The 144,179-nt window shown below is 37.8% G+C and overlaps 3 protein-coding genes and 1 long non-coding RNA gene across 11 annotated transcripts; 2 read left to right on the top strand and 2 right to left on the bottom strand.

Moving 5' to 3' along the window:
- Window positions 1–24,539: 24,539 nt before the first annotated feature.
- Window positions 24,540–118,135, top strand: Nipped-B (Nipped-B cohesin loading factor). Of its 8 annotated transcripts, none has more exons than XR_011031958.1 (24): window positions 24,544–24,805; window positions 25,092–25,221; window positions 34,007–34,178; window positions 34,234–34,352; window positions 35,927–36,083; window positions 42,836–43,803; window positions 43,866–44,030; window positions 53,240–53,418; window positions 53,476–53,916; window positions 55,085–55,771; window positions 55,838–56,066; window positions 76,972–77,290; window positions 77,346–77,574; window positions 77,628–77,822; window positions 77,889–77,981; window positions 78,060–78,553; window positions 78,611–78,759; window positions 78,815–79,102; window positions 79,162–79,397; window positions 95,351–95,508; window positions 95,601–96,255; window positions 96,800–97,015; window positions 115,577–115,787; window positions 117,764–117,867. XR_011031958.1 is itself a non-coding variant. In XM_068286222.1 (24 exons), the coding sequence occupies exons 2-24, from the start codon at window positions 25,155–25,157 to the stop codon at window positions 117,923–117,925; spliced, it is 6,306 nt and encodes a 2,101-aa protein (XP_068142323.1). In that variant the 5' UTR covers window positions 24,545–24,805; window positions 25,092–25,154; the 3' UTR covers window positions 117,926–118,135. The 8 variants fall into 8 exon arrangements, 7 of the variants coding, with proteins under 7 accessions (XP_068142607.1, XP_068142689.1, XP_068142521.1 ...); XM_068286222.1 differs by lacking the exon at window positions 115,577–115,787 and having other exon boundaries at window positions 24,545–24,805; window positions 42,836–43,487; window positions 43,560–43,803; window positions 117,764–118,135; XM_068286302.1 differs by lacking the exon at window positions 115,577–115,787 and having other exon boundaries at window positions 24,545–24,805; window positions 34,088–34,178; window positions 117,764–118,135.
- Window positions 25,616–26,531, top strand: LOC137574366 (uncharacterized). Its single transcript, XR_011031999.1, has 2 exons — window positions 25,616–25,756; window positions 25,817–26,531. It is a non-coding gene; the product is annotated as an uncharacterized lncRNA (long non-coding RNA).
- A 15,057-nt stretch (window positions 118,136–133,192) lies between the features above and the next one.
- Window positions 133,193–134,374, bottom strand: LOC137575203 (uncharacterized). The gene has a single exon (XM_068287678.1). The coding sequence runs from the start codon at window positions 134,372–134,374 to the stop codon at window positions 133,193–133,195; it is 1,182 nt and encodes a 393-aa protein (XP_068143779.1).
- An 800-nt stretch (window positions 134,375–135,174) lies between these two features.
- Window positions 135,175–135,969, bottom strand: LOC137575118 (uncharacterized). The gene has a single exon (XM_068287556.1). It carries the CDS (start codon window positions 135,967–135,969, stop codon window positions 135,175–135,177), a length of 795 nt encoding a protein of 264 aa, XP_068143657.1.
- Between the last annotated feature and the right edge of the window lie 8,210 nt (window positions 135,970–144,179).

Raw genomic sequence — 144,179 nt, 5'->3', positions numbered from 1 at the left:
TGTTAGGTTTCGTAAGAAGCACAGAATAATCAACCTTATCGAAAGCCTTACTAAATATTTCAAAATTTGATGTTATTTACGGTATAAATAACATCAGTTTGGCACTTATTACGGAAGCCATGGTGTACAAGGGTAGTCAATATAAGGTTGGTAAGCGAACAACGACCCTTCATGAAGCCATGCTGACAAGTAGAAATAGTGGATTTAGATAGATGTTGGAGGAAAGAAGTAATAATTTTCTTAAACAGCTTAATTATTGCGGAAAATTTATATGGTAGTTAGAAATTTTTTTCCCTTTTTATGAGGCGGAATAATATAAGACTTCTTCCAATCATTGAGAAAACTACAAGCATCAATCAATAAAAAGAATAATCGACATAAAGGTAATAGTGGAATCCGAGACAAAAACAAGATCAAGGATTCTTTTAGAAGAGTTGAGTAAAGAATTCAACTGATATAGCGGACAATCAATCACTCGATGCAAAAGACGGACGTGTTTTTTTTGCGCTTATCAAATTTTATTTTTTATCTCGCAATTAAATACTTTTCTATAACTTTTAATCTTATTATCGGTTTAATAATAATCTCAGCATCCGAATTTTATTTTCATTTCGCGAATTCTTGTAGTCGCTTTTGTGCTTTTGTTTAAATATACATAAATCCTAACTTACAACAATACTTGCATAAGCAGTGTTGTTGTTTCGCTTAATTCTTTTGCCTTTTTGTCTTTACCGTTGTATTTAACTCTCGCGCTCTTGCGTACAAATTGTTGTTGCATGTGTTCAATTTGACGCGCTCTCCCGCTTTTTCCTATTCTTGTTTGATTTGCGCTCTCTTCTTTTGCCTACCCGCGACTCTGTGATACGCGTTTTTTGTTTTTGTGTATTCTTGCTTACTAATTTTGTTTAGTTGTGAAGGCTTACTCTGCACATTAACCCTTGTGTCAGTACTGGTCTGTATATTCGTATACATAGATTTTTTTACCTTTGCAATTTTTATTTTTTTATTTCTTTCTTTTTGTTTGTTGTGGGACAATGCGGTTCACGTTAAGTGTGCAGGTTACACAGGCAGAATCAAGGAGTCTATTGCTAAAGGTGGTGGCCTACAATATGGATGTGATGCTTGCCGTGAGGTCGAGTATGAGATGCAATCATTCATGAGGCGGACTAGAGATAGCTTTGACACTTTAAGGGCAGGTTTTAACAAACTCCAAGCGGAGCGGTGGATAAGCTTGTCGTTTATGAATGAGTCTCCGAAACGTAAAAGAACCAGTCCTTGGGGTGTTTCTTTATCTGTTGATCAGCCAGCATCTCTTATTGTTCCCGACCGACCTCATGCACCGTCTATTCCTAATTTACAGCAATTGATATCGCTTAAGAGCTCGGTTGTGAATGCGATTAGTAATTAATTACAGGTATCACCTGGGAATGATCTCTTAGAAACGATGCCAATTGTAGTGTCCGATGTGTCCGGGTAATTACTCATTCCAATGGAAATTGCCGATAGTTCTAAAATTATCGAGGTCCCCGTGAACAAGTTGACTGCTGCAGGCCTCTCGTTGGCATACCACCAAAGAAAGATATATTTGTTTTTAAGCTAGACCCTGTTGTCACATCTGATGATGTAATAGCCTATATTCGGAAGAAAGTTAACGTCTCGAATATTGCGGTGGAGAAGTTTAAATTTTCTTATTCTCGGGACATTTCGTCCTTTAAAATTAGTGTTTCTGCCAATATCTTCGACACTATATGTCGAGAAGATTTTTGGCCAAAACATATAATAGTTAAGGAATATACTGTAAAAAGAAAAATCGGAAACCGATTCGCTTGCCAACAACAACTAACACTATTCCTGCCACATCAGCATCTGCTGGTGTGTCAAAAAACTAGCTTCGTCCCTTAACCTGGGTTACCAGAACGTTAGAGGACTGAAAACTAAACTTCCTAATCTCTATGTAGATAGTCTTTCCTTTGAACACAACATTCTAGCTTATAGAGAGACGTGGCTAAAACCTGATATTGCTGATGCATCGGTTTTTTCCACAAACTTTTCTATGTTCAGACGTGACCGGATTTCTCGCATAGATGGTGGCGTTCTGATAGCTGTTGATGCTGCTTTATCATCTGAAATGATTCAATTTTCTAGTACCTAGGAGTTTGAGTTTGTCGGTGTTAAAGTAATTTTTTAAATCTTTTAATGCTTTTGTTACTTGTTCTATATTCCACCATTGTCAGACATGGTGGTATACTTAAATCATTTAGAGGCAATTCAGTTTGTCTCCTCTTTAGTTTCCAGTCAAGACATGCTCATAGTTGTAGGTGATTTTAATTTACCCGCTTTAGCATGGTCACAACAGATGAATCTACCATGTTGCTGCCCTGTGCCCTTCTAGGCTTATCTTTATCCCAAGTCAATCCTGTCTTAAATTCTAATGGAAAATCGTTAGATCTTATTTTTGTATTGGAATCTTCTTATCGTGATGTTTCTAGGATCGAAACATTTTTTCTTCCAGAAGACAGATTTCATACTACATTAAATTTAAAAATTGATCTTCCCTTGCTATCACCATTACTTGGTTCAAATGAGTTACCTCTAACTTTCGTAAGACTGACTTTGCCAGCCTTATTGAAAACATTACTACTACCGATTGGTCTTATCTGTACAATTGTAGAGATATGAACTCAGCTGTTTGTTTTTTTTTTTTACATTTTGAATTCACTCTTTGATATTTGTGTGTCTCATGGTAGGCTGGAGCGTCTTTACAGAGAGAGTTATCCAATTTGAAAAATGTGAAGACTCGATATTATAAGAAGTTTCGAAAACACGTCGTTCATCAGATTACTCTCTGTATACAGTCTCTCGTTCAAAGTTTTTGATGCTTAATACACAATGCTATAAGAATAATCTTTAGCGGTGCAAGCTTCAGTTTTCTTCTGACCCTAAACAATTTTATAATTTTGTTAATTCTAAACGTATGCACCCATCTTTTTTGTCTTTTCAAAATAATAAAGCGATCACTGATCGGGCAATTGCCGATATGTTTGCGAGTTTTTTCAAAACATCTTATTCGTCAACGGAATATCGAGTAAGTCCGTATCCTTATCATTTAGAAAAGGCTAATTGCATTTTCAATCCAGTGATTAAGGAAAGTTTTCTTCTTAGCGAACTTAAACTACTTAAACCTAATTATTTTCCTGGGCCAGATGGTCTACCTGGATGTGTACTCAGGTTCTGTGCAAACGCATTATGTAAACATTTTAAAATTGTTTGAATTACCTGTCGAGTCTTCCTCTTTTCCATCTATTTGGAAAGAGTCGTATATCATTCCGAGAATATTTAACAAATAGAAAACAGAAGGTACTTTTTAAGTCTTCTTTTTCCAATTTCATTCCTGTGACTTCTGGTGTACCTCAAGGTAGTCATCTTGGCCCTCTGCTTTTCACATTATTCATTAACGATCTTCCATCAGTCATTGATCATTCGCGTGTGCTTATGTATGCTGACGATGTCAAGCATTGTCTTACTTATAATGATACAGATTCATTTAGTCGGTTACAAGCTGATCAAGCTTTGTCCTGGTGTCGTAGGGGCCACTTGAACGTACTGCGCATAGTATCGTCAACGTCCTCTAAACAAATCAAGTATGCTATCAAGAAAAACATTTTGAGATGAAGGAATTAAGAAAGATAGATTGTCATCAACCAGCCAAGAAATATTAGGCAAGTTAAAATCACCTAAAACTATAAGAAAATCACGATCTTTAAGACGACTAAAAATAGTTCGCAAAGCATCAGCATGGTGCATGTAGATCATGATATCAGAAGTTGGAGGAATATATGAACAAGAGATATGTAGGCTAAAGTTAGAATATGTAACTTCGACGTAAATAAACTCAACTCAAGTCCACCGCCACGACGACCCACACGATCAAGCCTATAAGAAATAAAGTTATTAGAAAGAATTTCATTATCCAAACCAGAGGAATTAAGAAAAGTTTCAGAGAATAATAATATGTCAGTCGAAAAGATTTGGCTATCACAGAACAGGTTCGAGAGCTTGGTAAGAAGTCCTCTTACATTTTGATAAAGAATGCAAAGACTAAACGTTATTAGTTTTTTGAATCAGATGATAAATTAGGAAGGTGGACAGGCAACGGACGGGAGCGCTTGTTGGGCGAAAACTCGCGCACGACTTGGCCCTCAGGCTAAAAATTAGCGCCTACCATAGCCTTAAAAAGGATAATTCGGGAGGCCTAGAAAATTTTAACTTTGGAATAGACAGACGTCTTAGAAGTATCTGGAGTAAGCCTAGAGATAAATAATTGTTTGCGATGAGGCACTACAGTTAGTGGAGGCAGCGGAGCATTGGAATCCCAAAGTGATTCATCCTGTAATCGATCAGAGTTCCCGTAAGGGATAGATATAGGTACACCAGGGCTTGTACTGTATACTCCAAATATACGCTGGAGTCACACTCATTAGACAGCTGTTTGGCCAGTATTTTTAAAGAAAGAAACTTTAAACGAAGATCCCCGCACATACGGCTCAAAGCTAACTGCTGGCTGACACAAGATGGACAAGTCCAGCGCGTTAAGCCAAGCTCAGGTTTAGACAAACCAAAAAACATGTCGTAGTCGTGGCCATTGAGGCCAGCACATTTTAAGTGAATAAGATTATCGCAGAGCCAACAATATATTGCTCTACTGATCATCAAAACGATCAGAAAGCTTGCAAGTAGGTAGACAACAAGCCATTAAAAAGCAAAAAGAAACACAAGGAAAAAATATATAGAAAGTTTAAATACACAGCACTAAGATAATTATCGATAAGAAATCAATAATTACAAATAAAACAAAGAGACAGCCAGAAGAACAACACAAGAAAGAGTGCAAGAACAGTTTTAAGCCAAAAAGGCTTATGTTTGCGAAAGAATGGCCTACAATCATAGGAAATAACGAAGATATTGATCATAGTCACTGTTTTCCACAGATCGTTCTTATGGGAGCTATATGATATAGTCGCCCGATCTTGATCAAATTTGGCACAGTCATTAACAGATATTTTAAACTAACAAAAGATTAATTTGAAAGCAATCGCGTTAGAAGTAACAAAGTTATTTACAAAAGTCACTGTTTTCGACCGATCGTTCCTATGGGAGCTATATGATATAGTCACCCGATCTTGATCAAATTTGGCACAGTCATTAACAGATATAACAAACTAACAAATTTTTAATTTGAAAGCAATCGCGATAAAAGTAACGAAGTTATTTACAAAAGTCACTGTTTTCGACCGATAGTTCCTATGGGAGCTATATGATATAGTCACTCGATCTTGATTAAATTTGGGAAGTTAAATTAAGTTTCACGATAATAGCTCAGAAAATAACGAAGTTATTGAGAACAGTCACTGATCGTGACTTTGGCGTTTGTATGGGAGCTATATGATATAGTGGTCCGATCCGGCTGAATCCGAGATATACAACCCCTGCAGTATATACAAGCCTACGTGCAATTTCAGCTCTGTAGCTCTTACGGTCTAGGAGTAGTTTGCGTTGATCCAGACGGACGGACGGACGGACGGGCGGACATGGCTATTTGAACTCGTCTCGACGTGCTGATGAAGAATATATATACTTTGTATGGTCGGAGATGGTTCGTTTTATGCGTTGCACACTTCTAACCAAAATTAATATACCCTTTTTGCAAGGGTATAACAATAGAAAAGTGTACTTTGTATGAAGCCAAAAACAAATATTACAAACAAAATGCACAAACACTAACCACTTCCGAAAAAATGTACGCAGAAATAACCGCTACACAAGTAGCACCCAAAGAAGTTGAGACGAACGTCTCATAACTTTTAATAAAGGAAAATAAATTAACACACAAAACAAAAACCAATAACGAATCACTAGATTTTACAGATTTAGAATTCGCTGAAGCAGAGCTTAAAAGCAGCACTAACAAATCGACAACACAACATATGTCAAATACAACAAATTTAACAACCGAAGACATTATAAGAACAAGCGACTCAGAATTAGATACAGAACTCACTAGAAAAATATACAAGCCAAACGGAAAAAAACCTGACTCTCTCTGATACAGACAGTATCAGAATAGACGCTGCGTTGTAAACAAACCCAAATTTATTAAGCTCTTCATACCCCTCCTCTTGTTCCCGGTGGCCCATAATGATTCTAAACATTAAAGTGCTCGCCACCTAGCAGAGTAGGAGTGAGAAACAAATATAAAAATGGAGAGATTTAAATAAACAAAAACAAGATTGTAGTCTTCACATCCAAACAACAAAATAATATGATAAAATATATAGAAAAATAGTATGTATGTATGCATGTGGAATCGGCGTTGCTGTGTGCGTGCATGAACAAAGTAAAAAATTTACGTGATTACAATTAGACCCGTTATTTTTGTTTTTTTTTTTTTCGTTTGTCTTCTTGGTGAGCGGTCTGTTTACTTATAAGCTATCTTGCTTGAATACTTTACTTTTTCTTGTCTCTCTTGTGTGTGGTTGCTGAAAATAGCGAAGACACAGAATCAAAAGATCTGACAAAGGTCAGAGAGAAGATGACGATAAAGTATTAAACAATTGTTTAATGGAAATTGTCTGACAGTGGTCAGAGGCAAAATGCCGGTAAAATATTAAACAAATGTTTAATAGATATACATATATATGTATAAGAGAAAAAAAAAATTATAATAAATTAAGAAACTATCTGACAGAGATCAGAGGCAACACGCCGATAAAAATGTTAAACAAATGTTTAATAGACAACTATAATATTATCTGACAGTAGTCAGAGGCAAACAGCCGATGTAAAAAGAATAAAACAAATGTTTTGGAATAGTTGTCCACATAAATGATAACTGGCTCAATAGAAGCAAGTAATGATTAATTGATTTTTTTTTCTTTAGAACTGAATAACATTTCGCAATGACTGAAAGCGTCATTAAGCCCTTTTTGATTGAATCCTTTTTCTTAATTGAAAAAGGACGGCAGTCACTACTGGGACGAGAAACAGCAATCAAGTTAAATGTTCTACGAGTGGGTCTTCCGGTTAGCAACATTGAGATCGCACCATTATTACACAAGTGGAAAGGTATTAGCGTGAAACTGGCAATAGACCCATACGTCAAAGGAAACGGTGATATTCGACTATGTTTGGATATGAGACGCGCCAACCGGGCGATCTAACTATCCGTTGCCTACATTCGAGTCTTTTATGACTAAGTTAAGAAATGCCAAGATATTTTCCAGACTGGACCTCAAGGATGCGTATCATCAATTGGAGTTAGATGAAGCAAGTAGACAGATAACCACTTTCACCACACCCCGAGGGTTATTTACATATAAGCGGTTAATGTTTGGCATAAATGCAGCGCCGGAAATATTTCAACGACGAATGGAGGAATTCTTAGCATCGTGCGATAACGTTATGAATTATATCGACGATGTTATAATTTTTGGGAGTAGCAAGGAGGAACTCGATAAAGCACTTGAGAATGTTCGCAACGTATTTAAAGATAATAATGTGATTCTAAACAACGAGAAATGTATTTGGGAAACAAATAGAATTAAATTTCTGGGACATATTTTAACAGACAAAGGAATCGAAGTGAGTTAGTGACAGACCATAAGCCACTAGAAACCATTTTCAAACCCACAGTAAAAAATCGGCAACCGATTCGCCTGCCAACAACAACAACTAATACTATTCCTGCCACATCAGCATCTGCTTGTTCCTACATTCCACCATTGTCAGACATTGTGGTATACTTAAATCATTTAGAGGCAATTCAGTTTGTCTCCTCTTTAGTTTCTAGTGAAGACATGCTCATAGTTGTAGGTGATTTTAATTTACTCGCTTTAGCATGGTCACCAACAGATGAAGCTACCATGTTGCTGCCCTCTATGTCACATGACTTTATTGATGGCCTTCTAGGCTTATCTTTATCCCAAGTCAATCCTGCCTTGAATTCTAATGGAAAATCGTAAGATCTTATTTTTGTATTGGATTCTTCTTATTGTAATGTTTCTAGGATCGAAACATTTGTTCCTTCCGAAGACAAATTTATCCTACATTAAATTTAAAAATTGATTTGCCTTTGCTTTCACCATTACTTGGTTCAAATGAGTTACCTCTAACTAGGTGCTTTCATAAGACTGACTTAGCCTTATGAATGAAGGCATTACTACTACCGATTGGTCTTATCTTTACAATTGTAGAGATATGAACTCAGCTGTTCGTTTTTTTTATGATACTCTGAATTCAATCTTTGATATTTGTGTGCCTCTTGATAGGCTGGAGCATCTTAACAAACCTCCCTGGTTCTCTCGAAAGTGATCCAATTTGAAAAATGTGAAGACTCGATATTATAAGAAGTTTCAAAAAACACGTCGTTCATCAGATTACGCTCTGTATACAGTCGCTCGTTCAAAATTCATGATACTTAATACACAATGCTATAAGAATTATCTTCAGCGGTGTAAGCTTCAGTTTTCTTCTGACCCTTAACAATTTTATAATTTTGTTAATTCTAAACGTATGCACCCATCTTTTTTGCCTTTTCCAAATAAAAAATAATCCACTCCCTACCACTCCTCTATACGACTGTCACTCGGCGCATTATAAACATCATAAATGCAAATGATTCTTCGCTGCATGACTCACTAATCAAACCACTAAGACCTAAGGGACCAACAGATGGCATGAAAAAGCCATCTAGTCTGGAAAATATAATCAACAAAGCTGCAGATCTCAATATAATATGTCCACCATGGATAATAGCCAACAGCTCCATTCTGTTCGACCTTGCGCAACACAAAAAAGACACAACACCAAACGAAGTCTACAAAAAAAGATACAACAAAATCAGAGACGAACACAACCCATGGACTTTTTTCCTCACCTACGCATCACTAAAAACAACTTAATACTAAAAGCGGCAGTTACCCCACAATACAAGTCAATCTTCACAATCCTTGTCCTTGTTGACACAAATTGTTGTGTAACGTTTTGAGATACATAGTCGAGTCTAGTCTAGTCGCCAGTTGTAACGATCCTTTTTCGTCCTTCAGGATAATTTCAATTTCAATTTGCTCGTACTTGTAGATTGGTGCTGCTTGTGGAGTCCATAAGGTTACTCGTAAGGCCTTATAACTCGGTGATTTGCTCGTACTTGTAGATTGCTGGGCATCAAATACTCTTAAGGTTACTCGTAAGGCCAAAAGAGAATTGTTGCTTCGCTTCTTGTTGATCAGAACTCGATGACTTGATACTTTGATCTTGACTCGACGACTTTTATAAAATGCGTTTGCACTGCAACCCCGTTATATTGGTTTAGTCGACAAGTTGACTTATATGTATTTACTAAGCAATACTGATGTGTAATATTAATAACTCTGTGCTAAATTTATTCCAAATCATGCAAAGTAGTCGCCTATAACTATAACTAGTCAGTTTCCTTTGTTTTATTTATTTAAATTGGTCGCCTGAGGTGATTAAATGTTCTCACTTGATGACGGTTTCAACGTTCAATGAAAGACGTTATTATTTCTTGATTTGAATTAATGATTATTTATTATATCCTTGCAGAGGGTATTATAAAATTTGTCAGAGATTTTTAAATTGACTGTAACTTGTGTTGTATTTATCCGATCCGATTCAAATTGGGATTTGGGTTTTATATCTAATATTATCACATATGTAAATTCTGTTCTGGAGCTATATGATATAGTAGTCCGATCCTGATAATTCTCATACTTTATTATCTAATAAAAAGCACAGAAAATTTCAGCCCGATATCTCTTAAGGTGGCTGAGTAAAGCGCATAAGCACGGACGGACAGACGCACATGGCTATATCGACTCAGCTTCTCATGCTGATCAATAATATATATACTTTATGGGGTGGGAAACGTCTCCTTCTGTGCGTTACAAACATCTGACCAATTTTATAATACCCTTTGCAAGGGTATAAAAAGAGGGCACTGATCAGGCAATTGCCGATATTTTTGCGAATTTTTTCAAAACATCCTATTCCTCAACGGAATATCGTGAAAGTCCGTATTCTTATCTTTTAAAAAAGGCTAATTCCATTTTCAATCCAGTGAGTTCAACCTGTTTATTCTCCGCGTCCAGATGAGCTATCTGAATGTGTACTCAGGTTCTGTGCAAACGCATTATGTAAACCCATTTCAAAATTGTTTTTATTCTCTGTCGAATAAGGAAGGATGTCTGTCCATCTATTTGGAAGGAGTGGTATCTCATTCCTTTGCATAAAAATGACAAAAAGTCCGAAGCCTATAACTATAGGGGTATTTCAAAATAGTCCACTATTCCGAAAGCTTTTGAGAAAATTATAACTTCTCAATTGCAACATTTTTGCAGCATCATTATTTTGCTATCCCAAAATGGGTTTGTGAAACGTAGATCTATAACCACTAACCTTTCAGAATTTACCTCTAGATTTATCAAGGGGTTCAAAAATGCTAAAGAAACTGATGTCATATACACTGACTTCAGTAAAGCCTTTAATTCTGTTAATTATACTCTATTACTTTTTAAACAGAACGACATTGGGTTTCCACCTATTTTGCTTGGCTGGTTGGCTGGGGTTTCCAAAAGAGTTACATACCGATAATGGCCGGCAATATGTAAGTGCTGAATTCAGAAATTTCTGTACATCGTGCGGGATCGTACAAATTACAACTAATCCTCATTGGCCACAGGCTAATGGTGAGGTCGAAAATATGAATAGGGCTCTGGTCAAACGTTTGAAGATAGCTCACCAAAACAAGAAGAATCTTAAGGATGAAATTCAAGCTTTCACTTTGATGTATAATGAGACTCCTCATGGCACCACAGGCACGGCTCTAACAGAGCTTATGTTCAATCGAGTCATTCGGGATAAAATTCCAGGGATACAAGATCTGGTGGGAGAGTTTAAAGAGTCAGCAGAACGGGTTAATTACCGTATCAATAAACAAAAGGGAAACGAAATTGCTAGTATGAGAAGAGGAGCTAAGGAAGTAGTTATCAATGTAGGACACAGGGTTGTTCTCAAGAATGTAGTTTTTCCTCAAAATTTAACTCCGAACTTTGACACCACCGAATATGAAGTTTTGAAAAGAGATGGGAATATAGTACAAGTAGGTGCGAGTGGCAAAACGCTAAAAAGAAATGCAAACCACCTTAAAAAGGTTCCTGGTGAGAGGAAATTCTCGAATGTCCCCAACAAGGAATCAATCTCAGTTCCTGCCGAAATTCAAATCCCCGATCCTGTAATACAACCCAGGCAGCAAACACCAGAAGAAGATCGCAAAGGCTCCACCGAGGGATTGAACCTCAATCTCGTCAGAAAAGAAGGGATGTGGGAACTAGCACCAAGATGCTAAGCAGCAATCGACGCCTGTAAAGGGGAGTGCCTTTACTCTCTTTTGATTATCTCTCTCTATTCCAATTATATAGTTTTAGTGTACTCTTGACAATTGATGCGGCCGCATTGAAGCGGATACATACAAATAAATAATTGAGTTGAATCAATATTTATTGTTTTTCTCAATTTTTACGCTTTCGCTGGTGTGGTTTGCTTGACACTCTTGTGTTTTATTTTATTTATTTTTTTCGTGATTAGTGTGTGGTGCATTTTTTATTTTTTCTGTTTCTATTTTTGTTCTCTCTTGTCATTGCTCTTGCAGTCTCTCCCCTCATCACCCCGATCAGACCATCAGTGCTGTTGTTATACCCTTGCAAAAAGGGTATATTAATTTTGGTCAGAAGTGTGCAACGCATAGAACGAAGCATCTCCGACCATACAAAGTATATATATTCTTGATCAGCACGACGTGACGAGTTCAAATAGCCATGTCCGTCCGTCTGGATCAACGCAAACATACATTACATTATACATCAAATGAAAGCTTGAATTTCATCCTTAAGATTCTTCTTGTTTTGGTGAGCTATCTTCAAACGTTTGACCAGAGCCCTATTTATATTTTCGACCTCACCATTAGCCTGTGGCCAATGAGGATTAGTTGTAATTTGTACGATCCCGCACGATGTACAGAAATTTCTGAATTCAGCACTTACATATTGCCGGCCATTATCGGTATGTAACTCTTTTGGAAACCCCAGCCAACCAGCCAAGCAAAATAGGTGGAAACCCAATGTCGTTCAGTTTAAAAAGTAATAGAGTATAATTAACAGAATTAAAGGCTTTACTGAAGTCAGTGTATATGACATCAGTTTCTTTAGCATTTTTGAACCCCTTGATAAATCTAGAGGTAAATTCTGAAAGGTTAGTGGTTATAGATCTACGTTTCACAAACCCATATTGCGATAGCAAAATAATGATGCTGCAAAAATGTTGCAATTGAGAAGTTATAATTTTCTCAAAAGCTTTCGGAATAGTGGACTATTTTGAAATACCCCTATAGTTATAGGCTTCGGACTTTTTGTCATTTTTATGCAAAGGAATGAGATACCACTCCTTCCAAATAGATGGACAGACATCCTTCCTTATTCGACAGAGAATAAAAACAATTTTGAAATGGGTTTACATAATGCGTTTGCACAGAACCTGAGTACACATTCAGATAGTTCATCTGGACGCGGAGAATAAACAGGTTGAACTACTTTAAGTTCGCTAAGAAAAGAACTTTCATCAATCACTGGATTGAAAATGGAATTAGCCTTTTTTAAAAGATAAGAATACGGACTTTCACGATATTCCGTTGAGGAATAGGATGTTTTGAAAAAATTCGCAAAAATATCGGCAATTGCCTGATCAGTGCCCTCTTTTTATACCCTTGCAAAGGGTATTATAAAATTGGTCAGATGTTTGTAACGCACAGAAGGAGACGTTTCCCACCCCATAAAGTATATATATTATTGATCAGCATGAGAAGCTGAGTCGATATAGCCATGTGCGTCTGTCCGTCCGTGCTTATGCGCTTTACTCAGCCACCTTAAGAGATATCGGGCTGAAATTTTCTGTGCTTTTTATTAGATAATAAAGTATGAGAATTATCAGGATCGGACTACTATATCATATAGCTCCAGAACAGAATTTACATATGTGATAATATTAGATATAAAACCCCAGATCCCAATTTGAATCGGATCGGATAAATACAACACAAGTTACAGTCAATATAAAAATCTCTGACAAATTTTATAATACCCTCTGCAAGGATATAATAAATAATCATTAATTCAAATCAAGAAATAATAACGTCTTTCATTGAACGTTGAAACCGTCATCAAGTGAGAACATTTAATCACCTCAGGCGACCAATTTAAAAAAAAAAAAAGGAAACTGACAAGTTATAGTTATAGGCGACTACTTTGCATGATTTGGAATAAATTTAGCACAGAGTTATTAATATTACACATCAGTATTGCTTAGTAAATACATATAAGTCAACTTGTCGACTAAACCAATATAACGGGGTTGCAGTGCAAACGCATTTTATAAAAGTCGTCGAGTCAAGATCAAAGTATCAAGTCATCGAGTTCTGATCAACAAGAAGCGAAGCAACAATTCTCTTTTGGCCTTACGAGTAACCTTAAGAGTATTTGATGCCCAGCAATCTACAAGTACGAGCAAATCACCGAGTTATAAGGCTTTACGAGTAACCTTATGGACTCCACAAGCAGCACCAATCTACAAGTACGAGCAAATTGAAATTGAAATTATCCTGAAGGACGAAAAAGGATCGTTTCAACTGGCGACTAGACTAGACTCGACTATGTATCTCAAAACGTTACACAACAATTTGTGTCAACAAGGACAAGGATTGTGAAGATTGACTTGTATTGTGGGGTAACTGCCGCTTTTAGTATTAAGTTGTTTTTAGTGATGCGTCAGTGAGGAAAAAAGTCCATGGGTTGTGTTCGTCTCTGATTTTGTTGTATCTTTTTTTGTAGACTTCGTTTGGTGTTGTGTCTTTTTTGTGTTGCAAGGTCGAACAGAATGGAGCTGTTGGCTATTATCCATGGTGGACATATTATATTGAGATCTGCAGCTTTGTTGATTATATTTTCCAGACTAGATGGCTTTTTCATGCCATCTGTTGGTCCCTTAGGTCTTAGTGGTTTGATTAGTGAGTCATGCAGCGAAGAATCATTTGCATTTATGATGTTTATAATGCGCCGAGTGACAGTCGTATAGAGGAGTGGTAGGGAGTGGATTATTTTTTATTTGGAAAAGACAAAAAAGATGGGTGCATACGTTTAGAATTAACAAAATTATAAAATTGTTAAGGGTCAGAAGAAAACTGAAGCTTACACCGCTGAAGGTAATTCTTATAGCATTGTGTATTAAGTATCATGAATTTTGAACGAGCGACTGTATACAGAGCGTAATCTGATGAACGACGTGTTTTTTGAAACTTCTTATAATATCGAGTCTTCACATTTTTCAAATTGGATCACTTTCGAGAGAACCAGGGTGGTTTGTTAAGATGCTCCAGCCTATCAAGAGGCACACAAATATCAAAGATTGAATTCAGAGTATCATAAAAAAACCGAACAGCTGAGTTCTTATCTCTACAATTGTAAAGATAAGACCAATCGGTAGTAGTAATGCCTTCATTCATAAGGCTAAGTCAGTCTTATGAAAGCACCTAGTTAGAGGTAACTCATTTGAACCAAGTAATGGTGAAAGCAAAGGCAAATCAATTTTTAAATTTAATGTAGGATAAATTTGTCTTCGGGAAGAAACAAATGTTTCGATCCTAGAAACATTACAATAAGAAGAATCCAATACAAAAATAAGATCTTACGATTTTCCATTAGAATTCAAGGCAGGATTGACTTGGGATAAAGATAAGCCTAGAAGGCCATCAATAAAGTCATGTGACATAGAGGGCAGCAACATGGTAGCTTCATCTGTTGGTGACCATGCTAAAGCGAGTAAATTAAAATCACCTACAACTATGAGCATGTCTTCACTAGAAACTAAAGAGGAGACAAACTGAATTGCCTCTAAATGATTTAAGTATACCACAATGTCTGACAATGGTGGAATGTAGGAACAAACAGATGCTGATGTGGCAGGAATAGTATTAGTTGTTGTTGTTGGCAGGCGAATCGGTTGCCGATTTTTTACTGTGGGTTTGAAAATGGTTTCTAGTGGCTTATGGTCTGTCACTAACTCAAAGTCTAGTCCTATTAAGTAGAAATAGTATTCTACAGCCCAAACCAAAGCTAAGCTTTCCTTTTCTGTTTGTGAGTAACGCTTTTCTACATCCATTAAACTCCTCTTGGCAAATGCTTTCATATTTGGATCGTTCCTAGTGTTAAATTGTAGCAGTACCGCACCTAGCACGGACGGACTAGCGTCAGCGATTAGTCTCGTTTTATTTTAGGGGTCGAAGTATGAGAGACTTGGAATCTTGGTTAAAGCTGCCTTCAACTTTTGGAACCCAGTCTCCTCTGCTGGTCCCCAAATAAACTTCCGATCCTTCTTTAACAGCTCACGTAAAGGTTCTGTATGTTCCGCTACGTCTGCAATGAATTTACCCAAATAAGTTACCAAACCAAACATTGTAATAGATTCAATTTCATCAGGGTCTAGTTCGATTCCTTTGTCTGTTAAAATATGTCCCAGAAATTTAATTCTATTTGTTTCCCAAATACATTTCTAGTTGTTTAGAATCACATTATTATCTTTAAATACGTTGCGAACATTCTCAAGTGCTTTATCGAGTTCCTCCTTGCTACTCCCAAAAATTATAACATCGTCGATATAATTCATAACGTTATCGCACGATGCTAAGAATTCCTCCATTCGTCGTTGAAATATTTCCGGCGCTGCATTTATGCCAAACATTAACCGCTTATATGTAAATAACCCTCGGGGTGTGGTGAAAGTGGTTATCTGTCTACTTGCTTCATCTAACTCCAATTGATGATACGCATCCTTGAGGTCCAGTCTGGAAAATATCTTGGCATTTCTTAACTTAGTCATAAAAGACTCGAATGTAGGCAACGGATAGTTAGAACGCCCGGTTGGCGCGTCTCATATCCAAACATAGTCGAATATCACCGTTTCCTTTGAAAGCAATCACTATTGGAGAAATCCAAGAGCTGAGACCGTTAACTCGTTCAAAAATATCCAGGTGGTATGCTTCCTCTAACTTAGCATTGACTGTATCTTCGAGCGCTACAGGAATACGCCTCATTGTCTGTTTCACAGGATCAACGTATGGGTCTATTGCCAGTTTCACGCTAATACCTTTCCACTTGGGTAATAATGGTGCGATCTCAATGTTGCTACTTTAACTTGATTGCTGTTTCTCGTCCCAGTAGTGACTGCCGTCCTTTTTCAATTAAGAAAAAGGATTCAATCAAAAAGGGCTTAATGACGCTTTCAGTCATTGCGAAATGTTATTCAGTTCTAAAGAAAAAAAAATCAATTAATCATTACTTGCTTCTATTGAGCCAGTTATCATTTATGTGGACAACTATTCCAAAACATTTGTTTTATTCTTTTTACATCGGCTGTTTGCCTCTGACTACTGTCAGATAATATTATAGTTGTCTATTAAACATTTGTTTAACATTTTTATCGGCGTTTTGCCTCTGATCTCTGTCAGATAGTTTCTTAATTTATTATAATTTTTTTTTTTCTCTTATACATTTATATGTATATCTATTAAACATTTGTTTACTATTTTACCGGCATTTTGCCTCTGACCACTGTCAGACAATTTCCATTAAACAATTGTTTAATACTTTATCGTCATCTTCTCTCTGACCTTTGTCAGATCTTTTGATTCTGTGTCTCTTCTCTTTTGTTGTGCGCAGACTCAAATTGTCTTCGCTATTTTCAGCAACCGCACACAACAGAGACAAGAAAAAGTAAAGTATTCAAGCAAGATGGCTTATAAGTAAACAGACCGCTCACCAAGAAGACAAACGAAAAAAAAAAAAAAAATAACGGGTCTAATTGTAATCACGTAAATTTTTTACTTTGTTCATGCACGCACACAGCAACGCCGATTCCACATGCATACATACATACTATTTTTCTATATATTTTATCATATTATTTTGTTGTTTGGATGTGAAGACTACAATCTTGTTTTTATACCCTTGCAAAAAGGGTATATTAATTTTGGTCAGAAGTGTGCAACGCATAGAACGAACCATCTCCGACCATACAAAGTATATATATTCTTGATCAGCACGTCGAGACGAGTTTAAATAGCCATGTCCGCCCGTCCGTCCGTACGTCCGTCTGGATCAACGCAAACTACTCCTAGACCGTAAGAGCTACAGTGCTGAAATTGCACGTAGGCTTGTATATACTGCAGGGGTTGTATATCTCGGATTCAGCCGGATCGGACCACTATATCATATAGCTCCCATATAAACCCCAAAGTCACGGACAGTGACTTTTCTCAATAACTTGTTATTTTCTGTGCTATTATGATAATATTATTATTATATTATGAAACTTAATATTAGAGAGTTTATTACGCCTATAAACTACTGTGCCAAATTTAATCAAGATCGGGTGACTATATCATATAGCTCCCATAGGAACGATCGGTCGAAAACAGTGACTTTTGTAAATAACTTCGTTACTTTTAACGCGATTGCTTTCAAATTAAACATTTGTTAGTTTAGTATATCTGTTAATGACTGTGCCGAATTTGATAAAGATCGGGTGACTATATCATATAGCTCCCATAGGAACGATCGGTCGAAAACAGTGACTTTTGTAAATAACTTCGTTACTTTTAACGCGAATGCTTTCAAATTAAACATTTCTTAATTTAATATATCTGTTAATGACTGTGCTGAATTTGATAAAGAACGGGTGACTCTATCATATAGCTCCCATAGGAACGATCGGTGGAAAACAGTGACTGAGTTTGGCGCTAATGTTCGATGTTTTAGCGGGCCCACAAGAAAACACTCCGCTTTTCTCGTGATACTTCATTTATTTCTTCCATGTGTGTTTCTTAAGCTAATGATGGGCTAAGTGGGTGTGTGTATATGGTGTGTGCCGTATGCGAGCCGTCCTTTGCGAGCCGCTATAAAATTAATCGCCCTTACTCCCAGTTGTAACCAAACTGTTTTGTCCGCTGCTTAGTAACAAGCATAGAACCTAACATGTAAGCTTAAAGCGCAAGATGCAATGGTTAATTTCCCAGCACGTAGGCTGGCGCTTAAGTATAAGTATGAAAATGAAAGACAATCAGTGATATGGGTTAACCCATTAGTGACTGCGTCGCGTCTGCTGGGCAGCTGCCCAACAGGTGACTAGCGGATTTTGGCGGCAACAGACTATGATCAATATCTTCGTTATTTCCTATGATTGGCCATTCCTTCGCAAACATAAGCCTTTATAGATAAAACGTTCGTCCACATTTATGGCTAATAGGTAAGGAAAGAGTTACCAATAAAGTTGCAAGGGTATACAAACTTTGACGCGGTCAAAGTTAGCCCCGGCCCTCTGGTTTTTATTTTTATTTTTCTTGAGCTTTCTTTTATTTTGGATAGTCTCTGTTGCTGGAAGCATGCTCTCCGGTACAATTTGGTTGTGTGTCCAATAATTTGTCATTTTTCGCATCGCATGGGAATGGGGACATATTCTTTTACATGTGCAGTGTTCCAAGAAATTTGTATTTTTTGTGGTAGGCTGTACAAGTTAAAGGTGAACTGAACCACACCTGTTGGGGTTGGTTTGCCGTCTATTTGCTTTGAGGTAGGTGGCATACACCGTTCTTTTGCAGTGATTGAGGGTTGTATGGTAATGGGTTTTAATTTTGCAAAGACTGTGGAGCTCTCTGGCAGCAATAAATTGTTGTGTTTTCAACAAAGAACAAAAGATTTCCATCTCAAATTTGATTAATTTTAAGTATTTTTAAGCTAATGATTTTATCCACTGGAAAGGACGACTACGATGATAGCGGTTTTTCTGAATTAGTAGCCGACATGTCTATATGCGGTTACAAGTTGGTAGTCCTGAAAAACTTCGTGCAACGGAGAGGGTTTTTCCCTCTTGGATTTGGGGCTATCGCTTAGCAAGGCAAAGCGATGAAATTACAAAAGTTTTGAACTAAACTGCGAATCACAGCGATAACACAACCGATCGTTTGCGGGTTCAGTCGACAACTCATCAACATTCTACTGAATAAAGTAATGGCGTCAGCAATATCTCACAAAGTGAACTCAATCAGTAGCCCAGGTAATACGCACTAGTACTATAGTTTTGGCATCAGCCAGCAAATTTTGAAAGATAACACAAATGAAAGAAATTAAAAAATTGGTATAAAGAAAAATTTTCATTTATCGTCACTGCCGTGGCATTACTGGAAATAAAATCAACTATTTTTAAACACTAAACAAAAAGGCGAATACTACTTATTTTTTATTATTACTTGTGCTACACTTGTCCAATTTAAGGAACGATTTGGAGCGTTCGCTGCTTTTAACAAAATAAATAAACCTCCATCGGGTGAAGTACTAGGAGAAATATGAAAATATTTATATATGAATATTTAAGAATATGAAGAAGTTTTTTAAACAGTAGACTGAACGAGGAGAGGCAATTCAGGTCTTCATTCGGGATGCCAAAAAGGACTCTATCGCCAGGCAAACGAAGCCATCTTATTTCGAGGAGAAATCTGAGCTCCTGGAATACATATGGGAGAACCTTAAAAAAAATCATTAAGAGACAATGAAGAAACTAAATAACTGACTACTTTATAACTGACTAATTCGGAAAGATGAAGTCGGTTGTTGATAATACAGTGAATTATTGGAAGGACTATTGAGCAAAAATGAGCGGCGAATGAGCCCGGACAAAAGAATGAACATGTAAAATTTATATCAGTATGCCTTGGATATATGAAGCAGGTAATGGTGAAGCAAATTCTCAATAACCACTACTTTATCCCGCATCACTCTGTACTGAAACCAAAAAGTACCACCACCAAGCTAAGGGTGGTATTCGACTGGAAAATCGCTGAACGATATTTTATATCCTGGACCAGTTCTATAGAGTCATCTCTTCTCAATTTCACTAAAGTTCAGAACACACAAATATGTGTTCACCGCGGATATTAAAAAAATGTATCGTCAAGTAGGGATAAACCCTGCCGATCAATTCAATTAGATGATTGTGTGGAGAGAAGATCCAAGACAAGAACTAAAGCTTTATCTTTTGAAAACGGTGGCGTATGAAACTACATTAGCCCCATATTTAGCGACAAAGTGTCTGCGATACTTCGCACTGAAAAACATTGAAAAATTATCCTATGGAGCATTGGCATTAAGAAAATTTTTTTGAGACCCAAACTCTTGGGACAACTTACAAAAATCGTGGTCTAATAGCAGTCGAATTCTAAAAGAATTTTCAATGGAAGATACGATTGTCAATCTTGGTGGTCTCACCGTATTTGGAGAAGCAATGGGAAGCCTACCGAGCGGATGTACAGACATTAATCAACATGAAAATTTTAAGGCATATTTTTGATGGAAAAAGATCCCCACTACAAATAAACTGCATACATTTGTGAATGCATCAGCAAAGGCGATGAAGCGGCAGTTTATATCCGATCAACCTATAAGAATGGAGAAAGAAAAGAAGAATGCTTGAAAAGCAGACACTGCCACGGCTGGAACTATGTGCAGCTGTACTTGGAGCTGAACTCACGGATAGAGTTTGACAGGATCTCCAATTAAAATCAGAAAATGTTGAGTAGTTTCTCTGGTCGGAATCAATAGTAATACTCTCCTAGATCAATTCACGGGCATCGCATTTCCACACAAGGCAGATGACACAGTATCCTATTCCTAAGAAGATGCTGATTCCTAGGACACTACAGAAGCAAAAACAAAAAGACGTTTGTCGGTCGGTGTTCCACGGTTACAATGACGATCTGCCTAATGATGCTGTTATTTCCTATAGCATTAGCTCAAAGGACAAACATAACTTGATTTAACGCAAAACCAGGCATATACTACGAAAGCATTGGCACAGAAAGAATGGCAACGTCTGATTGGACTATCGTGGCATTTCACGATTTCGATACATATTGGGCTGATCTAAAGACATTTTCAGACGGAGTCGTAAAGGTTGGTGGAATATGCATTTTAATGAAGGTTCCGGAGACATGCACAGTAATGCAGAGACACTTCGAGAATGTCAACACGGAGCTACGACAGGACATGATCTTCTTCGCATAAAACGCCTATGACTATCACCGTCAGATATAATTGGGAACATTGCGAACGGCTTATCTGGACTCAAAATATGCAACAGAGATGTCAGGCACCAAACGAAGTGGTCAATCCAATGAAGACTACTTATTGACCTTGCTACAAAACCAAACATATGTAATTAAATCAACGATAAACATCGTTAAGCGAGATGAAGACACAATTGAAAATCAGATGACACTAATGGAACAGCAGGCCTAGGACAATGCGATAAAGGCATTGCAGTGGTATATTACGCTAACTACCCAGATGACAGTTATTGCCGGAAATTTGTAACGAATTTAAACCGAAATTTCTAGAGTATGCCTAAGCCTATCATAGCAGGATACGTGCGTTACTATTACTATCAACAGATTGGTGTTTAGCTTATATAAAATAATATAACAATATGACAATCACAATATACGACGGAAATGTATATTAAGATTAGTAGAACATAGTATCTGACCCAATTAAAGATAATGATGGCTCATCAATCTTAAGTAGACTTGATATGGTCAGTAGTTGACAATACAGACCTAGTTAATAAAGCTGCTACGGTTAGCTATTATCAATAAAGACGTATTTTGCTGACCCAACACTATGTCTACCTATGGACTGGTGAGCTCTCTATTTTTACTATACAAAAAATGCATTATTTTTAGAAAGATCAGATACCAATTGACTACATCCGTTGTGCATCGTTGTGTCTTTTGCCCCCTTCTATAACTTTTTGTTCTCTCTCCGAATTATGTGTTGGTTGCGACAACTACTAGTGACTGTTTTATACATATGCTAGTGCCTATTTATATATAAATATATAAACATTAAATAAATTCAAGAAATACCAAAGTCTTTCATTGAACAGCACCCTTCTTCATAGTTAAAAAGTAGTGGTGAGAGCTTTCATCTCTTTTCTTCTCTCTCTTTTTTAACTTCTTTTGAATTTCTGCGCTTTGCATTGTACGACTAAATTCTGCTATTAGCGCGGCTTTTAACTGGTCGTACGAACTTACAGACGAAGATTCTAAAAACAATTGTGCCGTTTTAGTCATCTTACTTCGTGCCTGCACAGGGACGCATTCACCATCAAATTCGGGCACAATATCGGGAAAGTTATCTATTAAGTGTTAACAACTGCAGACTCTGATTGCTTATTTCGTTCATTCCAAAGGCCCAGCCTGGAACAGAATTTTCGATGAGTTCAATTTTGTTCTGTACCAGTTCAGACTGATTTCGCTTGCTGGTGTCACTTTTTTGTCGCTGGGCCTGTGCTCGAGTTTGAACACCGATATGCTGCTGTCTTGCTTTCGCTGCATCCCAAAATGTGGCTCCCCTTTCGTCGCTCATATTGGCACTTATTACGCAATATTTCTTAAAATTTAACAAGTTTTGCGGTGCTTTGCTTTTAGAACAAGCTGATCCCCAAATGTGGATTAACGTGTAGTTTACATATAGTTTTGAATATTTTTAAGATTAGTGTTATATTTTAATTTTGCGCCAAGTTTCAATAAAGAAAAGAACATAAAAGTCAAAAGCTCAACTATTGACTTTAGTCCACGTGCCTTCTAATAGGCGAAATTAATGGACGAAATTACTTTTTTGACTCGTCAACATGAACAGAAAAAACGGTATACGCATAGGCTACACTCTCTTATAATAAGGTGTTCCTGCCAAAAATCTTTATGACAAATATCTGGGAAAAAACTTACTTCAAAGGATGAGATGTCCCGAGAATATGACAAACGGAACTTTTTCATCGCAATCCTTGGGTTTGAAGTTTGGCCTGGGTATAGGATATGACTTCTTTAGAAGAAGTAAAAAATCAAGCCTACACACTAAAATTTCCTTTTTGGGTGGAACTGTAACAACGAAACTAGATGTTCCAGGCACAACAGTAGCTGCAGTTGGAACTGAGGCAGCCAACACTTTACTAGCTCCTCTTTGTAATTGCTTTATTGGGCTTATGGTTCGGAAACTACAACAGATATCGTATAAGTAAGTGGGATGCTGTCCCCAGGGGAAATGGGCAAAGGCTCCACTTTCTGTCAACGCCGGACTTCTAAACGATATCAGCTGCTGTACATTTGGTGAAATCGGATCATTATCGGAAGCCGCAGCTGGTAAAGCCCGATGTGCCGACGGACTGACAGACCCGCTCTGAAACCTATCCCTCGCTCGCATCGGAGTCTCAAACAAAAGATTAGAAATTCTGAAATAAACCTCTATCGCAAAAGGCTCCTCTTGGAGCTTATGAACTCTAGCTGACAGGATTTTAAATGCACCTCCAGTCCGGTTCCCAGTTCATTCAATTTCGCATCGCGAGTTCCAAGCCATGACACGAATCACAGCCCCCCACAGGCCACCATAGTGTGCAATACTATTCCGTAATACATACTTTGTATTACATTGTCATACATCCAACAGAAAAGAAAGTGTTCACTGATTTTCTTATAATAGTAATTGTTTTGTAATGCAATTGTATTTGCAGCAGACAGATATTCTTTAAAATAAAATTGAGAAATCAATATGTAAATAAGATTGAAACATACATAATTTAAGAGAAGCGTATACAAATAAAAGAAAAATTCAACTGGCGTATGCAAACGAAAAAGAAGAGAGAGTAAATTTAATATATGTAGTTAGTAGTCACTTTATTTGTTGAACTAAATTTAGAACCACAAAAGAGATAAAAGTTACAATTCTGCAAGAGCGCAAAAAAAACACTAAAGAATTTAAGTGTTCTTTATATCTTTTTCTGTACACAAATGTGCAAGGAATATATAAAAAAAAATTTGTTTCACTGGCATCAAAATTAAGAATTCTGTGCCATATTGAATTAGAAACTTACAAACATGTACTCACTTTTCACACTCACACTCACTCACACTCCCCATTGTATATATACATATATATAAATACCCTACTTCATAATAGGAAAACATAATACTTATGTTCCTAATATTTCTTCTTTGCATAATTAAGAAAATTTTTATTTATTATTTTCATCTGGATTTGTTTTCTTTTTCTGCATTTTAGGACATGGACTTGGCTAAAAAGAACTCGATAAATAAATTAGAATCTGACTTAATTAGAATTTGACTATTTTCAAATGTTTTTAATTGAATTGAATTGTGTTTTTGGCATCATATACATATAAGTTTGCACCAAAGTAATGACAGATGCTTGCTAGTGAGAATCGGATATAAAATGTTTTCCATTGCAACCAACGAAATGTTATCACGTTTAATCCCGCTATATGTGAATAGAGTATCAATTATCGGGAAAGCGTCTATGATAAACCAAATACCTATCTTGTCGGCCATGTTGAAAAAAATTAAATGTAAAGGGAGTGAAATGCATGGATTTTAACGAAAATCCCAATATGTTTATTGAAATGCTCTAAAAAAATCTAGTAACGTTTGTGAATAAAAGCAATGGCTGAATTATGTTTACTTATTTAATTATGTGAAAATTGAAACATTTAAATTGTATTACTTATTGAAAGTGGCACGTTGTTAAAAAATTGAGATATACATGTGTATGTTGCCGATTTTATAAATGTAAATATGCCTGGTTTATACATATATTCGCAAATAGCTAATGAAATATACATACATACATAAGTTTATCTGTTAATATGAAGAATATGTACATACATATATATATATGTATGTATGTACACATACACCTCCATATGTACATTTTTCGCAAACACAAAAACTTTTGTATTTATGAATGTACCGCCATATATATGTACATACATACATTCATACATATGTCTATATTTATGTGAACACAACACGAATATATCTTTCTTTGAATTATATTTAGTTTGCTCTTATACAGGTGATGAATTAAAGCGAAGTAAATTCTAATTGCAATAACACCTATTAGAATATTTCTAACAAAATGGGGGATCGTGACATCCCAAGTGTACCTGTGACAACATTAGCTGGCTTAACTAGCTCTTCTGATCGTAAGTATATTTTGCCGGTGCATGTACATACATACATATGTATGTATGTATGTACATACGGCTGACAGCTTATTTCGTGCAGAGGTACTGAATTTTGAACCCGTTGAGCTTTTAAACTATTCAAGATGCATAGCTAAAAACTGTTAATGCTGTCTTTATTGTAGTATTTACTAATAATTAATATATTGTATTATTTTTATCATTCTTAAAAATTTCTCTTCTAAAAATTCTAGTCAAGTACATACAGTATGTCCAATAATTGTTTGCAAAATGAAAAAAGACACACAAGTTTAACTTTAACATCGAAAAATAAAAAAGGAGGGCTTTTAATACAACAAATTTTTATAAACTTTTATTAACATAGGTATTAACTATTGGAATATAAAAAGAAAATGCAAAAACACCAAGGCCACTAAAGAAATTCAAAAATCAGCCAGAGGCAATCTTGACTGTCTGTTAATTGTTTGCAAAATGCAAACCCTGTTTGAAGAATGACTAAATTTAATAGAATGAGTAAATTTCAATTATAGCAAGGGTAAGACTGCGCAAAATTGGCGAAAATGCTTAATAAAAAACTTAGAAAAACTGTTTATAGAGCAATAGGCTGGAATTGCACAGTTCTAAGGGCAGACCAACAAAGCTTTCTTGACGAGATTGTTCCCATATTCTGAAAGTGAAGAAAAATAAACCGGATACAAGCCTCCGAGTTAGCTGAGGACATTAAATTTAATCTCAAGAAGAATGTACACAAGTATTCTTCGTATCTTGCCAAAAAAAAGCCTTTGCTGTTGGATATAAACATAAAAAATAGACTGAACTTTGCAATATTAAACGCTGGAAAGCCACCAGAGTAGCGATGTTATATTCTGCCCTGGTAAAGTTTGGCGCCAGCCAAAAACAGCCCTACAGTCTAAAAATATTGTCCCCACTTTAAAATTTGGAAAGCTTTCTGTTATGGTTTGGGGTTGTATTTCCTCGAAAGGCTATTATAAAATTGTCATAAAGTGATTGACACGCCGCCACAGAGTCCGGATCTCAATCCCATTGAAAATTTGTGGGCATTGCTGAAGAAGAAGGTAGCGAAACATGGCCCTACATCTGAAGCAGACTTAATCAAGTGTATTAATGAGGAATGGCAAAAAATACCGGAACATTACGACTTAAATGCCCTCGTATCCTCGATGTCGCGACGCCTCCAAGGAGTACTGGATGCTAATGGAGGACATACTAAGTATTAGAGAGTTGTACAGATGAATGTTTGTATTTTGCAAATAAATTATAGACAGATTGCCTCTGTGCTGATTTTTGTATTTCTTCGGTGGTCTTCTTGGAGTTTTTGCATTTTTTTTTTATATTCCTATAGTTTATACCGCTGTTAAAAAAGTTTATAAAAATTATGTACAGTGAGCCCAAAAGTATTGACACACTTTAAATTTTCACCTTTCGTCCCATGCAAACATACGAGCACCCTAGCGCCCCCACCAGACAACGGCCAACTCCGGCCTTATGGAAAAACGTTTATATGCATAACTCGACTATTTTTTCTCCGATATTAGTATCAAATTTAAGTGTGCAAAATTTGATTGCATAAGGTAGAAAAATACGGGAGATAATCGAGTTTTATCAAATCACGGGGTCGAAAAGGGGCGTGACAAAATCTTCACACATACATACATAATGTGCGCATTTACTAAGCAAAGATAAACGCTTTTTTTAAATTGCGGGGGCGAAAAGGGACGTGGCAAAAATTTGAAATAAACTCGACCAGTTTAAATACTACTCGAGTCTACATACCAAATTTGAAGGCTCTAGCTTTTACACTCTCCAAGATCTAGGTGTTCATACGGACAGACGGACAAGGCTAGATCGACTCGGCTGTTGATCCTGATCAAGAATATATATACTTTATGGGGTCGGAGAAGCTTCCTTCTGCCTGTTACATACATTTTGGCGACTTTAAAATAACATTTCACCCTATGGTATAAAAATAGGCACACCACGAGAAAAAAGTAATGGCACAATTTCTTAGTAGATTAAGAAAAATACAAAAAAACCACAATAAACTAAACATTAATATTTCGTTGGGCCACCTTTGGCTTCTATGACAGCTTGATGGCGTCTTTTCATGCTCCCTACCAAGTTTATCATCTCCTGGCCTCCAATTTTCCCCCCACTCTTTTAAAATTGCTGTTTCAAGGGTATCTTTGGAAGTTAAATGATAGTTCCTTATTTTTATACCCTTGCAAAAAGGGTATATTAATTTTGGTCAGAAGTGTGCAACGCATAGAACGAAGCATCTCCGACCATACAAAGTATATATATTCTTGATCAGCACGACGAGACGAGTTCAACTAGCCATGTCCGTCCGTCCGTCCGTCCGTCCGTCTGGATCAACGCAAACTCCTCCTAGACCGTGAGAGCTACAGAGCTGAAATTTTGCACGTGGGCTTGTATATACTGCAGGCGTTGTATATCTCGGCTTCAGCCGGATCGGACCACTATATCATATAGCTCCCATACAAACCCCAAAGTCACGAACAGTGACTTTTCTCAATAACTTCGTTATTTTCTATGCTATTATCGTGAAACTTAATATTAGAGAGTTTACTACGCCTATAAACGACTATGCCAAATTTGATCAAGATCGGGTGACTATATCATATAGCTCCCATACAAACGGCCAAGTCACGAACAGTGACTTTCTCAATAACTTCGTTATTTTCTGAGCTATTGTCGTGAAACTTAATATTAGAGAGTTTACTACGCCTATAAGCGACTATGCCAAATTTGATTAAGATCGGGTGACTATATAATATAGCTCCCATACAAACGGCCAAGTCACGAACAGTGACTTTCTCAACACCTTCGTTATTTTCTGAGCTATTGTCGTGAAACTTAATATTAGAAAGTTTACTACGCCTATAAGCGACTATGCCAAATTTGATCAAGATCAGGTGACTATATCATATAGCTCCCATAGGAACGATCGGTGGAAAACAGTGACTTTGATCAATATCTTCGTTATTTCCTATGATTGCAGGCCTTTCTTTCTCAAGCTTAAGCCTTTTTAGATAAAACGTTCTTCCACATTGATGGCTAATAGGTAAGGATAGAGTTACCAAAAAAGTTGCAAGGGTATACAAACTTTGACGCGGTCGAAGTTAGCCCCGGCCCTCTGGTTTTTTTCCAATAATAATACATGCTCTATGGGATTAAGATCGGGTGATTGTGGAGGGGTTTTTAGCTGCTTGCAGTGATAAATGAGACACTCCTGAACCAAAAACGAAGAATGTTTTGGATCATTGTCTTGTTGAAAAGGCCATTGAGATCCACTAAGGCCTAACTTTTCAACACTAGGGGCCAAATTACTTTTTAAAATATCCAACAAAGCATACTTGTCCATATTGTCTTCGGTAAAGGTCAGCTGACCCACTCCCTAGGCTGCACAACAGCCGCATACTATGACATGCACGCCACTATGCTTGACGGTCTTACGAATATTTTTTCCCTCCAGCTCCTTATTGGCTTTACGCCATACATTTCGCTACCATCGAATCCAAATAGATTGAATTCGGCCTCATCACAAAAATTACTGAGATCCAAAACAAAAGGAAAATCAAGCAATTTTTTTTCAAAGGCCAACCTTTGAAGTGTATGGTTTGCGCCTTGGTACTCGACTATGAAAACCACAATAACCCTTTCCTGGCGAGGTGTACATTTTTTTGGACGTCCAGTTCGGCCTGCTGGTTCCAATTTTCCGGTAGTAACGTAATGTTTAATAACATTTCGAACATTTGACGGCGATCTGTCTACTATCTCGCCAATTTTCCTATAAGATTTGTTTTTTACATATAGTTTTATAATTAATTCACGAGTTTCTAAGGAAATTTCTGCTCTTTTGACCATTTTGATCGTTTCTGTCTGAATTTAGATCGAAAACTGGCACTGAACACATTATGTGTGTATGCCAACAGTTCTTATTCTAAGAAAATCAGAAAAAACGGAATTTAGCCGTTACAACAGCAAAAGAGTTAGACGTAATGAAAAATTGTGCCAATACTTTTTTGGCTTGAAGGTGTGCCTATTTTATAGTTTATTAAACATAACTGCGGGAAAATGTTAGGTAAATGAATTTTTATTTGTGAATTAGATAATTTAAACCATATTCTACAGAATTGGGGTGCCGACAAATAAAACAGAAATTGCATGGGACGAAAGGTGAATATGTTAAGCGTGCCAATACTTTTTGGGCTCACTGTATGTATGTAAGTTCATCTGAATCACTAAATTATGTAACGGTTTTTGGCAAATATTTACCAAATCTTAGTTATAGGCATATCTTGACCATTCTTGAAATATATTCACCTATTGTGAGTAGCAACATCCAAAAAATCACTCTCAAGGTCACCCTCTCAAATGGCTTTCAGCCAACTTGTCGTCAAATATATCCCAAATAACCAGGAGTGTTAATTAGCCGTTTAGTTTCAGTTTTTGGTCTAGTACCTACTGGGATTCGAAAGTTTTTTTAAACCGAATTTTGAAGCGCAAAATATATATCCGTTAATAGAGCACGATTTCAAAGGTCTAAAGCATGGATGGCCACGTAATGGCTCCCGTGGCGGTAAAACCGACAGAGGCTGAGCAGAGAAAAAGGTGACTTTTGCAAGTCGACGCACACAAAAATTTGTGTGTCTCGTGTTTTATGGCGGGTCATAATCGACCTTTTTTGGGTCGCTCGATCGATCGTCGTCGAACTTTTAGACAGACCGACGTCCAAATCCCGAATTTCGCGGGGAGGATGAAAACGGAACGCGGTCTCGAGCTCGCAACTTTTAGACAGAGGGACGGCTGAAGTCCGCCTTTTGCTGGGAGGACGAAATTGGCCAATTAGTTTGCATCTGCTAATTTAGTCAGAACGGGGTGACACTTGTCGGTGCAGCCTCCTAGAACAAGAGCTAATATCGCGAAGTCGCAGAAAATTCCCACTCTTTGATACTACTTTTTATGAATCTTTATATTGAAAAGATCGTAATATTCTAGGGCCAGACGTCCGCAAAGTAGTCTTGTTTGATGGTGCCGGGTCTAAACAGTATGTACGTCGCCTAGACTATACGGAATACCACCACACGAAACGCTAAAACGGTTAAGCAATGTGGCATGATTTGAGCTTGTTTCCCATAAAAATGACTTGGTCCAATTCATAAAATTCGTGGGAATGTGAATCGAATTGTCTACGTAAACATCATGAAGAAGGTTAAGTTCTCCTATAACATATGGAATATGGCTATAAATTGGACATATCACCAGTAAAACGACCCGAAACAAAGGAGAAGCTCAAAAAATGTGTTTTTAATTCGAAAGAATCGAACACATTGAAAATGTATGGGGAAACATTTAGAGAAGCGTACCAAAAACCGTTCAATACAGCTTAACATTGGGAAGTTATCCAAGAAACATGGCAACACATCACACTTCAGCATTGCTGGAGTCGGTGCGGCGCAGGTGCCAACTCGCTATTGCCAATAATTGGTTCAGGACTAATTATTAAGTCCTAAAAATCAAAGATGACCTGAATTGGAAATTTCAAATAACTTGGAATAGATTTTCATTCTTAGTTGTAACTGCTATTTTTATGAACAGCTCAAAATGTCTATTTTTACTTTCTTGTTAATTTTTTAAAAATTGTTTCTATTTAACTGGACTAAGGCGCCTCCTAGGGTTAGGACAAGATTTTTATTCATTTATTTTGCCCATTGTATATTAAAAGGTGTTTGACATTTTTTTTTTGTCTGGATGTTGACGTGTACAATGCGAAGAACGTACAAGTACGCCACCAGGACATAGCCTGTTTCACGCGAGCCCTAGCAGAAATCTATCCACCTCCCGCCCGACCGACACTGGGGCGCCGCCGTATAGCGGACGGCACGATCGCATGAACAAATACAAATAAAACGGACAAACAATTAAAAGGTGATTAACTACAGCTACGAACTAAGTGTGCTAAAATAGAGGTTTTCACAAGAGAAAGAGAGCTTTCTGATCTGATTGCGGGATACAAAAGATTGTAATCAGAACATAGGACTCGAAAAGGTTCATGTAGGGAATAGAAAGAAATACAAAGTTTTAAGGATAGAGAAATACAATTTCTAATAGGTCTACGGGGTATACATAGGTTTAGCTGGTCCAATATTTCACCCATTAAAAGTTTCTGAATAAAGATAGCACCAAGCATTACTCAACGATTAATTAAAGATTTATACTCCTACTGGAGTATGATGGCAAATTGACATTGCGATCCCCATTTAGACTGCGAAGAGCAAAAAGCTGAAATTGCTTTTGCACAGATTCAATTTTACTTTGGTGCGTCTCATATTGAGGTGACCAAATGCAAGATCCGTACTCTAAGATAGGACGGATTAATAAAGTATACAGAATTTTGGTTGTGTACGGATCGTCCAACTCTTTTGACCATAGGTTCACAAACCCAAGAACATTCATTGACTTACTAACTGTAGCAGATATATGAGGATTAAAAGTTAATTTATGGTCGATAAGAGCACCTAAGTCATTGATAATATCTAACCGTTCCAACGGATGTGTCGTTAAGATAATAAGGTGCATCTATAAAAAGACATATCACATCAACTCTGAAGATCATTAAGATCGGATTGAAGCAGGCAAGAAGACGATATGTTTTTAAAACTGAGGTAAAACTAAACATCATCCGCGTACATAAGGACACGAAAAAGTGTTACTACCAATGGAAGATCATTTATAAAAAGAGTGAATAGCAATGGACCCAAATGACTACCCCCAGGTACTCCTGAGGCCACTTGGATGGTCTTAGAAAATAAAGACATAAAGAGGATCTTTTGTGTACGCTTAGAAAGATATTGAAAAATCCAATCAAGCAAAAGGGTAGGGATGCCAAGTGTTTTCAACTTATATAAAAGCAGAGTATGATTAACAGAGTCAAAGGCCTTGCTAAAGTCAGTATAATTCTAAATAATCTTCTTTTTTATTGTGTACTCTTTTACAATGTGTTCTGGCCAAAAATCTTTTTGCACCGCAATGTTATGAATGTGTGTATGAATGCATAAGCATGCATACTAATATGCTTGCATAAAAGTATGTATGTATACAATACGTATGCCGCCGCAATGGATGATTGAGGATGTATCATGTTTCATATTGGGGACAGAGTGGTCGCGCGTGTTAGATTCGCCGACTTAGCTATATCCAGCGCCATGCTATGGGGGCATGACACTTAACTGTTGTATACATAAATATTGTAACAAAGTGATACAATATGTTTATAATATTATTAATTTATTTCACTGAGTACAGTGATCACTTAATATTATAGAACATGCTACACACGAAATAAAAATTTGCTTTTGGGGTGGAACTACAACAAGGGAATTAGAAGTGCCGGTACAGCAGTAGCTGCAACAACAGATGCAGTAGCAGCTGAAGCAGCCATCACTTTATTACAACTACTTTATTGGCAATATTCCTGGGAACGGATGTTAATAGGTGGGGTACTGTCTCCAGGGGAAATGGGAAGAGACTCCACACCTACCAAAGCCGGACTCTTAAACGATATCAGCTGCTGTACATTTGGTGACATAGTGTCATTGTCGGAAGCCGAAACTGGTAGAGATCGATGTGCCGCCGGACTGAAGGACGCGCCCTGAAACCTGGCCCTCTTTCGCATCGGAGATTCAATCTAAAATTTACAACTGCTGAATCGAACCTCCATCGCCAAAAGATCCTCTTCGAGTTGGTAAAAGCCATCTGACAGGGTTTTAAATGCATCCCCAGCCCGCAAATGCATCTCGAGCTCCAAGCCACGACACGAATCACAGCCCTATTTAAGGCCGCTACTCTATGCAATACTATCCCGCACCCTGACTGTATAACCAGCACATTTAAAGTGCATTACATTGTGAAACAGCCAACAGTAAAGAATTATATTTGCAACAGACCGACATTATTAAAAAAAATTAAATTTATGAATAACAAATTAAAAATCAATATGTAAATAACAGGGAAAAATGTAAATGTTAAGAGAGGACGCGTTTAAGATAAAATAAAATCGGAAAATTATGTTTTTAAAAAGTATACAAAAAGAAAAAGAGAGGGCCGAGGCTAACTATGGTCCTATGGGAGCTGTATATTATAGTCCCCTGATCTTGATCAAATTTGGCACAGTCGTTTATTCATAGGTGTAGTAAACTCAAATATAAAATTTACGACAATAGCTTACAAAAAAACGAAAAAATTGAGAAAAGTCACTGTTTGTGACTTTGCCGTTTGTATGAGAGCTATATGATATAGCGGTCCTATCCGGCTGAATCCGAGATATAAAACCTGCAGTATATACAAGTATATACAGTATATACAAGCCTCCATGCAAAATTTTAACTCTGTAGCTTTTACGGTCTAGGAGGAGTTTACGCTGATCCAGACGGATGGACATGGCTATTTGAACTCGTCTCGTCGTGCTGATCAAGAATATATTTTTTTGTTTATATGGTCGGAGATTCTTTCTTCTATGCGTTGCACACTTCTGACCAAAATTAAGATACCCTTTTTGCAATGGCATAAGACACTGACAGTTAGTGAAAGACTACTAAAAAGAAAAGACAGCACTTACAGTTTTTTTCATATCTTTAAAAGTTAAATAAGCTTTGAGCCGCTGTACATACATACATACATACTTTATATTTATCCCATATAAATTTTTTTTTATTGAAAAATATTTTATTATAATTCCATTTAGTACTCAGTGAGTTACCAGTATCGGATTCTCTGCAGAGTGCTACTTCTTTAAACAAATCCCTGCTCTTTCATTCTTTGGTAGCCAGTGAATCTAATAACTTGTTATCCGTTCGCGATGAAACCCTTGTGCGGCAGTTGGTTAATGCCATTGAACAAACGAACTCTGATAATATGTAAGTAGTGGCCAAATGGAATAAATTAGGATTTAACCCTGCCTTTTTATTTTAGCGAAGTAAAGTCACAGTACACAATTCAGCAACATGGAGCAAATATTAATACATGTCCTGAGCTTCTTCAAGGGATATATAATTTGCGTCCAACTGTATTTAATACGTTGCATAAAATAAGTAAGTGAAGTAAAATGTGTGAAAAAGGTAAATGGGACAAAGATTTCACACATTATTTGGACCACAAAATTTTTATTTTCCTCGGATATTTTTATTGTACCAGCAATGAGCAAAGAAGTTTGAGGAAGTACAACGGTGTGCTTTTCAGTTTTATTTATTTTTAAACGGCAACGATGAGTTTTGAAACGTTTAGGAAATTATCAAAATTGCAAAAATGGTAAAAATACAAAAAAACCCTATACGAAAGAAACGGGGGATTCTGGTAGCTTTACATTAATTGACAACCGAATAAAAAACTAGCGATCAAAGAAAATATTAGCGCTTCTCAAAAACGGACTTTTCTTTATGTGACAAGCGCAGATAATCCTGCAAAGCTTGGAAAATATTTCATATGAAAAAACTTCTGAAGCTGGAGATTCTCCCTAGGTATAAAGTAGTATTGGGTAAACATTTCTAGTTTTTCTAAACCTGTTCACTTGTTCTTTTCTTTTAAGTTAGTCAACTGGCTAATTTTCTTTAGTTGTTAGTTAAATTGCTCAGTTGCTTAGCATAGCTTTCAGAATTTTATTCTTATAATTTTAACCAGAGGGCGAAGGCTAACTTCCACCGCGTCAAAGTTTGTAAACCCTTGCAAGTTTTTTGTTTAAAGTGGAAAAACGTTTTAAAGGGTTTCTTTAAAGTCTAATGTTTGCGAAACGCCTCACATAGGAAAAAACGAAGTTATTAATCAGAGTCACTGTTTTCCACCGATGGTTCCTATGTGAGCTATAAGATATATTCACCCGATCTTGATCGAATTCATTCGGCGCAGCAATTAACAGATATATAAAACTGATAAATATTTAATTTTAAAGCAATCGCGTTAAAAGTAACGAAGTTATTGATAAAAGTCACTGTTTCGACCGATCGTTCCTATGATATAGTCACCCAATCTTGATCAAATTTGGCAGAGTAGCTTTTACAGTCTAGGAGGAGTTTGCGTTGATCCAGACGGACGGACGGACATGACTATATGTACTCGTCTCGTCGTGCTGATCAAGAATATATTTACTTTATATGGTCGGAAATGCTTTCTTCAATGCGTTGCACATTCTGACCAAAATTAATATAACCTTTTTTCAAGGTTTTTTTTACTTATAATAAGTTTGATGATTTTAACACAGAGAAGGAGACGTTTCCGATCCCATAAAGTATATATTTCCTGGATCAGCATGAAAAGCTGAGTCAATAGAGCAATTAATAACCTAAGCGATAAGAAAAATCAGAATATATGAAAATCATCCGAGTATAGCGCAACTTAAAGGGATAGTGTGAGAGTTTGAAGGCTTGAAACAAAGAAAAAGTTTAAAGCATTTAAAAATTTTATTTCTGAAGACTGCAAGGGTATATTAAATTCGGCATAGCCGATGTTAGCATCTTTGATATTTTCAAGATAAATTAAATATATTAGTTGGTCCAGTTGTTGTATAGCAACTTAGTGTTCCATTTACATATTTCGCTCTCCTTATTAAGCAACTACATAAATTTTTGTTAGATTGTTAACTTATTATTTTTCAACATCATTTTTTCTATAGTGCGGAGTGATCGTCGTGCTGTTACCGTACAAGAAAACTCTAATTATATGATGAATGAAGCTTCAGAGGAAAGAGGAATATGTCAATCAACGTATAACTTAGACGCTGTCCATCATCAACAAAATCGACAGCAGAAAAATGTTGATCGAACGCTCAGGTGGGAATTATGTGAACAATATCGAGTAACTGTAATAATGAGTCGTCGTTTAAACAAATCCAGTAAACTATATGAAAATACCTTTGTTTACGTAATAAAATACCACACTTTTACTCATTACGCTATTGTTATGGTCAATTTGATAACGCAACTAGACCGATTGCTAACACAAGCTAAATAACCAAATTTAAAGATTCTTTTCAAAACTTTTTAAATCATGATAATTATTAGCATTTTTATGATTTCACTCAATGTTTTGATATTATAATGGTTAATCTTTATATTTAACATCTTTATTTTAACATCTGAAATTTTAATACTTTTTATGTTTACTAAAGTACTTAAAGTCTTATAATACTCAAACAAAATTTTTAAAACAGAACTTTGGTATAGATTAAACATTGGATGAATTTTGGACATGTTGTAGAATACCCCGACATTTGAAGCTGTGTGAAGTATTTCGGCGCACTTTATATATTTTCCTAAAAAGTCGCGTTTAAAGTTATAGCTTCGGTGACTTATAGGTAGGTAGAGTTCCTGCCTAAAAGTGAGGAAATCCTGGTTCAACCCCTGCCCGAAACTAGTTAGTTTTGTTTTTTATACTTATTTTTTTGCATTTTTAAGAATTATTTTTTCTAGTAGCAAAATAGGTCTTTAAATGATTTTTGAATGGATTCATTTATTATGTCTTTACAAAAACATACATGTAGAAATAAGACCATTACATACGTACATGAAATACATACATTTATTCAAGACTATGAACATGTTAAAAAAAATGATTTTGTGCAAAAATATACAAACTTTAAATTAATTTTAAAAAAAAAAAAACAAACCGAAAAACAATTTTGAAAAAACACTCTGTTATCGGTCAACTTCGAAGCGAACCATACATACTTGAGCATTTCTTTTAATATTATGGATGACAAATGTAACTGTACAAGGAATTAGACCTTAATGCAGTCTTCTCTTGATGAAATTCCACGATTTTCTTTTTTTACGCCTTCAGAGGTTTTGCATCCGCTTTCTTGTATTTTCAACCTGCCTAAATAATTATTGAAAATGCGAAAAAAAGAATAAAAAACAAAACTAACCAGTTTCGGGCGGTGGTTGAACCAGGATTTCTTCACTTTCAGGAAGGAACTTTACACCTCACACCACGGTGCTGCTTAAAGTCCACTCGGCGTTTTACCTATAAGTCACCAAAGCTATAACTTTAAACGCGGAAAATATTCAGAAAAATATAAAATAGTGCGCCTAAATATTTCACACAGCTTCAAATGACGGGGTATTCTACAACATATCCAAAATTCATCCAAATCGTTGATTCGCCTACCTGAATTTCCCCTTGTTAGAATACCTAGATCTACAACTTCTCCAAAGAATTAACATATCTAAATATAATATTAAAGATATTGGAGAAACTGTAAACTGTAAAAAAACGTCGAAAGCTAACATGACAATAATTACGGGTCATCATCTAAATGCATTAAAAGTCCAAAAAATCCAGTTCGTTCTAAGCAGTAATCATAGTCACTTAATTTGTTTTTTATGAGTACGGAAGCAATACAATACTCATACACACACTCACTACGAGCCTCTCACTCACTCACTTCAATTCAATTCGAGTGTATTCATTTTATTAGTATGTGAATAAAACAATGCAGATTTTGTTAATTCTAAGCGTAAGACCTCTGTGCACTCATTTTTTTTTTTGTCCTCTCAAAATAAAAATGCTAGCACTGATCAGGCAATTGCCGAGATATGTTTGCGAATTTTTTTAAAACAACTTATTCCTCAACGGAATATCGAGCAAGTCCGTATCCTCATCATTTAAAAAAGGCTAATTGTATTTTTATACCATACACCCATAGGGTGAAATGGTATATTAAAGTCGCCAAAATGTATGTAACAGGGAGAAGGAAGCTTCTCCTCCGACCCTATAAAGTATATATATTCTTGATCAGGATCAACAGCCGAGTCGATCTAGCCATGTCCGTCCGTGTGTCCGTCTGTCTGTCCGTCTGTATGAACACGCAGATCTCGGAGGCTATAAGAGCTAGAGCCTCCAAATTTTGTATGTATACTCGTGTAGTATGTAAATGTATAAAGTTAATTGGAATTTTGGCCACGCCCCCAGGAATCACATAAAACTGTTTTTCTTAAAAAGTATAACAGCTAGAGACGTCAAATTTGGTTTATACACTCGTTTAGTTAGCGCGCAGAAACTAATTGTTCAAACATTTTGCCACGCCCCCTTCCGCCGCCGGAATTTACAAAGAACTGATTTTCTTAAAAACTATGACAGCTACCGACATTAAATATGGTAGGTAGACTAGCTTAATAGACGCGCAGATATTGGGGTTTAAAAAACACTTCCTTCCCTGAAAATTAAACAAAAGTGATTTTATCAGAAACTAACAAAGCTAAAGTCACTAAATTAAGTATGTACTTTGGCTTAGTATGCGCGCTGAGTATACATCTTTTCATATTTTGCCACGCTCATTTCCGCCTCCATAATTTAGAAAAAAAAAAACGATTTTCTCCTGTAGTTTTTTGACTATCGCATTCAAATTCGGCAGACTAATTAATCTTATTTATTTCTATCAAACTACCAAATTTGATTGAAATCGGACTAATTTTACGAACGTATTTTACTAAGCGGTCCACAAGGCCAGAATTGTCCTTTGGCTAGTGGCGGCGCTAGAGTGCTCGTGTGTTTGTAGAGTATACCCAAGTCGGCGAGTCGACTTACTTACTTCATTAATCCAGTGATTGGTGAAATTTCTTTTCTTAGCGAACTTAAAGTAGTTCAACCTGTTTATTCTCCGCGTCCAGATGAGCTATCTGAATGTGTACTCAGGTTCTGTGCAAACGCATTATGTAAACCCATTTCAAAATTGTTTTTATTCTCTGTCGAATAAGGAAGGATGTCTGTCCATCTATTTGGAAGGAGTGGTATCTCATTCCTTTGCATAAAAATGACAAAAAGTCCGAAGCCTATAACTATAGGGGTATTTCAAAATAGTCCACTATTCCGAAAGCTTTTGAGAAAATTATAACTTCTCAATTGCAACATTTTTGCAGCATCATTATTTTGCTATCCCAACATGGGTTAGAGAAACGTAGATCTACAACCACTAACCTTTTAGAATTTACCTCTATAATTATCAAGGGGTTCAAAAATGCTAAACAAACTGATGTCAAATACACTGACTTCAGTAAAGCCTTTGATTCTGTTAATTATACTCTATTTCTTTTTAAACTGAACGACATTGGTCTTTTCACCTCTTTTCCTTTCTTGGGTTCGAAAATATTTAACAAACAGAAAGTACTTTTTAAGTCTTTGCTTTCAAATTCCATTCCTGTGACATCTGGTGTACCTCAAGGTAGTCATCCTGGTCCTCTGCCTTTCACATTATTCATTAAGGATCTTCCATCAGTCATTGTTCATTCGCGCGTGCTTATGTATGCTGACGATGTCAAGCTTTGTTTACAGATTCATTTGGTCGGCTACAAGCTGATCTTAAAAACTTTCAATCCTGGTGCCAGTTTAATCTTTTACATCTTAACATAATTAAATGTTAGATAATGACTTTTCAGCGTAACTCTCCTCAACTGGTTACTTATTTTCTAAACAATAGTCCTTTGGAACGCCTAAATAATATGAATGATTTAGGCTTACCTACCCATGATTGCACCACGGTCTCAAAAGCCATGAGTGTTCTGGGTTTCATTAAAAGATTTGATGACCCCTATAGAACTAAATTTATTTTTACTTCGCTTGTCCGTCCTATTTTAGAGTATGGATCTTGCATTTGGTCACCTCAATATAAGTCGCGCCAGACTAGACTTGAATCCGTTCAAATGCAGTTCTTCTTCTATTTGCTCTTCGTCGCTTAAGATGGGAATGCTACTTGCCTTTGTACACTAGTAGACTTCATTTGATTAACCTTCCTTCCTTAATCAACCGTAGAATTATGCTTGGTGCCATTTTTATGCACAAGCTACTAATTGGTGATATCGACTCGCCCGAGTTATTAGCTCAGGAAAATCTGTCGGTACCATGTAGACGGAGTAGACATCCTTTGATACCTTTATCCCTTAGTCGTTGTTCTTCTAACTATGCCATGCATGAACCTTTTAGGGTCCTCTGCTCTGATTACAACCTTCTATTCCCTGTAATCGGCTCAGAGTTTTCTATTAATATGCTTAGCTATAGTATTATTTGTTTGTCTGTTTTTTCTATTGTGTATTTGTCCACGCCATTCGTTATACGAGCGTTATACGGCTGCACCGCTGGGTCGGTCGGGTGGGAGGTGGGCAGCAGCTAACTGCCTGGGCTCGCACGTAACACGCTTTGTCTTGGTGTTGTAGGGGCCACTTGAACGTACTGCGCATAGTATCGTCAACGTCCGCTATAGATGTCTAGTATATCAACTTCACGCCGCCATCTTAAGAGCTTTCAGGATTAGACTTGATTTTAAAGCTACTTGTTGCCCGGAGCAGATAAAGTATGAAAATTGTCAGGATCAAAATACTATATCATATGGTTCTGAAAGAAACATAGATGAAGAAATTTGAGTATTTCTCTGAAATTTACTAATATGATGGTTTTGGGTATAAATCATTAGATCCAGAAATTTCAAACAGATGCGATAAATAGAACACAAGTTACGGTCAATATAAATCGACAGCGCTGCAGCCAGCCTACTACGTCATTGCTTGTAATCCACAGAGCAGCTGAGCACACTCATATACACAGACGCAACGCTACAATAGTAGTATGCAGCATCGGGAAAAAGAAGAAGAAATGGGAATTATATTTAGAAGGGTTTGTCTGTGCATTGATACAGAAAAAGAATTTGAAACAAGTAAAAATATTATGGCCAAGGACTGCAAGGGTAGTTTATACTTCGGCACAGCCGAAGTTAGATTTTTTGATATTTATTAATTGGTAATTGGCTGGTATTGTTAAATTGTAACGAGGTTGTGTAATGAACGTACAATGCGATGGGAAAGGGCAGGTATTGCGAGTTAAAAATGATTTAAAATAAACAAGTTATAATTGTAGATCAAAGTCCTTTACATTTAAGGAACAATTATTAAAAATGTGAACTTCCTTGTATGTATATATAAATAGGCAAAACTACCAATAGCTTGTAAAGTAGCCTGGCTCAGCTGCTGCTAAATTCGATGTTGTTGCTTCTGTTGGGGTTGTCATTTCTAGTTTAGACCACAAAAAAGTCTTATATTTAAGTTCAGTATTGCTTCATCGGATGGAAAAGAGAAATGTCGTATTTGTGCTCAAAATTTAAAGCTTGATTGAACATATTTACAAGCATCTTATTTAAATATTAAATATTGGACCTTTTGTTCGGAATCTTGTGGCCATTTAGAAGGCAACTTCATTTTCATTTCACGAAATTGATCAAACCGACGCTGTGCAAATAAACTTAAAATGTTTTTTGGACGCCTTGTTGCGTTTCTACTTTGCAAGTATTCAAAATGTAAAAATCTACATATTTCTTGCTTGGTACACTCCATGGTTGACTTAGGCTTCAGCCGCGCATTAAGCGATGAGCGACGCTCTCTCGAGCAACGTAAATTATTAAAGCTTATGAGAAAGCGTCGAATTATAAGTGTCATTCCATAGAGTAGAAAAATAGAAATAAAGTTATAATAATAAAACCAATCGTTCTTCAGCAGAAATTATTGATCTCGGTTTATTTATTTTGCTATCAATTTTACTTAAAAGCAAATCAAATGAATCGATTGACATGAGTAAATATTACCAAAATTGATCTGGGTGGTCGCGAAGGTTTCTATATACATATGTGATGAAACTAGACATACTCTTTTCTCAATCGATTTATGGGATGAACACAAAACCTACGCCTTTGAATGCTCTTTAATTTTCTATATTTGTTATAGCGGCTTTCTAGATTTCGTAGAATTTCTCTAGAATAAGTTATTTTTGTAACTAATCAACTCGAGCGGTGTCGCTCAGTGCGTCTTCGGCCATGCATTAAGCGATGAGCGACTAAGCGACTGAGCGATGCTCTTTCGCGAGTCAAAAAATGAATTCTAGATAAATTCGAAGAAATCTCCTTGTAACCCGTTATAGCAAATATAGGCAATTAAAGAGAATCGGATGAGAAAAGAGTATGGCGAGTATATCACCTATGTATACAGAAACCTTCGAGACCACCCGGATCGATTTTGGGAATATTTATATATTTGTTTATATATATATTTTAATTATATTTATATGTCTTATTTTATACTCTTTATATGTACATAAGTGTCGTTCCATAAAACGATAAATTGATTCTGCGCAGATTTTTGCGTGGCTGATGCGTTAGTCTAACATAGTACTGAAACGGATGATCACAACACCGTCAAAAAATATATGTAAAACCGAAATATGTGTATCTGTCGCAATCTGTTCGAGTTTATTTTTTCATAACTCAATATTATATTTGCGCTATTTTAATATGTCTTATAGCAATGTTATAAAGCTTAGTGAGTTCAGCCTACACCGAAATAATTTTCATCTTTGACAACTCGCATCATGTCATACTCGCCAGTATAGTATTCAATTAAATTCCTTTATTTAATAACCGCTGCGCATTCTCCTTAGTTTTCTCCTTTCTTTGTATTCAAATGGGCTTCATTATTATATAATATTTTTGACCTATGACATATATTTCATAGAAAATTAATAAAGGGTCTCATTAATAAAATTTCAGTGTAGCTGCCCTTGAAGAACAAGATGTAAACAAGAGTTCAAAAATAAATTTAGAACAAAAGCCACAAGTAATAAAAAACCACGGACCTCATCAGCACCCAATTGAATTGGAAATCTCCCAGCACGCTGAATGTTCAGAAATACAGAGGCAAGGAGAAATTGATGTATTGAATTGTAATAAACAGCCCTATCAAGAGCAGTACCAATCATGTCCAAAGTATTATGATAGTCTTAAGATTGAAGCCATATGTCCTAACTTGACGAATAAAAGCAAATTATCCATGAACCTGCCTCACCCGCCGCAGCATCAAGTACAATCAACCTGTATTTTTGCTCCAAATCATTTGGAGGAGGAAAAACCAGCTCAGATACAACAAGATACCAGCACAACAGCAACCTTAACAATTCAAGGTAGTTTTCAAAACGTGCTCAATTTGCAACGACAGCAAAAGGCTGCTGCATGTTCAGCACAGCAACAAGATTCGCAAAGACCACAAACGCAATACAAAAAACTTCAATTGCCGGTACAATCAAGCACTGTCACCGTTGCAACATCTTTAGGAATAAACAGGCATACTGATAGTGGGCATGACTTCCATCAAAGCGCAACAACATCTGCTTCTACATCGTCTAGCGGCAAGTCTCAGGTTCGGGTATGTATAAATCGTCTAAACGTCGAAGATGCTCGCCTTATGCAACAAAGTATTAAAAAGTTTGTACAAAAGTCACCAGAATTTGCTAAGAATATGGGGTTGCTACAGGAACAGGAACTGCCAAACGAGACATCAAAATTTCCACATTCATTTAAAAATATTGATGAGACAAGGCCGTCTATATGTACTGATGAGCCCCGTAAAAATGTAAATACGTCAGCGGATATGTTTACGGTAATAAAGGCCGATGAAAAGCGAACATGTTCAAAAAGAAAAATAGCTGTATCGATTGGAGATATTCCCCCGGAGCAAATATGTAAGCATTCACAAATAAACAGTTTAAATTTTATGAATTCTTAAAAATGCAATTTAATTTAGTTTCCAAACCAAAATTACGTCGTGTTGAACGAATAATGCCCTTAACCACCACTAAATGTACAAAGGAAGAAGTAACTCGTTCGCAAACATATCAACAGTTTATGCGGAATATGGAACAAATTATTGAATTGCTCGATGACACTGAATCACCAAACTTTGATTCAGGTAACTTGATTATTATATTTTTTATGTTCTTTATTGGTAAAATTGACAAAATTTTGGTGAAGTGAGGAACGCATATAAAGTATCATAAATATGTTTATAATATAGAGACTAGATAAGTTTATTTAAATTTTTGGATAGATTTTTGAAGAAGTGTTCAAACTTTGAAAATGCCGAAGATAGACGCGGCCACAGTAGCAGATTTGATTAAACTTAATGCGTTATGAACATATATTGTTTATATTCTGGCGGGGTATCTCTAAAACACTTTGAAAGAAATGGAGTCCCAAATAATCACAATAGCACAGTGGGCGCTGCCATAAACATTGGCACACAATAAGTCCAAAAATGAATTTTAAATTAATAGAAGCCCTTTTTGCAATTTAGTACAAGCAGAGGAAAACACTGAGATAATCGGGAATAAGAACTGTACGGTAGCAAATCATCTGGTAAAAACTGGAAAACTATTGAGCCAAGCTTGCAATGAAGTGCAGGGAGTGCGATAGAAGACTGACATATTTTTTAAAATCTAATGTCGAAAGGATAAACAGTTTAATAGGGATAATTGAACCATAAGCAAGCAGTATGTCTAGACGTCCGTTTAGTAAGAACTGATGGTAGCATAGTGAAAAAGGAGTGGTACTTAGCTACTATCAAAAAGTCTTACCAAGCTAAATAATAAAAAGTGCAAGAAAAGTCTCGAGACATTTTAGCCAAATGTACATAAATTTAATTTTTTTTCTTACATGCCTCCTCCTTTATGCATATGCAATCACAGTCTCTCTTAACTTAACTTAACTTAACAATAACTTTAAACTTTATGCAGTACACATACCTAATTTGGTGTCTCTAGCTAGTATAGTCTTCGCGAAAATCGTTGATGCTGATGAAGACTACATATTAGGGCGGTTTAATTTTTTGTCTTTCAAAACGCCCAGCATCAAATTTGGCAGAGTCACTGTTCGTGACTTTACCGTTTGTATGGGAGCTATAGTGGTCCGACCCGGTTGAATCCGAGATATACAACCCCTGCAGTATATAGAAGCCTACATGCAAAATTTCAGCTCTGTAGCTCTAGGAGGAGTTTGCGTTGATCCAGATCCGTTGCTGATCAAGAATATATATACTTTAAATGGTCGAAAATGCTTCCTTCTATGCGTTGCAGTCTTCTGGCCAAAATTAATATACCCTTTTTGCAAGGGTATAAAAACAGAGGGCGGGGTCTAACTTCGACCGCATCAAAGTTTGTATACCCTTGCAAGTATTTTGGCAGAGTCGTACCTAAAAAGTCTAAAATTCGGGAAAGAACAGCCTACAATCTTGGCAAAGCAAAGAACGAAGTTGTCGACCAAACTCACTCTTTCCCAGCGATAGTTCGATGATATAGTCACCATATCGTGATCAAACTTAGCACTTATTAACAAATATATTAAACTGAGAAATATATATAGAAATAACGAAGTTATTGACAAAAGTCAGTGTTTGCCACCGATCGTTCCTATGGAAGCTATATGATATAGGCAGCCGTCTTAATCAAAATGGCACAATTGTTTATAGGTGAAATAAACATGGAGATGGCTAAATGGACTCAGCTGCTAATCAAAAATACATATACTTTATGGGATCGGAAACGTCTGCTTCTGTGTGTTACAAATAGATAGCACATAAGCTACAGTCAATATTAATCAATTCAACCGCTGCCGGCAGCGCTGCTTGCTGCCTATTATGTCATCATCAAAACAAAAGAGTATATGCATACACAGACACAGACGCAACGCTACATGAAGTGTATGTGTATGCGTGCGTTGCTTTGCTTAGGGAATGAGGGAAGAAGAAGAACAAATTGTAGTATGAAGAGTAAAATTGTTTTGTTTGTATATTGATGAATTAAGATGCAGGAAACAAATTTTGAACATGTAAAATTATTGTCATGGACTGCAAAGGTATATAAGTTAGCTGTTTCTTTGATATTTATTAATTCAAACAAAACGTCGCACTTCGGCTGACGACCAACGAGAGAGCGTCTCATCTTAATCCGATTACGCAGCAAACACTTCCTTCAGAGCCAGACACCACCCAGCAAGTAGCCTAGAATGGTGCGTTACTATCTGGTATCTCCATCACTAACAGACTTAAGTACATTTAATACTATAAATTTAAACTATTTGTTTCACTTGGTGCATGGTTTATCGATGTCGGCTAGTCGACTTCATTTTTGTTTGCAGCTGTACACAACAGGCGGATGCAACCGAATCAAGCCATTATATTAAATGGCTCTCACAGAAACAATTAATCGAAAACAGTGACTTTCATCAATAACTTCGTTATTTCTTAGCTTTTGTCAGAGAAAGTAATATTTCTCTCCATAATACACCTGTTAAAGACTTTACAAAATTTTATCGTTAATCGGCATCATATTATGATCTTATAGTTCGACAGTTCTTGCAAATTCTATCATTATTATATATAACGAGAGGAACCGGGCTAACTTCGGGCGTGCCGAAGTTTGTATACCCTTGCAACTTTATCCGATCTTTAAAAATTATTCATTGTTGCTAAAATTGATGTTTTCTTTACACCTACCAAATTTCTTTAATTGTAGTAAAAACCAGTGGGCCGGAGCTAACTTCGACCGTGTCAAAGTTTGTTTACCCTTGCAACTTTTTTGGTAACTCTTTCCTTACCTATTAGCCATCAATATGGAAGAACGTTTTATTTAAAAACGTTTACGTTTGCGAATGAATGGCCTACAATCATAGGAAATAACGAAGATATTGATCACTGTTTTCCACCGATCGTTCCTATGGAAGCTATATGATATAGTACCCGATCTTCATCAAATTCGGTACAGTCGTTAACAGATATATTAAACTAACACATGTTTAATTTGAAAGCAATCGCGTTAAAAGTAACGAAGTTATTTACAAAAGTCACTGTTTTCGACCGATCGTTCCTATGGGAGCTATATGACATAGTCACTCGATCTTGATCAAATTTGACACAATAGTTTGTAGGCGTAACAAACTCTTTAATATTCAGTTTTACAGCAATAGCTCAGAAAATAACGAAGTTATTTGGAAAAGTCACTGTTCGTGACTTTGCCGTTTGTATAGGAGCTATATGATATAGTGGTCCTATCCGTCTGAATCCGAGATATACAGCCCCTGCTGTAAATACAAGCCTACATGCAAAATTTCAGTTCTGTAGCTGCTACGGTCAAGGAGGAGTTTGCGTTGATCCAGACGGACGGACTGACGGACATGGCTATATCGTCTCGTCGTGCTGATCAAGAATATAAATATGTACTTTGTATGGTCGAAGATGCTTCGTTCTATGCGTTGCACACATCTGACCAAAATTAATATACCTTTTTTGCAGGGGTATAAAAAAAGGTCGGGTTTGCTGATTGACGCTATAATTTCAGAACACACGAACCGTTTTCCAAGGTTTTGCATGAGGAATAGAGAGAACAATTTTTAAATATATGAATTTTAAAGATGGTGTTAGCATGGCGGTGGTACTACACATTTTGCGCTTATGTTGCCAATCAATTTAAACACAATGAATACATGCAATTTTTCCGGATCCAGTGCAATGGGAAAATTGTAAAAGCAATGCAATCTCATTGTTTGGGCACATCGACACATAATAAATCACTTGAAGCACTTAACACACACACTAATTGATCGTTGCCGTGCTTATGATATTCATTCATTTATTGTTTGGCTGTTCGACTAAAAGCTTGTACAATAATTGACATGTTATTATAAAGGAAAAAAGAAAGAAAACCTTTAATGTTATCTTAGACTATCTTATTTCTATGATCCAGATACTAAAAGAAGCTAACTTCAATTTAGCGGCTTAGTTCTAGAACTAACAACGATTGCAATGTGGAATGTCGGCGATAATAAGCCCTTGAACAATCAGGGAGATTATTTAAGAGAGGTGATACTCAATCACCTAAATCAGTTATTTATTGATTGTTTAACAGTTTTAAGACCTGTATGGTAGATCTAACAAGAGTTTTAGAAGCTTGTTTTCGCCCACCTGCAATTTACTGATGTGCGTAGCAGCACAGATACCCCAAGTGGAAGTTGTGGGTTGATAGCGTAGACTTTCGGTTTATTAGTGGGTATAGAAGACAAATTAGTTTATTAATTTTGTTAATTGTAAGTCCAATGTGGATTTTGAATGTAAGCTTTTTATCAAACGTAATTCCCAAGTAGCGTACTGAATCTACCCAATGAATCGGGAAGTTGCAAATATTTAAAGTGTCATTGGGGAAAAAACAGAGTTTTCTTTTTTTTGGTGAAGATAAAGCGTTGGTTTTGATTGAATTTACTTTTATTTTCCATTTGTGGTAGTAAGATTCAAGTATGTTGAGTGCTGTTTGAAGAGAAAACTTAATGTCAGCATACTGGGCATTAGCACAATAGATGACTGTATCATCTGCGAACATGGATAGCTCACAGTTTGGAGGTTTAGGGATGTCGTAGGTATAAACATTGAAGAGGATTGGCCCTAAAACAGAGCCCTGAGGGACGCCAGAGCTACATAGAAAACTCGATCAGTCAAGAAGCTACGCAAAATAAGAATAAGGTAGGGAGCGATTCCGATGGATTTGAGTTTATAAATATGTGCCAGATGCCAGACAGTGTCAAATGCAGCTTCGATATTTAATGTGACTAAGCCCACGGACTGCTTTTGTTGGAAGCAATTTTGGATAAAGTTTCTAAGCTTTGTGGTAGGAAGTGAACAGTTGGATCCTTCTCTGAACCCATATTGTTCAGGGGGAGTATGTTGTGGGATTCAAGTGGTCAATAAGTCTAGTCTTAATAAGTTTCTCGAATATTTTTGAGATACCACTGAGAAGGCTGATTGGCCTGTAGCTAGCAGGATTGTCAGATGGCTTCCCTGGCTTAGCTATTGGCATAAGTTAAAGACGAGAGTCAAGTAGGTTATCGCGTTGGGTGGCAGGTTTTTAAGGCAAACGTTGTGTATGCCATCAGTCCCTGGAGATTTTTTAGTTTTGATGCCATTTAGAATGCTTTTCAGTTCGCTAGCTCTAATTTTCATAATTTGGGAATTCGAATTAGTGACCGAGGCGAGGCTATTTAGGTCACTTTATGGACTGTAGGTAGGGTCATTTGGATAGAGAATGTGAAGTTTGCCTAAAGTTTTAAGCTCGCTGAGAATGTTTCCCCAGCTGTTGGCTCGAGCACAGTTCCAGTTTATATGTCGTGAGTTCAGGTCGCCAAAGGCAACATATTTAACATCTATCTGTGAGAATTTGTTAAGTTCGCTTTTATACATATGTTTCATATGACTAGAATCTCCTGTTGAGTTACGGGTTCTGGATATGCATTTAGCTGTGTTGCCAGGAAAGTACACGGCAAACAAGTTAAGATATTTGTTAGTGCTCAAAGTAATTTATTACGTTTTTAATAAGATGCGTGTTCATATTGGAGATCGGTTTGTGCTTCACATTCACATTCTTACTGATTATAACAGCGACTCCGCCGCCTTTACTTCCAGTCCTATCACATCTGTATATGTAATAGTTTTGTAAATCAAAACGATCAGTTTGAGTTAATAAGAGCTACGTGAATATTATTATCTTCTAGGAACTTAATTAGTTCCGTTCGTTTTTGTTTTAGGGCACAAACATTCCATGCCATGATATTTATACTGTTTGTGGAATTATTTACTGGAGACCACATATTTAATTGCAAGTTGTGTTAAGACTTTGAACTGTTCACTTTTATTAGACCTTTCTGCTAGAAGGGTGTTTAACTCTTCCATGGAAAACAAATTAGACCCGTTTGTCTGAATGTTCGGTGGAGAGGCATTGTTGGTCACTGCATTACTGTAGCTCAAATAGATCATCTGCTGTGCATTTGTATTAAGAGTCAAAGCGTGGAAAGAGTTCTTGTTAAAAGCTGTTCGTGAGAGATGCTGGGCTGTGTTGTTGGTGATGCCATTGTTCGTCGTATTGCTTCGTTGTGGAAAGCGTTTCGAAAGCAAGTTCCGATAAGATTGATAGCAGGGGCAAAAGGGGTCGATGGAGCGGTGGGCTTTTGATATTGTTGGCAGGCGATTTCAGCCACATGTTTCACCTTTGTGTATTATATAAATATTATCGCTTACCACTAAAATGAAAGTTCAACTTTAAAATAATAAGTGCTGCACAATTTTCCAAACAATTGTAAGCTGTTTGAAATGGAAAAGTGCCAGTTAATGTGACAACTGGATTAATTACATACTCTTTCCAACGACTTTTGTCGATTTGTAGACTCTCAATTAGCTCTTATGGAAATTGTTTTCCCAAACATTAGTAAGAATTAACAGAATTATGCTTGGTTAAGTCAACAAGCCATTCTCGCCGTAAAGAATAATAATGTACACACACTGAATTTCATCATTCAATTAAAAATCGTTGGCGATTTTGTGAAATACAAACAATTCAGTTACTCTTTTTACTAAAATTTTTTCTTCTTCCATCATTTCCTAAGCAAAACACGGCACGCATACACATACAGTTTATGTACGTAGTAGGCAGCAAGCAGCGCTGCCGGCAGCGATTAAACCGATTTAAATAAATTGCCAAATTTTGAAATCTGAGTTTTTATAGCCAATACTCCAATTTTTATGAAAATGTTTCTTCCAGAGCTACAGCTGTAAAAGCTCTGAAAAAGTTCCGTTAATTTCACTAATTATTTGGTCGTTTTTCACATTTTTGTGCTTATCCCCACAAATTTGGCTGTTCACAAAAATAGCAGTGTTTCGATTAGTTAAAAGGGTACATATCTGCCAGTATTAAGCTTAATTTATTAGATAATTATGTTCTAGTACTGTTTGCGACAACTAACGCTAAAATGTTTATGATGGTAGGAAGAGGAACGCATTGCTATGCTGAGAAGACGTTGTGGATCCAAAACCTTGAAAAAACAAGGTAAAACTTAAAAAAAAATCCAAATTTTAGTTGGATGTTCTGCAAAGATGGTGTCTGCTGCCCTAGGCTTCCAAAAAAAATTCTCGGGCAGACGACCGTAGTGTAGTTTTGTTTGGTGGTGCAGGTTATAAACAGTGTACGTCGCCCAGAATATACAGAGTATACCACCCAAACCACACGCAAACAGCGGTTAGACTATAGGGAATTATGTGGACTTGTTTCTCAAATATTGGACTTAGTCCTATTCTTAAGATTGATGGGAGTACGGATCGAAATGTCTACATGAACATCATGAAGAAGGTTATATATCATATGGAATATGTCCATAATATGGACATATCACCCGTATTATGACCCAAAACATAGGAGCAATCTCAAATAAATTGTTTTTAATTCGAAAGAATAATGTAATACCAGGGCCAGCTCAGGTGCAGGATTGGTAACCCATTGAAAATGTATGGGGTAACATTCAGAGAAGTGTCACAAAACAAAAACCGTCCAATACAACTCAACTCTGTGAAGTTATCCAAGAAACATGGCAGCAGATCCCAGTTCAGCTTTGCAGGATTCGGTGCGGCGCAGGTGCCAAGTGAATATTGCCAATAAGTGGTTCACAACAAAGTATTAAATTCTAAGAACCAAAGGTGACCTGAATTTGAAGTTTCAAATAATTTGGAAACGAGAGATTTTAATTCTTATCTGTCACTGCAATTTTTATGAACAGCTCAAAATGCCCTTTTGTTTAATATTTTGCTCATTTCTAAAAATTGAGGCTTTTTGTTCAGTCCAAAATGGCAGTAATTTTGTTCTATATAAATAAAGATTATGAATTTAAAAAATATTGGTGCAATTATTGTCTTTTTAATATGATTTAACAACTTTGAAGTCAAAGCTTAAGGGCACTGCTATTTTCGTGAACACAGTTGTATATGATATAGTGGTCCAATCCTAACAAATTTTTATACTTACCAGGGTAATAAAAAGCCCCAAAATAAATTTCATCGCGATAGCTCTTAAGATGGCTTAGTAAAACGCATACGCACCGACGGACGGACGGACAGACGGACATGGCTATATCAACTCAGCTTCTCATGCTGATCACGAATATATATATTTTATGTTGTCGGAAACGTCTCATTCTGTGCGTTACAAGCATCTGACCAATTTTATAATACCCCCTGCAAGGGTATAGTGAATGCTGTAAAATGCAATACAAATTTTCCCTTTTAACTAAAAAACAAGAAAAAATTATTTTTATACCCTTGCAAAAAGGGTATATTAATTTTGGTCAGAAGTGTGCAACGCATAGAACGAAGCATCTCCGACCATACAAAGTATATATTTTCTTGATCAGCACGACGAGACGAGTTCAAATAGCCATGTCCGTCCGTCCGTCTGCCCGTCCGTCCGTCCGTCTGGATCAACGCAAACTCCTCCTAGACCGTGAGAGCTACAGAGCTGAAATTTTGCACGTGGGCTTGTATATACTGCAGGGGTTGTATATCTCGGATTCAGGATCGGACCACTATAGCTACCATAGATCATAAAGCTCCCATACAAAGCCCAAAGTCACGAACAGTGACTTTTCTTAATAACTTCGTTATTTTCTGTGCTATTATCGTGAAACTTAATATTAGAGAGTTTATTACGCCTATAAACTGTGCCAAATTTGATCAAGATCGGGTGACTATATCACATAGCTCCCATAGGAACGATCGGTGGAAAACAGTGACTATGATCAATATCTTCGTTATTTCCTATGATTGTAGGCCGCAAACATCTTTCGCAAACATAACCCTTTTTAGATAAACCGTTCTTTCACATTGATGGCTAATAGGTAAGGAAAGAGTTACCAAAAAAGTTGCAAGGGTATACAAACTTTAACGCGGTCGAAGATAGCCCCGGCCCTCTGTTTTTTAATATTTTAATCCCAAAACAAAATGTTACAATGATCGAAAACATTTGATAGCGAAACGGAGTTCTCCGGGCTTTCTAGTTACATAAAAACTACTTCAGATAACTGTCATAAAAAGGTATACAATATAGGCCGCATTGCATAAGATTGAGTTCGTGAACCCCTGTTTTTCACAAGTCGCACTTCTTTGACGCCTATAGTTACACCATGAGTATCAGACAAACTTACAAGGGTAAAGATACTTCAGCACGCACGAAGTTAACCACCAGCACCGGTTTAAATATGTATATTTGGTAATTAAAGAATATATATATAACTTAACAAAAAAATTTATATATTTTGCAGAGGACGTTGACGAAAATATTGAATGTATTTCTCCAAAACTACTTAACATCATGAGCAACGACGTAGCAAAGCTAAAAGCAAAGGAAGCTCTGGACTCAATTCCAAAAAACAAGTTAACACTTCTTATTAATTATGCCATGCGAAACGTGTATCTAGCCAGAAATTACTTTGCTGGACAGGTATATATTTTTAAGCAATTATTTTTAAGCGATGATTAATGGAATTTGTTTATGTAGGATGACGAAGATGAAATTGTAGACGATGAAGTTATTGAAAAGATACTAAACGCAATGGATGCTTGCTTGCTTATATGCAATATATACTCAACTGTCAACGATTTAAAATTTTTACAGGAGGATAATATATCGCACATTATCAAGTTTACCCAATTTCAACTGCGAGAAACCATATTTCCTCTACATGACCCAGTATACACTGTTAAAAGTTTAAAAAAAAATCATCAACGAAAAAAGGTTAAAACTCATCAAAGCCCTAACCGCAATCTGCAACTATTTTACTCTAAAGCTGTCGAGTTGTTAAAAGTCTTTGTACCACTGTTTGATAAATGTATTTTCGTCGATACTATAGTTCTGCCTCTTTCAACACTTGCGATTGAGCCTTTTTTTGTAGATAATATTGAGACTCTTCAATTCGTTTGTTTGGAACTGGTTACAACTGTAAGTAAAGATTTTTATATAATAAATAATTAATTATGAGTTTCAGTGAAGTATAAATATTAAGACAAAAAAAAATTTTGAAGCATTCTGACCTGAGGGGGTATTTTTGCCAGCCTTTTTTTTTTACACACTTTAAAGTAATAATATTTAAAAAACGGAAAGAGTTATTGCAATTTGTATACCCTTTGCAGAGGGTATTATTAAATTGTGTCAGATATTTGTAACGCACAGAAGGAGACGTTTTCGACCCCATAAAGTATATATACTCGATAGTCGATATAGCCATTTCCGTCTGTCCGTCCGTCGGTGCGTATCCGTGTTACTCAGCCATTTTAAAAGCTATCGGTTTTTTGCTTTTTATCACCTGGATCTGATAAAGAATAAAAATCTCTAGGATGGGACCATTTTATCATATAATTATATATGAAAAGTAGGTGAAGCAGTTGGAGCATCGCTATGGAATTTACTTATGTAATAATATTGGATATAAAATCTCAGATCCCTAAATTTTAATCTGTTAGGATAAATAGAAGTTACAGGCAGTATAAATCGGCTCTGCTCCCAGCTCAGCCGGCAGCGCTGCCTGCTGTGTACTACGTCATTCGTCATCAACAGAGTACATGCATACACACACAGACTATAGTGTTTTGTGTGATATAATACAAACTCGAATATTGTGTTTTGTTTTATATTGTTAGCATAACTAAAAAAAAATCCTAAATTAGATAGGTCTTGTCACTCTTCTGCTGCCATTAAGCAAAATAAATTCTCATTATAAACAAGCTTTTAATAGAATATTCAATATTAGCAAAAAGCGAGAACAAAAATTAAAAAAAAATGGGTTAAGGTTTGATTTTTTTGACATTTTGGTCCAAAACTCGAGTACGGACGGATTTATTGGCTAGATGTCTTTCCAACATTTGTAGTCCTTTTAATTATAAAAAACTGTGTTAAAGAAAGTTTGTAAAAAAATGAATATTTTAAAAGTAGAAGTATTAGAAGCAAGCGAAAAAAAGACACCTTTTCGAAAAAATGGCAAATGATGAAAAACTTCCGCAAAGAATGTTGCATGAAACCATCGTGATAACATAAAAAACTACAATTACAATCTGTTTTAATAATAAGGTTTAGCAAATATGCAACTAATGTAGTAAATATTCTTTTTCAGATATTTCGCAAGGAAAGATACGACAAAATAAGAAATAGTATTTTGGGAGATATATTATCATCGATTGACCGATTGCCTTCTTCAAAAAAAAATCTTCGTCCATATAAGCTCACAAATAATGGAGGAAACATTCAAATGGTTACCGCGCTGGTGCTTCAATTAATTCAATGTGCAACCATTTTGCCTGATTCACTATGTGGCAATGGCAAAGGGAACTCCAAAACATTTCATATAGATGATATTAACGATGATCTTCCTAGTGGTGCTACGAAAATGATTGAACCCTATCAGGATATACTTGTGCTGAAAAAATATGATGTTGCAGTTAGCATCGGTGGCAATTTTTTGACGACTTTTTTAAACAAATGTAAATCACGGTCTAACGAAACTGATTTCCGTCCGCTTTTCGAAAATTTCATTCTTGATTTGTTGGCTACAGTTAATAAGCCAGAGTGGCCAGCATCTGAATTGTTATTATCATTGCTAGGAACAATGCTAGTTCGATATGTATCTGACAAGAGCATAGAACAAAGCATTCGCTTAGTGTCATTGGATTATTTAGGAATCGTTGCAGCTCGACTGCGTAAAGATATTGTTGAATCCCGATGTAAGGTAAACATAATTGATTCAATGATTGAATCAATTAAAGTTGAGCAGGAGAAAGAAGGAGATGTGCCTATTACTAATGTATGTATCAAGTTTAATATTTTTTTTTTTTAAGCTATACAATATTCTTTTTCTTGTACAAATCAGATGAAAATCGAAATGCATCCTGAGGAAAAACGAACTGAGTTTCTACAAAAGGTCCTCCTTGATTTTCTCGCTGTAAATGCCCAAGAGGAAAATTTAATTTGGGACTATGCTCGACACTTTTATTTGGCTCAATGGTATCGTGATGTAATATATCAACGACGTCGAATTAAAGATGGTGCGAAAGCCTTTGCATCCAGAAAAACAAAGCCGCAAAATAAAAGAAAATCTGGTAAGTAAACACAACGCATGGTTTGGAAAATATTTTTTTTTTAAACTTAAAAGCTATTGGGATGAAACTTGGCGTTTAAGAAATTTTTAACCTCTGTGAGATGAAGTGTTAAAATTCTTAGGCTTAAAAATTAATGATTGCCAAGAGTGCTGGGTGTCCGTGGTGCTGTAATATTCAAGGTCAAAGTCAGAAAATACTTCCGAGCATGTTTTTTCCGTAAAATTTCAATGACGGTTTTAATTTTTTTTTTCATCACAATTAAATGTGTTTTTGTTTTAAACAACTAAATAACGTTTTTTAATGTTTTAATTCGATTATTTTACTCTTGCAGACGGTATTATTAAATTGGTCAGATGTTTGTAACGCACAGAAGCACACGTTTCCGATCCCATAAAGTATATGTATTCTTGATTAGCAGCTGAGTCCATTTAGTCATGTAAATTTTTATTTCACCTATAAACGACTTTGTCAAATTTGATTAAGATCGGATGACTATATCATACAGCTCGCATAGGAACGATCGGTGGAAAACAGTGACTTTAATCAATAACATCGTTATTTGCTTGTAGATAAATTGTTTTTCCACTTTGACGGCTATAGGTATGGAAAAAGTAAGAAAAAACATGCAAAAGTATACAAACTTCTTCGCTTTTACGAATTGTTATATCCTTGCAAAATGGGTACATTAATTTTGGTCAGAAGTGTGCAATGCATAGAAGGAAGCAACCATATAAAGTACTTATTTGTTTTACTTGAAATCTAAACCCAAATTTCGATTTTTTTTTTTGATGAGAAGATTGGACCGCTTCAAGCATTAAGTTAGGCAAAACACGATTTAATTTTTATCCGATTTTAATTAAGAATATGCCATTCCACGGGAAATTTAATCCATTTTTTTTTTTAGTTTAAGAAAAAAAGTAATTTAGTAAAAACTTGTGTTGTAAAAAAGCCTCGCCCAAAGGACCAAAAATTTCCATACAAAATCCAGATTTTCGATTGGCTTCAAACCGAAAGTTGGGTCTAAATTAATGGTGTGCGGTTTATCTTAGTTTTGTTAGAAAACGTCCACCTCCACAGTTTAAGCCACAGAACTGAAAACAATACATATCCTTCAACAGCATTTCTGCATTCCACATGTCGAGAACAAATTTAAACAAATCATTGCATTTAATATCTATCGATGATTTGCAAGTTGTCGGCTGAATATTCGTCAAAATGATATAAAGTCTTGGCTCAAGCCTAAAAAGAACCATAAACTCGCATGTAAAATGCTCAACAAAAAAAACCCTGTTGCAGTTAATGTTTAAAGTAAAGATGCAGAACAAATGCAACGACAAAAATTTATCTATGTTGAAGCAGGAGATTATTGAAAATTTTGAAAACGACAGGATGCAAAGGCGTGTGGAGCAAAAAATATAAAAAAGTATCAAATAATCTAACTTTGGCATGTTCAAAATTCTTTTTCTGCAACTCAATTCAGCAATACATAAACAAAACATTATTGCTCTTTTCACTACTATTTTTTTCTTCTTTCCTCATTCCCTAAGCAAAGCAACGCACGCATACACATAAAATTTATGTAGCGTTGCGTGCTACCGGCAGAGCTGGGTGCAGATCCGATTTATATTGACTGTAACTTGTGTTCTATTTATCCGAACAGATTCAAATTCTGAGGTATCTGAAATTTTATATGTATATATACATAATATATACATACATATTGTCACTCATCGAAGTCGGTCGTGTTTTTTTTGCGCTCTCGCTTAATTTTTGTCTTTCATTCTTTCGTGAAGCTAATTTATAATATTCAATTTAAATTCATTGCCTTACTAATTCTTAATAAATCGCTATACTCATCGCGAAGTTTGCGTTAAATTTACAAACATTTATATAAATTTATAATCAAAACTTTAACAAACGCAAATATAATTTTGTTGATGCGCTGCTTAGTTTTTGATTTCGTTCTATTTTTTTGCTCCCACCCGCGCTCTCAATTTACAGTTCATAGTTTGCTTTTGTTTGTGTGGTGTTGGTGCTCTCTATTCTTTTGTTTTCTCTATTGATCGCGCTCGCGGCCGTTTACTTCGCGCTTGTGACAAGTTTTTGTTGTTGTGTGTTTTAATACAGATAAGTACAAATATTCTCTCTTTTTGTTTTCTCTTTCTAATTTGCAAATTGCAGTTAGCTTTTGCCTTAGTTTGTATACGTCTCTCTTAACATATGTATATACAAATACATTTTTCTTTTTATTTACATATAGATTTATAATTTGTTTTTGTATAAATCAATTATTTAATAATGTCTGTCTGTTGCAAGTATAATTGCAATAATCCCAGCAAGACCAGTGAAGACTTTCTTTACTGTTGGCTGTGTGACAATGTAATGCACTTTAAATGTGCTGGTTACACAGTCAAGGTGCGGGATAGTATTGCACAGGGTGGCGGCCTTAAATGGGCCTGTGATTCGTGTCGTGGTTTGGAGCTCGATATGCGAAGTTTTATGAAACGGACTGGGGAAGCATTTAAAACCCTGTCAGCTGGCGTTCATAAGCTCCAAGAGGAGCTTTTGGCGATGGAGGTTCAATTCAGAAGTTCTAAACTTTTGATTGAATCTCCGACGCGAAAGAGGGCCAGGTTTCAGGGCACGTCCCTCAGTCCGTCGGCACATTCGTCTCTACCAGTTGACCCTATGTCACCAAATGTACAGCAGCTGATATCGTTTAGGAGTCCGGCTTTGGTAGGTGTGGAGTCTCTTCCCATTTCCCCTGGAGACAGTATCCCACCTACTAACACGATATCGGTTGTAGTTTCCGAACCGTCCGGGCAAACATCCGTGTTGAGGAATATTGCCAATAAAGTAGTTACAAGAGGAGCTAGTAAAGTGCTGGCTGCTTCAGCTGCTGCTGCGTCTTGTAGCCGCTAGTGCTGTGCCTAGTATTCCTAGTTCCCTTGTTGTAGTTCCACCCAAAAACCAAATTTTTATTTCGAGGCTGGATCCCAATACTACTTCTGAAGAAGTCATAGCCTACATCCAGGGCAAAGTTCAAGCACCAAACATTGCTGTGGAAAAGTTCCGTTTTTCATATACTCGGGACATTTCGTCCTTTAAAATAGGTGTCTCCCCAGATCTTTTTGGCCAAATATATTTTTTTTTTTTTTTTTAACTTTTGATATATATTTGTTGAATCTACTCTTAAATTAGAGCCTAACAACAAGTTTGAGATATTTTTCTTAATCTAGTACTTAAGATAAATCCTGGGGATATTGGAGGCGGCCCGAATCACTTGTTATTGGGTTGGTCTGTCATTTCTTTTAAGACGAGTTCTATTATTAGTTCGCGTAAGGGAATTGGCAAGAACATTTGGGTGTGCATCCAGTTTCGCAGAATACTTTAGTTGTTGACTACCTTGATCTTAAGATTTTCGACTGCGCTCTTTGTATAATATCGACATTGCTGGTACTTGCCTTCCCCCATAGTACGGCTCCGTAAGTCCAGATGGGTTTCAGTACGGAGTTGTATAGGAGGACTTTATATTCCAGACGTAGAGGGGACCGAGCATTGATGATCCAATGTAGGCTACTCGCTTTCAGTTTAAGCTGTGACTTTTTTGCTTCGATGTGCTTGCGCCAAGTTAGTCTTCTGTCTAGGTGGATGCCAAGGTACGTGACATCCACGGCTTGAGGAACTGGAACGTTGTTTAGCATTAGAGCTGGACAGTTTCTTCTGTTAAGCGTAAATGTAACATGTTTGCATTTCTGCTCGTTGACCCAGATACGCCAGGTTGCTAGCCATTCCTCTACCACCTTGAGGTGTTCCTCTAAATTTGCAGAGGCTTGTATTGGGCATTTGGATCTGCTGAGGATTGCCGTGTCATCGGCAAAAGTGGACGTTGTAAGTCCTAAACTCGTTGGTAAGTCTGCAGTGTACAGTAGGTAGAGCAATGGGCCGAGTACACTGCCTTGCGGTACACCAGCTTTGATTTCAAAATCAGCCGAGACGGAGCCATTACATTTTACAGCGAATTGCCTATTGTAAAGATAAGATTCCATGAGTTTGTGGGTGTACTGTGGCAGTTTTTGCCGGATTTTGAACATCAGACCCTCCAGCCAAACTCTATCGAAAGCCTGGGCAACGTCGAGAAAGACAGCCGCACAGTATTCTTTTAGTTCGAATGCTGTTCGTATTTCGGATGTTATGCGATTGACTTGTTCAATTGTACCATGTTTTTCGCGGAAGCCGAACTGGTGTGAAGGGATTGTGTTCTCCGATGCCAGAAATGAGTTTAGTCGGATCTGCAGGACCTTTTCAAAAAGCTTCGAAAGACATGGCCGCAAACTAATTGGCCTATAGGATGATGGCTGGGTTTTGTCCTTTCCCACTTTAGGAATCATGATGATTGTGGACCTTTTCCATGTTCTTGGGAAGTAGCCAATTCCTATTATAGCGTTGAACAGTTTGCAGATGTATTGTATGGCAATGATAGGGAGTTCCAGGATCATTTTCGGTGTGATTAGGTCATGGCCAGGGGCTTTTTTTGGCTGTATGTGGTTTTTAATAACTGCAGTGATCTCGTCCGATTGGAGTTCCGAGTACTCACTATCCGTTAGTGTGCTCAAAGGGGGAAGTACAGATGAGTTTGATGATGGATTTGGCTGCGGGCCCATCCACCGGTTGGACTCCTTATCGGTGAAATTGTCTCTGTAAGAGCGCTTAAAGTTGGGTGGGCTTTCCACAGAGGATGTTTAGTGCTGGTTGGGCTGAGCTTTTCTATGTATTTTCTTTGAGCCCAGCTTTCCTCTTGTCTTAACGCCTTGGAGAGGTTGCGATTAGCATGCCTTAGGCGAAGTTTTGCTGCTGGTGAGCGAGTAATCTGCCATTCTCTTCTTAGACGTCGTTTTTCCGTTACTAATTGTTCTATCCGCCGGTTCGTAGGCCTGTCAACAGGTTTAGTGTAAGAAGAGGCAGGTGGAGTAGATACTCTTGCTGCAGCTGCCATCATAGACTCAAGTGCAGAGACGCACATATCAATGTCCTCTGCAGCATCCAGTTTCGGCGAACAGTCAATATGGGCACTCATGTACATTTTAAATTTAAGCCAATTTGTTTTGTTGTTTGTAAGCCTATATGGGCGATCAAGTACTTGAGGTCTTGTTAATAGTGTGAATAGCACTGGAGAGTGATCGGAAGTTAAATCTAGCAGTGTATCCACAGTGATCCGATTACGTGGAATCCTCTTGCGAATCCTACTGCGAAATCAATCAAGTCAGGCATTTTCTGTGGATCTGTGGGACAATAAGTAGGCCTACCCGGTGATACGCAATCCATCTTATTGAGAGGGTTGACTATTGTGTTGTACAACTGCTTGCCTTTAGGATTTACCAGGCGAGATCCCCAGTGCGTATGTTTGACGTTATAGTCCCCTGCTGCAATGAAGCGATCTCCGAGTGTGTTAAAGAAATCGGTAAATTCCTTTTCAGAGATTGAGAAGCGTGGTGGGCAGTACAGGGCAATCAATGTAGTGTTGCCGCAGCTGGTTTGGACGGTTATAGCAGTTGCTTGTAGGTGCTGTGTTTCAAATCTGTTGAGGAACGAGTGTTTTATACGGTTTTTGATTAGGATACCAGTCCCGCCATGAGCTTTTCCGTCTGGATGGTTTGTTGCATAGAAGGTATATTTTGGTATTTGAAAATTATTTTTTGATGTTAAATGTGTTTCCGAAATCAGCAAAACGTCGATTTCACTTGAGTCTAGGAATAGTTGCAGTTCATTTTTGTGCTTGGAGATGCCGTTAGCATTCCAAATACATAGACGTAGGGAAGCCATTATTTATTCTCGATAAGCTTCTGGATAAGCAGGTTTTGATGACAGTTTTGCATGAACGTCATAAAAGTGGTCATGTTTTGATTGAGTGAGATCAATAGGGCCTCTAAGCCACTTGGAGTTTGCTGGCCAAGCTCTGGTGCGCTAGGTTGCGGATTCTGTAGATGGTGGAGTGACGGGGTCTCTTTTGCGGGCTCCGTCTGTCCAGTTCGGAGCACACTAGCGAAGGATACACTAGGACTGTATGTAGTAGGCATGTTAGATGACCTAACAGCCTTGGCGAAGAATACCTCCGGTGTAGTTTTAGAGGGGTTGACGGTGACTTTTGGTCCAGTTGGGGGTTTGCGCCCGTTTAGGTGAGATTTAAGATCCTTGAAGACAGGACATCCTCTGTAGTCGGTGTTGGTTCCCTTCACAGTTACTGCATAGTCTTAGTGCGACATTGTTTCTGTCCTTGGTGCAAATGCCATCTTTATGATGTTCGCCACAGCCAACACACACTGACCTGAGATTGCAGTTGTTAGAGGTGTGGTTGTATTCCTGTCAGTTTTTACATTGCGGTGGTTGGTGTCTCTTATGGGGCTCCTCTACGGTGATTCTTCTGTTCAATAGGAGCTGTAGGTTGTAGATTGGGTGCACTTCATTTGGCTTCGACCGCTTTGCATCGGGTTGGAGCTCGATTTTAAAGAGCGGCTGTGCGACTTTGTTTATGATGTTGACAACGGATTTGACCGCAAACCCTTTTTCGACCAACGCGTCTGCTATTTCTTGAGTAGGGACCGATGGCTCAATCCCCTTCAACACAACCTGGAGCCCTTTACTGCTTTTTAGTTGGTAGGTATAGAAGTTGATGTTAGCATTACGGAGGTACTTTTCGATGATGCGGAAATTGTCCTCAGTTTGGGTTTGACATTTAATTTCTTTTATGTTACCCCTATTGAGAGGGGTTACAACAAAGTTATTTGCCCCTACTGTTTCTACTAGCTTCGATATCAGGGCGCTGCAGTTGGCTCCTCGGATGTATAAAGGTGGTGGTCTAGCCGATTTGACTTTATCTACAGCGCCGGCTTGATCATCTTGCTGATCGGCAAGAATTTTAAAACGATTCCCGCTAAGGGGTGCTACTTGTTCATTTGGTTTGGTTATTTTCGGCGTATTGCCACTTATTTTCTTTTGCGGGCTTAGCTTCCGCTTAGTTATTTTAATATATTCCATTCCAGTTTGGACAGAAGACGTTGGGTTTACTATTGTGGCTGACTCAGGGCGACTTGTCGTTGACGGCTTGAGGCAGATCAATACTTCGGCAGACGTTGCAGTAGTTGCTGTCAACGAGCTGACGGTGCTGGTCGGTGCAATCGGTGACACAGTTATCGTTATTGATGGAGAAGCACACTGCTCTCTCCACGTAAGTTGCTTTTGATTGCTGAGTGGCTGGCACTTTCGGTGTTATTGCTTACGTTAGCATTCAGGCTGGCTTTTGTAAAAATTACGCACTTTGTTGTTGCAACTTAGTATTTATTGCTATTAGAGCAATCTAATAGCAATATGATTGTAAATAGGCGTCTCTGAGGCGACTGAGAGCCTTACACAAATTTTTGCAAACGCGGTCTTTTTTTTTACACTCAATTTTTGCGGAGTGCATTGAAAAACACGTCTGTACACGGCAGTTAAATTATTTTTGGCCAAATATGTCATAAAGATTTTTGGCCGGAACACCTTGTTGTAAAAGAGTATACAATAAAAAGAAGAATCGGCCTCCGATTAGTTTGCTACCTGCCTCTGTGAATAACGTTCCTTCCGGCTCGTCTGCACCTGTTGGGGAGCCAAAAAACTAATTTCGTCCCTAACTCTGGCCTATCAGAACGTACGGGGACTAAAGACTAAACTGTCTAGACTCTTTGTATATAGTATAGCCTTTGACTTTCATATTCTTGCCTTTACTGAGACTTGGCTGAAGCCCGATATTGCCGATGCTTCAATTTTCCCCTTAAAATATTTAATATATAGACATGATCGGACTATCCGTAATGGTGGCGTTTTGATCGCTGTTGACTCGGCGTTCTCGTCTCAAATTGTCCAGTCCTCCAATCAGGAGATTGAATTTGTTTGTGTTAAAATTTCGTTTAATTCTTTTTCTGCCTATATTACTTGTTCGTATATTCCACCACAGTCCGACTTGGCAGTATACACTCACCATTTGGAAGCTATTCAACTTATATCCTCATATCTCTCTGACAAAGACTTGCTCGTTGTTCTGGGATATTTTAATTTATCTGAGATTGCCTGGACCCTCTCATTTGATTCTTTATTACTGTTGCCCTCCCTGTCACATTGTTTCATAGATGGTCTGCTTGAGTTGTCCCTAACTCAATAAATCCTGTCCGGAATAGTCGTAACAGATCACTAGATCTGGTATTTGTGTTGGATTCTTCCAACTGCGATATTTCCAGGACTGATCCCTTAGTTATCCTCGAAGACAACTTTCATCCAACTCTGGATATAACCATTGACCTTCCTTTTTGGTGTTATGTCTCGACATAATAACTCGATGCCTCCAACCCGATGCTTTCGCAAGACAAACTTTACTAAACTTAAAAAACTTTTGTTAACTTATGATTGGACATATCTGTATACTTGGATATGGACGGATATGGACTCTGCCATTTCGGTCTTCTATAAAACTCTTGAGTCGTTCTTTGATGTTTGTGTCCCGCGTGTGACTCTAGGGTGGTCTGATAGACCTCCTTGGTTCTCACGTAAGTTATGTAACTTGAAGAACTTAAAATCGAGAGGTTATAAAAGATTTAAAAAATCCGGTAAAGCATCGGATTTTTCCCTATACGTAGTTGCTCGATCAAATTTTATGGTGCTGAATTCACATTGCTATAAGGATTATCTTCAGCGATGTAAACTCAGGTTTTCTCGCGATCCTAAGCAATTTTATAAATTTGTAAATGTTAAACGTAAGACATCGGTGCACCCGTCTCACTTGTCTTTCGAAAACAATAAAGCTGACAATGATCAGGCTATTGCCGACATGTTTGCTGATTTTTTCAAAACAACTTATTGCTCTTCGATTTATCAAGCAAATCCTCCTTACCCTCATCACTTGCAATTGTCTAATTGCATTTTAGACCCTGTGTTTGATGAAAGTTCGGTTCTTAACGTGCTTAGTTCCGTCAAACCAATATATGCACCTGGCCCTGATGGAATACCAGGCTGCGTATTAAGGTTTTGCGCGAAGGCTCTATGTAAGCCAATACTTAAGTTGTTTACACTGTCCGTCACATCTTCCGCCTTCCCGCCTATCTGGAAGGAATCATATATTATTCCTCTTCATAAAAAGGGAAGTAGACCGAACCCTCCAATTATAGGGGTATTTCTAAATTGTCTGCCATACCCAAAGCATTTGAGAAAATAATAACATCTCAATTGCAGCATTTTTGTAGCTCAATCATTTCGTCATCCCAACATGGATCGACAACTACTAACCTATTAGAATTTACATCTCACTCAATCAAAGGGTTCAAGACTGCCGTACAAACTGACGTCATTTATACTGACTTCAGCAAGGCCTTTGACTCTGTTAATCATACTCTGCTTTTATATAAATTAAACGCACTTGGCATCCCCAGCCTTTTGCTAGATTGGATTCTCCAATATCTTTCTAAGCGTACACAAAAGGTCCTCTTTAAGTCTTAATTTTCTAAGACCATCCAAGTGACCTCTGGAGTACCTCAGGGTAGTCATTTGGGTCCATTGCTATTCACTCTCTTTATAAATGATCTTCCATTGGTAGTGTCACATTCTCGGGTGCTTATGTACGCGGATGATGTCAAGCTTTATTTCAGTTTTAAAGGAATATCGTCTTCTTGCCTACTTCAATCGGATCTTAATGATCTTCAGAGTTGGTGTGAAACAAACCTATTAAACCTTAACGGCTCTAAATGTAAAGTTATGTCTTTTTATAGATGCACTCCATACTTAGCAACTTATTATCTTAACGACACTGCCTTAGAGCGGTTAGATATTATCAATGACTTAGGTGTTCTTATGGACCATAAATTAACTTTTAATCCTCATATTTCTGCTACAGTTAGTAAAGCTATGAATGTTCTTGGGTTTGTGAAACGATGGTCAAAAGAGTTTGACGATCCGTACACAACCAAAATTCTGTATACTTCTTTAATCCGTCCTATCTTAGAGTATGGATCTTGCATATGGTCACCTCAATATGAGATGCACCAAAGTAAAATTGAATCTGTTCAAAAGCAATTTCTGCTTTTTGCTCTTCGCGGTCTAAATTGGGATCGCAATGTCAATTTGCCATCATACTCCAGTAGGCTTCTTTTAATCAATCTTCCTTCTTTAATTAATCGTAGAGTAATGCTTGGTGCTATCTTTATTCATAAACTTTTAATAGGTGAAATAGACTCTCCTGAGCTATTGAACCAGTTAAACCTATCTGTACCCCGTAGACCTACTAGAAATTTTATTCCTCTATCCTTAAAACACTGTAGCTCTAACTATTCTTTTGCATGAACCTTTTCGAGTCCTATGTTCTGATTACAATCTTCTGTATCCCGTAATCAGATCAGAAGCCTCTCTTTCCCTTGTGAAAACTTCTATTTTAGCACATTTAGCTCGTAATTAGCTGTAGTTAATCATATTTTTAATTGTTTGTCCGTTTTATTTGTATTTGTCCACGCGATCGTGCCGTCCGATATGCGGCTGCGCCCCACGGTCGGTCGGGCGGGAGTTGGACAGCGCTCTGCTTGGGCTCGCGCGAAACAGGCTATGTCCTGGTGTCGTATGGGCCACTTGAACGTACTTCGCATTTTACGCGTCAACGTCCAGACAATATATCCAATACTATTATACATGTAAATTTCATAGAGGTATCTCTATGAACTCCAATTTTTTCACCTACGAGCCCCGACCATTATTAATTCGTACGGCAAGCATTTTTAACCACATGCAATGTTTAACTGACAATATTTTCAATACTATAGAAGATAGCACGTGCAAACCACTTTTTTCTGAGAGATCATTTTATTCTCTATTATATAACATAAAATGTTTGTTGTACTTCAATAACAACAATGATAACAATAATTTCATTAAATGCTCTGCTGAACTGATAAAAAACAATTGACCAGTATTAATTCGTACGGTGCTTGAAATATGTACATACAATATGATTTTTTAAGAATTAATATTGGGTAACATCGCCTTTTGCCTTTACAACACATTTACAACGCTTTGGTATAGATTTTAATAAATTCTGGCATTATTCGGTTGAGATAGAGTCCCACATCTCCTGCTATTTTGTTTTTAAATCAGAGAGGGTTCTTTTCGGCTCATTTTTTAGATTTATTTTTATTATCCCCCATATATTTTCGATTGGGCTTAGGTCCGGACTATTTGATGGCGAATCTAAAACTCCAATTTCCTTATTCTGCAACTATGCTTTAGTTTTTTTGGCAGTATGAGATGATGCTCCATCTTATTGAAAGGGGTATTCACCACAGTCACCCAGTTTTGGTATTGATGGCAGCAGACTTTCTTCTAAAATGGTGATGTATTTTTCTGAGTTGACCATCCCATCAATAAAAAGCAATTGGCCTACGCCTTTGGCAGACATACAACCCCAGACCATTACGCTCGCTGGGACACTCACATCAAATTTAGCTTCATCGCTAAATATGATGGAATTCCATCGCCTTTGAGTCCAACTCATCCGTTTCCTACACCATTGTAAACGCTTCTTCTTTTGGCGAAGCGTAAGCAATGGTTTTTCCTTGGCATAAGAGTAATTTAAGATATTAAGTTTAAAGCATAGATAATCCCTATACATACTTATAGAACTTGTATCCAATATTACGCAACTGCAGGCGAGTCCACTCACGCTTAACGCTTTTCCCGATTTTCTCAGACCATTCTGATGCCAAATTTCTTAAATTTTGGAGACGATCAGCTTTTACAATTGTGGCTAGGGCTCTTTTATCACGATCTGATATTGCTGATTTTCGGCCTCTATTTGCGACTTTATTGTCAATATTGCCATTTTTCTTAAAAATTTTTATTATTCCTTGAACGGACGATTTAGCCAGATTTAATTGTTTGGCTATTTCACCAAATGACTTCCCATTTTTATAAAAATCTACAGCTAATTATTCTTATCTATTTCTACCAAACTACCAAATTTTATTGAAATCGGACTAATTTTACGAACGTATTTTACTAAGCGGTCCACAAGGCCAGAATTGGCCGTTGGCTAGTGGCGGCGCTACAGTGCTCGTGTGTTTGTAGAGTGAGCGAGATAGCACATAGTATGAAGCATGTAAAAACAATAGACATACATTTGGTTTTCGAAATTTAAAAAATTTGGTTTCACCTGGTGTATGGTACACCCAAGTCGACGAGTCGACTTACTTACTTTTTTTATTTTCTGAGCTGAGCTGAAATTCAAAATTGGTGAGTTTATTACATCTTTAAACAATTGTGCCATTTTGATCAAGACGGATGCCTATATCATATAGCTTCCATAGGAACCATCGGTGGAAAACACTGACTTTTGTCAATAACTTCGTTACTTTTGACGCAATTCTCATAAAAATGTATATTTCCCAATTTAATATATTTGTTTATAACTGTGCTAAGTTTGATCACGATATGGTGACTTATATTGAGGTGACCAAATACGACGGACGCTCTCATAGGAACGATCGGTCAAAAACAGTAAATTTTGTCAATAACTTCGTTACTTTCTACGCGATTGCTTTCAAGTTTTATGTGTCTGTTAATGACTGTGCCAAATTTGATAAAGATCGGGCGACTATATCTTATAGCTCCCATAGGAAGAATCTGCGAAAAACAGTGACTCTGATTAATAACTTCGTTTTTTCGTATGTAAGCCGTTTCGCAAATATAGACTTTAAAGAAACCCTTTAAAACGTTTTTCCACTTTGAAGACCATAGGTAAGGAAAGGAAAAAATTTTTTTTTGTTCAAGTAAACAACAGTACCCTAGACTAATAAAATTATTTTGTTTTTTTTTTTTTATTTTCATGCATAGAAAGATACTTCACTACAATTATTTAACTCGCTCTAAATTTGGCAATTAAGCTTAAAAATAGAGTAGCAAAAAAGTTAAGTCATCAAGTCAGGTTACAATGTAATGGACAAGTGTTAGATATTGCTGATATCGGTACTAAGTGGTGTTAAACTGTATGTCATACGAAGAGGAATTGGTGCAGACACTCAACAACAAAAGAAACAAAAAATAGCGCGGACAGCGTTGTCTTTAAAGATAAAAGAGCACAAGCCAATTAACAACATAAATGCAATAGATCGTACAATACTAGATACAGTGGGAAGAACGAGAAATTTTCCAAAGAAAAATTACGAAATATTAATTCTAACATCGGACAAAAAAATAAAACGGGTTTAAGAGAAATAACAACCAGACTACAAAATAAAAACCAGAGGGCCGGGGCTAACTTCGACCGCGCCAAAGTTTGTATACCCTTGCAACTTTTTTGGTAACTCTTTCCTTACCTATTAGCCATCAATGTGGAAGAACGTTTTATCTTTTGTTTGCGAAAGAATCGCCTACAGTCATAGGAAATATTGTCACCCGATCTTTATCAAATTCGGTACAGTCATTAACAGACTAAACTATCGCGTTAAAAGTAACGAAGTTATTTACAAAAGTCACTGATTTAGACCGATAGTTCTTATGGGAGCCATAAGATATAGTCGCCCGATCTTGATCAAATTTGGCACAGTCATAAACAGATATATTAAACTAACAAATGTTTAATTTGAAAGCAATCGCAAGTCACTGTTTTCGACCGATAGTTTCTATGGGAGCTATGTATATGATGTAGTCACCCGATTTTGATTAAATTTGGCACAGTAGTTTATAGGCGTAATAAACTCATTAATATTAAGTTTCACGATAATAACGAGGCGAAGCGGAATTCGCTTCTTAGGACTAGCATGCATTCGGCTCGCAAAAAACTAACAATACACATAGCGCTTAACTGCGCTGACACCTGCCCTTTTTGGGGGTTATAAAGTATTCGAAAAATTGGCAAGGGTGCCAACTTGTGAATCGCTCCCTTAAAGTTAGACGCTTCTTATGTCTTTGCGCCGTCTGGCCCGACGCTTGTGGATACCACTCAAGCCGTCATCGCGTTTGAAGCCCTAGCAGATACTCCCGGGACCATAGCAGAACGCCCGATTGAGTGACGAGACAGAACTTCAGCGCCTCAAGCAGCCGCTGAGACTGAGTGCAGTAGTGTTCGGGTCCTGGCTCATTGCCCCGAGTGGCCTGGAGTTTAACGTGGCCTCGACTGCCATAAGCACCGGCTCTTTCGCCTTTGTTGGCTTTGCCTAACGTCTGTAGGAGTAGGGGCTTTGCAGATTTGACACCTGACTCCCATAAACCCCCGAAGTGAGGCGCTCTTGGCGGTATGAACGCAAATTCGCATCCGCTTCTTGATGCAAATTCCTGAACTGCGTCCACTTCGCCTTCGATCTTGCGACGAAGATCCAGCAGCTTCCTGCTCCGACCGATGTCGTCTCCGGCTGATAAACCTTTCTAAAGCCATCAGAAATGTGTTAGTAGTACTAATTTAGTACTTAAATCAGACACTAATTCCAAATGAACCGCTTTAGAAGAAAAGCAAACGAAGAGTGCAATATAAGCTTATAGAATTTCAATGCTATATTTACTGGGTAACCAAAATCTACGCCGCAAATGCTCGGCCGGGGTTGTTTAACTCTGTCTGCCGGCCAATTTCCTATTATTAATGTCAGAAGACTTGGAAACATAAGACACAAGACCTCACTGTCTGACGGCAGACTTCTAGACCGTGAATAACCCACAGCTATTCACGCAGGGTGCTCATTTAAGCTCTTTTAATATCTTCTCGAAATTCTTTATTTTGCAATATTTTAATCTTTTCGCTCTGATGGTGATGGAATCACACCATCAAACGCGTTATTACATCTACGGATGAAACGGAACACATAGCCAACGTTTAAGGATGTGACTGTATCCAATGTAGTTATTTTCGAATCCGACCAAAGGATTGTACGCTTAATTCGTACCTTTAAGATATTACTGATTAGGTGATCTGCGAAAAAGTAAGCGGCACACAGCTCAAGTCAAGGCAATGTTTTTGTCTTGAGGGGCGCTACTTTAGCTTTCGCTGTTTTGATTCCACTGAGATACGACAACCAAATGCTCTCATTGAGGCATCGGCAAATCCATGAATCTCTATCGTTAATTGAGTTTCTGTTTGGACGAATCGTAGAATATTCATTTTCTTGACATTCAATATAGATGCTTTTAATTCATTCCTTGCTGTCTCCAAATTAATTGGAATTGATTAGTCCCACTCAAGTCCCTTGAGCCACAACTCTTGCTTTAAGATTTTTCCTTCAATAACAATGTGATAGTTTTTTTCAAAAAAAAAAAAGACATGGCAAAATTCGATGATTTAACCCTATTTCGGGTGCTGCGAATCGAACTGCATCATTAGTTTTTTAAGTTATCACGATGGTTTCATACAAAATTTGTTGCTGAAGTTTTTCATCAAAGTTGCCATTTTTTCGAAAATGGTTTTTTTCATTAGCTTCTAACTTCTAAAATAATCCTTTTTTCTACAAACTTTCTTCATCAAAGAATTGAAAGTGCTACAAATGTTGGATAGACATCTAGCCTCTAAATCCGTTCGTTCCCGAGCTTTGTGACGAAATGTAAATAAAATAGAATCGTGATCCAATTTTTTTTAGGTTTTCTTTCTCGCATTTTGCTAAAATTGAAATTTTTCCATTCGAAGCTTGATCATAGTATGAGAATTTATTTTGCTCAATGGCAGCAGAAGAGACACCAGAACTACATATCTAATTTACGAATTATAATATAACCATTTAATTAAGCTGAATTTTTTTTTTAGATATGTTAACAAAATTAAACTAACTGTATTTCTTTAGTTTTTGAAAAATATTTATTTACCATGACTTGATAATCAATTTTCTTGACGCCAGCGGAATGAAGTAGTGTGTGGATGATTGGAAATTTTACTGTCGGTTTCTGACATGTATGTATATCCGAATGAAAGATATTCATCCATTAATACTAAGTACATGTTTCTTAATTTGACATTTTTCGACAATCTTTTTCGAGCGACATAATTTAGCAACTTGAAATGAAAGCCCTAATGCATTGGGGCTCGATTAAAACGGCAGCTTCACCTGAAAACGACCAGACGGTAAAATTTTCATATTATCAGCAGAATGTTTTGGCACAGCTTGAGCTCGAGCTCTCGAGCAAAGCTCAAAAATCACGTTCCTCGGAGCCGTCACATGTATAACATGTGAGGTGAAAGGTCGGTCGTCTTGTCAAGGTGGTGGTAACTGTCGACCACTGTTGACTGTGTATATGTGCAGCAACGTATGATGCGAATTGTTGCATACACGACACTTTTGCGTTGCACTTAGCAACAGTGTGCCACTTCCGAAAACATATTATTCGTTGTTTGAAATATTTTTTGCTCTTTTGCCAAGAAAGATTCAAGTTCAAGCAGACTTCCATTTAAAAATAGGTTTAATAGTTGACAAGTCGAAGTGGGGAGATTGTGGAACTTCAAACAATGGAAATTCAGCAAGTGATTTTTTTAGCAATACCAAATTGTTTGCTGAAATAACGGAGTTGGATGAAAAGGTTTCGATCAGGTGTTCAAAACTTCTGCAGAACATGGCTTCTGGGTATAAAACTAATGTATAAAATTTTAAAAATATCCACTTGACACCGCAAAAGACTTTGTATACCTGTTACTACTTCCACCGTCTATCCATAAAGTTTTAATTCATGCTCCGAACATAATTAAATATGCTCTAGTTTAAATAGGAGAATTGTCAGAAGAAGCTTCGGAGTCCAAAAAGAAAGATATTAAGGGGGGGGTTCCTACATTGTTGGTCCGAAAAAACGCTGTTAAGTAATATTATATATATTATGTCCGGAGCATGAATTAAAACTTTATGACTTAAAACGGTAGGACTTCCATGAGGACGAAATGGGAATGCCATTGTTGAATACCTCCGCCCTCCCCGTTTTCAGAAATCGGCAAACTTGGCGAAAATAGTAGTCCGATTTTAATGAAACTTGGGGTGTGTGTTAAATATGTTATTTAACATGTTTTCTGTGAAGTTGGTTGAAATTGTCTAACGAGATTTTTGAATTAAAACTCTTTTTCAACCCACCTTTTTCTCAAAGTATTTATGAAAAAATTATACTATTTAATTGTTATTCTTAGTAGTATTTAACACTAACTGGAAATAATAATTTATTTTAAGGAACCACACGCACTCGCAGTCGGAACTTAACTAACTTCGCAAATGTATACTGACGCTCACACAAGCGACAAAGTTGAAACAGAGCATTTTCGTGAAAGTCCCGTTTTCAGTATCGAATTCAGATTTATACATACACATGTGACTTTTGCGTGTGCATATGTATGTATGAAAGTATTTACATTTTCAACACGTCACCTTAAAAGTTACATTAAAATTCTAAAAAATATTAATATATTCACTGACGAGCTTGTGCAATTCCCGTTTTACACCCTTGCAGAGGGTCAGATGGGGTGGAAAGCTATTGAAATTTTTTTTTTTTTTTTAAATTTTTAGCACTTGAAGAATGTTGTGTACAGGCAAAGATATAGATCTTCACCTTATTGGTCTTCAATAAAGCTGTTCGAGTAAGAAACTTAAGTTGTTTTTCTGACAAAATGCATTTTCCAAGTCGTTTTCAAATTTTTCACGAAAATTTACACGTACATATATAAGCACGTCAGAACAAAGCGTTTTAATTTTTAATATTTTTTTAATTAACAATTAGTCCAAAAACCCAGATAAAAATAAAACATGAAGGTTGCAGCTTCGACCTCGTCAAAGTTTGTATACCCTTGCAAGTTTTTGTTCCTCATTTCTTACCTGTAGCCGTCAAAGCGGATAAACGTTTTATCTAAAAAGCACAATGTTTGAGAAAGAACGGCCTACACTCTTAGCATATCAAATAACGAAGTTATTGATCAAAGTTACTGTTTTCCATCGATCGTTTCTATCGGAGCTATATCATATAGTCACCCGATCTTTATCAAATTTGGCACAGTCGCTTGTCTCGTCGTGCTGATCAAGAATATATATACTTTATATGGTCGGAGATGCTTCCTTCAATACGATGCACACTTCTGACCAAAACTAAAATCCTCTTTGCAAGGGTAAAAAAAATTTTTCCCGAAAAAAAGGATGTTTTTTAGCTTTTAGAATCATGTTCAGCAGATGCGCTGCCACGGAACGAAACATATATGTATGTACAGTATTTAAAATAATAGATTATTCATATCTTCACAAAAAATGGTTTGTTTTCTATAATGTTATATCCCAATTTATTTCGGTCACTCATCGTGTCCGCACTCTGGGACGTGGATCTTCACACTCACAATTTTCAAAATAATTGTTTTTCTTTTATTAGCTGCCTCTTTTGCTTCAGCAACAATCAGTACATCATAAATGTAGATGACAGCATATGAGTATGCCAGCTCTAATAGTGCTCTTACAATTGCTCGCTGGAAAACAAACAACAGCAAAGAATTCATATTGGCCTTCAATGGATTCAACCTCATTAGGGACTTGATCAAATCCAGTGGCTATTAACTAGAAATGTATCTTCCACAACGTAGCTTAGCAATTTGATAGGAAATATAGGTACAATATGTACTTTTTCTTTACTAACATTATTGGACTTGCGAATACTGCTTAGCGAGAACTGCTTAGACAAATTATATGTGATTCTATCATCTGTTGTATTTTAATTCTTACAGTTTGCTTTTTGCCTTTACTTAGTTTATATGGACGCCTTTCTAATATTTTTTTGTTTAATAAACGAATCTTTAATGCACCGTAGTACTAAGCGTATTTCGCATTTCATATATGAAGCTACCTGAGAAGTCATTAAAAATATTTTTATTATTTTTATATCACCGGTAGAGCACAAACATCCACACGCTTATCTTCGTTGCCAATGGACGTAGTTGAACCCTTCGTACGATGTGGCCAAAATTACCACACCTGGAGCAATTAACACTTGGTCGACCAGCTGTAGTTTTTCCAAAAGAAGGATTTGCCCTTGGTTTTTTATTGGCATCTGATTTTCGCTTACGGCACTTCTCTATTTTATTCCCGAGCTTGCCCCAATAATGGCATTTATGGTCTAGGCCATTGTCTGATCTAAAACACTCGGTTCGCTTTCCAAATGCGTATGCCTTTAGCTGCTGCTGCGTTTCAGTGCGCGTCGTTATCGTTGTAGTATAAAGAAGGCGCTGCAGAGTAAGCAAGGCAGACGTGTGTCGATCTCCTCTGTGTGGAGCCATCACTAACGGTACCACTATTTCCTCGGTGAACATAGATTTCCATTTCGTCATCAACGAGGTCCCAAGCCGGTTGCAGTACACAGACAACTATTTTATTTAGTTTTAAAGCGTGCAGCAGTTTTCTTTTCTCTTTAATATCTTAACGATTAATGATTCAATTGAAAATTTAATGAGATATAGGCAATCTCCGGCGGGACCTCGAAAAAAAGTGGTTTGCGATGAACATCATAACTGGTCACAAAATCATCGGAAATGAAAAAATCAAAATGCATTAGTTAAAGGACAAAAATCCCCAGGTAACGCTGTCGAGTTTTTATTTTTTTAAAATTTTTTTCGATTGTTACAGGCACTTAAAAACCCCGAATTTCGCCCAAAGAACCGAGTTATTTGTTGTAGTAAAAATAATAAATATTAAAAAAAAACTTGACAGCGTTGCCTGAAGAATTTAGTGAAGAAGTACTGAGCTAAATTTCAAAACAATTTGTTCAGTAGATTTTGCAGGATCGTGTTCACCAACTTTGAAAATAGCAAATTATAGGAGAACGCTTTAAAGTTTGGGACACCCAAAAATCTAGTACAAAACGGTCGGCCGACCTGCGTTCAACTGCCCATAACTTCAGATGTTTTACTTGGATCGATCTAAAATTTCAACACACTATTCTTAAGATGTTGTGCATTCAAAAAAAAAAAAAAAAAATTTTTTTATACTATACCCTCCCCTTAACATTGAGTACTCTAAAGATAATGTTATTTACATAAATTTCTGACATAAACCTTAGTGAAAGAAGTAAATGATGTGCATTGTAATTATACCCTTGCAAAAAGGGTATATTAATTTTGGTCAGAAGTGTGCAACGCGTAGAAGGAAGCATCTCCGGCCATATACAGTATATATATTCTTGGTCATCACGACGAGACGAGTTCATACAGCCGTGTCCGTCCGTCTGGATCAACGGAAACTCCTCCTAGTCCGTAAGAGCTAAATATGTAGAATTTTACATGTAGGCTTTTATATATTGCACAGTTTGCATATCTCGGATTCCGCTGGATAGGACCACTATATCATATGGCTCCTACACAAACGGCAAAGTCACGAGCAGTGACGTTTCTCAACAACTTTTTATTTTCTTAGTTATTTTCGTAAAATTGAATATTGAATAAAAGACTGTGCCAAATTTGATCAAGATCGGATGACTATATCACATAGCTCCCATAGAAAAGATCGGTCGAAAACAGTGACTTTTGTAAATAACTTTTTTACTTTATACGTAAGTGTCATAAAAATTTATATATCTCAATTTGACATAGCTATTAATGACTGCGCTGTTTGATCAATACCGGATAACTATATCAAAAAGCCCCCATAGAAACAATTAATGAAATTGAATTGTGACTTTGATCAGTAATTTCGTTATTTGTCATGCTAAGATTGTAGGACGTTCTTTCGCAAACATTATACTTTTTAGATAAAACGATTTTCCACTTTAAATATGTTAGGTATGGAAAGAGTAGCAAAAAACTTGCAAGGGTATACAAGCTTTGACACGGCCGAAGTTAGCCCTGGCACTATAGTTTTTTTTTTTTAGAAGTTCTGTAGGCACATAATATTAGTCAGTAACACTAACGTTTTTTTTTTAGGTGAATTTTCGGAAACGTCGGATTCGGAATTTTCTGATGAAAATGTTGCTGAAGACGTTGATAAGATTGGGAATCGATCCTCTGTTATTGACTTCGAACTCAATTTGGAAATTTTTGGTGTTTTAGAAGAGCGAAAGCAATATTTAATAAGTAAAGTTAAACCATATTCAGCTTCAGGAGAAAATAGCCACACATCACACCAAATAAAGACTTACATAGATTATAATAACGCACAGCTAATTGCACAATATTTAGCCACTAAAAGACCATTCAGTCAGTCGTTTGATGGATGCTTAAAAAAGATAATTTTGGTCGTGAAGTAAGTATGAGTTTCTTTTTCAGTTATCTTAATAAATAAATATTTTAAACAACAGCGAGCCATCCATAGCTATACGAACACGTGCAATGAAATGCTTAGCCAATATAGTTGAAGTTGATCCGTTCGTGCTTAAACGAAAGGACATGCAAATGGGCGTTAATCAAAAATTTTTAGATACGGCAATTTCCGTACGAGAGGCTGCTGTGGATTTAGTTGGAAAGTTTGTACTTAGCAATCACGAATTAATTGATCAGTATTATGATATGCTGTCAACTCGAATATTGGTAAGTTTTGAATCCCACATGCCTTTTAAGCAATTATAGATAATTTATTTTAGGACACTGGTGTTTCTGTGAGGAAAAGAGTCATAAAAATATTGCGTGATATTTGTATCGAGTATCCAGATTTCGATAAAATTCCTGAAATATGTGTGAAAATGATACGTCGCGTCAACGACGAGGAAGGCATTCAAAAACTTGTCACTGAGGTCTTTATGAAAATGTGGTTTACACCGTGCATTAAGAATGATAAGGTAGGTGTAAGAAAAATACATATTCAAGTTAAATTGATTTATCTATGGGAATTTATCTCAAATCAGCTTGGAATTCAGCGAAAAATTAATCAAATAATAGACGTAGTAAACACAGCTCACGACACTGGCACAACATGGTTGGAGGGTCTTTTAATGAGTGTTTGTATACTTTTTTAGATTGTCTCTTATCAATTGAAAATAACTTTTTACAAACAATTGTCTTACCTTTTAATGTAGATTTTTAAACCAAAAGAAAGTGTGCTAAAACCAGATGGAAGTGTGCAAGATCCCATTAAAAAAAATACAGAGCCCCCTGCTGAAATTGTGTTAGCGTGCCAACAATTGGCAGATGGCCTTGTAGACCGGCTAATTGAGTTGGAGGACACAGATAACGTACGAATGCTCGGATGTATAACAACTCTTCATTTGTTGGCTAAAGTACGACCACAACTTTTAGTACGACACGCAATAACCATAGAGCCCTATTTAAACATAAAGTGCCATTCAGGAACTGCTGCGAAATTCATATGCGCAGTAGCGGATATTTTGGAAAAAGTTGTACCATTGGTTAACAATGCCAGCGAGTCATTTTTAGCGTCCTTAGAAGAACATTTAATGTTACTGGTGGTATCTCGGAATCAAGCCGAAGTAACTAGTTGTGTTTCCTGTTTGGGCGCCGTTGTTAATAAGATTACAAAAAACTTTAAGTTAATTCGTGATTGTTTTCAAAAGTATGATCCAGCCAGCTAGTGTTGAATTATTTTTAAAACTTACTTGTTTCCCTACAGGTTTTACAAAATTCTGGATGTGTCTCGAAATCAAGTGATCCTAAACAATTACAGTGTTGATAACATATACACTCCAAGTTTTCGAAGAAGTCTTTTCACAATTGGCATTCTGATGCGGTACTTTGACTTCAAAACGCCAATCGCTTTAGGTGAATAAACAAAAATATCGATTTTGAACTTTTATTAAGAATCTCCAACCATCAGGTGAAACTAATGCTGGACTTCCCTTATCGATATGTGATGACGTCTTTGAGTGTTTAATGTTTTTTTGTGGTTGTTCAAATCAGGAAATTCGAAAACAGTCCCTTATTTCTCTTGGGTCTTTCTGTGTTATGAATGACGATTATCTTAAAAGAAGCGAGTTAAAAAAGTTTTACTGTGACTTGTTGAGCTCAACTACAAATAATGCCGCGATAAAGATAATCTGTATGCGTAATATTTGGATTTATTTAACAGAGTCAGAAATGTTTATGCATAATAAGGAGAAAGAATGTTAGTGTGATAATTTGCATCTATCCTTCAGTGTATAAATTTCTGGATTATATTTCTAGGGGAAAAACAATCGAAGCATGAAGACCTAAAAGAAATGAACGATGTTTCGTCTGGCATGGCAAGTTGCATAATTCAACTCTACCTCGAAGAGATACTTGAATGTTTTCTTAATCGTGATGACTCAGTGCGGCTATGGGCTGTTAAGGTAGTTCAAATCGTGTTGCGTCAAGGTTTAGTACATCCTGTTAGAATGGTACCATTCTTAATATGTTTGAGTACCGATTCCAAGATTGAGGTACGTATTGTATACACTTTAATTATAAATATGTAGCTTGATAATCGAAAAATTAAATTTTCGAATCTTTGGCGAATAAGATGTAATCAAAACCGTTCATTTGAAATTGTCTAAATTACGAGAGCCCTCGATATTATAAGTGGTCTCATGACGTGTGACAGAAAGGACCTTTATTAATCTCGTCATCACTTTGGACGCGATTGCCTTAAAAAGTAATATTTGTATGTTAAATTTAGCTATTAACGGCTGTGACAAATTTGATCAAGATAAGAAACTATATTAAAAACCTATCATAAGAATGGTAGGTTGAAAAATAATTAATAACTAGGTTAATAACTTATATTATTCTATCATTGTTGCAATTTGGATCAAAATATGCTCTGCTCTCTCCCCCAGAATTAACGTAAAACTGAGTTTCTTTAATACTATAACAGCCAGCGCCATTTCGAATTAGATAAAACGTTGTTCCGCTTTAACTATTGGAGCGAAGGAAAGAGTAACAGAGAAATTCGCCAAGGTACACAAACTACGGTACCGCCAAAGATAGGTCTCGGCTCTCTGATTTTAAAGTCTTTTATGGGTGTAATGTAATGTTATGTTTAGTCTAGTCCAACTGTCGCGTGGACGAAGAATACACACACTTTCAATGGTCGGAGATGCTTTTTTCTATAAGTTGCGCACTTTTGACTGATTTTTTTGATACAATGGTTAAAAAAAACTATTTTGATATTTCTTTAGAGTGCTAATATCATCTCAAAGATCAGAATCGATCTGTCATTATACCTAGATTCCAATAATATTGAAGTTATTCCGTTATTGGATCACGGCGAGACACTGATAGAATTAACTTCGGACCTTCATGCACTTACCTGGCTTTCATTCAAAATGTGCAGAGCTCACATAGACGATAACCAAAACTGAATGCAAGACATTGACATTTGATTCAATGCAAGCAGCTGCAGCAACAATGTCTACGTGTCTGGAGTGCTAATATCATCTCAAAGATCAGAATCGATCTGTCATTATACCTAGATTCCAATAATATTGAAGTTATTCTTTGGAAATTTAAAATTATTCGTCATGTGTTACTAGTTAGCTATTTGAGTTAAATAATTTGGATATGGATTTACTACAATCGCTTAACATCTGAACTACGAACAGCACTCGATAGGGGTTCAGCCTGATCGGATCACTATTCAAACAATATGACTAATTTAATAGGTCCCTTAGGAACAATTTCATCAAAATCGGATAACTTAAATAATTAAGCTATATAAATAGCTGTTATGTAAACAAACGATACAATAGCATTTACAGTGGCGAGCACATGTGGATACATGTTTTGATACTGTTACTTTGAGTGGCTGTAAAACCCACATAAATGCATTAATCGAACCCAAATTTTCAACAAAAATTCATTAATAATATATAAAACGAAAAACAAGAATTTTTTTTAATTATCCTTTCTATTTTTTTCTTTTTCATCTGGGCAGCTGCCCATATACCTTGCGTGATCACGACATGTAAAACCATCCGCTTTGTTCGTGTTAACGTCAGACTAAAAAACAAAGGATGTGGTTTACCAAAGATCACTTCAATGAAACGTATAACGCTCCGATTCAGTATTCACTTTGGTTTCGCTTTCATTTCTTACTTAGAGAAATTCAACTAAATTACACTTCATATTCGTAATCAAAAATATCAAAGAAGATAACTTTTTATAAGCTAAGTTTTTATACCCTTGCAGTCCTTGGCAATGACATTTTTACTTTTTGATATTTCTTTCCCTGCACCTCAATTCATCAATACACAAACAAAACATTATTACTCTTTTTACTAAAATTTTTTTCTTCTTCCATCATTTCCTAAGCAAAGCACGGCACGCATACACATACAGTTTATGTACGTAGTAGGCAGCAAGCAGCGCTGCCGGCAGCGATTAAACCGATTTAAATAAATTGCCAAATTTTGAAATCTGAGTTTTTATAGCCAATACTCCAATTTTTATGAAAATGTTTCTTCCAGAGCTACAGCTGTAAAAGCTCTGAAAAAGTTCCGTTAATTTCACTAATTATTTGGTCGTTTTTCACATTTTTGTGCTTATCCCCACAAATTTGGCTGTTCACAAAAATAGCAGTGTTTCGATTAGTTAAAAGGGTACATATCTGCCAGTATTAAGCTTAATTTATTAGATAATTATGTTCTAGTACTGTTTGCGACAACTAACGCTAAAATGTTTATGATGGTAGGAAGAGGAACGCATTGCTATGCTGAGAAGACGTTGTGGATCCAAAACCTTGAAAAAACAAGGTAAAACTTTAAAAAAAATCCAAATTTTAGTTGGATGTTCTGCAAAGATGGTGTCTGCTGCCCTAGGCTTCCAAAAAAAATTCTCGGGCAGACGACCGTAGTGTAGTTTTGTTTGGTGGTGCAGGTTATAAACAGTGTACGTCGCCCAGAATATACAGAGTATACCACCCAAACCACACGCAAACAGCGGTTAGACTATAGGGAATGATGTGGACTTGTTTCTCAAATATTGGACTTAGTCCTATTCTTAAGATTGATGGGAGTACGGATCGAAATGTCTACATGAACATCATGAAGAAGGTTATATATCATATGGAATATGTCCATAATATGGACATATCACCGGTATTATGACCCAAAACATAGGAGCAATCTCAAATAAATTGTTTTTAATTCGAAAGAATAATGTAATACCAGGGCCAGCTCAGGTGCAGGATTGGTAACCCATTGAAAATGTATGGGGTAACATTCAGAGAAGTGTCACAAAACAAAAACCGTCCAATACAACTCAACTCTGTGAAGTTATCCAAGAAACATGGCAGCAGATCCCAGTTCAGCTTTGCAGGATTCGGTGCGGCGCAGGTGCCAAGTAAATATTGCCAATAAGTGGTTCACAACAAAGTATTAAATTCTAAGAACCAAAGGTGACCTGAATTTGAAGTTTCAAATAATTTGGAAACGAGAGATTTTAATTCTTATCTGTCACTGCAATTTTTATGAACAGCTCAAAATGCCCTTTTGTTTAATATTTTGCTCATTTCTAAAAATTGAGGCTTTTTGTTCAGTCCAAAATGGCAGTAATTTTGTTCTATATAAATAAAGATTATGAATTTAAAAAATATTGGTGCAATTATTGTCTTTTTAATATGATTTAACAACTTTGAAGTCAAAGCTTAAGGGCACTGCTATTTTCGTGAACACAGTTGTATATGATATAGTGGTCCAATCCTAACAAATTTTTATACTTACCAGGGTAATAAAAAGCCCCAAAATAAATTTCATCGCGATAGCTCTTAAGATGGCTTAGTAAAACGCATACGCACCGACGGACGGACGGACAGACGGACATGGCTATATCAACTCAGCTTCTCATGCTGATCACGAATATATATATTTTATGTTGTCGGAAACGTCTCATTCTGTGCGTTACAAGCATCTGACCAATTTTATAATACCCCCTGCAAGGGTATAGTGAATGCTGTAAAATGCAATACAAATTTTCCCTTTTAACTAAAAAACAAGAAAAAATTATTTTTATACCCTTGCAAAAAGGGTATATTAATTTTGGTCAGAAGTGTGCAACGCATAGAACGAAGCATCTCCGACCATACAAAGTATATATTTTCTTGATCAGCACGACGAGACGAGTTCAAATAGCCATGTCCGTCCGTCCGTCTGGATCAACGCAAACTCCTCCTAGACCGTAAGAGCTACAGAGCTGAAATTTTGCACGTAGGCTTGTATATACTGCAGGCGTTGTATATCTCGGATTCAGCCGGATCGAACCACTATATCATATAGCTCCCATACAAACGCCAAAGTCACGAACAGTGACTTTTCTCAATAACTTCGTTATTTTCTATGTTATTATCGAAACTTAATATTAGAGAGTTTATTACGCCTATAAATAACTGTGCCAAGTTTGATCAAGATCGGGTGACTATATCATATAGCTCCCATAGGAACGATCGGTCGAAAACAGTGACTTTTGTTAATAACTTCGTTACTTTTAACGCGATTGCTCTAAAATTAAACATGCTAGTTTAATATATCTGTTAATGACTGTGCCAAATTTGATCAAGATCGGGCGACTATATCATATAGCTCCCATAGGAACGATCGGGCGAAAACAGTGACTTTGATCAATATCTTCGTTATTTCCTATGATTGTAGGCGATTCTTTCGCAAACATAAGCCTTTTTAGATAAAACGTTCTTCCACATTGATGGCTAATAGGTAAGGAAGTAGTTACCAAAAAATTTGCAAGGATATACAAACTTTGACGCGGTCGAAGTTAGCCCCGGCCCTCTGGTTTTTTAGTAATTTTGCCTTCTCTATGGTAGTCAACGAGAAAAAATGTTTTAAATAAAAACATTTGCCCTCAGAAGATTAACCTGCCCTGCACTAACATTCAACAATAAAACAATTCCGAATGCTAGCCATACCACGTCACGATAGACAGAAGATTAAATTGGAAAAAAGCATGTTCAAAAAACCAATAAGCAAATGTACCAGAAAACTCAGAATGCTGGACTGGATGCTTAGAGTGTCCAACACGTTGTCACTCGCAAATAAAGTAAAAATTTACACGGCGATAGTGGTACCAACATTCACGAATGGCCTTCCTATTTGGGGCTCTGCAGCCACATCTACTGAACAATGCGCTTCGGCGCATTACAGGAGCAGAATGGTACGTGTGAAAGTAAATTCTCCACCACGACCTGGGCCTACCCACGGTGGTCCGATCCGGCTGAATCCGAGATATACAACCCCTGCAGTATATACAAGCCTATGTGCAATTTCAGCTCTGTAGCTCTTACGGTCTAGGAGTAGTTTGCGTTGGTCCAGACGGACGTACGGACGGACGGGCGGACATGGCTATTTGAACTCGTCTCGTCGTGCTGATCAAGAATATAAATACTTTGTATGGTCGGAGATGCTTCGTTCTATGCGTTGCACACTTCTGACCAAAATTAATATATGTACCCATTTGCAAGGGTATAAAAATATTAAAAAGCTAATTACGGCTGCCGAAGTTTATATACCCTTGCAGACCTTGGCCATAATATTTTTACAAGTTCCGAACTCTTTCTGTAACTCAATTCATCACTGCACAAAAAAAATATCATTTAAAATATCATGCTGAGACGGGCACGCATACACATACAGTTTTGCGTCTGTGTGTGTATGCGTGTGCTCGCTTAGCTACTCTGTGGATTTCAGGCAATGATGTAGCAGGCTGGCTGCAGCGCTGTCTATTTATATTGACTGTAATTTGTGTTCTATTTCTCCAATCTGAATGAAATTTCGGGATCTGATGTTTTATCTCCAAGACTATCATATTAGTAAATTTCATAGATATTCCAATTTTTTCACCTATGTTTTATTTAGAACTATATGATATAGTCGTCCGATCCTGTCAATTTTCATACTTTATCTGCTCCGGGCTATAAGTAGCTCAAATACCAAGTTTTATCTTGACACCTCTTAAGATAGCGGCTTCTCACTTTGGTGCTGATTTCCAACTCTAAAAAGCAGATGAGCTACGATTGTTTTATATGTAGATATCAAGCAGTTGCTCATAGGCGAACTCAACCATAGCTACAATATACGTGATTTATACACATCGAAGCAATGTGGAGCAAAAAAGCTTTTTAAAATTAGTTTATATACATTTTGCATTGTAATGACATACATCCAGCGACAAAAAAAAAAAGCCGCACTCTGCCGTTTGCCAAATTGGTGCGTTCTTTGCTCAAAAGTTCATCTAAATATCAATGCATTCATTAATTTAAACTTTTTTTCGATTAATCAATCAATTCCACATAAATTTTTTAAAATTTGATTTTTATACGTTTTTATCCAATTATAAAAAACAATTTTTCTGAAATCACACAAATTAATTGATTTTTCAGTAAGTTGAAAAAGGAAAAACATGTTTAAGTAAAATAACAAACAATTTTCAACAAAGGCAAATTTTTTCATATTAATTAAACTATCTGCTGTTAATATAAATTATAATATAATCCAAAATATTCCATTTTGAACTTTAAATTAATTAATGATGGCTTTTGCTTTCGTATTTTGGCACTCATAAGGGCCCAGAAATTTTTAATAGGATTGAGGTCAGGACTGTTCCCTGGTCAATCTAAGGACTAATACCTAATTCTTTCTTCAAAATTGTTATCTGTGGTTGGCGGATAGTTAAAGTTTATTAAAAAATGATCTGAATGACTAAGTCTTTAAAAACCACTTACACAGCCCGCCCGATGACAAGGTGCAGAATCGTCCTGGAATATGGGCTCTTTTTCTCGTTCAATAATGGACTCAATGCTAGGCACAAGTCCACTTAGAATGATTTCTTTGTACTTTTCTGCATTCACCATCGCTTGTAGCATAATAAGTGATTCTGTTTTGTATTTGGAAATGCATCCCCATATCATAACATAAGGCGAATGTTTAACAGTGGCAACACAGCAGTTATCCGAATATCGCTCTCCGTTTCTGCGCCGAACTTTCAAGTACACATCGGGTCCAATAAGATTATATTTGGACTCATCAGAAAATATAATCCGTGACCATTGAAATTGATCTCTATTTTCCTTATTTTTCGCCCAGTTTCAGCAAGCAGTCTTCATTTTCTGGTTGAGAAGAGGTTTTTTGGCTGGTGTCCTTGCTATTAAAGCCATCTCCTTGGGCCGACGTTGAATAGTCCGAGCCGAAATTTCTTTTCCAAATCGTTGATGCACTTCAGATGCAATTTCTACATTTTTGAAGCGATTCTGGAGGCTCGTTCTCATAATAACGCGTTCATTTGTGCATTTTTTTTCTGCCTGATCCATTCGTCTTCTCCAATTCCTCCGTCTCAAGATATTTTTTCAAAAAGCGTCGCACTGAACTTTCATTAAAATTAGTTTTATCTGCTATTTCACGATTCGACACGTTTTGTTGAGCCAAAGCGATAATTTTGGCCTTTTTAGTGAGGGTCATCTGCTTTCCTTTAACCATAATGTTTAATGTTCACCAAGTTAAATCTCCGCAAAATGAAATTTAAGCAACCGACAAGTCCAAAATTATGCAAAAAGTGATGAAAACAATCGAGGGGACTCCCCAAAATAAAAGTTAAGCGAATAGAATACAATTTGGGGAAACGCCGAGCTAGTGAAGGCAAAAGTGGCAAAATGCTGGGTGTATAATTACTTTTTGGCACAACTTGGCACAAAATTAATTCTAATCCACAACAGACGGGTTAGCAGGTTAACTTTTTTCCACTTTAGAACAATACAATTAAACGAACACAAAAACCACATTAACAAACATGAACGAAATCTTTTTTAATACAAATATTCTACATACCTTGGGATTTCTTTTCCATAATTTTATTGTAAACTGTTTAAACCACAATGATTTTGGCACGCTCTCAAGTAACCAAACATTACTATTAAAATTTTATTATTAAAATAGGTTTACTTTCTATAAAAAGTTTGAATTTTCGTCGAAAAATCGGCTCGCTGGCCCAATGTGCATTGGCTAAAAAGTTAAACGAATTAGAAAAAAACGATTAAAGTATTGTATTTCATTTCGTGAGCAATCGAGATCAGTTACATACACGTAGAACAAGAAGTTTCTGCGGAACGAAACTTTCAAAAACAACCCGATGAATTAATGTTTTCGACAAACGAGTCAGCAATTGTAACACATATTATAAACGTGACTAAAACATCAAATCAGATATATGTGAATTTATTTCAGTTAACGGAAACGAAAAAACTCTGATTCGAAGATCCTGTGCCGAAAACGTAGGTGTTTTGCAACGATGTGCAATAAAACTAAACGGATTTGGGAGAGGAAAACTCTTCTGTAACCAGAAACTAAATGCAAAGATCGTCGTTGACAAGATAGGTCACGAAGTCGAAATTCTTGTAGTGGAAAATGACCTGGATTTATTGGGTAAGGATATACCATGTCGATATGGCAATAAACTAATAATTTACAAAAATAAGTGTTTTGATGAAAACACGCAAAATAGAAACGCCACAAAATCGAACAGATACCGAAAGCGGGAAAATGGAAGAATTAATGCTGTTTTTTTTCGCGCAGAAGACCAACGAATTAGGTAAATGCCCACTCAGACCTATTGTTACGAATATCATATCTGAGCTACTGGAAAACAACATAATTTGTATTTCATAAAATACTGCTACGTCTCAGCAGTACGGTAATGTGGCTATATCTCAGCAACTCGGTAACACTGCTTCGTCTCAGCAGTGCGGTAATGTTGCCATGTTTCAGCAACTCTGTAACACTGGTACGTAACATCTCGGTCAGCAGTACGATCAAGTCGATACTGTAACGTAGACGGCCTGAAGAAAAGAGACAAAAAAAAAAAGACGCAAAAAATCATGTTGACTCCTCAGACAAAGAAGAGAGTTGCGAAACCGGCAATAAAAAGAGAGATAACAGATATTAAATCTTAAACAATAAGTATGAGCGAGAAAGCTGAACACAACGCCGATTCCAATTCAAAGTGAGAAGACAGAAGAACTAAAAGTGTGTCCGAATGAATTTCATATGGAGAAAGCTGGACAGTCTGGACAGGCAAAAAAGGAACAAATAATACAGCTGCTGCGCATAAAAGTCCTTTTTGATGAAAATTTCTGCGGACAATTTTAGAAAAATTGTGGGCGAATATGATGAAAAATCTATTCAAGTGGAAAAGTGGCTGGAAATATTTAAAAGAAATGCCGAAGCTTATGATCTTAGATATTGAGATCTTGAGAAGCAGAAATATTGCTATACCAGAGCTAAAATGAGTGGTGCAGCCCAACTGTTTCTAGAATCTGAGAATATTTGCAATTATGAAGAACTTTAAAGCGCCCTAGTGGATGAATTTGCATGCAACTACAATAGTGCTGCCATTCATCAGCTGTTGCAAGAAAGAAAGAGAATGAACAGCAAAACACTGCATGAGTACTTACTTAAAAAGAAACAGCTAGCTACATTTCTTTATATTCAAGATACCGCTGTTATAAGCCACGTTGTCAATGGTCTGGATATAAAAAATGAGTATAAGTTTGCAATGTATCATTTATTTATTTATTTATTTATTTATTTATTTATTTATTTATTTATTTACGTCAACTAACACAGCAGTCGACGAGAAAGCTTAAGCTAAAGACAGATAGTAATTAAATGAAGAAGGTAGCTTAGCTTTATATACAACTAAACATCCCCAGCCCGGTGGAGGTGTTTTATTTGCACAAGGTGCCAGCTATGCCCCGATTCACAGCCAATGTGGCCAGGGATGAGTTGCAGCCAATCCAAGTCCAGAATATTTTCATTGGTTTCGCTGTAGATGATTAAAAAGTATAGCGCGAAGAGAAGTGACAGAAAGATGAGGAGAGATAAGGTGAGAAAGGTTGTTAAAAGATTGGCAAAGAACACGAAGAGGTTCGTGAAGAGAGTAGTTAGTCAGACATCTACTAAGGTGAATAGGAAAAAAGTTTCTGGTCCGACGTGAGGGAACACAAAAATACAGCGTATCTAGTAAATTCGTAGAAATGACTTCGCCGTTGACTAGTTTATGGAGAAAGAGAATGCCAAAAACAAGCCTACGGTTATAAAGTGAAGGAAGATTAATAAGAAGAAGTCTGTCAGAATAAGAAGGTAGGCGAAGACCCGGGTCCCAATTTAGACCGCGTAGCGCAAACTTAAGGAATTGCTTCTGTACCGATTCAATACTACGCTGGTGAACATCATATTGCGGGTTCCACACTGGCGAGCAATATTCTAGAGTAGGGCGAACTAACGAAGTGTATAAAACCTTTGTTACATAGGGATCATCAAATTCTTTGGCCCAACGTTTAATGAAGCCGAGAAGGCTGCTAGCTCTGTTGACAATTGAAGAAATATGAACATTAAATGAAAGTTTAGGGTCAAACATAACGCCTAAGTCTTTGAATGATGGAACACAATCTAACAGAACAGACTTAATAGAGTAATGAGCTAGGAGCGGAGACAAACGACTGAAAGTCATAAAAGAACATTTAGAGGCATTAAGGTGTAATTTATTAACGTGGCACCAATCACAGAACGCATCGAGATCTGATTGCAAGTACTGTTGGAAAGAAGGATCATTATAGGAATAACAAATCTTGACGTCATCCGCAAACATGAGCACGCGTGAATGAGCCAAGGCCAAAGGCAAATCATTTATAAACAATGTAAATAATAGTGGGCCCAGATGACTGCCTTGGGGTACACCTGACGTAACTCGAACAGTTTTAGATATCGAGGAACGAAAAGACACCTTTTGGGTTCTGCCAATAAGATACGACTTTAACCAACCCAATAATTTTGGTGAAAAACCCATGATGTTAAGTTTCGCGAGAAGCAAAGAATGATCAACCGTATCAAAAGCCTTACTGAAGTCAGTATAAATAACATCAGTTTGACACTTTTTACGGAAGCCATGGTGTACTAGGGTAGTCAATTCTAAAAGGTTGGTAAGCGACGAACGACCTTTCATGAAACCATGCTGGCAAGGAGAAATAGTGGATCTGGATAGATGTTGAAGGGAAGACGTAATAATTTTCTCAAACAGTTTAGGTATTGCCGAAAGTTTGGCAATGCCACGGTAGTTGGAAACATCCGATTTGCAACCCTTTTTAAAAAGCGGAATAATAAATGACTCCTTCCAAATATCAGGAAATCTACAAGTCTCACTCGATATAAAGAATAACCGAGCTAAAGGCTTAGATAGGGAAATCGAACACATTTTAAGGATGCAACTAGGTATATCATCAGGCCCGGGAACGAAGGAAGACTTCATAGATGACAAGCTAGAGAGAATACAGTCTTCAGTAATACTGGGAAAAAACATACAATTTAAATGTGGGATTGAAAAGGGATAGGGTGTGGGATCCGAAGCAGTAGTAGAATATGTCGACTGAAAAAATTTAGCAAACAGATCTGCAATATCTAAATCATTATTAGCAGACTGATCGTTAAGTCTGAAGGTGGAAGGTAGGACATTAGAGCGTCTTTTGGAATTGACAAAGTTGTAAAATCTTTTGGGGTTATTATAAAATTCAGCCTTACAGCGAACGAGATAATTGTTGTAGCATTGAGTATTTAAAAGACAAAATTGAGATTTAGCTATACAATAATTTGCATAGTCAAGTCGCGAACCAGTTTTTTTAAATCTTTTAAAATATCTCGATTTAATGTTGCGAAGATTAGAGAGCCTACGTGTGAACCAGACTGGCGAGCTGGAGACGGTAGAGACATTCACATAAGGAACGCATTTATCAATTAGAGAATTAAGAGCAGAATAGAAAAACTTCACTGCACAATCTATATCGCAGCACTCAAATAGAAACGACCAATCAAAAGAGAAAATAAGGCTGTTAAGAAGATTGAAATTTGTTTTACGAAAACATCTACGACGAGAATTTGAAATGTTTTTAAATAAATTAGTAACGGAATTGTAAGAAATAGTAACTTCAATGGTAGGATGATAAGGATCTTCAGGTTTCACTAGTGGCTGTGTTTGCGATACAGCACTAACAGTGGGATCAGAGACAAAAACAAGATCAAGGATTCTTTTAGAACAGTTAAGAAAAGAATTCAACTGATATAGTGGACATTCAAGTAGGCTATCAAGAAAAACATGTTGAGATGAAGGAATTAAGAAAGATAGATTATCATCAACAAGCCAAGAAATATTAGGCAAGTTAAAATCACCTAAAACTATAAGAACATCACGATCTTTAAGACGACCAAAAATAGTTCGTAAAGCATCAGCATGGTGCACGTAGATCATGATATCAGAAGCTGGAGGAATATATGAACAAGAGATATATAGGCTAAAGTTAGAACATGTAACTTCGACGCAAATAAACTCAACACCTAAGGGGAGATCAATCGGCACCACACTTGAAGACAGATTCGAGTTTACAGCAATGAGTACTCCACCGCCACGACGACCAACACGATCAAGCCTATAAGAAATAAAATTATTAGAAAGAATTTCATTATCTAAAACAGTGGAGTTAAGCCAAGTTTCAGAGAAAGCTAATATGTCAGCCGAAAAGGTTTGGCTATCACAGAAAAGGTTCGACAGCTTGGTAAGAAGTCCTCTTACATTTTGATAATGAATGCAAAGACTAGACGTTATTAGTTTTTTGAAGCAGAAGATAAAGTAGGAAGGTGGACAGGCAACGGACGAGAGCGCTTATTGGGCGCAAACTCGTGTACAACTAGGCCCTCTGGCCAAAAATTAGGGTCAACCATAGCTGAGAAGTACTCATTTGGTACTGTAATTTTAAAAGAGGAGATTTCGCGAGGCCTAGAAAACTTAAACTTTTGAATTAAAACCTTAGCAGGGCAAATATTACCAATGTAAGCTGCCACAGACGACTCAGAAGTATCTGGAGCAAGCCTAGAAATAAATAATTGTTTGCGATGAGGCACTACAGTTAGTGGAGGCGGAGGAGCATTGGGATCCGCAAGTGATTGAGAGCCGGCATGATCCTGTGATTGATCAGAGTTCCCGTGAGGGATAGATTGAGGTACACCAGGGCTTGTAATGGGTACTTCAATCTGAAAAGAAGAGCATAAAGAGGGACAAGAAGATGGTGTAGGCGAAAGTAAAATCGGAGAGGAAGTAATAGAGAGAGCTGGCGACTGCTTACGAGGCAACTCAAGGGTACATTTCTTGTGCAATTTCTCAGAAGGTGGAACAAATTTGAATTGCGACAATAATTGAACGCTAGAGTCACACTCGTTTGACAGCTGTTTGGCCAGTTTGTTTAAAGAAAGAAACCTTAAACGAAGATCCCTATACATACGGCTAAAATCAAGCTGCTGGCTAGCACAAGATGGGCAAGTCCAGCGCATTAAGCCAAGCTCAGGCTTAGAAACAGACAAACCAGAAAATTTGTCGTAGTCGCGGCCATTGAGGCCAGCACATTTTAAGTGAATAAGATTATCGCAGAGCCAACAAGATATTGCTCTGTACTGATCATCAAAACGATCAGAATGTTTGCAATTAGGTAGACAACAAGCCATTGAAAAGCCGAAAGAAAGGCAAAAAAATTATATATATATAAGAATATACATATAGAAAAATTAAATTCACAGCACAAAGATAATTATTGATAAAATAATCAATAATTACAAATAAAACAAAGAGACAGCTAGAGTGCACAGCACAACAGAGAGTGCAAGAACAGTTATAAGCCGAGCTTTGAGAGGCGGCCTTACAAAAGTGATTACGCGGGAGAGAAGCTAAGCACAAGCACAAAGCAGAGAGAACAACAAAGCCACTAGCACTGATGGTATGATGGGGGCGATGAGGGGAGCAACTGCAGAAGCAATGACGAAAGAAAAAGAAAAAAAAAAAATATGTAAATGCACCAAACACTAATCACGAAAAAGAAAAAAACTGTTTTAACTGATTAATTTGGCGAATTATGGAAATAAAACACAAGGGAGTCAAGCGAACAACACCAGCGGAAGTGTAAACAAACTAAGCACAATTAAAAATTGAGAAAAAACAATAAATATTAATAAAAACTCAGGAGCTATGCAAAAACACGACCGTCACGTCAGAGAGCAGAAAGCTTTTTTGTAAGTCTTTCAAGGCTGTAAAAAAGAGTTCGATATCTATGATCGCTTAAACATATCGGAAAAAAAGGTCAATAAAGAACAAAAAAAAACCCTTTTTCAAGAAGAAGAACGAACAAAAAGCTAAAAACAAGTGCAACCAAAACGGACATATATCCCATGACTGTCCTCAGAATGCTGATAAAGTTCGTGTTATTTCCAATGGCAGTCGTTTGAAGAAAATCCTTATAAATGGTGTAGAAGTTGAATGTCTGGTAGATACAGGATCAGACGTCTCAGTGATTAAGGATATACGTATGTTGCACGGTCTAGACAATGGCACAGCGAAGCCTATTGGACAATTTACTGCAGATGTGGTCGTGGATAAGTTGAACACAAACCAAAAGTTCATAGTACTTCCGAATAGCCAGATTGATTACATTAGTTACCATGGGTCTTCAGAGGTTGTAAAGCAGTTCCCGATTCACTTGAAGATTATCCCTGACGGAGTGATCAAGCCTTTTCATCACTCACCGAGTCGCCTAGCAGCAGATGAAGCCAGTGAGGTAAAGAAACAAGTCCAGCAATGGATCGAACAAGGGATCGTTTGAAAGTCATCTTCAAATGTCGCCAATAGAGATGGAACGCTTCGTGTTTGCGTGGACTATAAAAAGCTAAACAATATGGTATTTTTTATTGTTTTCCTGTGCCGATTATAGACGAGGTGTTGGAAACGCTACAACCGGCGAAATGGTTTACCATAATGGATCTGGAAAATGGATTTTTTCCTGCATTCGTCACGGAAGAGGAGTTGTTCAAGTTCAATCAAGCGCCTTTTGGTTTTAAAAACTCTCCAGCGGCATTTATAAGGTTAATCATATTTTTCAAGAACTAGTTAACTCTGGTGTAATGCAGCTCTACATGGATGACATAATTGTGTATGCCGAGACGTTTGTATGCGAAGGACAAAGATGGTACTCGAGAGAGTTCCCCAATTTGGCTTAAAGATGAAATGGAAGAAGTGCAGTTTCATGCAGCCACGCATAAGTTCTCTTTGTCATATTATTGAAAACGGATGAATTTGGCCTGGCAAAAAGAAAACAGCAGCCGTCAGTCGATTTGCCACGCCAAATGTACGCACAAATCGCACTTCCACTGACGAACTTACTCAAGAAGGAAGCTGTTTTTAATATTGGAGAAGCAGAGCAGCAATCGCTGCAAACACTAAAGAATTTACTGGTAATGGAGACGGTGTTGCACATCTACTCAAGGGAAGCGCTAACCGAACTCCACACGGATGCATCCAAAGATGGATTTGGAGCTGTTTTGCTGCAGCAGTTTGATTGCCATCTTCATCCAGTTTATTATTGGAGCAGAAAAAGCACAGAAGCAGAGTCCAAGTCACTGACTTTGCGGCGTTTAAGCACACAACTACTAAAAGCGATGTACCAAGAGAAGTCTCGCAATGGATTTTGTATATGGAAGACTTTACTTTTAAAGCAGTTCACCGGCCGGGTGATAAGATTGTTGGTGTCAGGCTGTTTTTCCTATTACGGTGTTGGTCCTATATGCTGCATAGAAGGCATCATGGACAAGCATGTTTACTTGAAATGCTGTATCAACAGCGTTTGAGCAGCCTACTATAGGATATATATCTCCATTTAGTCGGATCGGACCAGTGTAAAGTTTATTGAATATATATTTTATTGGTGTGAAATTGAATATTGGTGAGTTTATTACACCAACAAGTGTGCCAAATTTAATCAAGATCGAAAGACTATATCTTAAAGCTCCCATACGTGGAAAACAGTGACTTTTGTCGATAACTTTATTACTTATTACGCACTTTTTCTCAGTTTTACATAGATATTTATTAAGGACTGTTCCAAATATGATCAAGAGAGTCTGACTTTATCATATAGCTCCCATAAAAACGATCGGTGAAAATAGGAAATTTGATCACTAACTTCGTAATGTTAAGATTGTAGGCCGTTCTTTTTCAAACATTAGACTTGACGGCTAGAGGTATGAAAAGAGTAACAAAAAACTTGCAAGGGTTATACTTAAAACTTTTCCAAACTACTTTTGATTTATACAATTAAATAAATTAGTTGAGTAAACCACAAGTATGTGCATGTGTGCATGTGTTATGAACACAACACAAATAGAAGTAAGAAATATTTTGATTTTTCTTTTTTAAGCGTTAATACCCTTTTTAATTGCGAGGATTTGGTAAACTTAGATGTTTTATTATACATGGTTTAGCTTAAAGTTGTTTCCATAATTTGTAAATGTTCTTATATTTTTTTTTTCAGTCGGCCCACCGAGCTGACGCATTATTAAAAGATATTGATAAAACGTATTCGGGATTTGTTAACATGAAAGTGCAGTACGGACTACAACTTTGCTTTAGACTGCAGGAAATATTGCAAGGAAACAACCCAGGAAAGTTAGAAGTAATTCGTGGATATGCGTAAGTGCTTTAGTATGATATATTATTATTTGTTTATTATGGTATATTATTATATTTCGCTATTGTAATATAAAAACGTTCGCCGCTTTTAGAAAACGTGGACCCGACAATGCGACAACAGCTTTAAACGACTTTTTATATACACTTCTTCGGACAACTAAGCCCCAGAGACGAGCTTTGGTACAAACTGTTACCAAACAATTTGATGACCAAAAAACTTCTTTACAGCAGATGCTATATATTGCTGACAATCTAGCATATTTTCCATATGTTGTTCAAGACGAGCCACTTTACCTAATTCATCAAATTGATTTACTTATTTCAATGGCTGGCACACATTTTCTGGCCACGTTTAAGGAACATTTAAATCCAAATGAAAGGGAAGGGGACATACTAGAGGACGATGATGATGAAGAAGATCCAAAAGTTCTCTTTCATCGGTTGCCGCAAGATATGACTGAGATTAAAAAATGCATAACATCTGCTCAGGCGTGCATGCTTTTGTTAATATTAAAAGACCATTTAAAGGATATGTATGGTCTAACTGATGGAAAAATATCCCGATATTCACCCTCAGAACAAAAATTATATGAAAAGGCGATAGCACGTCGCATTGTTGTAGATTTTAATCCAAAGACCACAATTGATGTTATTCGTAAACAACAATGTCAACAGATAACAATTACTGAAAATGCTTGTGCTGTTACAGACGAAGAGAAATTAGATCTTGTTGTAAAATATTTGGACGTAAGTATTGTTTTAAACACTTAAAAATCAAAGAAGCTAACATCGGCTATGCCGAAGTTTGTATACCCTTGCAGTCCTTGGTAATAATAATTTTACATGTTCAAAATTTGTTTTCCGCAACTCAATTCATCAATATACAAACAAAACAATTTTACTTTCATATTATCACATATGTAAATTTCATAGCATACGCGATTTTTATGAAAATGTTTCTTCTAGTTCTTCTAGAGCTATATGATATAGTGGTCCGATCCTTATGGTTTTCATACTTTATTTTTCCCGGGTAATAAAAACCCCCCGAAAAAAATTTCAGCCCGATAGCTCTTAAGACGGCTGAGTAAAACGCGTACGCACAGACGGACGGACAGACAGACAGACGGACATGGCTATATCAACTCAGCTTCTCACGCTGATCAAGAATATATATACTTTATGGGGTCGGAAACGTCTCCTTCTGTGAGTTACAAACATCTGATCAATTTTATAATACCCTCTGCAAGGGTATAAAAAAGGAAAAATTATAAATATGTTGTTTTACTTATAGTTTAAGCAACTTATGTTAAAACTGGACCCTGAGGACGTAGACTCGGAAGCAGAAGAAATGCCTGACAAACCCCATTTAAATAATTCAGACACCGCAGTCTGCTTAGACAACTTCGCTACAGTAATACCAGAGTCAACGAACCACAGTACCAATATTAAATCAACAACAAATGTAAACAATGGCCAATCATCGCTAGTTTTTCAATCTTCAAGACCAGTGAGTTTTTAATATATTTTAATAAATAAACAAAATTTAAGGAATTCCAATCATCTCCGATACAGTTGCCTACCTTTTAAATAATAAACACAATGCAATACAATGTGTGTCACATAATTTTTGCAAACTTTTTCTAGATTGGTTTAAAATTAAAAGTATTTTGAACCCACAACTGCGCCCACATTGCGTCAAACTTTGACCAAAGCATCAGTGATCTAGGTATCAGGTCAATAAAGTTAGATAACTGTACTGATGCGATATTACAAGTTATGACCGAAAACTGCAAGAAAAGACTGGAAATTAAAAAGAGTTCATTGATTGATTCGATATTTAGCCTTTTACCGTTCCTTAACCTAACCTTTTAGTAATTCTATCGAATAACATTTTGTGACAACTGCGGTGAGTCTATTCGAAAGAAAAGAAGAGCATAGTTTTAACGTTAATTTAAGAGGAAGGGTCGTTAGAGCAAATATCAATAACTGTCAATATCGAAACATTTATTAGCAATCAAATATTATCTATCTTCCATCTATCTATATATAAATGTTGTGTGAGTACCTATAACCGCTATGCATTCAGAAACTACTGAACCGAATGCGTTAAAATTTTGACACACTGTGGAGTCACGTCAACTATGGTTTTTATCTACTTTTTATGTCGTGTACCAACCGCAGTTACATGTCAACCAATTGGTACGCGAGACGGAGGCAAAGGCGGATGATTATTATGTAACCAGCCGAAAGCCGTGCAGCCAGGCTTGAGCATGAACGTTTGCGAGACCGAGAGTCGCCTTCTGCAGCAACACAATTGCTTCGCTCGAAAAGAAGTGAACTGCATAGGGGAAGGGTAGCTGAATCCCTCGCACAGATAAGAGTAGAATGACATGAGCAATACCATCGTAGGGCATTGCGATATGACCCAGCCGCTGATTATGGCTCCAGCCGCTATGACGTCATTGGCCAGATGAGTCATGTCTGCACTTACTGTCAGGCTCTGAAGTTCAATAAGGAAACGAAAGGAACGTGTTGTGCTGGCGGCAAAATCAAATTAGCTCAACTTGAAGCACCACCAGAGCCTTAGCGAACCGTGGCAGGGTACATCTGGGTGCAGCTAGTAATAAAAAGAAATACAAAGGCAAAAATTAATTTTTTATGCACAGCAATTTAGCATTTACGTTTTTAATTGTATGTCGTGTACCTTGCGAGAGGGACTAATTTAACTCCTTGCACTCTCATGATCTTTGCTTCAAGATCCTTACTCAGCATGCAGACATATGGAAGACAAGACTGAGCTTGCCTGTTGTTCTTTCAAATACTTTAACCTTTAAAATCCAATCCATTTTGTTCATACGATCCACTGTCATCGATTTATAAGACGTTAGCGAATTAAAAATTACGGCAAATCATTTTATATGTAATAAGTGTGGAATATTGTAGTCAGGGTTAGTAATCCGCAAAAAAAGATGATCTGATAAGATCTGCATTTCCCGTACTTATTTCCTTTCTGGATGCTTTTTGCTTTTGTATGTTTTATAAAAACGTCAGCATTCATTTGTTTGCTTATGTCCAATAGTGTTTTGTGATATAAGCTGGCCTGGCTCTAGCTCATGTTACGCTTGTGCATACATTGTTTATGTGAATATATGTATGTGCGTATACAAATGTACATACATATATATATGATCATGCTTGTTTTGTCTACTTTTGGTACCTGGTAGTGACTTTCAGGATTTTTTTGTTCATGTCAATTAGATCGGATATTGTTATCTTTGATAGGGCGTCTGCCACAAAGTTATCTTTACCTCTCAAATACTCTACTGTAAAGTCGTAGTTTTGAACTCGGGTTGACCATGGAGAACAAATATGTTAATGGTCTATGGTCTATTCGCACTGTGAAATGTTTTCCATATATATATGGTCGAAAATATGTTATTGCCCAGTGTATTGCTGCTAGCTCTTGTTCTGTAGTACTCTTGTTGCTTTCACCTTTAGTGAATGCTCTTGATGCATATGAAACTGGAAGCTGGAGTCCATTATAGTTTTGTGTTAAAACTGCTCCACATGCTTGTTTGCTTGCATCTGTGATTATGCAAAATTCTTTGCTAAAATCCGGGTACTGCAATAGATTAGGTTGAACGAGCTTTTCTTTTAAGTATTGGAATGCATTTTCGCATTCTGCTGTCCATTCGAATGGAACATTCTTTTTACATAATCTTGTTATGTGCCGGGAATATTCGGCGAAATTTTTTATGAAACGTCTATAGTAATTGCAAAATGCAACGAAACGTCTAGCTTTATCTGCATCATATGGGACTGGATAATTCTTGATGACGTCAAATTTTGTGCCGTCTGGCAAGATTCCTTTGTCTGTGCATTTGTGACCTAGGAATGTCACCTCATGCATAAAAAATGAGCATTTTTCTGGATGCATTTTTAGATTGTTTTTTCTGCAAAGTCTAAACATCTACTAAATTTTTAATCATATGTTGTTCAGAACAACCAATAACGATTAAATCATCTATACAGAGGAACGCTTGACTTGGCTCAAGCCCCGAGAATGCTATTGTCATCATTCTCTGAAATGAATTAGGTGCTATTTTTAGACCGAAGGGTAATCGTGTGAAACGATATGAGCCATTGCTCGTTGAAAAAGACGTTATATCTCTTGATTTTTCTTCTAGTTCAATTTGATGAAAACCTGACATTAAGTCAAGGCAAGAAAAATATTTTGCTCTTCCCAATTGATCAAGAATATCATCAATTCTGGGAAGCGGAAACTTATCTGACAGCAATTTTTTGTTTATTTGACGATAGTCAATTACTAATCGCCAGTTTTTTTCTTTAGATCCCGAAAGTGTTTTCTTTGGGACTAGTAAGAGTGGGCTATTATAAGGCGAAACAGACGGTTCAACAATACCCCGTTCGATTATCTTTTCAACTTGTCGCTGGATCTCGTCTATTTGGCTATGCGGACTCCGGTAATTTTTCACATATAGCGGTTCATCATCCTTAAGTCTTAATTTTTGTTTATAAAAATTATTTGTTGTGATCGGTTCGGTGTCAAGTCCGAACACATCACTATACTCATATCTTTGTTATTTTGAACTATATGGTAGTTCCAAAGTGATTAAAATTGTATATTGTTAAAGCCTACTATTTGGCATTTATCTGTGGTATTTAAGAATCGGACAAAAGTACTTTGGGCTGTTGCAATAGTGTTTGCACAATTAAAATGTTATCTTCTGCTGAAGATAGTTCTATTTTGCGAACTACTTGGGATCTTACTGGTAGAAGTGTTGAGTTATTACCAGAATTGAATGTTATTGGAACATAAATTGGGTACGTTAATTTTTATGGTCTAAGTATAAACCAATCTTCTGAATTACTGTAATCTAATTTGCAAGTTTTTATGAAATCTAATCCTATTATTCCATCGCATGGGATTGCGAAATCTGAATGAAGCATGTGAAATTCGTATAGAATAATATATTTATCTGTCTGCAATTCTATTGAGACTAGGCCTTTGGAGTTTATTACTCCTTCTCCTATGCCTGGAATGTCTACAGTTTTGTTTACTTGGATGTCGTGAAATACATCAGAATTTTCTTTTATTATTGAAATGTCTGCAGCGGTATCAATTAAGAATGTTATTTTCTTATTTGTTTTAACATTCTTAAATGATACGAAATTATTAAGACTTAGGTTAATAGAATAGACTTTATTTTTTAATTTTGAGCATTTGGAGGATCTTGTCCGTTTCCCTGGTCGCTTTGGGTAATTCAAACATTTGTGATGTTGTAACCATTCTGTTGGTTATTTGTGTTTTGTCTATTATTATTGTGTTCACCTCCACGGCCGCCTCTTCGGTAGCGTGAATAATTTCGGCCTCGTTGGGCTCTGTGGGCATCGTTATTGCTCCAATTCGAGTTGTTATTGTTTCAATTGGAATTGTTTCTCCAGTTACCATTATTGTTATAGCGGCGTCTGCCGCGGTCATTATGCTGGGCATAAAAATAAATGTGTATCCTTGTATTTGTGATTTGTTTCACCTGATTGTATCAGGAAATCAAGGAAAGGTAAATATTTTTGGAGCTTTTTTGTTTCTGCTTTATCCATATTCTACACTAACTGCCACAGCCTATTTAACTGATTATGGATGTATTTAGTTCTTTACTGCTTTGGTTCCTCCATTAGGTAGAAACGCAGTGTGCCTGCTGCGTTTGAAAAACAGCATACATATGGTACCGTGAGAATGAAACTCATCTGTACCCTAGTGCCTCCTTTGACTGGGAAATCTTCGCCCGTTATGTCAAGGTAAGCTAACCTAATTTATACTAAGTTTTTGGAGCGTTGAGGTGAGGTCCTTCCCTCGCTCCTAAAAACCTCAATTAAGTCTTGGACTATGCTAGGGTTCCTGCTGTTTATTTTTTCAAAGTACCTTGAGGTTAGTGATCGCTTCCTTTAAGATCTTCGTCTGTAAACCAGTCTACATGGTGAAGGTGTTATGTGTTGAGTAGTGAGCGGAGTCCCCATTATTTCAAAGAATGAGGTTGCTATTTTGAATAAAGCGAGCGAGAACATTTCCTCATTGATTGCTTGATGGTGATCCCCAGATTAAATACCAGGCATTAAAATCTCCTAAAAAAATCTTGCTCAATAAAATTGTCTGTAGGTGAGAGATACATATTAATAATTATAAACGGGATTTTTGCTTGTATTTCTATGACTATGGCAAAATTGTTAGACTGGCACTTAATGATTTTGTGTTCAATGGTTTTAGATTTAGATATCCTCTGTTTGCTCTTGGGTCTAGAACATCTACATGTATCGTTATTGTGGTATAATGCTTTGTAACGATCCTTTCTCGTCCCTTGGGATATTTCCAATATCTCTTGAGCTAGGTTCAAAATTTATTTTGTGCCCTGGTGAAATTAGAACTCGTTTGTTTAATTAATTGTTTTAAGGCAGGTATTTATTTATAATCTTTTTGGGCTCGGCTGGGTATAACCAATTTCTCTGAAGAAGTCTCGAACTTGGGTAGCGTTGATTATGGTATGGGTTCCTTGCTGTTTGCTCCAGTCCTCTTGTTCCATGTGTCTCCGCTGGTTACTATTTCAGACTTGCAATGTAGCTATTTTGGCTTGTATCTCCCTCTTCAGAATGTCTCTGGAACGTTGATTGGCCTTAGGACAGATCCTTATGGCCTTTCACGTTTCCTGGCGTATCCTGATCTTCTAAGGATGTTATTTCCACCTCAGTACCTTCAGCTGTGTTTGTGTGATGGTCTTTGCGTGCTCGTTGCCTCTAGGACAAATCTCGTGGCTGTTTGCTATGCCGCAGGATTTTTCCTCAGCGATTGGTATTCGTCAGGATATATAGATCCTGGAATTTCGGTAGTAGGATATATCCTCGTGCCTTCCAATGTGCTGTGAATCGTCCTTGAGCCGCTTGACTTCTCTTCTTTTATCGCTTGGGCACGGTGTTCTGGTCCTATTCTAAAGACTTGTTGGTTGTCTGATAACTTGAGAGGTTACTCGTAAGGCCTTCTCAGTTATTGTACTTCTTCTCAATCCTTTTCACAGGATTTGTTTTCACTTGCATGAGCTTTTAAGGTTACTCGTAAGGCCTTAAAACTCCTTGGTTGATCACGACTTGTGGACTTGATAATTTCCTTGATGGGTGTTGCCTTTATATAGGCAGCTCCCACGGTCTCAGGAATTGATTAGTGTAGTACCGCTATACAGCTGGTACTTTTCCATCGGCCCTCTGCTTACACCCACACATTTCTTGTTGCTTTGCGTGGTGAAAGTCCCGCAAATCCTTGGCGCGGATATGTCCACTTTCTTTTCTCTCTCCCTTGCCCGCATAGCTTCTTAGTCGCTCTGCCGGCTTCTGTCCCTTTCTCTCTTTTGCGGCGCCTTCCCATTGGCTGCCTGATTATTGATATCGATGGGTCATCAGTCAAAAGTAGATCTGATATGATCAGCAGTTAACAATAAAGACCTAGTTAATTAGCTATTATCAATAAAGACGTATTTTGCTGACCTAACACTATATCGAACTATGCACTGGTGAGCTTTCTATTTTTACTATAAAAGAAATGCATTATTCTTAGTAAGATCAGATACCAATTGTAGTTACATCGGGTGTGCATCGCTGCATCTCTACCTTTGTAATCTCACTTCGAAGTCCACCCAATTTATGTGTTGGCTGCGACAACTTTGAGTCACTGGTTTATGTGCTAGTGCCTATTTATATATGCAAAAACAGATAAAGATTAATTTCATTCAAGAATTACTAACGTCTTTCATTGAATAGTTAACAAAGATAAACAGATGGAAATAGTCACCACAGAACACAACAGAGCTCATAGGGCAGCTCAAGAAAATGTGAAGCAAATACTGAGAGAGTATTTTTTTTCGAAAAATGGCAAGAATTGCAAACGAAATAGTTTTTATCTGCAAGGTCTGTAGAAAAGCAAAATATGATAGACATACAAAAAAAACACGGAATATCCGAAACTCCAATTTTTCAATGCCCGGGAGAAATATTACATGTCGACATTTTCTCCACTGATGGGAAACATTTTCTAACCTGTGTCGACAAATTCTCTAAATTTGCGGTAATGCAACTAATTCCTTCACGTGCAACGGTACCGATTAAGTCGCCACGCTGGTTTCACAGCACTCTTATTGAAATGGCAAGGTGCTTAAAGTTGGACAAAAAAATTGAAGACACAATAGATCTTAGGTTAATAGCTACGATTCAATATATCAAGAAAATACAATTGATTACGCCAATTGAACTAATAAGAGAAAAATCACCAATACTTCTTGGACAATATTAGATAAGGAAAAATAAGTTAAAACAAGAATTAAGAAATATCGTTTCATTTTACTTAAGGATTCTGCTAGTACTTCTCGTAACAGCGGTGACGGCCAAGTTAACCGATTTTACCAACTCGAACTACATATTTATAGAGGGAGGCTGTGTCTGGGTATGGGAAGAATTTGTGGCACTTGCGTCATACGACAAATCTTTCAGCATACACGGAAATTGAAAGAGAGACACTAGATTTGATAAAGATGTTCCCACATCTCATATGCAGAAAATATTAAAAGAAGACACGGAACAGATCGGCAATTTAATGTCCGAGCTGTCACCATAGGCATGCTGGGAGCCTTAACATCCTGGGTACCGCACTTAAGGTAGTTGCAGGAACGCCGGATTTCGACGATTGGCAACAGATAAGATTCCAGCAAAAAGAGCTCGTAGATTCGGAGAGAAAACAGGTAGAACTTAACACTAGTTGCACTATTGCAACACGCAGTTGCAAATTAATAAAATAACTGACACAGTCAACACACTAATAAAAGCGGCCAAAGGCACTCAAATTGACACAGGGGACCCTTTTGAAATTTTACTATCTAGAAATAGAACAATCATATCTGAATTACGGAATATTATACTTGCAATCTCACTGGCTTAAATCAATATTGTAAACCTAACCATCCTACGGCGGGCATGTCTATTTGAACTCATATTGTCGTGCTGATCAAAAATATATGCATACTTTATATGGACGGAGTTGATTACATTATGCACACTACTGACCAAAAATAATATACCCTTTTTGCAAAGGTTTAATAACACTAGAAACTAGGGCTGAATCGGGAAGTAATGGCTGGTCGAAGACGACTGCAAAGTAGAGCAACGTTGGACGAACGAAAGACGAAGCTTTTGTTTTTTAGATATAGCGAAAACTGATAACAGTTTTCAAAGGTAGAAAATAATACTAACATAGTATAAGAAGATTTGCGCGTAGAAAACAGAGACAACAGAATAAATGCGAAACTCTAAATGAATCTTTATTAAATACGCATTAGTGGAAATTGCGAAGCCCGTAAACTTAGATAAGAAGAGTCTAATAGATTACATCGTTAAAGGTATTGCGGATACAAAATCCAAGAAAATGATGTTATTCCAAGCTCGCAATATTGGAGAGTTTCGAAGTTTATAAGAGGGGACGTGACTTATACAAGGCAACAAACAAATTTGAAAGTAAGGTATATGGTTCAGGTGAAGCACAGGCAGTACATGCTCGAGAAAAGAAATGTTTTTGTTGCGGAGATGCGACTCATTTAAGAAAAGATTGTTTTAAGTTCGATCGAAAGTGTTTCAAGTGGGATCAGCCAGGTCATCGTGCAGCTCAGTGATTAAGTGAGAGAAGCAAGCAAATGTTGTTCAACATAACAAAGTTAAAGTTATTTTGAGTACGTTCGCTTCGTCTGGGTGTAACGAAGTAACGAAGGTTAGCTATGAGAACATTGAATTTAAAGGGCTTATAGATACAGAAGCAGATATGTGCTTGATTCGTCGAAGAGTTTATTGGAAGCTAGGAGTTAAACATCTAACAGGTCCTGGGAAGTGTTCGGTAGGAATAGGATATGCGAAAATTTCAACGGTGATCATCGACAAAATTGATGAGGACATAGTTTGACGCTATTTTAGTAATGTTGCGATTATAGAAAATTTAATTAAGAGATAATTCGAGATAGTTTTCCTATAGTATTGATGGACAGTGTAAATTATCAACTGCAAGGAGGAAACGTTTTTACTACACTGGACTTGAAAAATGGATATTTCCACATACCCTTAAACGCAAGTTCGCGAAAGTTTACTCATTTATTACCCAGTAACGACTTGGGGATATCAAACTCTCCAGCGGCCTTTACAAGATTCATCATGGCAGCAATGCAGGAGTTCATTCAGAAAGGTAAAGCGAAAGTGTATATGGATAATATGATCATTTCAAGCAAGGATATAGAAGAGGCAATGTCAATAATTAAATTACTTTTGGAGGCAGCGGAAAAGCTTAAGTGGAAAATGTGTCATATTCTACAAAATAAAGTCAATTTTCTAGGATACGTGATTAGTAAAAGGATAATAAGACCGAGGAGAAAATTTCAGCAATACATAATTTCCGAAAATCGCGTGATAAGAAAGCAGTGCAAAGGTTTCTTGGTTTAACATCGCATTTTCGAAAATTCATTGAGGGGTATGCTTTAAGGAAGGATAGTAAATTTGTGCGAGATCGAAGATGTAGCTTTTAAGAATTGAAGGCATCATTAACAAGTGATCTGTATTGAGGTTGTATAATCCGAAGGCGCAAACTGAGGTCCACGCTAAAGAATCGAAATATGGTTTCTGGGCAATTATAATGCAGAAAGATACTGAGGATAATTTGTTGTATCCAATTCAGTACATGAGTCGAAAAACAAAGGTATGTGAGCAAAATTATCATTTATACGAGCTAGAAGGTTTAGCTATAATTGAAGCTCTAAAGAAGTGGAGAGTTTACATTCTTGTCTTGCAGTTTACTATAGCCACAGACTGTAATACTTTTATTATGACCATAAAAAAACATAGAGTTTTCTTGAAATTAGCCCAATGGGCCATGTTTTGGCAGGATTTTAGTTACAGTCTAGAACATCACTCAGGATCAAAGGTGAGGCATGTAGATGCTTTGAGTCAAGTCGGCTGTTATTCAATAATAGACACTGTTATTCGTCGTCTAAAAGAAGCTAAGTTGGTCAATGATTGGACAAAAGCTGTAAGAAGTTAAGTTGAAGAGGGCGAGTATGAGGATTTCTATATTTTGAATCAGGTCTTGTTCAAAGATGCCAAAAAGCAGTTGATCGTTGTACCCGAGCAGATGGAGAATAAAATTCTCTTACTAAGCCATAAACAAGGACATTTCTCAGCAAACAAAACACAGTTATTGGTCGCAAAAACATTTTTCATTCCCAAACTGAAAGATAAAGTAACACGATTAGTTGAGAGTTACATTCAGTGTATCATAACAAATGCGAAAATGGGTAGAAAAGAAGGGTATCTGACATATACATATAACGATATGCATATAAGAGAATCAGAAGCGGTCATCGTTTCTGAAGCCAGTTCGTAGTGCTAAGCCAGCATAAAATAAGAAAAAGACGGCCACACATGACTTTTAAGTTTGGAACGACAGCGTTTCGGATCAGACCTGCAGTCATTTTTATTAAAGCCATTACATTAAATTGTAACATTAACATCATTGCCAATCAAGATACCGGAATATAATAAGGCTTTATGAGTAAACTTAGAAATACATCAAGTAAACCAAGATTTATAACAGGACGACCGGGTTCAAATCAATAGTCGTTTGGGAGCCAACAGAAAATATCGAACTCAGAATATTAAATGATATATCCTGAAGGACACCAAACTCTAAGGACTATCCGTGAACATATACCAACAGTTACAGGAGATATCCTTGTTACCGGTGGGTGCGATCAATAGCCTTGAGGGTCGAGATTAAGATACCTAAGGTTGTGAGAATATCTGAACAAATCAGGATTTATATTTCGACGCAAACAAAAGGCAACAGTAGGCATTCTAGAACCCAGCCCTGAAAAGACTTTAATCATATCTCGAAGGGCCAAGAATGTATCGTTACATATTTATAAACACAAATTATTTACCTACTAGTGCGGTTGAGGTAATACCAACCTAATGCACGCCTTTATGTCAACCATACGATGTGTATTTTATAAGGCAGGTTAAAAATATGATAAAGCGGTTGCAAAAATTCACAAATTTTCAGATGCCTTCCCTGAAAAGATGTATGGTGTGCATCAAAGTTGACAGACGAGAAAGAGTTTTTCAAACATTTTAATTTTGTTTTTTTTTCCTAATTAAGTTGATGTGGTCAATTACCAGAGCAGCTGACCGCACACACACACATAAAGACGCAACGCTACATAGACTTAGTGAACCGAGCCGATCACTAACGTAAATACCCATGTACTAATGGTTTCCAATAGGGAAAGCGAAAAAGGAACATTTAAAATATTCTTGCTAAAAACTGCAAGGGTAATTAAACTTCGGCATAGTCGAAGCTAGCTTGCTTGATATTTTAAAGTTTATTTTGCACATGTTAACTGATTTTATTCCCATAACAATAATTTGTCGGTCATCATTTGACAATCACGATTCGAAGTGTTTCCGAAATCGTTGCCGAATCTACACGAGCGGTAACAATCTATGTGACGGGGCTTACAAACCGGCAAATAAAACAACTAGCAACAGAATACGACCTTTAAGGAGGGAATGGCAGAGCGCTCGAAAGTTGTTCAATGTATAATAACACTTGGCTCCTTCCCCACAGCATGAAAAGCTTCCAGTATCATTATCAAAGGTAAACCCCAGGAATTATTTTAAATACTAATTAGTCTGCTGCCGTGTCCTTCGTAACTCATTTCTGGCATTCCAAAACACAATCCTTTTACAGCAGTTCGGCTTCCGTAAAAAACATGGGATAATTGAATAAGTCAACCTAATAGCATACGAAATAAGAACAGCATTTTAATTAAAAGAATGCCATAGGGCTGCTTTTTTCTCGATGTTGCCAAAACTTCGATAGTTTGGCTGGAAAAATCAGGTGAAAACTCCCACAATACACCCACAAACTTCTGGAATTATACCTCTACAATAAAATTAGAAACAATGACTTCGTCTCAGTTGACATCGAAAGCAAAGCTAGTGTACTGCACGGCAGCGTGCTCGGTCCATTTCTCTACCTGATGTACACTGCAGATTACACTACATTCCACCGCAGATACAAATGTCCAACACAAGCCCGTGCAAAATTAGAGAAACACCTACCTACGGTAGAAGAGAAATGGCTTGCAAACTCACGTATCCAGCCAACGAGCAGAAATGTATACATGTAAATATGTCTCAGAAATCAATCGGTGGTATATTTTTGTCTCTTCTAATGTAAATAAAAATGAAAAACCATTTTCAAATAAAATATCAAAGAAGTTAAATTCGGCTATGCCGAAGTTTATATACCCTTGCAGTCCTTGACAATAATAATTTCACATGTTCAAAATTTGTTTTCTGCAACTCAATTCATTAATATACAAACAAAACAATTTTACTCTTCATACTATGTACAATTTGTTCTTCTTCTTCCCTCATTCCCTAAGCAAAGCAACGCACGCATACACATACAGTTTATGTAGCGTTGCGTCTGTGTGTGTATGCATGTGCTCTGTTGATTTGATGATGACGTAGTAGGCAGCAAGCAGAGCTGCCGGCAGCTATTGAACCGATTTATATAGACTGTAACTTGTGTTCTATTTATCCGATCAGGGTCAAATTTTGGGATCTGAGATTTTATATCAAATTCTATTATATTGGTAAATTTCATGGGGATACTCCAATTTTTGCAAAAATTTTTGTTCCAGAGTTATATGATATAGTAGTCCGATCCCAAAGATTTTCATACTTTATCTCACCCGGGTAAAAAAAAAGCTCCCAAAAAAAATTTCATCCCGATAGCTCTTAAGATGGCCGAGTAAAACGCGTACGCACCGACGGAAAGACGGACAGACGGTCAGACGGACAGACGGACATGGCTATATCGACTTAGCTTCTCATGCTGATCAAGAATATATATACTTTATGGGGTCGGAAACGTCTCCTTCTGTGCGTTACAAACATCTGACCAATTTTATAATACCCTCTGCAAGGGTATAAAAATTGGATATAATAAATTTTTAGAGTCCCTGCTTCAGTTTTCTTCAGACCCTAAACAATTTTATAATTTTTGTAATTCTAAACGTAAGACCTTTGTGCACCCATTTTTTCTGTCCTTTCGAAATAAAAAAGCAAGCACTGATCAGGCAATTGCCGATTTGTTTCCTTGTCATTTAAAACAGGCTAATTGCATTTTCAATCCAGTGATTGACGAAAGTTCTCTTAGCGAAATTAAACTAGTTAAACCTGTTTATTCTCGGGGGCCAGATGGCCTACCTGGATGTGTACTCAGGTTCTGTGCAAACGCATTATGTAAACTCATTTCTTAGCGGACGTTGACGATACTATGCGCAGTACGTTCAAGTGGCCCCTACGACACCAGGACATAGCCTGTTACGCGCGAGCCCAAGTAGATAACTGCCCACCTTCCACCCGACCGACCGAGGGGTGCAGCCGTATAACGCACGGCACGAATCGCATGGACACATACACAATAGAAAAAACAGACAAACAAATAATACTATAGCTATCTATTAACTAAATGGGATAGGATAGATGTTTTAAGCATATTAATGGAAAACTCTGAGCCGATTACAAGGAATAGAAGGTTGTAATCAGAGCAGAGGACCCTAAAAGGTTCATGCATAGCATAGTTAGAAGAACAGCGACTAAGGGATAGAGGTATCAAAGGATGTCTACTCCGTCTACATGGTACCGACAGATTCACCTGAGCTAATAACTCAGGCGAGTCGATATCACCAATTAGGAGCTTGTGCATGAAAATGTCACCAAGCATAATTCTACGGTTAGTTAGGGACGGAAGGTTAATCAAGAGAAGTCTACTAGAATACGAAGGCAAATTGACATTGCGATCCCAGCTTAAGCCACGAAGAGCAAATAGCAAGAACTGCTTTTGAACGGATTCAAGTCTAATCTGGTGCGACTCATATTGAGGTGACCAAATGCAAGATCCATCCTCTAAAATAGGACGGACAAGCGAAGTAAAAAGAACTTTAGTTGTATAGGGGTCATCAAATTCTTTTGACCATCTTTTAATGAAACCCAGGACACTCATGGCCTTTGCGACCGTGGTGGAAATATGGGTGTTAAAATTTAACTTATGGTCCATAAGTACGCCCAAATCATTCATATTATTTAGACGTTCTAGAGGGCTATTGTTTAGAAAATAAGTTACCAGTTGAGGAGAGTTACGGAAAAAAAGTCATTACCTTACATTTGGTAGTGTTAAGATTTAGTAGATTAAACTGGCACCAGGATTGAAAGTTTTAAGATCAGCTTGTGGCCACAGCGGTGGTCGTTCCTATTCCCAAACCACATAAGCCCAACCACGACATAAACAGCTTTACACCAATATCTCTTCTACCATGTTTGAGCAAATTATTCGAAAAACTTTTAGCCCGCCGACTGATGTCGTTCATAACCAGTAACAATATTATTTCACACAACCAATCGGCTTTTAAGCGGAAACACGGGACCATGGACGTTTGTTGCAAATACATAATTTCGTGTCAGATGCTGTTTCCTCGCGTAATCACGTCACGGCATCCCATAAGGTTCCCCACTTTCAGTAATTCTGTTCATAATAGCTTTTGATAAACTATACTCGATTGTACTTTACATAAAAATCTTCATGTATCTATGTATGCTGACGATGCAATAATCTACACGAAACTAAAAGACGCTAACACTGTAACAAACACATTTCTAAAAGACCTACAAGATATCAAGAACTGGGGGAATTCTTCAGGTGCCTTGCTGTCAATAGAAAAATGCAAAGTACTTCACATTTGTCGTAAACATAATGTAGAAGCTAGACCATACATAATTAAATTGCATTGTTCAAAATGTTCCCACATACACTTAAACGTCCTAATTAATATTACCAGAGCAATAATTCTCTCCAAGTTGGATTACGGTCTTCCAATCTATTAATGGAGTGCGAACGCGAACGCGAACTTAAGACAAGTTCAAGTTCCTTACCATTGCACTGTCCGACGAAGTATTAATGCATTTCATACATCGCCGATCTAATGTATCCTAGCGGAAGCAGGACTTTCATCGATAAAAGACAGATTGTACGAAACCACCGAAAATCGTATACCAAAACTATGCACAACATCCAACGTACTGCTAAACAAAAATTGTGTAAATGCAAGCAAGGCCAAAAGGAAGTACAAAGTCCTATCCACCATACGTCGGTGCGCCATTATGCTAAAAGAAATAAAAATTGAACTACCGATTTACTCAAACAATAATCTAGCGCTGCAAACGCACAAAAAAGAAATTACACAAAGCGTTATATACAGAAAACTATTCCTGGAAGAAAGCGAGAAACTAAGCGACTGGACCTGGTTGTTTACGGATGCCACCAAATCCGTAGCCGGGACTGCTTTTGCCGTAGTCGACAAAAAAAAATCCGTAATCTCAGGAGGCTTACTGCCCGAACAGTATACCATATTCACCGCCGAGGCCCTAGCTATCCTTAATGCTTGTATATTCGACCAAAACAATAAAGGGAAATTCGTAATTTTCTCCGACAGCCTATCCGAGATTTCTGCAGTAAAAAATCTAAACTGCCATAACAACCTTATAGAAGAAATTAGGAGTATGTGCACCACGAAAAAGATTATCCTTTTTTGGGTCCCCAGTCGTCAAGGAATAATGGGAAACGAAAACGCTGACGCAGCAGCAGATGCAGCAACTCGATCCCCACTCTTTTTATTCACACCCCCCGCTGAAAAAGACTTCAAGCAGTACATATCGCAATTTATAAAAAATTAAAAAAGATGCACACTGAACAACTTTTGACCACTAATATACACACTTCAACGCGACAGGATTAGCAACTATATATCCAGCAAACACGCCCAAACATAGATGGTCGTCCTTCATAAGCCTCCGAATCGGACACACCGCAATGACCCACGAACATCTGCTTGCCAACGAACCTCCCAATCGATGCACTTGCGGTGACAGATTCACCACCAGACACATGTTAGACCAATGCCCCAACATGGCAAGAATCAGAAGAATGATATTTAATCAACAACAACCAACAAAGTTCCTAAAAACAGTCAACGAAAGCAACATTAATATCATTTAGAAATTTGTAAAACAAGCTAGAATTATAAAGCAAATTTAAAATAGGCTAGAAAATATAAACTAAAAAAAATAGGCGTCGAAGGGCATAGCAGATAGTACGCTCTAAATTAGACATAATATTTCATATTGTTATCTAATTGTAATAACAAAAAAAGGAAAAATAAACCCAGTTATATTTCAGTTAAAATTTATATTCCGGTCGTGTGGCGTCGACCAAGCAACCTTTTGGCTTTCAAGCAGACTTGGATTTTTCCTTTTCTTTGGGACAATTTGTTTTATTGTACCCCAGCCTTTTTGTTGCACCACGGTAACACTGTATTATACTTTTTTTCCCCTTTTATTAACGTAAATTTTGCTGCTCTACAAGAAATTTAAATGAATTATTAGTTTAGGTAACGTAACGAAAATTTAGATATTATTATTAAAATTAAATTCTTTTTCGGTTAAGTAAAATCAATTTGTTGACTATTGTAATCAAATTTAGCAGTCTAATTAATGTTATTTATTTCTACCGTACGGACGTATCTAACTTGGCAGTTCATAAGGGCGGAGTTTATTTATTTATTTATTCAAATATTTATTTATTTACGTCAACTAAAACAACACACGACGAAAAAGCTTAAGCTAAAAGACAGATAATAATTAATTTCAGAAGGTAGCTTAGCTTTATACACAACTAAACATCACGGACCCGGTGGAGGTGTTTTATTTGCACAAGGAGCGAACTATGCCCCGATTCACAGACAATATAGTCAGGGCAGCCAATCCGAGTCCACAATATTTTTAGTGGTTTCGCTGTAGATGATTAAAAAGTATAAAGAAAGATGAGGAGAGATAAGGTGAGAAAGGTTGTTAAAAGATTGGCAAAGAACACGAAAAAGTTCGTAAAGAGAGTAGTTAGTCAGACAACTACTAAGGTGAATAGAAAAAAAGTTTCTAGTCCGACGTGAGGGAACACAAAAATATACAGTATCTAGTAAATTAGTAGAAATGACTTCGCCGTTGACTAGTTTATGGAGAAAGAGAATGCCAAATACGAGCCTACGGTTGTAAAGTGAAGAAAGATTAATAAGAAGAAGTCTGTCAGAATAAAAATATAGGCGATGACTCGGGTCCCAATTACCATCGCGTAAGGCGAACTTAAGGCGAGCAATATTCTAGAATAGGGCGAACTAACGAAGTGTATAAAACCTTTGTTACATAGGGGTTTTTGAAACCAAGAAGACTGCATGGACTGTTAACAATTGAAGATATATGAAAATTAAGCGAAAGTTTTGTTTCAAAAATTACACCTAAGTCTTGAAATGATGATACGCAATCTAGGAGATCAAACTTAATAGAGCATAGAGATTGAAACGGAGGCACACATCTGAATGTCATAAAAGAGCACTTTGAGGCATTAATGTGTAATTTATTAACGTGGCACCAATCACAAAACGCATCGAGATCTGATTGCAAATACTGTTGGAAAGAAGGATCGTTATAGGAATAACAAATCTTGCGCTTGAGGCCAATCTCGTTTATAAACAGGGTAAATAACAGTGGGCCCAGATGACTGCCTTGGGGGACACCTGAGGTAATTTTAACAGTTTTAGATAATAAAGAACGAAAAGACACCTTTTGGGTTTTGCCAATAAGATACGATTTTAACCGACCCAATAGTTAAGGATGCAAATAGGAATAGAGATAATATATTACTGAAAACTTCAGTAATACTAGACAAAAACATACAATTAAATGTGGGATGTAAAGCAGTAGTAGCATAAGTCGACTGAAAGAATTTAGCAAACAGATCTGCAATATATGAATCATTATTAGCTTCAGTAAGTCGGCAGGTAGTAGATTAGAGCTTCGTTTAGAATTAACAAAGTTGTAAAAGCATTTGGGGTTCTGATAGAATTCAACCCTGCAACGCACGATATATTTATTGTAGCATTGCGTATTTAAGATACAAAATTTAAAGAATTAAGAAAGATAGATTGTCGTCAACCAGTCAAGAAATATAAGGCAAGTTAAAATTACCTAAAAAAATCACGAGATGAGCCAAGTTTCATAAAAAACTAATATGCCAGCCGAAAAGATTTGGCTATCTTAGAACAGTTTCGAGAGCTTCGTAAGAAGTCCTCTTCCATTTTGATAAAGAATGCAAAGACTAAACGTTATTAGTTTTCTGAAGCAGACAACAAGGAAGACAAAATAGGAAGGTGTACAGGTAACAAAGGGGAGCGCTTATAGGGCGCAAATTCGTGTACAACTAAAGCCTCAGGCCAAAAATTAGGGTCTACCATTGCTGAAAAATACTCATATGGTATTGTTATTTTAAAAGAGGAAATTTCGCGAGATCTAGAAAACTGAAACTCTTGAATTAAAACCTTAGCAGGGCAAATAATACGAATGTAAGCTGCCTCAGACGTCACAGAAGTAATTTTAGCAACCCTACGAATAAACAATTGTTTGCGTTTAGGCACTACAGTTAGTGGAGTCGGATTAGCATTGGAATCCATGAGTAAATAAGACTAATTAGTGTGCTATTTCGATTTATTGCAATAGTCAAAAAAATGCTGGAGTCAAAAAAATAACGAAGTTATTGAGAAAAACACTGTTTGTGACTTTGCCATTTGTATGGGAGCTATATGATAAAGTGGTCAGATCCGACTCAATCCAAGATATACAAACTGAACTGTCATCAGTTCATACTGAGTATACTTTTTTGTTCCTTGAATGGCTAATCGATTATATATCTTCCGTCCGAGTTGCTGGTGTGCGTGCAAAGGAAGTGTGTCTCGATCCTTTCATCCTCTTCGTTTACAGCTGTGTTTAATGGAACTTTCTCTATTTCCCAATGTCTTTTTAGTAGGCCATCTATATCGATTGTAGTCAGCGGAGATGCAGATTGTGTTTGCCATCTTGAAGTATATACCGATGTGATTATCCATCCAAATATGGTGTTGACTGTAATCGGGTACCCTCGGCCATAGCAAGGGCGAACGTGCAACCCTCAAAGTTTGAATGCATGTTTTGAAATGAAGGACAAGCCCGAGACGCAATCCAGTAATATACAGCACGTAAGCAAAACTTCATGGGAATGCAGTTAGTAGAGTACTTCTAGTAGGTCTGGTAACATTGACCATTGCTACTGCTAATTCTGATGCTTCCTCAGAAGCCTGATTTGAATTGCATTGTCCTGCAATTTAAAATGCATATCCAGTCCTCAAATAATTAAAACACATTTTTTTCCTTCGCAAAGGTGAACGTTGCTTGACAAGTTCTGGAATTGAGGACAGGCCAGTATGTGGTCAGTATGGTTCATCTCTTGGTTTGATCGCTACATGCTGAGCAGCTTGAATGAGCTCAAGACGGTCGCATCCTAAATACAAAGATTTCACTGGCGAACTATCGTTGCCAGCCGTAATTTTCGGTAGAGCCCACATAACCCTCACCTGATTTGACGAACTTCTTCCACGCATTATACAATGTTTCCAATTTGGTGGCAATGGTTAAGACGTCTGCATCCTGTGCTGGATTCTCTTCATATCCATTTATACGGATAATGGTTGTCTTCAATATTCCTCTGGCCTTGATGAACGTTTTCATTTCCTCCATGATGAAAACCCAAGAAATTGCCACTGCTTGTGTGGACTAATGTTCAAGACGCTTGTCTTGCCTAGAGATGTGTTTCTCTAGATCTAGTCGATAACTGTGCCACCGTGTGAATTATCGCTTTTTTCCAAAAAGCACTCGATTGCCTATTCCATAGTAGGCCACAAGTAACAACTACTAAATTTAATGTTAATAATTAATTGCTTACTTCCTTTAATGTGTTCTTATGATAAACCCTTCACTGCACGCTGCGGTACACCATCAAGACATATTCAATTTATCCATAAGTACACACACGCGCAGTGTAGGATATTATCATATTCAATACAAGACGGCCAGATATGTCGGCCAGCACTCCGCCCCAATGCATAAGCTAAGATTGCAATGTAACATAACCTTGGCATATATTCAGGCCCAAACTTATTAATAAAGAATTCATTATTAGCCTGACCATCGGCTTACCAAAAGCTTTCGAATTTCATTAAATGGTAATCCTAACTTGCCCGAAGAACGGCACATGAATATATCATATAACTCCCATAGGAACGATGGGTGATAAACAGTGACTTTTATCAATAACTTCGTTATTTTCTAAGCTTCCGAATTTTATTATATGTATGGCGATCCTGCCTATAATTGGTAAAAAAAAAAAAAATTCGTGCCTATAAGGCAAAGTAATAATAACTGGCAAATAAATCCTGCCATCCAGAAAAAGATAAAAAATTACCGTCCGCAAGAACAACTTGCCAAAGTTGCGCTTTATTGGACGGTTTCGACTTGGCCACACTTCGTTTAACGTCCCCCACAAGTTTTCAACCGGGTTCAGATCTGGGGACGGTGCTGGCCATGGCATTACGTCAATCTTTTCCGTTGCAAACCACTGTTTGGCAAGTTTGCTGGAATGCTTTGGACCATTTTAGTGGCATTTCCCAAGAGGAATATGGAAGCATAACGTTTTGTAGTATATCCACGTATACTTTTGCATCCATAATCCCATTAATCATGTGGATAGGGCCTACTCCGCCAAAAGAAAATATTAATATATTTTTAATCCACCATGTTTTACTGTCTTTAGAGTGTGGTTAGGCTGATATTCTGTGTTTGGAAGACGACGGACATATTGTCTGGATCCAGTTCCACCGAACAACACAATTTTACTCTCGTCGGTCCAGAGTATGTTGCGCCACTTTGTTAAGGGCCATTTTAGGTGCTCTATAGCAAACTGTATTCGAGCTTTCATATGTTTTGAAGTTAGAAGTATGACCCTGCTGTGATATGAAATATCTGGATCAATTTCTTTTATAAACTTATTGTAAATGGACATTCAAAGTATTATTGTTAACATTTTGAATTCTAAAATTACTTATGTGTTTCGATAATGTCTATTTAAATAATAAATATAAAATGTACCTTAACATTACATCTGCTTTTCTTTTCACAGGAAACTCGTGGAACACCCGCATCTCTTATGGGTAAATCGTCCCTTAGCCTTTCTAAATCTGCGTCGCGGAAGCCAAACCAAAAACGTAATAAAAAGAAGTCTCTTAAAATCATGTCATCTGACGAAGACGATTGTGAATTTAGTGAAGATGATTATGCGTAAAATTTTAGGAACATCGGACCTAACCCTGAATTTTTAAGAAGATTATCAATAGAATAATGCAAATAGGTAAAAAAATTCAATGTTAGTTGTATACATAACTTATAATAATAAGTAGATAAAATCTATAATAATTATTGCAAAACAAGCAAACTTAAAATAAATAACAATTATTAAATTACAATTTGTAATTAATAAGAAGAAAACAATAAACGAAAGTTTCATGGTATATAAAAGTGTGTTTTTAATATTCTAAACAAAACACAAATTAAGGATTATTTTTAACTTCTTGTGTCACTTTCTGTTTGTGTAGGGGGTCGAATTCCCTTGTCGGTTGGGGCAGCTAAATTAATTTTTCGTTTACTTCTTTCTTCCTTCAGAAATTGTCAACGCGCAGAGATTCTTCTTTCCTTGTATATTTTGTATTCACAGGTATAATTTCAACTAACTCTAGCTTAAGTAAGAGCGGGGAACCAAGTCCCGCTTGGAGCGAAGTGTGGGGAGTTCTTTTTGTGGGGAGAGCGATGGGCATCATCGGACGAGCGGCGCGAGGTGAAAGATCCCGCCTCCCTTAACCCTTGTGTTGCCCGTTGGGCAAAAACATGCTCCCCCCTTGCAGTAGTGCAAGACCCAGGCAATCTAATGAAACGCTCCGGACAGGGTCCAGCCGAAGACTGTGCGCATCGCAATCGGGCGTCCGTCGGTGGAACGTGTCATCCGCCAGGACGATGCTCTCGACCTTCTTTGAAATTTGCGAGTCCACCGGATAGCTTGGAGTTCTGCAGCACAAGCCGTCGACCACCTTCAGGATCGCCTCCAGTCGCCCTCCTTCACTGATCGGGGACCAGATCACTGCTGCCACCGCTTTCTTCGCCCCAATATTGACGGCTGTCAATTTAAAGACCGTGGCCAGCGATGTCGGCATCGACGATACCGCCGAACAAGGGTCCACGAGGGAGTTCACGTCGCAGGTTTTCCCTCCCGTCTCGAGGCATACCATCGCCGTTGGCATCAAATGTGGATTGCGGTGCTGCAGCAGTGTGGCCAGTGCGGCACCCATCACCGCTCAAACAGCCTCCTTCGTAGTGTTGGTGGGCCTGGCAGTTGTCGCAGTACTTGTTGGCGAGCACTGCCCCTCGTTCAGCCACAGGAAGCGACGGCATCGCTTCAGAGGATGGATTCCGAGACAGACTCTGCAACGGAAGGACTCAGTTCCTCGCGAAAAATCTGCGCTCCTCCTTCGATGCCTGTACTGAACGTGGTCTCGGAGCCACAGAAACGGGATGTAGATTGATGGATATCAGGAAGCTGCCGGGACAAATAACGAAGAAAGCGGCTTAATTAAGGACTAAAGAATACACATATTACTACTGGCAGCTCGGCCCTTCTTATTTGGGAGGACGCTACTGTAATTTTACGTAATGAGTTTGAATTTTTTCTTCTGGATGAAGAAAGATCAGCTTTGCGACTGGACGCTTCACAACACCGCAAGCGGTAAGCAGATCGACGACGCGGACGTTGCCGTCACTGCCAGGGTACGTTTGGTGGATTCGCCCGAGACGCCATTCGTTAAATGAAAGATTGTCATCCTTAAGTACCACCAGATCGCCCACTTCAAGATTTTTAGAAGGGAATCGCCACTTATTGCGCTTATTTAGCTTCTTTAAATATTCCTCTTTCCACCGGGTGCAGAAATGCTGACTCAAAGCCTTCAGACGCTGCCACCGGTTAATAATAGACGGAACCTGATCCTTGATTTCAGGTTCCGTTACGGGTAGTGTTGGCTAACGGCTGCGCCCTTGCGGAGCCCCAAACTGCTCACTTTATATGATGCAGCCTTCGGATGATTTCCACCGAAGCGGCTTCGAGGCACTTGCGATTTGGAAGGAATGAGATGACCAGGATGACTTCAAATCATATGCTTTATTTTCTTAACCTAAATATAGTTCAATTGTCGGCGGGCACAGAAGGTTCAACCGCATCGAACGATAGTAATTTCAAGAGTAAAATCAAGTACAGCAAACCACGCTGTCTTTTACAAAATTCAAAGTTCTGGAAATTTCCATAGAAGAAATAAGAAAGAAAGAATTGAAGTAACGGATCTCCAAGTTTGTCACTTCAAAGTAACTTGTTCTGTTCTTGGTCTCTCTCTCTCTTCGGTCGTTTTCTCTTTTCAGCAAAGAGAGTCTTGCTTCAGTTGCAGCCCAAACATTCTCCCCCCTTTGATGATGAAGATCTTCATTATCAAATTCACGTCCGGAAGACTCCTGCGAAAAGAAAACTGAAACGAGAAAGTAACAATTCAACGCTTAGGTGTAGGGCTGGTGTCATTCTCTATCCAATTCTCCTGAATAGGCAACTGTTAGATTTTCCTTGGTCTGCAGCCATTTTGGTCTCCTTTGTAATCGTGATAAATATTCCGAGTTCCATCTTCTCCAAAACTGTTGTGCATAATATTGACAATTCTTCCATCGATCAATCAGAGTAACTTTAGCCAATTCCGGAGCAGGAGGTGCTAAAGGCGCTTCACCCATCAGAAAGTGAACGGGTGTTAATACCATTAAATCGTCAGGATCATTTGATAGGGGACATAACGGTCTTGAATTTAAAGAAGACTCAATCTGTGCCAACACAGTTGCCATTTCCTCGAATGTTAAAACTTTTTCTCCGAGAAAAAAACTTTCACTCGTTGCAGAGGACGGACGTGTTTTTTTGCGCTTATCAATTTTTATTTTTTTCTCGCGATTAAATACTTTTACAAATTTCTTAAATTCATTATCGGTTTAATTAATAATAATTTCAACATATGAATTTTATTTTCATTTCGCGAATTCTTGCTGTCGCTTTTGTTTAAATTTAAATAAAATCAAAACTTACAACAATACTTGCATTAGCGGTGTTGTTGTTTTGCTTATCTCTTTTGCGTTTGTGTCTTTACCGTTTTAACTAACTCTCGCGCTCTTGCGTACAAATTGTTGTTGCATGTGTTCAATTTGACGCGCTCTCCCGCTCTTTCCTATTCTTGATTGATTTGCGCTCTCGTCTTTTGCTTACCCGCGACTCTGTGATACGTGTTTTTGTTTTTTGTGCTTTCATCTCTTTTTATTCTCTAGTTGTGAAGGCTTACTCTGCACATTAACCCTTGTGTCAGAACTGGTCAGTATATTCTTATACACAGAATTTTAACCCTTAGAATTTTTATTTTTTATTTTTTGTAAGCTTCAGTTTTCTTCCGACCCTAAACAATTTTATAACTTTGTTAATTCTAAACGTAAGACCTCTGTGCACCCATCTTTTTTGTCTTTTCAAAATAAAAAAGCAAGCACTTATCAGGCAATTGCCGATATGTTTGCGAGTTTTTTCAAAACAACTTATTCCTCAACGGAATATCGAGCAAGTCCGTATCCTTATCATTTAAAAAAGGCTAATTGCATTTTCAATCCAGTGATTGATGAAAGTTCTATTCTTAGCGAACTTAAATTAGTTAAACCTGTTTATTCTCCGGGGCCAGATGGTCTTCCTGGATGCGTACTCAGGTTCTGTGCAAACGCATTATGTAAACCCATTTTAAAATTGTTTCTATTGTCTGTCGAATCTTCCTCTTTTCCATCTATTTGGAAGGAGTCGTATATCATTCCTCTGCATAAAAAAGGCAAAAAGTCCGAAGCCTCTAACTATAGGGGTATCTCAAAATTGTCCGCTATTCCGAAAGCTTTTGAGAAAATTATAACTTCTCAATTGCAACATTTTTGCAGCTCTATTATTTCGCCATCCCAACATGGGTTTGTGAAACGTAGATCTACAACCACTAACCTTTTAGAATTTACATCAGTAATTATCAAGGGGTTTAAAAATGGTAAACAAACTGATGTAATATATACTGACTTTAGCAAAGCCTTTGATTCCGTTAATCATACCCTATTACTTTCTAAGCTGAGCGACATTGGGTTTCCACCCCTTTTCCTTTCTTGGGTTCGTGAATATTTAACAAATAGAAAACAGAAGGTACTTTTTAAGTCTTCTGGTGTTCCTCAAGGTAGTCATCTTGGCCCTCTGCTCTTCACACTATTCATTAACGATCTTCCATCAGTCATTGTTCATTCGCGTGTGCTTATGTATGCTGACGATGTCAAGCTTTGTCTTACTCATAAAGATACAGATTCATTTAGTCGGCTACAAGCTGATCTTAAAAACTTTCAATCCTGGTGCCAGTTTAATCTACTAAATCTTAACACTACCAAATGTAAGGTAATGACTTTTTTTCCGTAACTCTCCTCAACTGGTCACTTATTTTCTAAACAATAGCCCTCTAGAACGTTTAAATAATATAAATGATTTGGGCGTACTTATGGACCATAAGTTAAATTTTAACACCCACATTTCCACCACGGTCGCAAAGGCCATGAGTGTCCTGGGTTTCATTAAAAGATGGTCAAAAGAATTTGATGACCCCTATACAACTAAAGTTCTTTTTACTTCGCTTGTCCGTCCTATTTTAGAGTATGGATCTTGCATTTGGTCACCTCAATATGAGTCGCACCAGATTAGACTTGAATCCGTTTAAAAGCAGTTTTTGCTATTTGCTCTTCGTGGCTTAAGCTGGGATCGCAATGTCAATTTGCCTTCGTATTCTAGTAGACTTCTCTTGATTAACCTTCCGTCCCTAACTAACCGTAGAATTATGCTTGGTGACATTTTCATGCACAAGCTCCTAATTGGTGATATCGACTCGCCTGAGTTATTAGCTCAGGTGAATCTGTCGGTACCATGTAGACGGAGTAGACATCCTTTGATACCTTTATCCCTTAGTCGTTGTTCTTCTAACTATGCTATGCATGAACCTTTTAGGGTCCTCTGCTCTGATTACAACCTTCTATTCCCTGTAATCAGCTCAGAGTTTTCTATTAATATGCTTAAAACATCTATCCTATCCCATTTAGTTAATAGATAGCTATAGTATTATTTGTTTGTCTGTTTTTTCTATTGTGTATTTGTCCACGCGATTCGTGCCGTGCGTTATACGGCTGCACCCCTCGGTCGGTCGGGTGGGAGGTGGGCAGTTATCTGCTTGGGCTCGCGCGTAACAGGCTATGTCCTGGTGTCGTAGGGGCCACTTGAACGTACTGCGCATAGTATCGTCAACGTCCGCTTAATAGTTCTCTTCAGATGATACTTCATGGACTTCACTCCAGCCTCCCACAATCCACCAAAGTGTGGCGCTGATGGTGGGTTGAAATGCCAGTTGATTCCTTTTCTCAATAATGTTGGCGCAAAATGTTTCGTAATGTACAAACAATATGCCAGTTTGTCCACTTGCAATTTTTTGTTGGCTCCAATAAAATTAGTACCGCAGTCACTATAAACGTCTGTGCATAGGCCACGTCTGCCAATGAAACGGTTAAATGCTCCTATAAACGCATCTGAGGTCAGATCTCCAACTGGTTCCAAATGAATGGCCTTCGTCACTAGACATACGAACACAGCAATATATCCCTTCTGGGATACACGTCCTCTTCCTTTGCAGGGCGAAATATTTACGGGTCCAGCGTAGTCCACTCCAACGGATGAGAATGCTCTAGAAGGACGTACCCGTACTGCTGGTAACATTCCCATTTTCTGACCTGCAAATTGAGGCTTCATGTTAAAACATGTGATACATTTATAAATTCCAAACCGAACTGCATTGCGTCCATTAACAATCCCGAATTTCTTCCTTATAAAATTCAGCGTTAGTGAGGTTCCACCATGCAAGGTGCAAATATGACTGTAAGATATGACCAGATCTGTGAAAGGATGTTTATACGGTAATATATAAGGATATTTTTCATTTATAAGTAACAGGGAATCTCGGAGCTTGCCTCCGAGACGTAAAACACGTACTTTGCTATTACCCTTCCTTCCGATAGCGCCTTCCATTCAGAGTTAAAACAATCCTTCTGCACCATCCTAATCAATTTACGTAGGCCCTCTTCTAATTCCACAATTGAGAGTCCTAATCCTCTTCGTTCTGCCACAGATGTACGACAATTATATACGAAACGTTTTATATATGATATAATCCACACGAGTCGTGTATACGATGAATACTTGCTGATAAATGCTACACTTGGCATTTCTTCCACTGATATCTTATGGCAGGTCACCTTTCTGACTTCAGTGTCAACAACCGATAGCGAATCCTGATCAATATTATTACAAGGCCATTTGATGTCCGATCCTTGTAACCATGATCGCCCATGCCACCATAATTCACACGATGCCAACTTGGTTGCACTCATGCCACGGCTTAGATAATTTGCAGGGTTATCTTTCGAGGCGACGTGTCTCCATTGCCTTTCGTCTGAGAGTTCCAGGATTTTGTTTATTCGATTATACTTTATACGAAATACTTTCCAGTTGGCAGCTCCACCTTGGATCCAACTGATGTTTATCATAGAATCTGACCAAAAAATAGTGTTCGAATAATTAATGTTAATTCTTAGATTCTCTTTTAGATACTTATACATTTTGGCTGCTTCAAGCGCAGCACATAACTCTGCCCTAGGTATGGTTACTTGTTGTTTAGTTGGCGATACTCTCCCCTTTGACAATAGCAACTCTGTGTGACACTTATCCTCTCCAATTGGGAAGCGCAAGTAAGCCGCAGCTCCATATGCTCGTGACGAGGCATCGCCAAACAGGTGCAATTCAGCCACACCACCCGGTAGCCCCCATGTAACATGCCGTGGTATTCGTATAGTTACTATGTTTGGTAACTCTTTCACGAATTTCTCCCATTTTCTCTTAATAGTGTCCGGTAGTGTGTTATTCCAGCCAATTTTTTCCTTCCATAGTTGCTGCATGAGAATTTTGGCAGTAATAATTATCGGACTAAGCCATCCCATGGGATCAAACAGTCGTGCAATTGCTGATAGTATTGTCCTCTTTGTAGGTGAGCTTATTGGCGGAACGACATGCAAAGCAAAACGGAACTCGTCTTCTTTGGGACTCTAGTATAGACCTAAAGTGCGAATAGTATCATTACCTTCCATGTGTAACAATCCGCTTGATTCTCGATGCTCAACTGGTATGTTCTCTAATAGCTTTGGGCAATTACTCGCTCACTTCCGTAGTTCGAATGTACCACTACGAAGCATTCCAATCACTTGGTTCTTGACATTCTCCGTTTCTGCAATACTGTCGCCACCAGACAGTATGTCATCTACATACATTTGATGATTTATAACATCCACTGCCAGTGGATACTTCTCGCATTCATCCATAGCTAATTGTTTCATAACTCTCATGGCTAAATAAGATGCGGAGCTCGTTCCAAACATCACCGTTGTGCAGGCATATTCTGCCACATAATCACTAGTGTCCGGATTCCATAGAATACGTTGGTACTGCGCGTCGTCGGTTATAATATTAATACATCTGTACATTTTTTCAACATCCGCCATAAATACCCACTTTAGCCCTCGCCAATTGAGCATGATTCCTTGAAGATGTACGTGCAATTTTGGACCTATTGCTAGAATCTCATTAAGTGATTTTCCATTACTCGTCTTGCTCGATCCATCGAAGACAACTCGTCCCTTCGTAGTTGATGACGATTCCTTTATGACTGGGTGATGCGGTGGGTAACAATGATCGACTCCCCCCAATGCAGGATTGCCCGTCTTGCTAGCCCGTGACGTTACACGTTCCATTTGACCCAGCTCCAGATACTCATTTATCGTGCCAACATAAGCGTTCTTCAAACTCGCATCGGTACGCAACCGTCTGTCCAGAGAATGTAAACGTTTTAGCGCGCCCTTATATGATTCTCCAATTACCATTGATTCGTCCAAGTAAGTAAGAAAAGGAAGACGAACAACATATTTCCCAGACGGCATTCGGCTATGTGTCTTAACTAAGCAATCTTCGCACCAGTTATCCTCTATTGAAACCCCACGTGGCTCCTCGTCGAATTGTTCTAGCTCCCAAAATTTACATAACAATTGTTTAAGTATCTCATCAGCTTCCTTCTTTCGTATTGTTATGGTGTAGGACGATCTCCTACCAGCTTCTTGATTCGTTTTTCCTGATACAATGTATCCCAAATGCGTATTTTGCGCCAGATGCATACCACGTATTCCTCGATGCACTTCTCCTAACATGAGCTCATCGTAGATGTCATTCCCCAGCAAAATATCAACTCCTTGTGGACTGAAGGATTTAGGGTCGGCCAACGGTAACCCCTTCAGATGAGTCCACTCTTCATATGGCAGTCGTTTGATTGGCATTCACCTCTGCTGCCGCATCTGTAATTTTTGTATCTGCTAATCCAGTAATCGTGATGTGAGCCTGTTTGCGCCGTAAACGTAGCTGCTGAGCTGCATTCTCTGAAATGAACGAAACTTGTGAACCTTGATCCAAAAACGCTCTAAACTGTAAGGGATAGCCGTCTATCGACTCTACCCACACCATTGCTGTTGGTAATAAAACCTCGTCCTTATGCCTTACCGCAGTTTCTGTTGTACTCTTTCCAATTAAAGCATTCGCAGATGCTGTTGGGATAACTCCCTTCCTTAGTGTGCCAAGCGACCTCTCGCATCCTGACTTGTCTACATGGAGTAGTGTATGATGCCGTCCTTGACATTTTTCACAATTTACCGCACTGTCACATGCGTCTATTCGGTGATTTGGTCTAAGGCATCTAAAACACTGTCGATGCCTCACTACACATGCCTTTCGTTCCGATAGCCTCATCTCCTGGAATATCCTACATACTCCGATAAGGTGTGCATCCCTTTGACACACAATGCATAGGTGTGTCTCTCGAGTAACAAATGAAGCCTTTGTGTAGTTCTGGTTAACTCGAAACCCATGTACACCTGGCTTTGCATTCCGATGTCTATCCCGTGATAGAGTTCCCTCGACATTACCTGCTTACGCCGTAATCATTGTTCTGTACTGTGTTTCAAGATACTGACTGAGCTCCTCAAAGCTCGCCAGATTCTGCTTTGAAGATATTGACCGCTCCCAATCCAGTTTTGATTGATTCGGTAATCTCTTCATCATGTAGTACACCTTTATTTCAGACTGTTGTCGCACATCCGCACCAGTCTTCTCCAATGAATTCACACATGAGCGGGAAGTTTGCACAAATCTTCTCAAACTTTCAGCATCTCCATATTTTATTGGTAATTGCTGATCGAACACATCCATGTAATGTAAAAATAACACTGGTTTGTTATCATACAAATTTATCAACATTCTCCAAGCCACTTCATAGCTCGCCGCTATTAGCGTTAGATGTTCAATATTCTTAGCTGCGTCTTCAACCAATGAATCCTTCAAATAATGAAAACGATATAAATCCATCAGCTTGTCACAGTGGTGTACTCTTGTTAAAAACACCTCCTTAAACGCTGGCCACTCAATAAATTTCCCGCTGAAGGTACGCAGTTTAACTGTTGGGAGTTTCACTTCCTCCAAATTTGGTCCCATTTGTTCATACACCGTCTGATGCAAACAAGACTCATTAAATGCAGTTGACGCCGGGATTCTCCGATCCTTATGTCTCTGCAACTCATTTCGAATCTCAGCTACTCCCATTATGTAGGTTTCTTCGAAACAGTCTCTGATGTCTTTGTCAAAATATCTGCCCTTTATCTCCTCATTATCTCTTTCTTGCACCAGTTGGTGATGATTGCGCTAGAAATCTGCGTGAAGGTGGGCCATCGAATCCAATCTGGCTTCCAGTTGACGCTCGGTATGTCCCGACTCCTCCGATTTATACCGCGCCAACGACTTCTCCAGCGAAGTGAGCAGTGTGATTTGCTTCGTAGTCAACGGTAATCGTTTTTCAGCCATAATGAACACCTACCCAGACACATCAACGTTAAATTGTACTCACCCGAATCAGTCTACCCACTGGCAATCACACTCCAAATCCAATCGCCAAGATCATTCCTCCCGGGTTTCGGCACCAAAAATTGGTTGGCTAACGGCTGCGCCCTTGCGGTGCCCCAAACTGCTCACTTTATATGATGCGGCCTTCGGAAGATTTCCACCGAGGCGGCTTCGAGGCACTTGCGATTTGGAAGGAATGAGATGACCAGGATGACTTCAATTCAGATGCTTTATTTTCTTAACCTAAATATAGTACAATTGTCGGCGGGCACAGAAGGTGCAACCGCGTCGAACGATAGTAATTTCAAGAGTAAAATCAAGTACAGCAAACCACGCTGTCTTTTACAAAATTCAAAGTTCTGGAAATTTCCATAGAAGAAATAAGATAGAAAGAATTGAAGTAACGGATCTCTAAGTTTGTCACTTCAAAGTAACTTGTTCTGTTCTTGGTCTCTCTCTCTCTTCGGTCGTTTTCTCTTTTCAGCAAAGAGAGTCTTGCTTCAGTTGCAGCCCAAACATTCTCCCCCCTTTGATGATGAAGATCTTCATTATCAAATTCACGTCCGGAAGACTCCTGCGAAAAGAAAACTGAAACGAGAAAGTAACAATTCAACGCTTAGGTGTAGGGCTGGTGTCATTCTCTATCCAATTCTCCTGAATAGGCAACTGTTAGATTTTCCTTGGTCTGCAGCCATTTTGGTCTCCTTTGTAATCGTGATAAATATTCCGAGTTCCATCTTCTCCAAAACTGTTGTGCATAATATTGACAATTCTTCCATCGATCAATCAGAGTAACTTTAGCCAATTCCGGAGCAGGAGGTGCTAAAGGCGCTTCACCCATCAGAAAGTGAACGGGTGTTAATACCATTAAATCGTCAGGATCATTTGATAGGGGACATAACGGTCTTGAATTTAAAGAAGACTCAATCTGTGCCAACACAGTTGCCATTTCCTCGAATGTTAAAACTTTTTCTCCGAGAAAAAAACTTTCACTCGTTGCAGAGGACGGACGTGTTTTTTTTGCGCTTATCAATTTTTATTTTTTTCTCGCGATTAAATACTTTTACAAATTTCTTAAATTCATTATCGGTTTAATTAATAATAATTTCAACATTTGAATTTTATTTTCATTTCGCGAATTCTTGCTGTCGCTTTTGTTTAAATTTAAATAAAATCAAAACTTACAACAATACTTGCATTAGCGGTGTTGTTGTTTTGCTTATCTCTTTTGCGTTTGTGTCTTTACCGTTTTAACTAACTCTCGCGCTCTTGCGTACAAATTGTTGTTGCATGTGTTCAATTTGACGCGCTCTCCCGCTCTTTCCTATTCTTGATTGATTTGCGCTCTCGTCTTTTGCCTACCCGCGACTCTGTGATACGTGTTTTTGTTTTTTGTGCTTTCATCTCTTTTTATTCTCTAGTTGTGAAGGCTTACTCTGCACATTAACCCTTGTGTCAGAACTGGTCAGTATATTCTTATACACAGAATTTTAACCCTTAGAATTTTTATTTTTTATTTTTTGTAAGCTTCAGTTTTCTTCCGACCCTAAACAATTTTATAACTTTGTTAATTCTAAACGTAAGACCTCTGTGCACCCATCTTTTTTGTCTTTTCAAAATAAAAAAGCAAGCACTGATCAGGCAATTGCCGATATGTTTGCGAGTTTTTTCAAAACAACTTATTCCTCAACGGAATATCGAGCAAGTCCGTATCCTTATCATTTAAAAAAGGCTAATTGCATTTTCAATCCAGTGATTGATGAAAGTTCTATTCTTAGCGAACTTAAATTAGTTAAACCTGTTTATTCTCCGGGGCCAGATGGTCTTCCTGGATGCGTACTCAGGTTCTGTGCAAACGCATTATGTAAACCCATTTTAAAATTGTTTCTATTGTCTGTCGAATCTTCCTCTTTTCCATCTATTTGGAAGGAGTCGTATATCATTCCTCTGCATAAAAATGGCAAAAAGTCCGAAGCCTCTAACTATAGGGGTATCTCAAAATTGTCCGCTATTCCGAAAGCTTTTGAGAAAATTATAACTTCTCAATTGCAACATTTTTGCAGCTCTATTATTTCGCCATCCCAACATGGGTTTGTGAAACGTAGATCTACAACCACTAACCTTTTAGAATTTACATCAGTAATTATCAAGGGGTTTAAAAATGGTAAACAAACTGATGTAATATATACTGACTTTAGCAAAGCCTTTGATTCCGTTAATCATACCCTATTACTTTCTAAGCTGAGCGACATTGGGTTTCCACCCTTTTTCCTTTCTTGGGTTCGTGAATATTTAACAAATAGAAAACAGAAGGTACTTTTTAAGTCTTCTGGTGTTCCTCAAGGTAGTCATCTTGGCCCTCTGCTCTTCACACTATTCATTAACGATCTTCCATCAGTCATTGTTCATTCGCGTGTGCTTATGTATGCTGACGATGTCAAGCTTTGTCTTACTCATAAAGATACAGATTCATTTAGTCGGCTACAAGCTGATCTTAAAAACTTTCAATCCTGGTGCCAGTTTAATCTACTAAATCTTAACACTACCAAATGTAAGGTAATGCCTTTTTTCCGTAACTGTCCCCAACTGGTCACTTATTTTCTAAACAATAGCCCTTTAGAACGTTTAAATAATATAAATGATTTGGGCGTACTTATGGACCATAAGTTAAATTTTAGCACCCACATTTCCACCACGGTCGCAAAGGCCATGAGTGTCCTGGGTTTCATTAAAAGATGGTCAAAAGAATTTGTTGACCCCTATACAACTAAAGTTCTTTTTACTTCGCTTGTCCGTCCTATTTTAGAGTATGGATCTTGCATTTGGTCACCTCAATATGAGTCGCACCAGATTAGACTTGAATCCGTTCAAAAGCAGTTTTTGCTATTTGCTCTTCGTGGCTTAAGCTGGGATCGCAATGTCAATTTGCCTTCGTATTCTAGTAGACTTCTCTTGATTAACCTTCCGTCCCTAACTAACCGTAGAATTATGCTTGGTGACATTTTCATGCACAAGCTCCTAATTGGTGATATCGACTCGCCTGAGTTATTAGCTCAGGTGAATCTGTCGGTACCATGTAGACGGAGTAGACATCCTTTGATACCTTTATCCCTTAGTCGTTGTTCTTCTAACTATGCTATGCATGAACCTTTTAGGGTCCTCTGCTCTGATTACAACCTTCTATTCCCTGTAATCAGCTCAGAGTTTTCTATTAATATGCTTAAAACATCTATCCTATCCCATTTAGTTAATAGATAGCTATAGTATTATTTGTTTGTCTGTTTTTTCTATTGTGTATTTGTCCACGCGATTCGTGCCGTGCGTTATACGGCTGCACCCCTCGGTCGGTCGGGTGGGAGGTGGGCAGTTATCTGCTTGGGCTCGCGCGTAACAGGCTATGTCCTGGTGTCGTAGGGGCCACTTGAACGTACTGCGCATAGTATCGTCAACGTCCGCTTAATAGTTCTCTTCAGATGATACTTCATGGACTTCACTCCAGCCTCCCACAATCCACCAAAGTGTGGCGCTGATGGTGGGTTGAAATGCCAGTTGATTCCTTTTCTCAATAATGTTGGCGCAAAATGTTTCGTAATGTACAAACAATATGCCAGTTTGTCAACTTGCAATTTTTTGTTGGCTCCAATAAAATTAGTACCGCAGTCACTATAAACGTCTGTGCATAGGCCACGTCTGCCAATGAAACGGTTAAATGCTCCTATAAACGCATCTGAGGTCAGATCTCCAACTGGTTCCAAATGAATGGCCTTCGTCACTAGACATACGAACACAGCAATATATCCCTTCTGAGATACACGTCCTCTTCCTTTGCAGGGCGAAATATTTACGGGTCCAGCGTAGTCCACTCCAACGGATGAGAATGCTCTAGAAGGACGTATCCGTACTGCTGGTAACATTCCCATTTTCTGACCTGCAAATTGAGGCTTCATCTTAAAACATGTGATACATTTATGAATTCCAAACCGAACTGCATTGCGTCCATTAACAATCCCGAATTTCTTCCTTATAAAATTCAGCGTTAGTGAGGTTCCACCATGCAAGGTGCAAATATGACTGTAAGATATGACCAGATCTGTGAAAGGATGTTTATACGGTAATATATAAGGATATTTTTCATTTATGGGTAACAGGGAATCTCGGAGCTTGCCGATACTTTGCTATTACCCTTCCTTCCGATAGCGCCTTCCATTCAGAGTTAAAACAATCCTTCTGCACCATCCTAATCAATTTACGTAGGCCCTCTTCTAATTCCACAATTGAGAGTCCTAATCCTCTTCGTTCTGCCACAGATGTACGACAATTATATACGAAACGTTTTATATATGATATAATCCAGACGAGTCGTGTATACGATGAATACTTGCTGATAAATGCTACACTTGGCATTTCTTCCACTGATATCTTATGGCAGGTCACCTTTCTGACTTCAGTGTCAACGACCGATAGCGAATCCTGATCAATATTATTACAAGGCCATTTGATGTCCGATCCTTGTAACCATGATCGCCCATGCCACCATAATTCACACGATGCCAACTTGGTTGCACTCATGCCACGGCTTAGATAATTTGCAGGGTTATCTTTCGAGGCGACGTGTCTCCATTGCCTTTCGTCTGAGAGTTCCAGGATTTTGTTTATTCGATTATACTTTATACGAAATACTTTCCAGTTGGCAGCTCCACCTTGGATCCAACTGATGGTTATCATAGAATCTGACCAAAAAATAGTGTTCGAATAATTAATGTTAATTCTTAGATTCTCTTTTAGATACTTATACATTTTGGCTGCTTCAAGCGCAGCACATAACTCTGCCCTAGGTATGGTTACTTGTTGTTTAGTTGGCGATACTCTCCCCTTTGACAATAGCAACTCTGTGTGACACTTATCCTCTCCAATTGGGAAGCGCAAGTAAGCCGCAGCTCCATATGCTCGTGACGAGGCATCGCCAAACAGGTGCAATTCAGCCACACCACCCGGTAGCCCCCATGTAACATGCCGTGGTATTCGTATAGTTACTATGTTTGGTAACTCTTTCACGAATTTCTCCCATTTTCTCTTAATAGTGTCCGGTAGTGTGTTATTCCAGCCAATTTTTTCCTTCCATAGTTGCTGCATGAGAATTTTGGCAGTAATAATTATCGGACTAAGCCATCCCATGGGATCAAACAGTCGTGCAATTGCTGATAGTATTGTCCTCTTTGTAGGTGAGCTTATTGGCGGAACGACATGCAAAGCAAAACGGAACTCGTCTTCTTTGGGACTCCAGTATAGACCTAAAGTGCGAATAGTATCATTACCTTCCATTTGTAACAATCCGCTTGATTCTCGATGCTCAACTGGTATGTTCTCTAATAGCTTTGGGCAATTACTCGCTCACTTCCGTAGTTCGAATGTACCACTACGAAGCATTCCAATCACTTGGTTCTTGACATTCTCCGTTTCTGCAATACTGTCGCCACCAGACAGTATGTCATCTACATACATTTGATGATTTATAACATCCACCGCCAGTGGATACTTCTCGCATTCATCCAAATCTAATTGTTTCATAATTCTCATGGCTAAATAAGATGCGGAGCTCGTTCCAAACATCACCGTTGTGCAGGCATATTCTGCCACATAATCACTAGTGTCCGGATTCCATAGAATACGTTGGTACTGCGCGTCGTCGGTTATAATATTAATACATCTGTACATTTTTTCAACATCCGCCATAAATACCCACTTTAGCCCTCGGCAATTGAGCATGATTCCTTGAAGATGTACGTGCAATTTTGGACCTATTGCTAGAATCTCATTAAGTGATTTTCCATTACCCGTCTTGCTCGATCCATCGAAGACAACTCGTACCTTCGTAGTTGATGACGATTCCTTTATGACTGGGTGATGCGGTAGGTAACAATGATCGACTCCCCCCAATGCAGGATTTCCCGTCTTGCTAGCCCGTGACGTTACACGTTCCATTTGACCCAGCTCCAGATACTCATTTATCGTGCCAACATAAGCGTTCTTCAAACTCGCATCGGTACGCAACCGTCTGTCCAGAGAATGTAAACGCTTTAGCGCGCCCTTATATGATTCTCCAATTACCATTGATTCGTCCAAGTAAGTAAGAAAAGGAAGACGAACAACATATTTCCCAGACGGCATTCGGCTATGTGTCTTAACGAAGCAATCTTCGCACCAGTTATTCTCTATTGAAACCCCACGTGGCTCCTCGTCGAATTGTTCTAGCTCCCAAAACTTACATAACAATTGTTCAAGTATCTCATCAGCTTCCTTCTTTCGTACCGTTATGGTGTAGGACGATCTCCTACCAGCTTCTTGATTCGTTTTTCCTGATACAATGCGTAATCCCAATGCTGATCCCAAATGCGTATTTTGCGCAAGAGGCATACCACGTATTCCTCGATGCACTTCTCCTAACATGAGCTCATCGTAGATGTCATTCCCCAGCAAAATATCAACTCCTTGTGGACTGAAGGATTTAGGGTCGGCCAACGGTAACCCCTTCAGATGAGTCCACTCTTCATATGGCAGTCGTTTGATTGGCATTCACCTCTGTTGCCGCATCTGTAATTTTTGTATCTGCTAATCCAGTAATCGTGATGTGAGCCTGTTTGCCCCGTAAACGTAGCTGCTGAGCTGCATTCTCTGAAATGAACGAAACTTGTGAACCTTGATCCAAAAGCGCTCTAAACTGTAAGGGATAGCCGTCTATCGACTCTACCCACACCATTGCTGTTGGTAATAAAACCTCGTCCTTATGCCTTACCGCAGTTTCTGTTGTACCTCGTCCTTATGCCTTACCGCAGTTTCTGTTGTACTCTTTCCAATTAAAGCATTCGCAGATAACTCCCTTTCTTAGTGTGCCAAGCGACCTCTCGCATCTTGACTTGTCTACATGGAGTAGTGTATGATGCCGTCCTTGACATTTTTCACAATTTACCGCACTGTCACATGCGTCTATTCGGTGATTTGGTCTAAGGCATCTAAAACACTGTCGATGCCTCACTACACATGCCTTTCGTTCCGATAGCCTCATCTCCTGGAATATCCTACATACTCCGATAAGGTGTGCATCCCTTTGACACACAATGCATAGGTGTGTCTCTCGAGTAACAAATGAAGCCTTTGTGTAGTTCGGTTAACTCGAAACCCATGTACACCTGGCTTTGCAACCGATGTCTATCCCGTGATAGAGTTCCCTCGACATTACCTGCTTACGCCGTAATCATTGTTCTGTACTGTGTTTCAAGATACTGACTGAGCTCCTCAAAGCTCGCCAGATTCTGCTTTGAAGATATTGACCGCTCCCAATCCACTTTTGATTGATTCGGTAATCTCTTCATCATTTAGTACACCTTTATTTCAGACTGTTGTCGCACATCCGCACCAGTCTTCTCCAATGAATTCACACATGAGCGGGAAGTTTGCACAAATCTTCTCAAACTTTCAGCATCTCCATATTTTATTGGTAATTGCTGATCGAACACATCCATGTAATGTAAAAATAACACTCGTTTGTTATCATACAAATTTATCAACATTCTCCAAGCCACTTCATAGTTCGCCGCTATTAGCGTTAGATGCTCAATATCCTTAGCTGCGTCTCCAACCAATGAATCCTTCAAATAATGAAAACGATATAAATCCGTCAGCTTGTTACAGTGGTGTACTCTTGTTAAAAACACCTCCTTAAACGCTGGCCACTCAATAAATTTCCCGCTGAAGGTACGCAGTTTAACTGTTGGGAGTTTCACTTCCTCCAAATTTGGTCCCATTTGTTCATACACCGTCTGATGCAAACAAGACTCATTAAATGCAGTTGACGCCGGGATTCTCCGATCCTTATGTCTCTGCAACTCATTTCGAATCTCAGCTACTCCCATTATGTAGGTTTCTTCGAAACAGTCTCTGATGTCTTTGTCAAAATATCTGCCCTTTATCTCCTCATTATCTCTTTCTTGCACCAGTTGGTGATGATTGCGCTGGAAATCTGCGTGAAGGTGGGCCATCGAATCCAATCTGGCTTCCAGTTGACACTCGGTATGTCCCGACTCCTCCGATTTATACCGCGCCAACGACTTCTCCAGCGAAGCGAGCAATGTGATTTGCTTCGTAGTCAACGGTAATCGTTTTTCAGCCATAATGAACACCTACCCAGACACATCAACGTTAAATTGTACTCACCCGAATCAGTCTACCCACTGGCAATCACACTCCAAATCCAATCGCCAAGATCATTCCTCCCGGGTTTCGGCACCAAAAATGTGTTGGCAAACGGCTGCGCCCTTGCGGTGCACCAAACTGCTCACTTTATATGATGCGGCCTTCGGAAGATTTCCACCGAGGCGGCTTCGAGGCACTTGCGATTTGGAAGGAATGAGATGACCAGGATGACTTCAATTCAGATGCTTTATTTTCTTAACCTAAATATAGTACAATTGTCGGCGGGCACAGAAGGTGCAACCGCATCGAACGAAAGTAATTTCAAGAGTAAAATCAAGTACAGCAAACCACGCTGTCTTTTACAAAATTCAAAGTTCTGGAAATTTCCATAGAAGAAATAAGAAAGAAAGAATTGAAGTAACGGATCTCCAAGTTTGTCACTTCAAAGTAACTTGTTCTGTTCTTGGTCTCTCTCTCTCTTCGGTCGTTTTCTCTTTTCAGCAAAGAGAGTCTTGCTTCAGTTGCAGCCCAAACATTCTCCCCCTTTGATGATGAAGATCTTCATTATCAAATTCACGTTCGGAAGACTCCTGCGAAAAGAAAACTGAAACGAGAAAGTAACAATTCAACGCTTAGGTGTAGGGCTGGTGTCATTCTCTATCCAATTCTCCTGAATAGGCAACTGTTAGATTTTCCTTGGTCTGCAGCCATTTTGGTCTCCTTTGTAATCGTGATAAATATTCCGAGTTCCATCTTCTCCAAAACTGTTGTGCATAATATTGACAATTCTTCCATCGATCAATCAGAGTAACTTTAGCCAATTCCGGAGCAGGAGGTGCTAAAGGCGCTTTACCCATCAGAAAGTGAACGGGTGTTAATACCATTAAATCGTCAGGATCATTTGATAGGGGACAAACCGGTCTTGAATTTAAAGAAGACTCAATCTGTGCCAACACAGTTGCCATTTCCTCGAATGTTAAAACTTTTTCTCCGAGAGTTCTCTTCAGATGATACTTCATGGACTTCACTCCAGCCTCCCACAATCCACCAAAGTGTGGCGCTGATGGTGGGTTGAAATGCCAGTTGATTCCTTTTCTCAATAATATTGGCGCAAAATGTTTCGTAATGTACAAACAATATGCCAGTTTGTCCACTTGCAATTTTTTGTTGTCTCCAATAAAATTAGTACCGCAGTCACTATAAACGTCTGTGCATAGGCCACGTCTGCCAATGAAACGGTTAAATGCTCCTATAAACGCATCTGAGGTCAGATCTCCAACTGGTTCCAAATGAATGGCCTTCGTCACTAGACATACGAACACAGCAATATATCCCTTCTGGGATACACGTCCTCTTCCTTTGCAGGGCGAAATATTTACGGGTCCAGCGTAGTCCACTCCAACGGATGAGAATGCTCTAGAAGGACGTACCCGTACTGCTTTTCTGACCTGCAAATTGAGGCTTTATCTTAAAACATGTGATACATTTATGAATTCCAAACCGAACTGCATTGCGTCCATTAACAATCCAGAATTTCTTCCTTATAAAATTCAGCGTTAGTGAGGTTCCACCATGCAAGGTGCAAATATGACTGTAAGATATGACCAGATCTGTGAAAGGATGTTTATACGGTAATATATAAGGATATTTTTCATTTATGGGTAACAGGGAATCTCGGAGCTTGCCTCCGAGACGTAAAACACGTACTTTGCTATTACCCTTCCTTCCGATAGCGCCTTCCATTCAGAGTTAAAACAATCCTTCTGCACCATCCTAATCAATTTACGTAGGCCCTCTTCTAATTCCACAATTGAGAGTCCTAATCCTCTTCGTTCTGCCACAGATGTACGACAATTATATACGAAACGTTTTATATATGATATAATCCAGACGAGTCGTGTATACGATGAATACTTGCTGATAAATGCTACACTTGGCATTTCTTCCACTGATATCTTATGGCAGGTCACCTTTCTGACTTCAGTGTCAACAACCGATAGCGAATCCTGATCAATATTATTACAAGGCCATTTGATGTCCGATCCTTGTAACCATGATCGCCCATGCCACCATAATTCACACGATGCCAACTTGGTTGCACTCATGCCACGGCTTAGATAATTTGCAGGGTTATCTTTCGAGGCGACGTGTCTCCATTGCCTTTCGTCTGAGAGTTCCAGGATTTTGTTTATTCGATTATACTTTATACGAAATACTTTCCAGTTGGCAGCTCCACCTTGGATCCAACTGATGGTTATCATAGAATCTGACCAAAAAATAGTGTTCGAATAATTAATGTTAATTCTTAGATTCTCTTTTAGATACTTATACATTTTGGCTGCTTCAAGCGCAGCACATAACTCTGCCCTAGGTATGGTTACTTGTTGTTTAGTTGGCGATACTCTCCCCTTTGACAATAGCAACTCTGTGTGACACTTATCCTCTCCAATTGGGAAGCGCAAGTAAGCCGCAGCTCCATATGCTCGTGACGAGGCATCGCCAAACAGGTGCAATTCAGCCACACCACCCGGTAGCCCCCATGTAACATGCCGTGGTATTCGTATAGTTACTATGTTTGGTAACTCTTTCACGAATTTCTCCCATTTTCTCTTAATAGTGTCCGGTAGTGTGTTATTCCAGCCAATTTTTTCCTTCCATAGTTGCTGCATGAGAATTTTGGCAGTAATAATTATCGGACTAAGCCATCCCATGGGATCACACAGTCGTGCAATTGCTGATAGTATTGTCCTCTTTGTAGGTGAGCTTATTGGCGGAACGACATGCAAAGCAAAACGGAACTCGTCTTCTTTGGGACTCCAGTATAGACCTAAAGTGCGAATAGTATCATTACCTTCCATGTGTAACAATCCGCTTGATTCTCGATGCTCAACTGGTATGTTCTCTAATAGCTTTGGGCAATTACTCGCTCACTTCCGTAGTTCGAATGTACCACTACGAAGCATTCCAATCACTTGGTTCTTGACATTCTCCGTTTCTGCAATACTGTCGCCACCAGACAGTATGTCATCTACATACATTTGATGATTTATAACATCCACCGCCAGTGGATACTTCTCGCATTCATCCATATCTAATTGTTTCATAACTCTCATGGCTAAATAAGGTGCGGAGCTCGTTCCAAACATCACCGTTGTGCAGGCATATTCTGCCACATAATCACTAGTGTCCGGATTCCATAGAATACGTTGGTACTGCGCGTCGTCGGTTGAAATATTAATATATCTGTACATTTTTTCAACATCCGCCATAAATACCTACTTTAGCCCTCGCCAATTGAGCATGATTCCTTGAAGATGTACGTGCAATTATGGACCTATTGCTAGAATCTCATTAAGTGTTTTTCCATTACTCGTCTTGCTCGATCCATCGAAGACAACTCGTACCTTCGTAGTTGATGACGATTCCTTTATGACTGGGTGATGCGGTAGGTAACAATGATCGACTCCCCCCAATGCAGGATTGCCCGTCTTGCTAGCCCGTGACGTTACACGTTCCATTTGACCTAGCACCAGACACTCATTTATCGTGCCAACATAAGCGTTCTTCAAACTCGCATCGGTACGCAACCGTCTGTCCAGAGAATGTAAACGTTTTAGCGCGCCCTTATATGATTCTCCAATTACCATTGATTCGTCCAAGTAAGTAAGAAAAGGAAGACGAACAACATATTTCCCAGACGGCATTCGGCTATGTGTCTTAACGAAGCAATCTCTACTGAAACCCCACGTGGCTCCTCGTCGAATTGTTCTAGCTCCCAAAACTTACATAACAATTGTTCACTTATCCTCTACTGAAACCCCACGTGGCGCCTCGTCGAATTGTTCTAGCTCCCAAAACTTACATAACAATTGTTCAAGTATCTCATCAGCTTCCTTCTTTCGTACCGTTATGGTGTAGGACGATCTCCTACCAGCTTCTTGATTCGTTTTTCCTGATACAATGTATCCCAAATGCGTATTTTGCATAGGCATACCACGTATTCCTCGATGCACTTCTCCTAACATGAGCTCATCGTAGATGTCATTTCCCAGCAAAATATCAACTCCTTGTGGACTGAAGAAGTTAGGGTCGGCCAACGGTAAGCCCTTCAGATGAGTCCACTCTTCATATGGCAGTCGTTTGATTGGCATTCACCTCTGCTGCCGCATCTGTAATTTTTGTATCTGCTAATCCAGTAATCGTGATGTGAGCCTGTTTGCGCCATAAACATAGCTGCTGAGCTGCATTCTCTGAAATGAACGAAACTTGTGAACCTTGATCCAAAACCGCTCTAAACTGTAAGGGATAGCCGTCTATTGAATCTACCCACACCATTGCTGTTGGTAATAAAACCTCGTCCTTATGCCTTACCGCAGTTTCTGTTGTACTCTTTCCAATTAAAGCATTCGTAGATGCTGTTGGGATAACTCCCTCCCTTAGTGTGCCAAGCGACCTCTCGCATCCTGACTTGTCTACATGGAGTAGTGTATGATGCCGTCCTTGACATTTTTCACAATTTACCGCACTGTCACATGCGTCTATTCGGTGATTTGGTCTAAGGCATCTAAAACACAGTCGATGCCTCACTACACATGCATTTCGTTCCGATAGCCTCATCTCCTGGAATATCCTACATACTCCGATAAGGTGTGCATCCCTTTGACACACAATGCATAGGTGTGTCTCTCGAGTAACAAATGAAGCCTTTGTGTAGTTATGGTTAACTCGAAACCCATGTACACCTGGCTTTGCATTCCGATGTCTATCCCGTGATAGAGTTCCCCCGACATTACCTGCTTACGCCGTAATCATTGTTCTGTACTGAGTTTCAAGATACTGACTGAGCTCCTCAAAGCTCGCCAGATTCTGCTTTGAAGATATTGACCGCTCCCAATCCACTTTTGATTGATTCGGTAATCTCTTCATCATGTAGTACACCTTTATTTCAGACTGTTGTCGCACATCCGCACCAGTCTTCTCTAATGAATTCACACATGAGCGGGAAGTTTGCACAAATCTTCTCAAACTTTCCGCATCTCCATATTTTATTGGTAATTGCTGATCGAACACATCCATGTAATGTAAAAATAACACTCGTTTGTTATCATACAAATTTATCAACATTCTCCAAGCCACTTCATACGCTGGCCACTCAATAAATTTCACGCTGAAGGTACGCAGTTTAACTGTTGGGAGTTTTACTTCCTCCAAATTTGTTCCCATTTGTTCATACACCGTCTGATGCAAACAAGACTCATTAAATGCAGTTGACGCCGGGATTCTCCGATCCTTATGTCTCTGCAACTCATTTCGAATCTCAGCTACTCCTGGCTTCCAGTTGACGCTAGGTATGTCCCGACTCCTCCGATTTATACCGCGCCAACGACTTCTCCAACGAAGTGAGCAATGTGATTTGCTTCGTAGTCAACGGTAATCGTTTTTCAGCCATAATGAACACCTACCCAGACACATCAACGTTAAATTGTACTCACCCGAATCAGTCTACCCACTGGCAATCACACTCCAAATCCAATCGCCAAGATCATTCCTCCCGGGTTTCGGCACCAAAAATGTGTTGGCTAACAGCTGCGCCCTTGCGGTGCCCCAAACTGCTCACTTTATATGATGCGGCCTTCGGATGATTTCCACCGAGGCGGCTTCGAGGCACTTGCGATTTGGAAGGAATGAGATGACCAGGATGACTTCAATTCAGATGCATTATTTTCTTAACCTAAATATAGTACAATTGTCGGCGGGCACAGAAGGTGCAACCGCATCGAACGAAAGTAATTTCAAGAGTAAAATCAAGTACAGCAAACCACGCTGTCTTTTACAAAATTCAAAGTTCTGGAAATTTCCATAGAAGAAATAAGAAAGAAAGAATTGAAGTAACGGATCTCCAAGTAAGTTACTTCAAAGTAACTTGTTCTGTTCTTGGTCTCTCTCTCTCTTCGGTCGTTTTCTCTTTTCAGCAAAGAGAGTCTTGCTTCAGTTGCAGCCCAAACATTCTCCCCCCTTTGATGATGAAGATCTTCATTATCAAATTCACGTCCGGAAGACTCCTGCGAAAAGAAAACTGAAACGAGAAAGTAACAATTCAACGCTTAGGTGTAGGGCTGGTGTCATTCTCTATCCAATTCTCCTGAATAGGCAACTGTTAGATTTTCCTTGGTCTGCAGCCATTTTGGTCTCCTTTGTAATCGTGATAAATATTCCGAGTTCCATCTTCTCCAAAACTGTTGTGCATAATATTGACAATTCTTCCATCGATCAATCAGAGTAACTTTAGCCAATTCCGGAGCAGGAGGTGCTAAAGGCGCTTCACCCATCAGAAAGTGAACGGGTGTTAATACCATTAAATCGTCAGGATCATTTGATAGGGGACAAAACGGTATTGAATTTAAAGAAGACTCAATCTGTGCCAACACAGTTGCCATTTCCTCGAATGTTAAAACTTTTTCTCCGAGAGTTCTCTTCAGATGATACTTCATGGACTTCACTCCAGCCTCCCACAATCCACCAAAGTGTGGCGCTGATGGTGGGTTGAAATGCCAGTTAATTCCTTTTCTCAATAATGTTGGCGCGAAATGTTTCGTAATGTACGAACAATATGCCAGTTTGTCCACTTGCAATTTTTTGTTGGCTCCAATAAAATTAGTACCGCAGTCACTATAAACGTCTGTGCATAGGCCACGTCTGCCAATGAAACGGTTAAATGCTCCTATAAACGCATCTGAGGTCAGATCTCCAACTGGTTCCAAATGAATGGCCTTCGTCACTAGACATACGAACACAGCAATATATCCCTTCTGGGATACACGTCCTCTTCCTTTGCAGGGCGAAATATTTACGGGTCCAGCGTAGTCCACTCCAACGGATGAGAATGCTCTAGAAGGACGTACCCGTACTGCTGGTAACATTCCCATTTTCTGACCTGCAAATTGAGGCTTCATCTTAAAACATGTGATACATTTATGAATTCCAAACCGAACTGCATTGCGTCCATTAACAATCCAGAATTTCTTCCTTATAAAATTCAGCGTTAGTGAGGTTCCACCATGCAAGGTGCAAATATGACTGTAAGATATGACCAGATCTGTGAAAGGATGTTTATACGGAAATATATAAGGATATTTTTCATTTATGGGTAACAGGGAATCTCGGAGCCTGCCTCCGAGACGTAAAACACGTACTTTGCTATTACCCTTCCTTCCGATAGCGCCTTCCATTCAGAGTTAAAACAATCCTTCTGCACCATCCTAATCAATTTACGTAGGCCCTCTTCTAATTCCACAATTGAGAGTCCTAATCCTCTTCGTTCTGCCACAGATGTATGACAATTATATACGAAACGTTTTATATATGATATAATCCAGACGAGTCGTGTATACGATGAATACTTGCTGATAAATGCTACACTTGGCATTTCTTCCACTGATATCTTATGGCAGGTCACCTTTCTGACTTCAGTGTCAACAACCGATAGCGAATCCTGATCAATATTATTACAAGGCCATTTGATGTCCGATCCTTGTAACCATGATCGCCCATGCCACCATAATTCACACGATGCCAACTTGGTTGCACTCATGCCACGGCTTAGATAATTTGCAGGGTTATCTTTCGAGGCGACGTGTCTCCATTGCCTTTCGTCTGAGAGTTCCAGGATTTTGTTTATTCGATTATACTTTATACGAAATACTTTCCAGTTGGCAGCTCCACCTTGGATCCAACTGATGGTTATCATAGAATCTGACCAAAAAATAGTGTTCGAATAATTAATGTTAATTCTTAGATTCTCTATTAGATACTTATACATTTTGGCTGCTTCAAGCGCAGCACATAACTCTGCCCTAGGTATGGTAAGTTGTTGTATAGTTGGCGATACTCTCCCCTTTGACAATTGCAACTCTGTGTGACACTTATCCTCTCCAATTGGGAAGCGCAAGTAAGCCGCAGCTCCATATGCTCGTGACGAGGCATCGCAAAACAGGTGCAATTCAGGCACACCACCCGGTAGCCCCCATGTAACATGCCGCGGTATTCGTATAGTTACTATGTTTGGTAACTCTTTCACGAATTTCTCCCATTCTCGCCAATTTTTTCCTTCCATAGTTGCTGCATGAGAATTTTGGCAGTAATAATTATCGGACTTAGCCATCCCATGGGATCAAACAGTCGTGCAATT

The sequence above is a fragment of the Drosophila tropicalis genome, unplaced genomic scaffold (genome assembly GCF_018151085.1).
Source record: "Drosophila tropicalis isolate 14030-0801.00 unplaced genomic scaffold, ASM1815108v1 contig_1002, whole genome shotgun sequence".
NCBI lineage: Eukaryota > Metazoa > Arthropoda > Insecta > Diptera > Drosophilidae > Drosophila > Drosophila tropicalis.
This window is presented reverse-complemented; position numbering and strand designations above follow the sequence as displayed.

Bases quoted from the DNA above. Each gene is read 5' to 3' on its own strand.
- LOC137575203 (XM_068287678.1), bottom strand. From the start codon at position 134,374: ATGCCAATCAAACGACTGCCATATGAAGAGTGGACTCATCTGAAGGGG.
- LOC137575118 (XM_068287556.1), bottom strand. From the start codon at position 135,969: ATGGCTGAAAAACGATTACCGTTGACTACGAAGCAAATCACATTGCTC.
- Nipped-B (XM_068286078.1), top strand. From the start codon at position 25,155: ATGGGGGATCGTGACATCCCAAGTGTACCTGTGACAACATTAGCTGGC. The intron at 77,291-77,345 runs GTAAGTATGAGT...TTTAAACAACAG, and splicing joins AAGATAATTTTGGTCGTGAA to CGAGCCATCCATAGCTATAC. The intron at 79,398-95,350 runs GTACGTATTGTA...TTTTTTTTTCAG, and splicing joins GTACCGATTCCAAGATTGAG to TCGGCCCACCGAGCTGACGC.